The 144,179-nt window shown below is 40.1% G+C and overlaps 3 protein-coding genes and 4 long non-coding RNA genes across 11 annotated transcripts; 2 read left to right on the forward strand and 5 right to left on the reverse strand.

The window, feature by feature from the left end:
* Positions 1-4,978: 4,978 nt before the first annotated feature.
* LOC145448463 (uncharacterized) lies at positions 4,979-50,606 on the reverse strand. Of its 2 annotated transcripts, XR_013917924.1 has the most exons (4): positions 50,377-50,606; positions 6,208-6,799; positions 5,691-5,825; positions 4,979-5,182 (listed from the first exon to the last, which is right to left on the reverse strand). It is a non-coding gene; the product is annotated as an uncharacterized LOC145448463 (long non-coding RNA). The 2 variants fall into 2 exon arrangements; XR_013917923.1 differs by lacking the exon at positions 50,377-50,606 and having other exon boundaries at positions 6,208-7,274.
* A 12,255-nt stretch (positions 50,607-62,861) lies between these two features.
* LOC145448661 (uncharacterized) lies at positions 62,862-72,728 on the reverse strand. Of its 4 annotated transcripts, none has more exons than XR_013917990.1 (5): positions 68,497-68,824; positions 67,831-67,937; positions 66,396-66,512; positions 66,065-66,185; positions 62,865-63,365 (listed from the first exon to the last, which is right to left on the reverse strand). XR_013917990.1 is itself a non-coding variant. In XM_080327112.1 (4 exons), exons 2-4 carry the CDS (start codon positions 72,042-72,044, stop codon positions 67,742-67,744), a joined length of 333 nt encoding a protein of 110 aa, XP_080183238.1. In that variant the 5' UTR covers positions 72,045-72,152; positions 72,670-72,728; the 3' UTR covers positions 67,364-67,741. The 4 variants fall into 4 exon arrangements, 1 of the variants encoding a protein (XP_080183238.1); XR_013917989.1 differs by having other exon boundaries at positions 62,879-63,365; positions 66,079-66,185; positions 68,497-68,817; XR_013917991.1 differs by lacking the exon at positions 66,065-66,185 and having other exon boundaries at positions 62,862-63,365; positions 68,497-68,827.
* Positions 72,729-81,023: 8,295 nt separating this feature from the next.
* On the forward strand, positions 81,024-103,050 carry LOC145448705 (adhesion G protein-coupled receptor L3-like). Its single transcript, XM_080327171.1, has 16 exons — positions 81,024-81,238; positions 82,822-82,984; positions 83,686-83,988; positions 84,358-84,483; positions 85,287-85,396; positions 92,600-92,758; positions 93,070-93,261; positions 96,016-96,222; positions 96,566-96,679; positions 96,743-96,901; positions 96,981-97,090; positions 97,382-97,576; positions 98,424-98,581; positions 99,137-99,297; positions 102,803-102,976; positions 103,024-103,050. Exons 3-16 carry the CDS (start codon positions 83,811-83,813, stop codon positions 103,048-103,050), a joined length of 2,070 nt encoding a protein of 689 aa, XP_080183297.1. The 5' UTR covers positions 81,024-81,238; positions 82,822-82,984; positions 83,686-83,810.
* Positions 86,199-88,664, reverse strand: LOC145448458 (uncharacterized). The gene is made up of 2 exons (XM_080326843.1): positions 88,131-88,664; positions 86,199-87,318 (listed from the first exon to the last, which is right to left on the reverse strand). The coding sequence occupies exons 1-2, from the start codon at positions 88,257-88,259 to the stop codon at positions 86,242-86,244; spliced, it is 1,206 nt and encodes a 401-aa protein (XP_080182969.1). The 5' UTR covers positions 88,260-88,664; the 3' UTR covers positions 86,199-86,241.
* A 14,744-nt stretch (positions 103,051-117,794) lies between the features above and the next one.
* On the forward strand, positions 117,795-119,269 carry LOC145449211 (uncharacterized). The gene is made up of 2 exons (XR_013918177.1): positions 117,795-117,990; positions 118,054-119,269. It is a non-coding gene; the product is annotated as an uncharacterized LOC145449211 (long non-coding RNA).
* Positions 119,270-123,340: 4,071 nt separating this feature from the next.
* Positions 123,341-127,172, reverse strand: LOC145448799 (uncharacterized). Its single transcript, XR_013918029.1, has 4 exons — positions 126,632-127,172; positions 126,235-126,385; positions 124,406-124,599; positions 123,341-123,515 (listed from the first exon to the last, which is right to left on the reverse strand). It is a non-coding gene; the product is annotated as an uncharacterized LOC145448799 (long non-coding RNA).
* Positions 127,173-133,629: 6,457 nt separating this feature from the next.
* LOC145448467 (uncharacterized) lies at positions 133,630-134,956 on the reverse strand. Its single transcript, XR_013917928.1, has 2 exons — positions 134,319-134,956; positions 133,630-133,842 (listed from the first exon to the last, which is right to left on the reverse strand). It is a non-coding gene; the product is annotated as an uncharacterized LOC145448467 (long non-coding RNA).
* Positions 134,957-144,179: the final 9,223 nt, after the last annotated feature.

The raw sequence follows: 144,179 nt of genomic DNA on the forward strand, positions 1-144,179 counted from the left end.
CAAAACTGAATATGTCACTTACTAACATCTACTTACTATGCCGCAATTATTTACGCCTGTCGCCGAGTTTATTATTTCATGTAACTTGTATATATAATTTGAAAGTTTATAGAGTTTGAAATTTATTATAAGCCTATGTCCCAGAGCACGAAAACTTGATCCTTGATAACATATTTTGTCCGTGGTGCACAAGGCCGGAAACGACGACACGCCCCACTTAAAACTCCTCATTATTAATAATATTAATAATAACTTACTAACATCTAACTTGGTTAAAGACATCATTCAGAATATGGAAAATTACGGTTAGATTCATGATTCTGATTCGGGATGCAGATTTCCTTGGATTAAGATTCGCAAATAAAAAAAAAAAACCTACCAGGTTAGCTGATTGAGATGGCATAGTGCTCTTCACACGCTGACTATATAGGTTACTCCTCGCAATCTGTTCGAAGCGGTGTCTTACAAAAGCCTAGAAGTGTTCCGTGATACAAGTTGGCAGATATATGGAATCATAACATAGTATATCGTCCTGGTGGCAAAAACATCATTAAAATGTTATTTACTATCGTACCATTCACATTTGGCACGGAAAAAGATATTTTCAAATATTTGAATACAATTGTTTTTGTGTTGGGTATAATTCGTTGAAATAACGAGATGTATACACGATGCGGCGAAAAGGCAAATACACTATGATATCGTCAAAGCTCTTGCGTTACTATATTGCAGCTAGAAGAAATTTGACGTTCCACAATTATAGGTAGAATATTTAATATTTACCAAAGATTGATCAGATATCACAGCATTTCAGCAGTAATACTGGTTTCAGGCAGGACTTTGTAGCCGGAGCCGGAGCCCGGAACCGGAGCCCCGGAGCCGTGCATTTTCACCGGAGCTGGAGCCGGAGCCTGAGCTCTACATAAAATTCAGCCGGAGCCGGAGCCGGAGCTGGAGCTCGTTGTTTGAGGAGTAGCTCCGGCTCCGACCTATTTCATAAGATGCTATTATATATGCAACAACCACATCTGCTGAGTTATCATAATTGAACAGCAGGCCTGCAGCAGGCACAGCAATGGCATATAGTAAAGTGCGTTCTACTCTAACTATGATGTTGTCGACAATAGACAAGTATTCAGTATGAAGTCACAAGCCGGCACGGCGGCAACAATATGTCTTCGTTGCTGCATCGGATGTTACTGACGGCTGAGAGACTCTAGATTACTATAGATATCTAACCTATGGGTAGATTAGTAATCTATATAGACCAGGAATGGCCAACCTCTTCGGCTAAAGGGGCACATGCAATTGACGACCGAGTGCGCGGTCCACTATCGCGCCAAGCGGATAAGATTTTCCAAGTTTATAAATAAACTAGGTGAGTATTGCGGGTCTATTGTATACCCCCCGCTAGGCTCAGTTTGCAAGGACAAAACTATTCGGCGTCTGGACACATCGATATCGAAGGTCTCCGATAATATGCGACAATCATTTTGTGCCTATATTTCACCGTCGACGATTTTTATGCGAGCGCAAACGCGAAAAGACTTTATCCCGTAATTGCGAATACAGTTAGACTCAATCGGGTAAATTAGGCGTTTTTTTTCATTTTCAGTAGGGGGTAAGCTACCAACCAGAAAAATCGTGTGAAAATTAAACACGCGAAGCGTGAAGAAAAATTTCGCTACTATTTTAGTTTATTGTAATATACGACGATTTACTGTAAATCAGTGATTCCCAACCGCGGCCCCGAGGGCCGCATGCGGCCCCCAGCTAGCCTTTCTGCGGCCCCCACAAAAATATTGAGAAATCGATTTAGAAAAAAAAATATTTATAAAATACTCTTGCTTGGCTGGAGTTTTCAATTAGGATTGCAGGAAAGTTGTGAGTAGACTGCTAAGATTACGTCACTGCTGTTTCAATGCAATGTGCCCTAACTTTTCAGTTGAACGAGCAGTACCTATATATATAGGTATTGACAGGACCGTAACTGCCGCACCCCAAGTCCCCCAATTGGGGGGAACGAGCTCGAAGGGAGCTCAAAATTATGTAGTGAATTAGCATGAATTATAAAGTATTTTATAAAATTTCATGCAACTTTTTCAAGATTTTTTCGCGCTGGGCTCGATTTCAAGTTTCCAAGTACCTTCATTATTGCTTACTCTTCCACCAAGATAAAATACGCAAGATTTATAGAAGTGGCCATATCGGCGTTGACCATTACCGCGTCACGACGCACGAAGACATATAAAGTTTTAAGCCATATAACATGCGACTCCAAGAAGTGTGCCAGAACGATCGACAGCGAGAAAACCTTGGCCGGAAAGGACTGCCCTTACAAAATACATATAGGTATAATTGACCATAGGCGCCTAAATGACTGGCGCCGAATATTCCTGTCTTGGCAATCTGAACCTCACGAGACAAATAGGCTACCATCCCGCAGGGAAGAATTATATGCCAGTGAAGAACTACCAATTTGAAATCGTGTGCATCTTTTAGTTTGGTACGTTTGGGCGATTCTATATTTTTTGATATAGCAGACTGGAGGTCACGAAATAACATCATGTAGGGAAGTCGTACCAACGGGTCCGCCCGCCCGAATATGTTTAATTATTATTTACGGGCCCTACAGTTTCCAAGACACCTCACTCGGCTCTACCGGTAAATCTAATTACGTGAGCAGAGAGGACAGACAAGTAATTGATAGCAATAAATATGCAATTCCCGATCTTATTGACCTATTTTATTTTGAATTATCGAAAATTTTCGCGCTCCACGCTGGCTCACTAAACGGTGATCCTGGTTTCGTGGCAGAAGAGAACAACGGGACGGGATGGGGGGGGGTCGGTTTATCACCCTTTGGGAGCTCAAGACCTAAGTGTTTTGAGGGGCCTGACGAAGTGCTGTTTCGTTCCTGCCAACGGGTATATGCCCGAAGATGTTTAATTAATATTGAGTGGTCCTACCTCTTCAAACACAACTCACTCGACTCAACCGGTCAATCTGATTACGTGAGGATCGAGAGAGAGGATAAAAATTGATACTAATATATTTTCAATTCCCGATTATATTGACCGATTCAATCATGTATTATATAAATTTTTCGCGCTTGGCGCGATTAGTCGAGAGAAGCTGCCTAAAACGGTTATCCGATTTAGATGATAAATAGCGGTAAACAGCCATCTAGCATGAGGGGGCCAAGGGCAACGTTGGGGGGGGGGCTGACGAAGTGCTGTTACGGCCCAGGGTAGTGGGTATTGATGTCTAATTTACGGATAGTTGTGCAACAAGTGACTCACGATTGAATACGCCGAGATGCGTACTGCTCAGCCGACAAAAAACAGCATAATTGGTAGTCCTATAGCTCGCGACCCCAGCGTCCGAATAATTTGATATCACGGTGTTTATCGAAAGGAGATTCTGATTCCAAAAATACGAGTTGAAATCTCGCCAGGTCAATACAACGACTCCGAAATAGCCAGCAAAGGTTGATTGTTCTGAACAACGGGAACGCGGCAACACAATGGCCAATGGCGTCAAGTGAATGATCGGAACAATGCAATTTTTCATATTTTGATGACTATTCTGGGTTCCTTTCATTGCCCTGGTATTTGTGCGGCCCCGACCATACTCTGAAATTCTAAATTTGGCCCTGCCAATGAAAAAGGTTGGGAACCACTGCTGTAAATGTTACTGGACCAAGGATCTGCCAATGCGTCGGAACTGATATTTTAGTCATCAACATCCCAAGTGTCACAGCCAGAATTGTAATTTTTAGTTGGCATTGCAAGTTCACAATCTAAGCAATTCATTTTCGATAATATAATAGGAAATTACCTCGCGGGCCACATTTGGATCGCGGGTTGGCCACCCCTGATATAGACAGGACCTTTCGATAATTTCATAGCCGGAGCCGGAGCTGGAGCCGGAGCAGTGGTAATAATGCGGCTCCGGAGCTGGGGCCGGAGCTAATGTATGATAGATTAGAGCTCCGGAGCCGGAGCTGGAGCAGTTTAAATTTACGGCTGCTCCAAAGCCCTGGTTTCAGGTATATTCCTGATAACTATTGTTCATGCCGAAGTAAAATTAAATCATCGCTGAATTTTCCTTCGAATATTGGAACACCTTAACAATAACAACTTAAATATAATAAATATTGTGCCATAGCAATAGCAGTGTTTCATTACCTTTTTAGCGATCGCACTACACGTGCTTTCAGTATGATTTCTCGTAACCTCTGTTTATTTTTTAACGGCATTTCTGATGATACCTATATTACAAATCGATATGCTTATCAACATAAAATCGTGCGTACCGCGAATAATATTTTCCATTTGAATGAATTGGCCCAGAAAATATTTCACTTTTTTTTGATTTACAGCAAAATTTCAAGCTATGGATATCATGTTGGTATTCGTGTGATTTTACGGTAGTGTCTGCTGAGTCGAGGTAAAATTGACTTGCCAAGTGGAAGATGGACTAATTTCGCGCAGAATGCCGTAGATTATAACCGACCACCCCAACTCGAATAATATTATACTCTACGACAATATCCAGAGATGAAGCGGTTTGGAGTAGGACCAAGCACCTTGTCAAGCTATCTTGCCATTTTCCCACTACTACTACACACAAAAAAAAATTTACCGCGAAATGTCTGGAAGCAGGGTGGCCAGCCACTTGGCAGTAATATGATATTACCGTCACTCAATGTAAATTCAACTTACACCCGTCCGGTAATCTAGCTTTACACGCCAGACTGTAATGTTACAGTCACCTCTGGTATATTCAATCTACATTCTCTCCTGTACATTTACGAGCGAGAATGTAATTTTACCGCCTACCTAGTACCTACAACCCTACATGCTGTCCTTTGTAAATCAGATTACATGCCGGCTTCTAAATTCACGTACATCCATACCTATCCCAAAGCAACGCGATGCCAAAATACCGCAAAAGTTTCTTCACGCTCTAAAAATGACATTGGGACAACTGTAGATTCATTCATGATTCACGATGAAAAAGTATTGCTGCTGGAGGTCTAATTCTTCTTTAGGAGGAATGCAAATATAGCACAAGTGGTCCCAAGAAAAGGTGAATTAATTCCACCGCCGGATAAACTTCCAATTGTTTCTTTTTCTCGTCTTCATTCCTTCTGTGTGACTAGTATCTTGCTGTTCCACTAAAAAGAACTCATGCGTAAGTCTCTATATTAAGCAAAGTTCCTAACCTAGACATGACATTACAATAACTACCAAGACAAATAGGCTAACAAAAAAATAACAATTTTTGAAGTACCTGTATTGGTACATTGTGTGATGATGGCTCCGGCTTTTACAGGATACAGCAGAGATTCACGACTTACTTTATCTAATGCAGCGGTTCTCAACCTTTTTGGACATGCGCCACCCTCGGCGATGGCCAAAAAGTTTGCGCCCCCCTGCACTTATCGTCACGTCAAAAAGAGTACATCATCTAATACAGAGATAGGCAACCTTTTTGCTAATCACGGTCACATTTCAATTACTTAGGTAGCCTAAGGCCGCATTCCAGGGCATAGCCGCCGCATAGCAACCTATATTGCATCTAAGTCTGTCTTAAGCAGTGCAGTTCGCCAGCTGTTACCAACAGCTACCCAGCGCACTGAGCTTTAGGCTACTGCCAAATCTATGAAGTAATGAATGACTTACAAGTGGGAATTGATTGCTCCAAATCTTCAAAGAATATCAAAAATTTGCTCAAATGAAGTTGAGTGCGACTGCTGGAGTTTGAATTTGGCGAGCTGTCTTGAATACGAAATAAGTTTCTTCTTCAACAATCGTCTTCTGAAAATGGTTGTGAAACACATGTTTAGTCAGAATTCAGACAGACTTAGTCAATTTCTCACGCCCCCCAGGTTGAGAACCACTGATCTAATGTATTGAAGCAAAAGATTCCTCATTTGAGGTGGCATGTGTGCCAAACAAATCCAGCAGTGGATGGAAACATCTCTATGCTATGGCCCGGAAATTACATGAACAAGCCAACAGTTTCAACTCCACTGTGGCGGAGTATGTGGTGTCACATGTCACTATGTAAGTCGACTAATATCCCAAAATAGAACAGAGAATGCGGCGAATGAAATATTTCAATAATGAGATCAAAGTCATCCCGGTGGTGTGCACAGTCGTAGATATTCACGGTAACAAATACTATGTAGTACTGTACCTTTTACGATGCGTATCCCATTCAGCATTCCTAGAATTCTTCAACGATCCACTTTTTTCAAGCACAGCAAGCTTCGCTCCACCCGGGTTGGAATCCCGGTACATTTAGCGAGCACCGATTCCATATTGGCGCTTCACCCTTGCTCAAATCTCAATAATGGCCAGACGACGATACGACACTCGAACGATTTCAAAATGAGTGGTATTCATCCGCTGACATGCCACCAATATTATTTACTGGCCACGTTATAATGTTTGATTTAGGTCGTATTTTTTCATACAGAAACATTTATCATTACATATAGTCCCTTTCTTTTCCATCCAATCTCGTATAAATTGATATATATTCCACGCGATGTTCACTACTTACTGTACTTACTTAACCAGACGCTGCTTGTGATGTCACAGTTGTGCGTTGGTTGTTTACTACGAATCTCAGAAAAAGCAGTTAACGCGTAACCCTAACCTACTGTAACCTATGACAGATCGCCATGTCCGCCATTAATAAATGGTCAACTGAGCATGCGGTGCTGATATTTCTAGTTTCCCGAACAATATTATACATCCTAAACTGATATTTTAACTTATCAGTCCTATCCGTGGTAACCAACGAGTCAGGCCATATAGCCATAGCCTTATATTATAATATAGTGGCTATGGTGTACCACATTAGCTACGATTGTTATAGTTGTTTCTTTTACCCTGGTATGTACTTTACTGAAATTGGTACTAGGGCCAACAATTTCCGTATGATAGACCTCAGTCTCGCGAACGTGGTTGAATCAGGTTAAATCAAATGATATCAGTAACATTCAGTTCCACGTATAACATTGGCCGCAGCGATTTTCAAGCTAATCAATTTTGCCAATAGCCTGATAAACTGCAGGAACGAGTAACTGCCAGTAATTTTGCGAAGAAATTCTGGTAACTTGACTTTACAGCTAAATTGAGGTAATATTACATATCAAAATGTAAAATTACAAGCTACTCACAGTTATCGGCTGCGACTGGTAATTAGTTGCAAAATTTACAGTGATTTCCCAGTAAATCTACCAGATTTTTTTCAGTGTAGACGCATCGCCTACCACGAGTAACATATGCGTCACACGAAAACACCTCGCAACAGAGATGCCTGGTCGGCAACAGAGATGCCTGGTCATCCACAAAATTAATGATTCGAAAACGAATGATCGTACGAATTGCGCGGTTTGGCGATTCACCGGAGACAGTTCGGACTTAAAGCCAAATCGATCAATGTTTCCGGGCCTCATCTTACCTCACGAAGTTCTGCATCAGTTTAAAAAATAAACGTTTTATTATGTAACCATTGGGCAAGTCTTCAACAACTTGCATCAAGAAATTAGGGTATGAAATCCAAATATACCTCGCGGATCGGCAGAAAAGTCGTCGCAGACCGGCACCGGTTCGCGGACCAGCGGTTGAGAACCACTGCCATAAATCACCAATTAAAATATGAATATACAATTTCCACGCCGGAATATTGATCCACTCAGATCGCCTCGTAAACGATTTTTAGGGGCAACGAGATTTTTGAACCTGTTGCCACTTGCCAGTGTTTCAATATAGTTTTTAAACTCAACGGGCATTTCGTATTCTGTATTTTATTGATTCATGAACTGCCGACTATGAAAGAGGGACGAATTTTGTTCCATGCTATTTTACCTATATCCCATTTGCGGACTGGATGGCCTCTCTAACACCTAGTAAGGGGTTAGGAGCAGGGCCGTAACAGCACTTCGTCAGCCCCCCCTAAAACGTTGGTCCTGGGCCCCTCATAGGGTGATAAACCTAACTTCTGGGGGGCTACGCCCCCCAGACCCCCCTCAGGCTGTACGTTGTTTACCGCTGCTTATCATCTTTATTCGCTGTCCGTTGGGTGAAACAGTTTTTGTCGCCTAAACGCGCGAAGCGCGAAAAATTTCTATGATTCATGACTGAATCGGGCAATATGACCGGGAATTGCATATATATTGTTATCAATTTTTATCCTTTCTCTTCTTACGTAATCAGGTTTACCGGTAGAGCAGAGTGAGGTGTGTTTGAAAGGGTAGAACCCCTCAATAATAAATAAACATCTCCGGGTGTATTGTATACCCGTTGGCAGGAACGGAACAGCACTTCGTCGGGCCCCAAAAAACTGGAGTCTTGGGCTGCCATAGGGTGACAAACCGACCCGCCAGGCCGCCACCACGTTGTACACTTTTGCCACGAAATTATTGACGTACCGCTTAGTAAGCCAGCGCGAAGCGCGAAAATTTTCGATAATTCATGATAAAATCGGTCAACAAGATCGGGAATTGCATATATATTGCTATCAATTTCTTGTCCTCTATGCTCAGTTGCTCACGTAATCAGAGTTACCGGTAGAGCTGAGTCAGGTGTTGTCTTGGAAAATGTAGAGCCCGTAAATAAGAATTAGACATCTTGGGGAAGGTGGACCCGTTGGTATGACTTCGTTACATGATGTTATTTCGTGACCTCCTGTTTGCCATGTCAAAAATATACAATCGCCCAAACCTACTAAACTAAAAGATCACACGATTTCAAATTGGTATTTCTTCACTGGCATATAAGTTTCCCCTGCGGGCTGGTATTTGTCTTGTGAGGTTCAGATTGCCAAGACAGGAATATTTAGGTGTCAGTCAGTTGGCGCCTATGGACTATTAAACCCACATGTATTTTGTTTATATAACGAAGTTTTCGGTCAGCATATAAGGGCAGTCCTTTTCGGCCAAGGGTTTCTCGCTACCGATCGTTCTGCCACATTTCTTGCAGTCGCATGTTACATGGCCTAAAACTTTATATGTCTTGGTGTGTCGTGGCGAGGTAATAGCCAACGCTGATATGGCCATTTCTATAAATCTTGCGAATTTTTTCTTGTGGGAAGAGTACCCAATATGCAAGATACTTGGCAAGTTGAAATCGCGCGCAGCGCGAAAAATTTTTGATAAAGTTGCTTAAATTTTCAAAAAATACTCTATAATTTATGCTAATTCACGAAATAATTTTGGACCCCCTTCGAGCTCGGCCCCCCCAATTGGGGGGTTTGGGGTGCGGCAGTTACGGCCCTGGTTAGGAGTCAACTCCAGTGGTTTCGAACCACGAATCCATTAACCCTTTTGAAATCTGGGGCCTCTGGTGGCTTCGGCCAACTTCATCTGGTCATATCTTGGTTAGTATACGTCCTAGAGCAGTGCTCTTCAACCTTTTTCGACGTGGTACACCCTTTTAAGGTTTGCTCAAAACTCGTACACCCCTGTTCATAAGGGGTCTTCAAACATGACTATTTTTCTCAAATCGTACGGGCTACTTGATAAAATTGTTAGGTTACCTAACTTAAGCCTACACCCCAAATTTGGTTCAATTCCAACTAGTAGCCACCTTGCTACGGGAGAGGAAAGTTCTATTTACTATACAAAAATAAATACCGAAAAATTTGAATTTTTCTGTTCACCCCATGAAAGTACTAGGTTGTCTATAAAAACTATGTTCTTCAAATTTGCTTCAATTCCGACCAGTAAAAACGGAGGTATTGCCGTCAAAAAAATTGGATTTGAATAAAATAGTATTTGGTCACAGAGTCTATTCGCAGCCAGTTAGGCAGCCCTCCACGCAAATTTAGGCTTACCATATTTTGGAAATCTAAAAAGAGGACACTTTTTCAGAGATTTGAGACTTGCGAAACCGGAGACGAATTCTAAAAAACCGGTGAATTTTTCCCACTTGGTGATCAATTGACTATAAAAAAAGGTAATCTTTCCGCTCAGAGCTCAAAATATCGTTTTTCTCTCCGCACTGCCAGGTGGATGACTAAAAAAAGGTCAACTTTTCACTCAGAGCTAAAATCACAGTTTTTCACTCCGAAATACCAGCCGGAGCGTCACTTATGTGCTGATTTATGGCATATCAATTTGCTCTAAATCTGACATAAATTTTCAAAAAAGAGGACAAAATCTCGAAAAAAAAGAAGACAAAAGGGCGTCCTCCGAGGACACTTTAAAAAAAGTCAAAAAAGAGGACAAATCCTCTTAAAAGAGGACGTATGGTAACCCTACGCAAATTGGAATTTATTTCGTGTCAGAGCAAAAACAGCATGATATAACGAACGATATTCAACCTAAATGTAACAGTATTGGGTGGAGAGTAGTTAAAGCTACTGCTGCAGAAGCGGTAATTCAGATCAGCGATGATAGCAGGCGCACCAGCCTACTGCGCATCAGGCCTGCCACACACCGCACATAGTCGATAGTAGCACATGGGCTGCAAGAGATGTCAGTAACCTCAGATCGTATGCCGCTATACACAGTCTATTGTCGCTAATTTACATCACTTATAACAAAATACTAAATTGCAAATGTATGGCGAAAGATTGGACATACAATCGGCATTTTAAAACAAAAGGGTTTCGATTTCAATATGGAAGCTGTTTCGACCCTGGCTAGCTACGTCACTTCATTTATGTGCATTGCGGTATTTATTAGCCGTCGGGTAGGAAACACGGATTCCAAAAGTCTGAGCTATCGCGGCGATTTCCTCACAAATCAATAAAATACTAATGACTAGCTGAACACATGTTTGTTAACTGCATACTTTACAACACCAAACGGAACCATTGGTCTATTGCCGACGGCTAAATGAATAGAAGAAATATTTGCTTATGACATCACAATCAAGCGGTGTACAGTATTACACTTGAGATAACATTGTACCATATTGCTCCTTAACCTGTGCGTCAACCTGTCTGTACTGACCTATAAACTGGCATTTGTGATAACTAGCCATCGGCTCATTGTAATTTGGATCTGGTACACCCCTGTTCACCCCATCCGACTGGTACACCCTTTGCGAATTCTGGTACACCCTAGGGCAGGGGTGGGCAAACTACGGCCCGCGGGCCGCATGCGGCCCGCCACACCGTTTTGTGCGGCCCGCGAGAGTCTCAAGAAACTTATTAAAAATATTGATGAAATGCGTACTAAAAATCTACAGGAACTTAATTAAACTTTTTTTAAATATATTTTACCACGTATGTTAATTCTAAGGTAAATACTTCCTATAATATTTTTTATGTATAATTTCTGGCGCGACAGACCGACCTCAAGGCCCACGCATTTTGAAAGGTTTGAACTGGTAAATATCACAGATATCATAAACGGGATTAATATAATACGGATCACGAGTGTGATTTCAGATTGGCCACTCCAGCAACGTTTATTAATTATAGTGCTGTGCTTGAAGAAAGAGATTCGCGAGTGTATTAGGTAGATTCGTTCTCTGTATGCGTAAAACAGGGGTGGCCAACCTGTGGCCGTAGAATGAAATTTGTGCGGCCGTGGACACGCAATTCAATTAGTAGGCCTGGCCTATGTGTTGGCGGCCGTCGACATGCAATTTGAATTTACGAATCGACTCCCGATTTCTTGAAAGATTTTAATTAGTCTTGAAATTTTCTTCTCGCTGCATGCGATTCAATTTCACTTTCTTTTTCGATTTTAATATAGTAGCGCTCTTTGCCATCAGAGCCCCACAGTACAGATGCGAAAAGCAGAAGAAAATCATGCGCCTCATATAGAAATACCAACTCGGAATCGTGTGATCCTCACTATACCGACAATCTGGTGGGAGGTCAAGAAATAACAGCATGCAACAAAGTGACTAACAGCAATTAGCCCACCAGGAGATGGATCATCATTTATAACTTGCCCTAAATCTCGGAAACACCCCCTCTAATCCCTTTTCTAAGAATCGGGAAAACCGACTTTCATCCCTATAGTTTTGACAAATTGGTTTTCGAGGTCGACAACAGCCTATAAAGTCTCGCCACTGTTTCTGACGCGTGTACGATTTCGTCAAAGCAATGTGTGGTTATTTTTTAAATAGGCATATAGATTATCTCCATGTCCTCGCTATATAATCAAATACCAATATTGTGTTTTGGTTTACAATCCCAATTTTATACAGTGCGGCCCGCGAATGGATCCAGATGTTGAATGCGGCCCGCGAGCTCAAAAGTTTGCCCACCCCTGCCCTAGGGTGTACGACCACCCCGGTTGAAGAGCACTGTCCTAGAGGACTCATATTGGTCTGTACGAAAAGCTAACAATCTTCTGATTTATATGATACCTAATTCGAAGGTATAAGACATGTCAATTTTCGCGTACCGACGATCTTACATGAGGTGTTCGGCCGAAAATACGCACGCATAAAAAAGTGGTTATCACGCAAAATTTCCAGATATTTTCCGAGTGGGGAATATAGTCAGCAATTCTGCCAGAACATTGGAAGTGGACTTGTACAGTATTCTGTGTAATTTTTCACCGTTTCAAACATCAAACCTTGTTGTTGGATGTTTTCTGGTGGGGTTTGGTAATTGTGGTCACGCTTCGGTGATTTTCAAGAACAGATTCAAGTTCAAGTCCAAGTTTGTGACGGAATATGAGTCATAAACTGGTTTACTATGGATGCAAATGGTTGGGTATGACAACAGAAAGTATTCTGCGTTGTTTCAGGCAATAAACTGGACGTTAGGGGTCCGATTTGGTATTTATCTTGACCTTGACCATTATGACCACTCACTGACCACGCCCATATGTAAATTTTTCATGTATTTTGGATTTTCCGATATCTGGAGAGCCGCGCGGTTAACGGCCATGGTTGACGGCTTGTTCGAAACCTGGCAACGGCGGCTACGCACTGAAGCATCATTCTCTGACGCCATCCTGGGGGAATGCATTGGAAAATGAGATAGAGAGAGAGATTTTTTAGAGAAATATTTTGTTTATTTAGTCCTATAAAAAAAACTAGACATGTCATGGGGTGCCGATCGATGGCGGAAACGGTAAAGGGCTATACTCCGCCCACTTTTAAACTGGAACAGACCAGATTCGAGTCTCGGTGAGGTCACGGTATGAATTTGAAAAGTGATGGTCAGTTTCGCGAAAACTGACCCGATTTCAAAAGGGTTAAATGTCGCCGTAGGGGAATTTCAAATATACCCAAACAAGGTTAATGAATTATGTCCGACCTCTATTAAGATCATTCCGTGGTTTCGTGAAAACAACGCCTGCCACGAATCGTCGCACGACAGACCATCGCTCATCATGGAGATGTTCTTCATCGAAGCGAGAGAAATCGATGGGCTCCATTTCCGTTATAAAGATCGCTGCCAGATATTCTTGAAGGCTTTGATGACAGAAAAAGAATGTGAAATCTCCTTGCATCAAATGCCGGCTGAGTAGATTGCTCCCAGGAACTTTCGTCATTAAATCTTGGACTTCCTCTGTTGACAATCCAAATTGTTTCAAGTCGACCTCTTTGAACACCACCCTTCCATCTTTCATGCCTTGAAATGCTAATGCCTTCAGTTTATGGACGATCGATAAAATTTGTTCCCGATTTCGAATGTTGTCGACGCCTCGGAGAGCTGATACAATTCTATTGTATAGTTCTGCAATCGTGTTCGGGGGAGGTTTGTCCGGATCCCTTCCCATCACAACTGCTGTTAAAATCAAGAAGACTGGTACAGAGACTAAATTCATCAGTCTTGGTGACATAGACTCAATTTTCTGCCAGAGTTCCTCGCCTTTCTCTTTTAGTAAAAACGCAAATAGCCTATGCGCATCTTCCAAAGTGAGACCATTCAGTGTAATGATGGTTTCGGGTCGCGCCATCGCCGGTAACTCCGAAACCTTGAACTCGCGTGAAGCAATGTACACTTTCACGTCTCGGAGGATATTGCGGGATAGAATGTTGTACATGACTGTCCATAAGCTTGCTTTTTCGTGCTTTCTCATTTTTCGGACACTTTTCTCATCAACTTCCCATCTTGCTTGATCAAGCCCATCAAATATTAATATTGCCTCAGACTGGTTGTTATCTAGCCATTGGAATGCCTGATCTTCTTCCTCTTCGTTTTGATACAGCCCGCCGAAGAGAAATTTGGACGGTTTAAGCTGAGTCACCTCTTCGATATCCTTCAATTCAATGTAATGCACCATTTTTTGATCGCTTATATTGTCTCCTGCAGTCATGCCTAGAGCTTGTCTTGCTATTCTGCGTGTGAGTGTGGATTTTCCAGATCCAGCAGATGCCACTATAGCGGTTACTCCAACTGCTTTTTCTTTTTGCCATATAGACGCCACCAAGTCATCGATGCCGATAATTTCGGATCCAATTTCCTCTTGGCGGAAAAACCCAACTTCCTTTGTCAGTTGAGATCGTTGAATGCTGATGCGACCTTTGTAATAATCTTCCACGTCGATTTCTCGTATTTGGGGGTAAACTTCGAAGTCGGGTTGGTCAAGGCTCTCGAATCTGAAGTCGTCAATGATATCAATAGCCGTCAATTTCTTGGTATTATCGTTGCAAATTTGTAATAATTTTCTGGATATCATGCCTGGAACGAAAAATATAGAGTAATTTCATATGTACAAATAACAGCAGTTTACCTTTACTGATATGGTAATTCGAATGCGCATGGACTTATAAGGCGACCAGCCGTGAGGCTCTAACTCGTTTGAACACCACTGCATTACGTCAGAATTGTGATTGAAACTAATATCGCGTTCTTGCTTTCCTGTCTGAAGCCGCGTTGGCAGAGGATTTTGACTGGTAATTTGACAGTCGCGTCGCGCGGGGTCAGCCAACTCCAGTCTAAAACACTTATCAAGTTAATATCATTAATTGTATCACCATAAAAGTCGTTTAAAATTTTTTTAAAACTTGCAGCAACTTTCATGATTGTTTCATTGGATAACCAAAAAGGTTGACGAAAGTAAAACTATAAATCTGCTATTTATTCTTCAGTAACACCAAGTGTCCTATATGGTGTGGGCAGAAGCAAATCTCACCATTCAGTGGAATTCATCTACGTCACAGTTTACATCTCGCTAGAAGCAATTTGACAGTAATTTTCGCATGGCTTGCCGAGGGCAAAATTTGATGAAACTAATATCAATCGACAGCTACCGCGGTACTGATTGCGAAAATATAAATTATATTCTTCTCGGTGGTCATGGAATATCAACCTATGCGTAGTCAGCGTGGTCGAATGGTTCTTAACCTGTATGCCGCGGCACACTAGTGGGCCTTTTACGTTTCGCAAGTGTGCAGCAAGAGGTTTCTTCCAAAGTTTTGAAATTATGTGCTAAATAATTCTAGTCTGTAGCAAACGATCAATAATCAAAAACGGACTGGATGCGAAGTTTGTACAGTACATTTGACAAACAAAATTGCTGTCATGCCTGCAATCAATATCCACCACGAATTCGCTTTACTCGACATACATATAGCATGCCATGAAAGTTGCACAGAACATTGCGTTTAGCACACTGCGTTGATTTAACGCAGAGAAGAGCAGACATGACGGCGTCTGTATAACAATGCAGTTTTCAATACTCGTCGTCTTCCTAATCTCGACGGAGAAATGAATTCCTTTGGAAGTGATGTTCACGTTTACAAATTTGAATTTCAAACAATAGACATCCACATTGCGATTGTTTGACTGCGTGTCGGCACTATTGTTAAAATGTAGGCTCGGCTCAGAACGCAACGTTCTGTTACCGGCGACGAATTCGGAAGTAAACTTGATCGAATAACATCACTTCACGAATTGCCCGCCACTGCGGTTATTATCCCGGTTTGTTGGAACTATAATTGAACTGCGGTTGGCTGCCCCTACACTGTAAACGAAAATGGAGAGTTTTCACAATTCACACCCTAGCATAGGGTGTGTTTCGGGTCATGACACCTATTGGGTACTAAATTTGTCATTTACACCTGAGCTATTGGTGGAAATGAGCCGAATACACCCCTACACACACATACCATAAGATATACACCCCAAGCATTGGCATTTGGGGTCAATTGTTAAAGATTACACCTTTTGTCAGACAAATATGAAGTTTGGGATTCAATCCGCGCTAGCCGCTTCCACAAAACTTGACTGTTGAAGTTTTAAGTCTGTGTCGGTCAGAAGCCTGGTTAAGCAGGCAGGGGTGCGGCAAGTCTGCATTCTTGTTAAAAATTCAGTCGAATCACTGTACTGATCATTGTATGGGCACTCGAGAACTTCTCTGCTGTGTCTAACTGTAAGTCGTGTAGGACATATTCTCTTTGGGGTTGAATTATCCACCGAAAATGCGTGTTTTTGCCCACTTTATTGTTGTCCATGTCTTTCAGGCTTCTTGGGTAGGCTTAGGCAATGTTCCATTGTTCAGTTTTTATGGATTCAACCCGGCTCGATCAAGTAAATTCGCCTACGCATATAGTTTCAGCGTCAGTGACAAATAAGCATTCGTTGTAAAAGTTCGTGTGCTACATTGACATGAATGAATAATAGCTAAGTCCGCAATATCATATTGTAATTCACATTTATCGTGCACTGCGGTACTCGTACTTTGGCTGTAATTTCACCCTGTCTACTATAGTGTGAACGATGTATCTCAAGTGTGTGGCAAAATACCACACATTATGAAGTTGTCACGATACTGGTTTATAATTTCTTTCATGTCACGTCAAATGCACAATTGTACATTGTACGTAGGCTATATGTACAAAATATATCGGGCCTATTCCGCACAGCATTAGTGTATAACCACAATATAATGCAGGTTAAGGGTATTTAGAGCTGGTAATACTAGAAGGAGTTGAATTTCAGCCACAAACTTATATGAGCAGTACGCAATATGGGCGTAACATGAATTCAAATTAGAATGGAACACCAGGTTACGTCACGGAACAATCATTCAATTGGGCGAAAGAGGGACTAAATTGGGCAAAGTTTCCTGGGTGTTTTCATATCTATATTGATGTGTTATTCACTATTTGGTAGCTTTATGAATTGCACACTAAGCCTAGCCGACAATTCGCATACAGCTTTCGGATCGTATCAATGGTTCGATCTATGAAGATAAATCTAGTACTGCAAGACTTTTTGAAGCTTATTATGATGCAATCTGCAGCTTCACAGCTATCAAATCCATATTTCCCATAAATCAATTATAGTATACATACAAATATTCCGGAGATCCTTAACTTCAATATAGGTATTACATCAGTGAGTCAATTGTCACATCATAATGGAATATACAAACCGTCGTCACCCTGAACAGCTGCTGCTATGGTTCGCTACAGCTATGTAAAATGTTTCGTTATATGCCGCACTTCCGCGCTTAAGAGACCAGACTGGCTATCGACTGACGGTATTAGTTGTCGTGAATCTGTGAAGAAAGCCTCTTTCGAGATTGAAAATATCTGGATGGTGAGTTACATTTCGTATCGGTACTATTGTAGTAAAGAACATTTGTTCCGTTGCGTTTCCAGTACAGATCCGATTCCTGTTACTCAGTGTTGCAGTAGTACTGAACAGAACTATATGTAGCAAGTTGGAATTTTAAACGTACCGGTAGTGACGATACATTGAATTCACATAAATTGTTGGGTGAAAGTGCAGCGAGCACCGTAAGGTCCGTCCCGGAGCTTAAGCAAAATCTACCGTATCATAAACGGAAAATCATTAATGGGCACACTGCTTTTTACCGAGTAGAAATTACAACAACCTGTTTGCTTTTAAGGCAAAAATGGGAAATAAAGGTAATAATACTACTATAGTAGTTCCATAAAATTATGCCCCGTGAAGTTATGTAAATTCTTGCAAATACCGATATATAATATGTAAATATGTTTGAGGCGAACTATAATGTGACACAGTTAGGAAAAGGATTGATAAACGAGTCGGTATAGAAGCGGGAAAAACCGTGGCATTACAGTTATTACAACCAAACGATCATCAATTGGGGACCCGTAATTCTAGGGTTTGGGTACGCTGATGAATGCATAACAACTATGGCTACCTGGCGCTATTTAAAATACGGACTGTTGTGTATGTTTTGAGATATCACGGATTATTATCAAAATCTACGGACTGTTCAAAATGTTGAATAACGATGCAACAAGGTTTATATGAATCTTTTTTGTTTGTTAAAACCAATAGTGAAATTAGGATGAGGTTGATGACATCATAAACTAGAAAACACATCACCAAGTTAAATGGCCGAGTAATGCGATGAGGAAGTAAGCTGAATTTAAATACCGGAAGCTTGGACATATGGCCAGATGTTGATCGTCACACATTAAATATAGGATAATACGTTAGTCGCCGTCATTATTGTATTAGCGTGGATCTAAACAGGACGGTGATTCCAGACGTTTTTGGATTCGAGAAATAGGATAGTGTTAGCGGATATAAGAAGTATATAGTCGGATCTTAAAATGCAAATGTAATGAGAACAAATGAACCGTATTTTGCCAGTAGAAGCATCACGCGAGCAAGATTAGTTGTATTAATTGTAAAGATGTTGTTGACTAGTGTCAGAATGTAGTAAAAAGTGGAAGATTTGAAATTGAGCATAATTCAGAAATGAATAAAATATGTCTTTATAGTACTAGGAGCTCATAATGGATAAGGATCGAGTATCTAGATATGGGCTAATCGAAAATAATATTTACCAAAAGTGTATAGTTGTAGTAAGCAGTCTTGACGCATTGTATTAATGTTTGAATGTCATTTTGTTAGGAAAAATCCACGTTGAGCTGAGATATCGAAATAACATAATGCTTGTGAACCGAGTTATTAGACTCTGTTTTATGGTGTCTTTATATGACCCTTTTAAAGCAATATAGTGTCAATTTGTGTCAAGCAATAGTGGCCACTCGTCCTGTATCATTATTCGCAATTTGTAAACGCTTATGAATCGTATATTTGGCTATATGGTGAAATACTAATTTTAATGTAACTAAAGCCTGTAATGCATTGTATTTCGCATTTCTTTATTTACTTATTTTGCACTCCAAAGATTAGATTGGAGATGAGGCACAGTAATTGAAAAGTGTATGGCGCAATTCGATGTTTGAACTGTAAATGCTCGTATGCTTTACTGGATTAGTTGAACATTCGTAATATCGATATAGGAACAAGCATGTCTTTGAAAATGAGGATGACATCTAGCCGGCGATAGCCGTATAGATTATGGATTGTTGTTTATGTATTCCGTACAGCTTTCATTGAAGTTGAAACTAACTGCCACGGCGGCCCATAAGACGCTTTTCATGACACATATGTTGTTGCTAAACAACAGAGGTGTGATTACCCACCAATAATCATTATAAGGAAACATTATCTAATATTCTCTGGAAATAGTGTCAATATTGTAGCCCAGAAAATAATTACGACAGAGTGTATAGGCCAGGGGTGGGCAAACTACGGCCCGCGGGCCGCATGCGGCCCGCCACGCCGTTCTGTGCGGCCCGCGAGAGTCTAAAGAAACATTTCAAAAATTTTGATAAAATGCGTACTAAAAATCGAATTGATGCAGGGACTTGACTAACTTTTTCTTATTATATATTTCACCATGATAATTCTAAGACGCACCATAGTTTTCAAACCCCCCTTGGAGGCGTGAAAGCATCTGAAGAAGGGCGCGAAGCTGAGCTCAACTGGAAAAAATTTTCGCGCTCCGCGCGATTTATATCCTATTCATAGGTATTGATATGTATTTAGTATCAAGTAGGCTACATAGTAGAAGCGTGTTTGAAGCTAACATGGTTATATGATGCTGTCAGCATTGTGTGTCCTGGAACTGAGCCGAAGGTTGAATTACTAAATCTATGAACAGATCGCTGCTCACAGATTTATATTTAAATCCTGTTCTAGGAATCGGGCCAACCGACTTTCATCTCTATAGTTTTGAGAAATTGGTTATTGAGGTCCGCCAGCCTATGAAATCTCGCCACTATATGTTTCTGACGCGTGTACGATATCATCAAAGCAATAATTGGATTGTTTTAAATAAGCACATATATTGTCTCCATGTCCTCACTATATTGCGATTTGGTTTATAATCCAAATTCTATTTAGTGCGGCCCGCGAATGAATTCAGATGTTGAATGCGGCCCGCGAGCACAAAAGTTTGCCCACCCTTGGTATAGGCTATAGGGTCGTAGGCAGATAACTAATCTTGAAGAAGGTCATTAGCAAAATTAGGTGATCTTTTCGGTCAACTTGCTACCGATAGGTAGGTGTTTAGTGAAAACCACCCTACAACCCGAATATGACACGCTTGTTATGCGTAACATAGGTGTCTGAATCGAATGCGAAGGTTTAGCATATAGTGGCGATTTCCGGCTTTTCTTCATTTGTTATGCGCAATACATGTAAATATTAAGTTGCTTTATAATGATGGCTCGAACTTTCATAGTGAAAAGGCGTTACAGTGAATTGGCAATATATGTACTGTATGTATATTATATATTATGCGTCATATTATATCCACATATTGCGTCACCCTAGAAAAACGGTTAATAAAGTCAAGCCCAATCCTATAGAAGTAAAGTGATTGATTACATATATATGTGTAAGTATTTATTGCAATTTTGGGATCAACGTATATTGGAAATTGTGTGGTTTTGTGTGAGTTAATAAAGTATTCGTTGTAACTAGTTCACGCAACAGCAACTAGGACCCCTACACTTGAGTGAGGTTGGACGGTTACAAAACCAAGTCAAGTGGCTTGGGCGTACTGTCATAAAATTAGATAAGTAACACCCTAGTATACTCGAGATTATACAAATACACAAAAAACCTTGATCAGCCTTATACGATAATATGAAGATGTAACGAGCCCTTTACCATAATGCTTTGGCCCTGGGTCAATTGAATACATGAAATAGAGTATAGGATACGTGGAATTGCTGTTGAGATATGGTCTTAATCGCATATGTGTTGAATTGCACGATTTTAGAAAACTTTAGTAACAGTTGGATGCATTTTATGAATGTATTGTTGCTATGGTAACATCACTATTTAGGTGTGACGTCTGATTGGAGTATTTGGCTGTATTAAGGTACCAAGGTCAAGTACGTACAGATATGCTAGCTAAGACTGGACCCTAAGGTCATTGAAAGTTCAAGACACTTCGAAGGCTGCACCACCTGCAACAGTGATCTACCAAATTGAATTACAAGCAAAAGAACCAGGCAAAAACAATATCTTCCTACTAACACAGATTGGAGGCAAGATATTTCCAATAACACATATGGAGGCACCCGACGGAATTGTAATTCAAGGCGCCTGGTAATCATTGTTGCTTCTAGAATATTCGTCTTCAGAAGAGAGTGGACTTTCACATATTTCTGAAGAGTGGGGAGGTGAGCGGTAATCAATCATGAAGTTATTTTGGCTACGAAAACGTAAAGAGGACACTCGCATCCTTCGCAAAAACACCCAACTGATGACGACCACTCAACAACTACAGCTAACGACTCGGGCTAATAAAGGTCAGGTGACAGCACGTGTCCAGCATCAAGCAAAATTCGTGAAAAAGGTGACGTCTATTTTACATAAGACGGCAAAACTATTCAAAAAAGCCAGAAGAGACGTCAAACAAGCGAGAAATTATTTGACTACCGTCCGGAAAGTGAGTACCAAAAATACTGCCGATTCGCTTGAACCAGTCTTAAGGAGCCAAGCAAAATCTGGAGTGGCTAGGAGTGAAACTATAGACCTGGTTTCAAATCTGTTAGAAATGCCGACGCCGGCAAAAGTCGAACCAATGACACCTCTTCCGAAGTGTGGGTCCCTTCAATCGTCGCCCGGAGTCACAGAAGATATGAAGTAGGAATCTGGAAATCATCCAACACCATGGTCAATGACAGACAGAGTGTCGCTCAATGAGAACGCAAATCCTCACATTGTACAAGGAACTTTCTGTACGCCCCTCGATCGAGAGAAGGTGCCACAGGTATTATTACCTTCTCAGCGTCCAAAAATGATCGATAAAAAACAATTTACTACTGCGAAAGAAACAATATTGATATCACCCAGTAATAGGCTGATTATTTGGTGCATGATAGCTGTTTTCCGATACATGTTACATGTCGATACAGTTGCTGATAGTATTTTAGAAAATCTCGTAGGCCTACATTGTCCACTGCTGATGACCATGAAGTCGATATAAAGGCGCATCAACAATTATTATCTTCGATTCTATTTAGTTTGCCCGGATAACTTGATTAGATAGAGGAAATAAATTTTACGCTGGTCAAAGCAGTCAGCGTTGATACTCAAGTAGAAGTAGAGACAACGTTCTAATGTCTGCATGTATAAAAAAAACTATTTGAGTAGTACTCTGGAATAGTAGACTATTTCCCGATTGGACAGCTATGATTTGACTAAGCTACAAAATTGAAGTTTTGGCATATAATTAGCCGATCGTAGAGGAAATTAGCTTTATACGCGGGTAATTGGCTACATCGACAATATTAGGTATAGGTTGATCGTCACTGGTAGAGTCATTGATATGTATAGAAATTGATGGGGTTTCAATTCCTTTTGCGTGTGGTAATGTCCCGTTAAATATTATTGGATATCATTGGATAGACAAGGTTATACCGCCGCCTTCAATTGATACGGTGTTAAAGAGCCCGTCAATTGCCAGTCACGAGCCGGCTCAGTCCGAAATAGGTGTTCCGTGTTCATTGTTGACACATGCCGTAATAGAATATGATGGTGAAGGGCGGGAAATAAAAACTTTGGCCAAACAAGGAGATAACGTGAAAAACAGCAATCGCGAGGCTGTTTCGAATGTTAGGTCGTTAGAAATTGTTAAGTCGCACCCGTGCCAATATAATATCGACAGCGCCGTTAGGGTTTGCGCTGAAAATAGTGGTGAAGTGCAGGCACGGAATTTGGTCACATTGGGTGTAAAATGTGAGTGCGACGGGTCGAAAAGTTTCAGGACGCAAGATCTTTTCGATCTAATAGGCCCCGAAGTGGATGTTGACGTAGGCGTACCGAAACATCAAAAATCTCATAGTGGAGATTTATTTGCCTCGTTTTTAACGACAAATAAAAGGCCAAAATATTTCCGCGAAAGGTATTCGATGGTCCAATAACGGAATATGTATTGCAAAATGAATCGGATACGTTAAATTAGAATTGGACGGACTTCGTAAGCAATCCGTATTGCTGTCAAAAGCACCCGTCCAACCGCCCGACCTTAATGATAACGCTAATGCTATTATAGAAGAGAAAATATGGAGAGCGGTGTATGAGCCGTTTGCCACAGAATTGGAAGATCTTGTCGGGCATTTGCGGGGGAAACAAGCCATGAAGTATCCATGTAAAATAGAACTAAAAGATGAATCGATCCCTCGATTCGTGTGTTCTGTTCACCTTATAATTTGAGAGGGATAGAACAACTGAATGCAGCGATGAAGCCAATAACCAGAGTTTCACAGTTAATAAAATGCGTAGTGTATTAGTGAATTATATAAAACAACCTACCCTTTTAAAAAAGTGGGGGGAGAGTGATGGCCGTCTAGGTGGGTCATGCGATAGGACAAACGTCTGAATAGGATCGCTATAAACGTAATGCGATTTGCTATAAAATGACGTAACTCGCAAATGCTCTATACACCCAGATTAAAGGGTGAATTGATAGGAATGTATCGTCGATATATTTAATTCACTACTAAACGTGAAGACAAACTGGAAATCGACCGAGGGCCGTACTTTTGAAATCGCAATTAATTAATGCTCGAATTGGGATTATATAGTCAATTCCCGATCTATAAGTTATTTTGAGCCAGGAGTCAATCACTGTGTATCATTATAATTAATGGAATAAGGTGATTTATTGTACCTTTGTACGGATATATTAGAGGAAGCCTTGAGATTGTATGTAGCGAATAACGGAAGATAAGTCTCTGAAAGTCATATTATTGTATATAAGAATAAATATGCATTGAATCTAAGGTGTGTGGCATAATGCTGCAATCTGTTAGCAACATAATTTAGATTTGCAAAGTGAAAATTGACGTAATCCCGAAGTGGCTAATATTCGGGGGATTGCTTCTATAAATGACGGAAGCTCTTGGGAAAAAATATCCATATGCTCGGTGATTAACAGTCGGAAATATGAATCATATGAAGCCTTCGATCATGCGATCATTTGCATCACGCTGTCGTCATAGGCTATAGTGCGCCCCATGACACCAGATAAATCGGTGAAAATTTCACTTACACCTATGGACTAGGCCCTCTTTTTCCTTTAAAAAGTACGAGTTACGGTCTTCCATGCACAAGCGCCAATTGTTGTATCACCGGTACAGATACCAATCTCCAAGACACAGTAGCTCAATGGCTCTAATGGAGATGCTGTTGACAGGTCCAGCATTAGCTATGATTATAAACTACGGTAACTTGGGTTTGAGCGACATCGTTTGTAAGTGCATTGAAAAAAAAATCGACTCGGTTGTCGTTATATTGATCACCAAAGCACATCACGACCTGTTTAAGTGTAAAGGGTAGCCTACCACTGACTATGCAGAGTTATGTTTATAGGCCTATCACTATCACCCTGTCATTATTATCACTTGAGCTATATACTCATTATTTATTATGTTATGTTATGGTAGGAAGGTAAACATATTATCTATTCTACTTCAGACTTGCATGGGCAAAGATCGCAAATTTGGGGCTCTTGAAGAATGAAATTATCGATTTCTCCTCATGAGAAATCAAGTGTAACATACAAACAGCAAAGGGCTGAAGCATATGAAGCAATGGTATCTGAGGTGAGCAATGGACATTTGATGAAAGCTTTCGATCCCCGTAAATTGGGGCCAGTAAATGTTAATGATATTATGACATGGATGAAAATATGACGATGCTATATTGCTATCACTATCAATTTGAGAGACTTGACTAGGAATAGGCTTACCTCATTGAACATATTTTGCAGTGACCCCAGTGGCAGCAGCTCTGTTCATATATTTATTTTAATTTGAAGCAGCTTGAAATGGATTTGACATAGCCACTTCTATATGCTTGTCATTGAGTAGAAATTGGCATCTATTGCTTGAGTAGCAATGCGCGCTACTGCGGTCAACTCGGTGTGCAACAATGCACGGATTAGCTGGGTCTTCAATGTTTTGACCAATATGAAGAGGCAGACATAGCCTTGCCAAAGTTTATCAAACTGTCCTTGCGATCAATATAAACAAATCATAATATATGCACTTCTTGACTCATGATATGACATACATACGACTGTGCATATGCACAAATCTGCTTTTTGTTAGATTCAAAGACTGATTGCTGTTAGTAGCGGACTCTTACTCTGTGAATGTGAAATCAAATATGTTGTTGGTGAGTAATATACTATGCGTAGGAGAGTTACAAAATTGTACTTTAACTCGCTTATCAAGTCAAGGCTACAACATCAGTACACATTTCGGATGTCTTGGGCCTTTCGAATCCAATCCAAATTGTCAACTAAACGTTTAGCGTATGCCTCATGGTTATTTTTTCAATTTTAGGTTGCTGCTATACAAGCTTATATCAGGGAATTTCAACCAAACCGACGTCACATTTGACGGTAGAAGCGTATGCTGCGAAACAGTAAAGGATCGTTATCAAACAACTTATATTCCAAGGTAATCATTATCATTCAGCTAATTTGCAAATTTCCATGTAAAGGCTAAGGCAGTGGTTCCCAACGTAGGCGATATCGCTCCCCAGGAGGCGATTTGGCGGTCGGGGGGAGCAAAAATAACGAAGAGGGCGACAGGGGGCGAAAATGGACAAAAGGGCCGACGGGGGGCGAAAATAGCGAAGAGGGCGATAGGGGGGCGATGACGCGTCAAAACGGCTGGCCTTTTTTTTTAGTCAACCCACGGAAATTCAGTTACAAAAGTGTGTCAAATTAGACATCGAGCCGAAAATTTAACCTTTTTTATAGTCAACCCGCCGGTGATTACAGTTTGTATGCCCAATTTTCGGTACACAAAATTTTAGGGGCGATGATCGGTGTTGACCTTGAAAAGGGGGCAATGGGTCGAAAAAGGTTGGGAACCACTGGACTAAGGCAAGTCAAGGTTTCCTAATCAGACCTGTATCTGCGGTCACTTTGAATCCATTCTGAAAGTCAATATTGCCCAACTAGAAAACGCTTTGTGTTTTGGATTAATACCAAGTAGTCAAATTTAAATCAAGTCCATGCATCTCTTTTTCTGATTATTTTTCAAATTTTAGGATGCTGCTTGAAGACTGCTTGCTGCAAGAGCAAGATTATATCACAAGAACTAACCGAGTTTAGGAGTATGCTGCGACAACTGAAAGACTCGTTATCAAGCCAGCAGGTATTACAACTTTGTTAACGACACCTGATGTCAACTTTCGAGGTGGCATATATGAGGTAAACCAAAGCAGAGATGGTCAAAGTTACCAGCGTTGCTACTCAAGTGTAAGTAGAAATACCACGTCAATTTATACTCGATTACAAGTAGATGCAACAGTTCCCCAATACAAGTCAAAACTACGTCAAGTGGAAGTAGAATACGAAATGTTGGAAAAATAGTCAAGTATGGTAAGTAGTTTTTCGGAAGTTTGTACTTTGAAAATTGCAATATGAATCTTTGCGACTAATATAAAATTACTATTGGCATATGACACTACTAATTGGAACAATCTTCAAAAATATATTCAGTTATTCCTGGTACAGGTGGTGTTGCTAGACTTGGACAACTAGATATTCTAGTTGTCTAATTATACTAATTGAAGCTATTCTAATTTGTGAAATGTTTCTATGCTCTAATTCTAATTCTAATCGAATTTATGAAATCTTTCTATGGTCTACGGTCATTTTAATTCTAATCTAATGTCTGGGTTTCCTGAAAAGGCTACAGGAGAACTGTATAGTGCGAAACGAGCCAAGCTTGCGGTGCAGTAGGGGTGTTCAAAAATGACTTTTTATTCTCAAATTCTACTCGTTACTTGATAAAATTGTTAGGTTACCTAATTGAAGCTTCACACTAAATTTGGTTTGATTCCAACCAGCAGCCGTATTGCTACTGGAGAAGAAAGTATTTTTAACATTAAAAATTTTCTGTTCACCCATGAAATTGTTAGGTTGTCTATAAACGATGCCCACCAAATTTGCCACAATTCAAACCAGCCGGAGCGGAGTTACTGATGTCGAAAAATTTGGATTTGAATACAATAGTATTTATGGTGGGCACAACTGTAATAGATGATTAAAGAATGGGTCACCGTAAAAATACTATTATATTAAAATCCAATATTTTTAACGGCAATAACTCCGCTTCCACTAGTTGGAATTGAGCCAAATCGGCTGAGCATTGTTTCTATAGACAACCTAACAATTTAATGGGGTGAACAGAAAAATTCAAATCTTTTTTTATTCATTTTCATATAATAAATAAAAAAACTTTCTTCTCCTGTAGCAATGCGGCTACTGGTTGCAATCGAACCAAATTTGGTGTGCAGGCTTAAATTAGGTAACCTTACAATTTTATCAAGTAGCCAGTACGATTTGAGGAAAAAATCCATTTTTGGAGACCCATAGTGCACATATCAGATGAGTTTGGAATCCAATCCAAATTGTCAACTAAACGTTTATGCCTCATGGTTATTATTTCAATTTTAGGATGCTACTATACAAGATCGTGTCATGGCATTTCAACCAAGTCGACGTCGCATAGAACCATAAAACCGTATGCTGCGGAACAGTGATGGATCGTTGTCAAACAGCACATATTGCAAGGTAATCATTAGCATCCAGCTAATTTGCTGATTTCCATGTATAAGGCAAGTCAAGGTTTTCTAATCACAACTGTATCTGCGGTCGCTTTGAATCCATTCTGAAAGTCAATATTGCCCAAGTAGAAAACGTTTCGTGTTTTGCATTAATACCAAGTAGTCAAATTTAAATCAAGTCCATGCATCTCTTTCTCTGATTTTCTTGTAATTTCAGGATGCTGCTAAAAGACTGCATGCTGCAAGAGCATGATTATATCATAGGAACTAACCGAGTTTAGAGGTATGCTGCGAAAACTGAAAGACTCGTTATCAAGCCAGCAGGTATGACAACTTTGGTAATGACACCTGATGTCAACTTTCGTAGTCGCATCTATGAAGTAAACCAAAGTAGAGATGGTCAAAGTTACCAGCGTTGCTACTCAAGTCGATGTAGAAATACCAACTTCAATTTATACGCGATTACAAGTAGATGCAACAGTTCCCAATACAAGTCAAAACTACGCCAAGTGGAAGTAGAATACGAAATGTTGGAAAAATAGTCAAGTATGGCACGCAGATTTTCAGAGGATTCTACTTTGAAAGTTGCGATATGAATCTTCGCGACTAATATAAAATTACTAATGGCGTATGACACTACTAACAGAAAGAATCTTCAAAAATATATTCAGTTATTTCTGATATAGGCGGTGTTGCCAGACTTGGACAACTATGGATATTCTAGTTGTCTAATTATCCTAATTGAGGCTATTCTAATTTGTGAAATGTTTCTATGCTCTAATTCCAATTCTAATCGAATGTATGAAATCTGTCTATGGTCTAATTTTAATTTTAAGCTAATGTCTGGTTTTCCTGGAAATGCTACAGGAGAACTGTATAGTGCGAAACAAGCCAAGCTTGTTGTACAGTAGGGGTGTTAAAATGAATCTTTATTCTCTTCTGGCTACTTGGTAAAATTGTTCGGTTATGGAATTGAAGCCTAAACACCAAATTTGGTTCAATTCCAACCAGTAGCCGCATTGCTACAGGAGAAGAAAGTTATTTCATTTATTATTTGAAAATTAGTAAAAAAATTCAAAATTTACTGTTCACCCATGAAATTGTAAGGTTATCTATAGAAACGATGCCCACCAAATTTTGCTCAAATCAAGCCAGCCGAAGCGGAGTTATTTTTTCGAAAAATTTGGATTTGAATAAAATAGCATATACGGTGGGCACAACAGTCATAAATGATTAAGAATCGTTCACCGTAAATACTCTTTTATTCAAATCCAAAATTTTGCGACGGCAATAACTCCGCTTCCAGTGGTTGGAATTGAGCCAAATCGGTTGAGCATTGTTGCTATAGACAACCTAACAATTTAATGGGGTGAACAGAAAATTTCAAATCTTTTTTCATTCATTTTCATATAATAAATAAAAAAAATTCCTCTCCTGTAGCAATGCGGCTACTGGTTGGAATCAAACCAACTTTGGTGTGCAGGCTTCAATTAGGTAACCTAACAATTTTATTAAGTAGCCAGTAGATTTGAAAGAAAAAGTCATTTTTGAACACCCCTACTGTACAGTAGACATTTGCTCTTCTCATGCTCATAAGATGAACTATGATTTGATGATAACGGAATTTGATTGATTCAACTATTGACGATTTCAGTAATTCTAATTCTAATGTAATTTGAAAAAAAAAACTGTTAGCAAGAATTATAATTTTGATCTAATTTCCAACTGTGTAGCTCAAATATTAATTCTACTCTAATTCGAAAAAAAAACTTGTAGTTGTGATATAATTCCAATCCAATATCGAAAAAGGGAACGTTTTCTAGTTGTCCACATCTGCCTGTTACATGCGGTTTGCATGAAAACTATCCATAAATTTCCATCTTGTCGAAGCCCAATTGCCCACACATACAGTGATCGTGTGTGAACATGTTTCCTATAGCGGTAAGTTCACCGTATCGGACCACAGTCTGTGCTGCAATTCCTTAGCAAGTGTAACATCTGATTTTTTGTAAGTACTTTGTGAAAATGTATATACTTTGTAATGGCTTCTATTTTTGTGGTCTTTCATTAAGTAATGCATGTTAGCATATGTGCCTGTTATTTGGGTTGTGAATATGCATTTTGATTTCAGGATGATGCCACAATTTCTTTCTGAAGATAGTGACTCAGCCTTCGCCGTACAAGAGTGTTTTGCGGAAACCTGGAGGAGGCGACTTCCCAATACTACATGGGCAATGTTCTTGGAGCAGTATTTTCAGTTTATTTTTTGTTCTCAGTCGCTGGGATCTCTGTTTTTGTTATTTCATGAAATATGTTTCCATTTTATGTTATTATGGTTCAATTGATATCGAATATATGCAAGAAAGAAAGTTTATTTGCAATAGCGTGCCATTTGGAAGAAGATGCAGGATTTCAAGTGGGGTTTATATATTGAAATTCCGCCCCAATCAATTCTAATGGCTAGGGTGGAATATCCGATATACACCGCAAGGAATGGGGTGGATTCTGGTCATTCACACCGGCAGGGTTACGTAAGTTCTGTTTTCGTGTACCACCTTTTGTGGTGTGTATAACCACTCTTTTCGCTAAGAGTGTATCAGTAGAACTATTTGGGTATTGCTATCGTCACGCGTGCTTCACGATCTGCTTGGAAATGCGTTTCGCCTCCACGAATACGCCTCTAAGCATCCGTTTTCGTTCGTGGCGATCGTGCTTGGCCGATTCGATGCGATGGTTAATTACATCGACAATGCGGCAGTGGGCAGAGTTAATTGTCAAAGAAATCATATCAAATATGTTATATATGTGCAGATCAAAGTTTCAACGAGATCGCAACAGGCTAGTTATGTGGGCGCAGAGGTAATCGCTCACACGGAAGCGGAGAGAGTAATTTTTCAGCTTGCAGTAAAATTGTAAAATAATCTTCAGGACCAGAGTTGTGGAAGTTGGAAATAATTGCCGTGTCCAATGATACCAGTCGTAGTCGTATTTGTGACACAGAGAGAGAAATGGTATTCTTTTTTACCTGCACCATCGAGATGCTTTGACGACGGAGATGCGATACGGCCTTCAGAGTAAGGTCATCTAGTCTGCACCCCCGTTTTTTCTTCTCCATTCTATCCGTTATTGCTGAACGCCTAGCAGGACATAGCCGCGGATAACAGTTTTTGAGTCTTTGGTCTGACCCGGCCGGGGATCGAACCCACGACCTACCGACCGAGAAGCCCGACGCACAACCATTGCACTATCTCGCTCGGTGCAGGCGAATATGACTTGGACATGACCGCACTCGGACATGACTCGGACATTATCGCAGATAAAGAAGATGCCGAATTTTTTTCTCTGAAGCTGAGTAAATCCTACTTGAGTCATCCGTAAAGGTATAAGTTCTTGATCAGAGAACCCGTCTGTATGATTGTAAGCGCTTCTAAGTATGCTGGTATAGTTTTCATGTGCTGTAAGCAAAAATATGTTGGGAACCACTGTGCCAGTGTGCAACGAACTACTTTCCATTTTTAAAGGGTGTCTCGAGGTCAAAAAATTCGAGAACCACAGGCATAGTACCTCACTCGCTAGTTACATTGCGTTTGCTAGAAAAACATCTGTATTGGCACTCAATTCTTTAGCTCTACAAATGTAATCATGAATGATTGAAATCGAAACCTTCATAGCTGTCAAAGCTGAATCCTTTTCTGATTCTCGTCACTACGCATAAGGGTGAAATTCATATCCTTTTTTGCCATACCATATCCATATTCACCGTACAAAATTAGGATGGCCTGAATTTTTCTGCAATTGAAAATTGGCATACATAGTCGAAGAGCCGTATATGCACCTATGTATCTACTGATGTAGTGTGTAGCTTCCTGTTGACTGCCTTCCACATTGCTGCCTAAACCCATATACTTTCTCGATAATTCATCTTTCAAAGCAAACCGATCTGAACACATTGGAGTGTGCTCAAGTACGGGGCAACCGGTACCTGAATGAAAACTAGGTAGGCATACTTCCTTTCAAAGTTCACCCGCTGCGTATCATTGATGTATCAATGTGCAGATACCCCTGATCACTAATTAAATTATCATGATTAGCAGGCATTAGAATACTTCAAAACACATTTTGCCCATCATTGAAAAAGTGCCTTGAAATAGATCATTCTCCTCGCTCGGGATACCGCATTAAATGATAAAAAACATTTCACTCACCTTGACTCGAGTCACTTGCTTCTCCTTCAGTACTGGTAGGGTTGTTGACGATGATCTTCTTTATATTGGTCTGATTTCCGACCACGACGTTGACAGAGGAATTTTTGATCTTTTGCTTGACATTTTTACCTTCAGCCAAAGTTGCCGATCCTAAGACACACGTGATTATTGTACTGCGTGCCAGGTTCCATGCAAAGTCATATCATATAATAATATGGATTCTGAAACTTTTTATGGAACGAGCGAAATGTGCTGTATTTTAAAACATCTACTACTATTTCGGCTGGATGATTCTGAATTTCTACTAATCTGTGCTCCAATAGAACAGGTATTACTTACTGCTTGCTGCCGGTGATAATGATGTAGGCATGGCATCAGCGACACCGGTATTGTCATCTCGACCCCCTTCGGCCATGGTAATGATCACGCGAAACTAATTAGCTAGCGAGAATACTGAAAATACATGTATCAATTACATTCTATGAAGCATCATTACTGAAGAACTTAACTATGGTAAATTGGATAGATATATTCGAGTAATATGACATGACAGCAGTCATATGTATACAGATATGTAGCCTAATACCCCATATTATTAGGAAACGATGTGGAGGCGCGGGCGGGGGGGGGGGGGGCAGCTACGCCCCCCAGAAGTTTGGTTTTATCACCCTATAGGGCGTCCAAGACCTATGCTTTGGGGGCCGATTTAGTGGTGTTTTGGTCCTGCACATTAACTATTCGGCTGCATGGTCAAAAGTTTGCATCGGGAAATATTCGCACTATGCAACAACAAAGGTAGCCTAAACCTCCGAATGCGATCTGAAAATATCCCAAACTATGATATTGTTAGACCAAGCATTAATCGGTTGTGAGAACGGTGTGGTCACCTTTGCGTCTTTGATAATAAGGGAGCATGCATTATTGAAATCAAACCATCACTCATATCTGTGACATGTTTCTTTACAGTAGTATTGGATGTTTCGCAGAGATGAAATGTTCATTCTATTCACCCACATTTTTCATCTCATCAGAACATTTTAGCCCATTTCAGATAATGACATTCATGCATTATCACCACTTCTCGATTGGAGAGAGAGAGAGAGAGTCTTTATTTTCATCGAACCAAAATACATAACAAACGGCAGTGATGGTGGTACAGAAAATATGCGTGCACAGTATTCGGTATTAGATAGGAATGATCGATAAGACCGTGAAGGTCATCTAGTCTGATCACACCAGCATCAAACAGGTACACTTGACTCAGAACAGTCTGGCTGTAAAAAAATGTTTAGTTACGAAAGGAAAATAGAAAAAAAATTAAACAATGGTAGCAAATGATCAATGAAGCAATGTCTGGGCGAGGTAGGGCAACAGTGTTAGTGTAACGACAAGAGGTGATCAAGTAGGGCTTTTTTGAATCTATTATAAGGCAATTCACGGATATGTGATGGTAATGCATTCCAGATGATAGGTCCCGAGTAGTCGATAGATCTCTTAGTTAGGTTGCTATTGGGTTGGGGTAAGTAGACGTTTCCTTTAGACGAAGATCTCGTGTAATGGGAATGGACATGTTTAGCAGGTATGAAAAAGTCATCAAACACAGGAGGGAGACTATTGGAAAAATATTTGTGAACAACTTTTGATACTTCGAAGCGATATAGTTCATCAACTCGCAAAATTCGATGCTTACGGTAGTAAGGCGATAAATTGGTACGTAAAGGTACAGATGAGATCAGCCGTATCGCACGGTTTTGCAGGGTTCGAATTCTGCACAAAAATGTTGTACATGCATTTCCCCATACTACGATTCCATATTGCAGATGCGAGTGGAAAAGAGAGAAGTAGATGGTTCGTAGTACTGATTTGGAAACCAAAGATTGGAGACGGGTCATTATTCCCACACACCGAGCTAGTTTTGATATTGTGCATTCAATATGCTGCTTCCAAGACAATTTGGAATCAATGGTGACGCCGAGATATTTTGCTGAGTCACATATTGAGATTTGTTTATGATTGATGTTCACAGTGAAATTATGACTGGCATTATTTAAAACGAGCATCTCGGTCTTATCTGCATTCAAACTTAGTTTGTTTGCTTGCAGCCATCTCGACACTTTTGGGAGTTCCCTATTCACAGATGCATGCAAATCATCGACAGTGTTGGAGGTTATGAAGAGGTGAGTATCATCAGCAAATAGCGTTGTGCGGAATAAAGATGCATTAACAATGTCGTTAATATAAATGAGGAAAAAAGTCGGTCCAAGGACTGAGCCTTGTGGCACTCCACAAGTTATATCTCTGGTAGTCGTTCTTAATGTCCCCAGTTTAACAAATTGTTTGCGGTTTGTCAGGTAGCTTTCAAGTAGAGTTGCTGCAATACCCCTGATTCCATAGTGTTCTAGCTTGTTGGAGCTTATTGCTATTTACAATGTCTTACTGTGAGTACGATAGAATCATTTCAAAACAGTTGCATTATTAAGCTAGTGCATAACTGCCTTGCAGGCCACCAAACATTCCAGATCCTTTCACACTTTACTGGTGAATGTAAATACTGAATCGACTCATGAGGTACGAAGAGGGATATGGCTTTTATGAATCCCGTATCACTCTTGAATACGCATTAATGGATCTGCAGATCGTTCAGCAACCGCTGAAGCCTCTACGGCGTATAGAGCTGACAATAATATGATTCTGCTCGCCGACTTCCTCATGCCCAGAGGCGGTTAAAGTATTCGAAAAAGCTACTCAAGTAGAATTAAAAGTATTGACGAAAAAATCTACTCAAGTACGAGTAGAAGTATTTTTTTCATAAGCAACCTAAATCGACTTGAAGTAGAAGTAGAATTGATCGACTTTAAATATAAACAAGTAAGTAAGTAGTTTTGAAAACGATCGTAATTCATTCGCATGGACTGCATGTCAAAATCTGCAAATTGAGGTATGCGGAAGGTGAAGAGATTGATGCATCCCATGAGGTGTCAATATTTGACAGAATAAGCAGTCATCCATATCATGGGATGTGAATAATAGTATTGATATGGAATGCCATACAAATTCTTTGTTACTCGAACACCCCGTTTTAGAGAATATTTTGGCATGTCACCCTCTTCCACAATATAAGGCCCTAGTTCAGTCGAAGAGGAATACGGAGTTGTGTCGGATACGGCTTGAACACTTTGCACGTTTAGTATACGTTAATTAAAAATATATAGTGTATAGCTTTATTTTCGGAATATATAAGGCATTAATACACTTGCTTTTATACTACATCATGCATATGTTTTGCAGAAAAAAAGAACTGTAACTATGATTTGAACTCAACGTATAATAGCCTACTCGTTATTGAAAGAAAAATACAAAAACTACTTCGGAAAAGAGGAAAATATATTTCATGTCTTTTGTCCAGAAAGTTTCAACGGCGGTCTGCTAAAACAGGTCAAACTTTAAATAAAAAGACAAAGTCCACTTTTCCTGATTAGGACACGTCATGTGCTTATGGTTGTTCCCAGATTCCGAAACGACAGTTTCAAACGTTATGGGGAACCATACTTGCTGTGATGAAATATTGGGTATAGGCCACAATGCTGTGTGAACGTAACCACTCAACCCGGTATCTAAATTATATATTCAGCGATACTTTCGTTGAAACCTATCTCTCACACCCGAAGCGCAATGAAAATTCTTAGTATTACATGATTTTTATGGAAATTAAATGTTTGCACCACGTGAAAACAGCCCCGATATTCCTTAGGCTATCTTTATAATTGGGGGATTAAACTAATTCTAAAATAGCAAAAAGTATGTAAGTATTTCACAAAATATTACGGAGTAGAAGTAGCGGAAAGAATATCTACTAGAGTTAGTAGCAGAAGTAGTCGGAAACTACTTGAGTACTTTGAGAAAGTAGAAGAACTTTGTTACTGACCATCTCCGCTCATGCCTGAACAGAACAAGACATTGTACGATGTACAGCATTGTGATTAGGTATCACACTGTACTTAACAGTCCACGGATGCACTTTGGCGTTTTTTGCACATATCAAAACCATTTCGTGTTCAAGTAACTCAATTTGATACCATCTAATTTATTACCTATATTTTTTACCTTTTTTACCAATTTTGTTAACCACTAATCTAAGGTGTACGATACACCCGGACGAAGAGCTCTCATACACTCCACAATCTCGAAGACAAGTGAAACAGAAATTTTACTATAAAACTAATGAAATCGGGCATTTAGAATTGTTGTTTAGGAGACCAAGATTAGAAAATTTAAATAAAGGATCGTTAAATTGCGAACTGATTCTCTATAAACATCAGTCGTCACAACATCAAATAAACGCATACAAATGACATGCGCAATCGTCAACATGTAGAGAGATGAGCCCCGAAAAAAATTGATGAGATTTTCATGAAGCATGACCGGAGCAAGCTCTTGTTGCAGTCAAATCCACGGCAAGTAGCAATTATTTTTCACAAAAGTTGCATTTATGGACATGTTCCTTAAAATTATGAGGGTATGAGATGTTCGAATCGATCCATACGCCTGAATGTATGTCGAATCATTAAGGTCCTCAAATTTTAACGACCTTGAAATAATCAAGCAATCTATTTACGTATAGTGCCAAATATTTTCGTTATAAAGTTAGTTGCATGAAAATTCATAAAAATTGCAAAAAGTTCAATGAAAAATCGAAAAATAAAGGTTCATAAAGATGAATGAAAAAAATGGGAGAAGTTGCAAAACGATGCGATATGGGATTCCTTCATTCAGCTTGAAACAACACAGGCCTACTGCATAACTTCTTAGTATTTAGGAAGCGCCAGGTAGCTGTAGAAAAAAGTTTCGAAGGTTTCAAAAACTTGCCCCCGGTATGACTGTTCATTAAAAGAGCATGATCAAATTGATCTTGCATAATGCCTTCATCATAATTAAATCCCTAAAATACAGCGATAATCGTGTGATACCAAAACCTCATGCATTATAAAAGTATCACTCGGTAAACGTCGCGATAGTGACGTTTATGGGCATGTCAACTAATATCTGCTCAAAGAGCAGAATGCGACCTCATTATCAAAACCATGAACAAAATGATTTGAAACCGGGGTTCTTAAGGTATCGGTCGCGGGTATCTGGTATCGTGGATATCGGGTATAAATATTGTTCAAGACCGCACCAATGCCTTTGCTGAACATCCGTTTCTCTGGAAAGTTTGAACTAGCAGGGAATGTCTGGAGCGCTGGAACTGTAACAGCCACAGCCTGACTCTCCGCTGGATGGGGCGCAAGATCGAAGCGGGAAGAAATTCATTTCGTAAATATAATATACCCAAAGCAGAATATTTTGTGGCAAATTTGTTCAACTTCGAATTGTGCTCCGTTCGCACCATATTCTGTCATTGGAATTAGTAATTTTATTTGCGCTTCCTTCCAACTCCCCCAAAAAACTAATTTTCAGAGATGTATCTCTAGTTGCATACGCAATAATGAAAAAAGATGTTTTCCTTGGTATCAATTTACGCGGTCGTATGCCGCTGAATTGATGTGACCTAGGAGTGTGCAACCTGTGATTAAGTAAAAGTATTTTGGCACCGATATTTGCCACACCTGGACACAGAAAGGCAATTTGACGGTAATTTTTGAGCTGCTTGCCGGGCGCAAAATTTAATAAAACTGGCAACAATTGACACCTAGTGCCGTACTGATTGCGAAAATATACATTTTATTTTTCTTATGGTACTGGAACCTTCCGAAATCTGCCTCGAATGGTTCCAGAAAGTCAATGAAATAAGATTGAACCAACTGAATAGAAGAAACCTTTGGAAAAGGTACTGCTTCGGAACTAGGAGAGAGTTTAAGTGTCCGACTTGCTAATGTTAAACCGTTTATATTACGACAAAACGTTACTATTTCTTCCTCAGTGGATACTGCAGCTATGGTGGGAAGAATACGTAGAATAAAGGATATTTCTGATCAATGTCACATCAACAAAGCGTAAGCCGAAGGCTTCAATTGGTTTTCGCCCATAGGTTTTCGCTCATCATTCTTGTTGGACGTAGTGTCGCTAGCTCCCTCAACAGATACATTCTTTTATCGAAAATATGTGCCATGAACAAATCATTCATACGCAAGTTAGTGTTGTGAGGATTTCTGTAAAACTAGGCTTCAAATCCTCATATTAATCGGATAATAACTCGCATAAGTCCGCTGTGATTATCACATTCATTTACCATTACAATAGTTTTTCGATCCGGTCGCTATCCAGATTGCAAGGTGTAGTCTACATGTAGCCTACTACGATGCTGTAACTTTGGGACTATATCACGGAACGGGCTCACTCAATTTAACTGATTTCGCGTAAGTCACCGGAACGTATGTCTTCGTTTGTTTCGTATATATCCCAAGAAAACGAAGGAGCGTTCAGTTTGACATTCACTGACTTCACAACTACAAACTTTGCATTGCTGCGGTTTATTTATTAAATGAACGGATTGATATATTATTAGTGCAAATTTTACCACTAGCTTTTAAGTTTTCGCTCATTATCTTTGAGTTTGCGAAAATCCAGCATACACTGAAATATGCAGTGAATTTTGCGATACAATCATTCAAGACCACTTTTTCCTCGAAAATATTGGAACAGCGACACGATTTTAGATGACAACTTGCTTATACATCTGTCAGAAATAGATATCTACTAGAAGAAGAGTTCATAGGGTTTGAGTAGCGAGCGACGGAAACATTGGTGGCGAAGGGTCTAGATTGAGGATGTGATCCTACCAGTGCTATCGTTTGATTTATGCCGCGTTTTATGCATTTATTGCAACAAAAATTTCTTCACGCAACTCGTGATCTCCTGTGGATAATTTACAAGTCTAAGTGGACTGTGTTGAGTAATTGCCAATAAGCGACACGATCAGAAAAAGGCTTCTACAGGATGTATAATTAACGTGCTAGAAATTGTGAAAACACCCCTTTTCTAAGCCCTTTATATTTATTTGCTCCCAATAGTTCGGGTATCGTCAGAGCCTCCGGTCCGAGACTGCATTAACCTACATTGGTATTTGTAAAGCTTCGCCTATGCAAACAAACTTACATTCTCGTCTCCTAACGTTGAGATATTTTATAACATAATAATTTAAATTTTTGACGATAAAAGCTTTAAAGTGCAGTTCCCGCAGTATTGGCATCGCGACAAATATCCAATATGAGTCCAAAACCCACTTTTTTTGTCATCATTTTTCTTATAAATGAATATAATATGAAGTCAATAAATTCCTTTTTTTAATAATCGGTTCTGACATGAAAGGAATCTTAAACGCGCCGTATCTGAGATATAGGGCCGCTTATTTCGGGGCGTATGTGCAGCCGATGACCAGCAGAAAAGAGGTTCGCTAGTTGCGACGAAGTACCTGTTTGGAATGGTGCGAAGATTTCGCGAAGTTTCTAATACATAATAATTAGGGCAATTCTTTTACCTGAAACGGGTAAATGTTGACATTTTTCGACATTGGAAAATTATTTAAAATAGGTGTTTGTCCACATAATGTTAGAATTGGACTATACTTATCCTCATTTCTGTTTGAAGTTGCCTGTCCTTAAGAATTGCCTGGAAAAACTTATTTGACTTAAAAACTGGCATATTTTTAAATGAAAAAACTTTATTCTGGCACGATCTGATACGAAGAATTTCAGTAGTTATATTGCACATCGTGGTAGATATAATTACAATTTGCTTTATTACAACCAGGGCTGTGGAGTCGGGGTCAGAATCGGTGAAGTCGGAGTCGGAGTTTGGGTGATTTTCGCTTGATGGAGTCGGAGTCTTGAAAACTATAGGGGCTGGAGTCGGATTCGGAGTTTGTTGACATTAACATGACTTCGACTCGGACTCCAACTTCGTTATCATGGAAACAATTGCTTTCAAAGGTATCTTTAAATTACCAATATTAACTATATTAGGATTTTTATGTACCATCAATTCAATCACTATTATTAGTAACGATAAAGATCAGGAGCGGCCAAACAGTGACCCACAGACCAAATGTGGCCCGCGAGAAGGTTTTGTAGGGCTTGCGATGAAATTTTCGAAATTAGTTATAACATCAGGTGAATTTGCAAGGCTAACCAAAGTTTGATTAGCCTAACCGCGACATTTGATGATGACTAAATCATCAGTTTCGACGCATTCGCGTAACCAGGGGCCAGCCACATTCATGGAAGATCTTGGTATATATGACCCTGACCATAAACTAGAGTATCCCTCCGAAGATTTATTTGACTTGAAATAATTTTTAGCTCTTTGCATTATTGATTGTCTCATTTCTTGCATTTAGTTTTAGAGCCTCTCCTGGAAATTATAAATACGCGTAATTTACAGAATTTAGTCTAACTATACTCGCAATTGAGAAATAACTTGTCGTCCAACATGTGACTTCGCTTGTGCGCTCGAAGCGAGATCGTCGGCGACTAGACATTTGCACAAAATGTCAGACGCATGTTCACCGAAACCGTCGATATTGCTATATCTAAACGACAAACAATTCCTGTCGCTGCCAGATGAGTCCATTGCTATACAAAAGCAGCCGCTGATATATGCAAGTAAAATATTTATTGATCGAACTCATTCATAACCTTTGAAAAAAATTCGTGCTTCGCTCGACCAGTTGCACATGAAATTTACATGACATAATTGTTATCAATTTTAAAGCGTATAGTCATATAAGTCTTGCTTTCAATGTGTCTAATTCGGTTTATTCCTATCGGACGACGAAAAAAAGTTATCAGCATTCAAATTGCCCGCGCAATGGTTCCTAAATCTCAATAGGCACTTTGGCGCAAAAGGTTGGCAACCCCTGATATAAATATAATTGTACATTATTTGCAAATTACAATTCAGTTGGATAGAAGAAGAAAGAAGCAATATGCATTGTCGCGATGCAGTCACAAATTGATGAATTTTTTTTACCATGATACTGTGACAGAGTAAATATATCGTCTGGTTGTAAAATTGATGTAAATATACCCAAACTGTCCTTCTTACTTGACAAAATTACTAATATTTGTAGTGTAGCTTAGCTGCCTCGGTCAAAAAAAGTCCAAGTCCTCGAATAGGCCTATTTGACTAAGTGCATGTAGACTAGACATATGCTATTTGACGACTTCCTAAATTTCGTCTAACACCATTGTCTATTAATAGTCACTACTCATAGTGTGTGTGTGCTTGTAATCAGGTAAGTGTGTAATGAGAAAGTTAGTAAGTTGAATCTCTGTATCAGTTGCTGACTCATACACAAGAGCAACACTTCGATTGTTTTAACTACATTTCAATTATACAGGATGCGATATAAGTCGTGTTTGGATGATTCATACATATTAGGTTATTAGTGAGTCCACAGTATAAAAACTTATAAAATATGAAAAAAGGAAGGATATATGAAAATGCATTCTTTCGAGGTATTTGCATAGTGAATAATTCGAGGTGTGCCGCAATGAAACAATTTTGTTTGCCATCGCTAATCAAATGTTTGCAATATGTTCAAGGGTTTTATCTGATAATCATTTAACCGTCATTGTGGCATATAATTTTGAAGTAAATTGGTAATATTGATGGAGTCGGAGTCGGAGTTGGAGTCGGAGTCGGTAGGTTTAAGGACTCATGAGTCGGAGTTGGAGTTGGAGTCAGTGATATAATTTACCGACTCTACAGACCTGATTACAACGAAAGATGCTTCCCTACATTGTTGGGTAGAAAAAAGTGGCTGTCCGTATTGAGTAGCTTGCTAAGAATCGAGAAAGACCGCACAACAGCAGCAGTTGTTGGCTAGCAGCACTGAAATTGTGCGTACACTGCTGGTGACCCACGGTGTTGCTTCATTCTGACCATGTTGTTTATATCACAATTTTTCATCATGTGCATCTTGATATATTAACCAATGCCAACGTAGTCTTGCATCCGTCAGGATATTACGGTACAATGAGCAAAACACCATGCAAACCAGGGTTTTTAAAACAATTTGTTTAACACAAGTTTTGAACAGTGTTTTGAACAAATGCCAATTGGCAAAATTTTATTTTCATTTTTTTAAACGTTGTCTAATTGTACCCTAATTGTGTATATTCGTCCGTAAAACCATATAGTATGATTCTACCGGCAATTGGCACCCAAAGTATTTGACGTCTACGCCGTTGGGTGGATCAAGGCAGCGAAATCGCCGTATGTTCAAAAGCTTTTGGGCGTAGATATATATCATCAGTATTGAATGGATGCTCTGATGATAATGCACGCCGACCGTAAAGATGATGCATAAAAATGTAGTCTTATTGACATTTTGGAACCGGTTCGGGAATTGTACGGCACGGAATGTGTTCGCGATTCGTTCACGTTCGCTGGTGAAATACGAAACCCAGGATTTGCGGAATCCAGACGTGTTTCTGAGCTCATTCGATATCTCTAGTCTTTTTACGAACGTTCCGCTGCATGAGACTATTGATATTTGTGCCAACGCGCTGTACGGTGGTAAGTTACCACCACCATCAATCCCGCGTAACGTCTATGTTGAACTTTTTCAAGCGGCAACTTGCTCCGCGGAATTTAGCTTTAACGAGGTCATGTTTCGCCAAATAGACGGCTGAGCCATGGGTAGTCCCCTGGGACCTATTTTGGCCAACATTTTCGTAGGGTATTACGAGGGCGAGCTTCTCTCCCAGCGTGAGTCCGCCAAACCACTATTGTACCGCCGATACGTAGATGATACATTTGTCATATTCAGGAATGAATCGGAGTGTGACCAATTTCTCATTCGCTTAAACTCGCTTCACCCGGCCTTGCAATTCACAATAGAAAAAGAACGCAATAATTCATTACCATTTCTGGACGTATTAGTTGAAAAGCCCAATACCAACAAATTTGAAACGTCCGTCTTCAGAAAACCGACATTCACAGGCCAATACCTTCGCTGGAATTCATTTAGTCCTCGACGCAGAAAAAAAAAATTAACCTCATAGGCACACTCGTGCATAGAGCGTTGATGATATGTTCGGGTAACAAACTGAGTTTAGAACTTGACTACATCCGAAAAATCTTACTGGATAACGGTTACCCTGAACACATCATCAGCCGCGGCATGGAGAGGAAATTAACGCAATTCAACGCAGAAAAACGAACAGAGCCCACCGCACGAACAATAAAAGATGTTTATATCCATCTACCTTGAATCGGCTACATTTCCACCCGCTTTGAAAAACATTTGATTTCTGCTGTAAGTAAATGTTACGAACCAGTCAAAACCAATGTGATTTTTACAACAACACAACTGATCCCTTCAACACGTAAAGACGTGCTTCCTGCACTTCAACAAAGTAATGTAGTGCACGAATATAGGTACCACTGTGATTGTGGCTACGTGGGAAGAACGTCAAGACGTCTGCAGGACCGCATAAACAAACATGTCCCCAGATTTATCAGAACATGTGCGTCACGCGATGTGAAAAGCTCACCCTTAACTCATCTACTTGAGATTGATGCTGATCGATCAAAGGCCATTAATTCTGCCATCGGCAAACATCTGTTGGATATTCCGATTTGTGCGAATAATTATCGAGACAACCGATTTCGAGTCGTGGGTCGAGGCCGTTCACAATTCCATTTGTGTGCCTTGAAATCAACTTTTATCAAAATACACCAACCAAAACTCTGTCAACAAAAGGAGTTCGTGTACCACCTAAAAATAGTACATTGAACGCTCTCTCATTTGAAATTTCATGCTGGTGACGTCATATTTTGTGATACGATTGTTGATATACGATGTTCTTTCAAATTCTCAACTAGTTGCTGACGATTACCCCTGACGAGTGTCAGCCGAAAATATTCGGGTTCATTTCAATATGAATATACTATTTAATTGTATATTGAAGTTCTGTACCTCCAAGAAGCTCTTTAAAAATGCAGTCATGGTTAAAAATATTTTGGTCTGTTTATGACAGTGCTCGGAAATCCTTTCCGCCGAAGGAGTCATATTTACTCTATATTTCCAATTGTCAATGCCAATCATCCGTGACGTCATGGTCAAAAACACAAAATAAAAAAACCTTGAAAAAACATGTTTAAACTAGGACCTTGCTTAAAACATGTTTGTTTTATATTGATGCAATCCTAATGTCAACCTATTTGTTTTATTTGGTCGCTTATGATTCACAATGAGCAGATAATGGGCCGACTACAACGGTGGACCTATAAACAAGGTTGCCATCGACATGAACCCAAAAAATAGGGACAATCGAAAAATTAGCATAGCATCAAGAAGCTTATTGTATCCTACTTCGTATTTATACGAGCCTGGGCACATCGCATTCCATACTTCTAGCCAAAAACTATCTGCTTCAGCAGCTGCTTGTTATTAGAATGTGCTTCATGGGTCTCACAACAGTTCAGGTCAAGAAATACTTTTACTCAGGCTCAGGTGAACCAAGTTCAGAAAAAAATAATTTTTAAAGCGTATGGAGCAAGAACTCCAGTAACAATGTATGTAGACTTGATCCTGGTCGAAGCAAACTTCTTCGCGATGTTGGAATCGGAGAATATTGCTTTGAACAATTGCGATGTGCAATCGTTGGTGAAGAATGATTGCTGGTGCTTGACAGTAGGAATGCCCAGGTACCCTCAGCAGTAGCTGCCTTGTAGTTTGTGGTCATCGGTGGTGATTGACTTATCAAAAAATTATTCGTCGACTGGATCAATACGACACACTTCTTGTGTGCGGTATTTTCCATGGCCCCCAGGTTGATGTCACAATTGCAGATATTACAATGCGCGAACACTCGCCCTGCAAGCTTCGTTTGATACCTTGCATTCTCTCTAATATTCGTCACGAAAAACGTTTTCACGCTTGCTCATTTCAACTAATCAGATTTGGCCTAACTAGTAGCTAAAACTATAGGTGCAATATAATTTAGATAACTGTATCAATAATTTATAGCTTTACTATTTTTAACCCAAGTGTCGACTGCACTGCGCCCCTTTTCACTATGCAAAAAATGCTGCCTTTCCCACAGCTGTGGACTAAGCAGCCAAATCCTGGTACGGCTTTTTACTGCTAAAATTACGTCCGTTGCGATAGCGTCGTATAACCTGCTATACCACTCACTGCCCTAGATATCTCACCACTTAGAAGTCAATTCCTGTGGTGTGTACCAGCGATGAGCATGGATTAGAATTAGGATTTAGCAAAAGCGGATTTGTGAAATTTTGATAGATTTGTATTGGATAGGGATTTGAGTTTTTTCAATGGATTAGTATTAGGATTAGATTTACTGATTTTCGGGGATATTTAAGAATATTATGCATCACAAATACCAGAGGAAAACGATCGAAGTTCTGCAGTTGTTGAAAATAAGACATAAAAAGGACCCAAGTCTAAAACAAGGACATTTCTTATAAATACGGACAGTTGAGTTTTCTAGGACCTGTCAAATCTCTGAATTAATGACGCTATGTCATCCCTGCGTATAAAGTAGGCTAAAATCTGTAAAATTTCAATTGATAAGTTCATCGAGAATGCAAACATTCACGATAGAAACGAAATGCAGGTGGGGGATTTTGCCTCAAACAATTTTGACAATTGTTTGACCTAACGCTACAATTTTGACAAACGTTTGATTTATTTAGACATGTCACAAAAAATCGACCTATTTATATATAAGCCTGATGCATTTGCTTTATGCTTCATAGCGTTAGGGTATGGGACATAAACAGCAGGATCACAAAAATATGCACACCAATACTTCGTTTGCATATCAATATCTCGAAAATGAAATAAATTGTTTATGGTGAATTCGTTTCGTGAATTGAACAATTTCCCCATAGGCATCAAGAATTGTTGTGTAAAGTCCGACATACAATTTTGTCGAGATGTGCCGCCATTATCGCTACTAATTCTTATTATGACATTATTATACCTGTAATTAACCTAGAAATTATTCCTGAGACTCGCTTTTATCGGCGATTTCGACACGGAGCCGATTTTTAAAAAAAGTTTCACACTCTTGGTTGATGAACTCCGCCAAAATCAAAATATAGTGTACAGATCCTGCGCAGTCATAACATACGAGCAAATATATTTGTCAGATACCGTAATAAGTATTCCAACGTCAATATACAATGTACCTTTTCTTCGCGAAATAATGAGCCGAAACACTCTCTTTCAGGTTGGCAACCACACGGTATTTAGTCAAAGGAAATTAGATAACCTGCCAACCGTCACATATCTTCTGGTTGATCTCCACTAGCTGCCGTGTTGGCTGATACATATTGTCAGCCTACTGAAGCGCAACTTGCGATGTTAGGTTACATGGTCATATGCAATATCGCAATGTGATTGTCAGGTCTTTCATCGCTGGCGTTTTACATCGTCAGTTGACCGTTATTTATTTACTATCTAGCAAACATTCCGTACCTTATTTTATTTCACGATATTTGCTTGTAGAAATAACATATATCAATTGCCCAACTAGAGCTGAGATTCTCTCGCCCATCGATCCAGCGACATCTATACAGCCCATGTTTACATTGTGTATAACAGGATGGCTGCGACGGCATATTCCAATGTTGACTAAACAATTGTAAAACAACCATTGCTAGGTTACCCGATTCAAATAGGGATGAGAGAAACTGAACATAGAATTATGTCATGAAGAATGAGACCTTTATTAGTTTAGCACGTTTATGACTATTGTATGCAATCCACCTTATATGGACATTGCGAGCTGTCGTTACTCAGAACAGCTTAGCTATGATTTATATCACTAGCATATGATTTTAGAGATTTGATGTGCAAATCGTAACGTTTTATTTGATGCATTCGGTGTACCCACTCTTCAGTCTTTGTCCAGTGTACAACTGCACTGTGTACAATGCACAGTATACGTACACACCAGAGTTGGGTGAATTACAATATTCTAATTCAATTACAAATACAATTACAATTACTTCCTTGGGTGTTTCAATTACATTACAATGACAATTACGCAATGCTTAAATATCAAATTATAATCACAATTACAATTACTGTTAAACATGTATTTAATTACAATTATAATGACAATTACAATTACTTTTTTAAACAGGTAATTGATTCAATAAATAGGTGTTCCTTGACAACCGTAGCGACGTAATTAGCAACAATCTCAAACTTTTCATGTTTCATTCCTGATATGCAGGATAACCTTTAATAAAAAAACAACTCGAACTCGTCCTAATCATGAATAGTACTGAAAACTTCGAGCACAGAATATTTTTTCAAGCGACTGTTAAGAACTAAAGGTTTGAACGACTAACAGCGAATAGGCTACAGGACAGTCAATGAAATGTAATCAAACGATTAGGCTACTCAGGATAATGAAATGTAATTAGTAAGGTGGCAGCGATAAGGATGATACCGATGAGCTGCGTAAAATTTATATAAATGCAAAAGGAAGGAACCTCATTATAAGAAAGAATTACATTATTTTGGTTCGCATTTACATTTTTGCTTGCTCAGAAACTGTTAGATTGCATTTGATAAACATTAGGATGCGAAAAGTTTCTGGCCCAATTTGGTCAAGATTGGAGGTAAGATTGGAGATAAAATCTCTGCAAATGCGTGATCAAGTTCGATGAAGCCTTGGTTTGAAATATTATTATTTAGTTTAGCCCACTGGTTCTCTAACTTTTTAGACACGCCCCCCTTTATGACAGTGAATAATTTGTGCCCCCCCCCCTTATCGTCATAGCACACAATGAAACCAGAAAGTTAGCAACCCCTACATGTAGTTTGATGGTATGGAAGGTTATGACTGTTGATGAGAGAATTCCCTAATACGAAATTCAGACTATACACCGAGCAACAACCATAAAACGGAGGTGAACCGGGCAAAGCGCGGAAAAGATTTCAGTTCACTGGAGCGTCGCGTCCCGTTCAGATGCTTTGACGGCGCCCAAGGGGGCACGCCCTCAGTTTGAGAACCACTGGTTTAGCCTACATTGTAATTCACAAAGTTTTCTGTTGCTACTGAAGTATGGGTAACAGTTTAGCGTGACTGAATTATCTTGTTATAACGCCGCACGCATAGAGCACCGGTGATAAGCTAATTATTACATGTGGTGACTGTTTACTAAGGCCTCAAGTACCATCATCGTCATCCTGGGTCGTACTGGATTTTCACTGGTGGGACGAATAATGATTGATTAAATGATGATTTTATGTTGTGATTGTCAGGTTTCCATGAAAATGTTATTGAGATTGTAATTGAGCAAAACTTTGATCAAATTGCAATTACAATTACACAAAATAGAAATGCTTCAATTACAATTACAATTACAAGTACATGAAACAATGTAATTAATTACATTCAGCTCAATTGCAAATTATAATTGATCCAACTCTGGTACACACGACTAACCTCGAAGTAGCAACGGTCAAATTGCTTTCAACTAAGCGCAAGCAACACCAATTCTAAAGAAACCAAAAGTGGTGATTTCAATTCAATTTACTTCATGGCTAATAATTTCGTTATTTCAATACACCACAAGACTGCGAAAGAATGAAAGATAGGAAAGTGCAGTAACGACTTGGAGAAGTCTTCGACATCACACATCCATCTGGGCCTAAGCGATATAAAAAGGAGGATGCACACTGAATGAAAAGTAATGGAAGTAGTCATAGGCGCCGGCTTACGTGGTTACGAGGTGGCGCAGCCACCTCGTGACCATATTTACGAGGTGGCGGCCACCTCGTACAAAATGCTCAACCGCACAAGTGATTTGTGACCAGTAATTAGTAATCAGCAGAGATGAGCGGATTGAAAATTTCTATGTCCTAATCCAATCCAAATCCGAAACTTCAAATCCATATCCAATCCTGATCCAGAACTTTTTGTATATTCCTATCCATGTCCAATCCTAATCCGATTAAAAATTAGAATTCCAATTAGAAACCTATAACCTATATATCTTATGCCTATAATTCTGTAAAAAGAAATGAAACTCTCAATGTGTGTCAAGTACCACATGAACAGTGTCAAGTACCACATGAACAGTGTCAAATAACGAAATAACAGTGTACAGAAACAAACAGAAATTTCAGCAAGATAGACACAGCAGCACAACACTGACTGATTACTTTGAAAAGCAATAGTAGCCTACAGTTGCGAAAATTATTCAACTCTTGACATCATCCACCGTCTTTTTAGATCCGATTAATTCTGAGTGCAAAACTAGAGTTGCATCGACAGTGGATGATGTCAACTGTGAGCGAGTCTTACATATTGTATTGCCAGCTGCACTGAAAGCTCGCTCACTTGCAGCACTGGATGCAGGTACACTCAATACACCAAGTGCCAGTTTACTCAGTCGAGGGAACATGCCAATGGTATTTTCGCATAACCAAAATTTTAGTATGTTGAAACCTCCAGTTCCCCGAAAGTTATTAGTCACTGTGTATTCAAATATAGCTTCAGCGTACATTTTAATTTCATTTCGTCTACCTGTTGCATGAGAATCCGCAGTTTCACTATACAAATGCAAAAATTCGTCTTCCCCATTATCGGCTTTGAATATTTTGGGTGCCATTGGTCCATAACTGTGATCAACAGTTGATAATGAGGAAGAAGACTTTTCCGGAATAAGCCTCAACAATTTTTCACCGTATTGGTGCACAGCATTTCTTTCCTCAGCTGTAAGTCCAATCAATGATTTAAACATTGGATTCAGAAAAAATGTCAATTTATGTAAGGGACATATTGGAAACTTTTCCTTCAGAACCAGCAATGCTCTTGATTTGAGATAACTCAGCATAGGGATACACCTTTCATGTTCAGTGGCCCCGAGTGTAAAAACTTTCAGGTGACTTTCCAGCTTCATATACCATATGTACACACGTTGAATCGTTGGTGTCATGTCATCTTCCAGAGCTTTAGTTGCACTTTGAAAAGGCTCCAGGAATTTGATCAAGTCAACCAGAATACTGGAATCAATGCTTTCCACTCGAAAGAGTTCATGGCGATCTTCCATCAACTGCTTGACTTTCTGCTCGTTGCGCATGTAAGACAGAAGCATTGCGAGCACAGAATTCCATCTTGTATCATTGGATTGTTTGAGAGAGGTGTCCAAGTTATTGTTCAGACCAGTTCTTTTGAAATATCCAACAGGTGATTTTACTGCGATTATAGTCTTCCTTATCAAGTCAACTAATGACCTCTGCGAAGCATCATCAGTCATTGGAGCAACGGAGCTGTAAGAATCTAACTGGAGAATATGCTTCACAACTGTCGCAATAACGCAATGATATATATACAATGATTGGAAACTGCCACGCCCCCTAACGCTGTAAGGTTTACTCCCGCCGAAATCAGCGTGTGCGCGGATAAGGTTGACTGCATACACTTCATTGAGTAATGTTGACTGTGGTGGGGTGCTGCTATCACCTTTGCTGGCAGATATTTCACTGTTTTCTCGTTTGCTGGTTGATTGTAAACAAGTTTTGCGAGCAGAGTGAGACAGTACTACATACTAAGGTCTAATCAAACTTCCGCCAATGCGCAATGTTCAGGCACTGACTAGCTGTTTATGTTTTTGCCAGAGGTGGTCAGTAATGAAGTACTTCTACTTTTTCGAAGTACTCAATTAGTTTTCCTCTACTTCTGGTACTTACTCAAGTAGATCTGAATTTCACTACTTCTACTTCTACTTCATAATAGTTTGTGATCTACTTACTTACTTTCCGCTATTTTCAGTTTGTCAAGTAGAAGTAGTTTAATCCTCCAATCAGGAAGTTAGCCTGAGAAATTTCGGGGCTGGTTTCACGGGTATCGACATTTAATTTTCATAACAGTCGAGTTAAGCTTAGAATATTGGTCGCGCTTCGCGCGCAGTGAATGCGGAGTATCCAGTATGATTTCGCGACAGTATCGGTGAATATAATTTATGTCGCGGGTGGGCGAGGCTCCGTCCACACCGCATTGTCACCTTTCACCATATCAAATATTTCATCACAGTATATATGGCTTATCATAATGTTTGAGACTGATGTTTCGCAATCTAGCATTTACTTATCATATCGTAATCTAGCTGTCCATGGCATGTCCTAATCAGGAAAACTGGACTCTGACTTTTCTTTGGTTTTAGAGCTGTTTTAGCATACCAACCTTCGAAACTTTCTGGACTAAAGACATTAAATACATGTTCCGTTTTTAGATTTATATTTCACTTTCAATTCCCAGTACCATATATTTTGATTTCTAATTAATATCAGTCCTTTTGTCTGGATAACGTACATGTTGAAGTATAAAAGCAAGTGCAGTAATGCCTTCAATTTCCAGAAATAAAGCTACACAATATAGCATTTTTACGATCCACCATATTTTTTTATTAACGTTTACTAATCGCACAATGTGTTTACACCGTATCCAACACACCATCTCCGCATTGCTCTTCGACTAAACTACAGGCCTTATAATATGGAGAAGTGCGCAAGACCATGATATTTTCTAAAACGTGCTGTTTGAGTAAACAGAGGATTAGTATCGCATTTCCATATCTATACTATCATTTTCATCTCATGATGTGGACGAATGCTTATCCTTGTGCTATCGAATATTGGATACCTGCTGGTATGCCTCAATATGAATCAAGCTGGTCACCTTTCGCATAGCTCAATTTGTATCTTTTTACAATCCATGTGAACGAATTAGGATCGTTGTCACAACTACTTACTTACTTGAGTACTTTTAAAGTCAGTCAATTCTACTTCTACTTCAAGTAGTTTAAGGCTGCTCATGGCAGAAGTACTTCTACTCGTACTTGAGTAGATTTTTTCGTCGCTACTTCTACTTCTACTTGAGTAGCTTTCTTGACTACTTTGACCACCTCTGGTTTTTGCATTTGTATATGAGCGGGAAACGCTTGAAAATTATGACTGATTCAGATACTTATATGAGTGATCTTATTGCTGGTGGGTCGCCAACCTTAGAAGTCGATGAGACTCATTCTAATAGAAAGCAACCAGGCTACTTTATTATAACTTTTTCCAGGGTCAGGGGAATGGAACCTTTTCGCTTCTCTTAAATCATCATTGAAAAGGAAAATTGGCATTTCGAAGAACAAAGTGCATGAGTAAAATTATGCAGCAATAATACTGGTGTCCGGTAGTCAGCATGATGTTCCGTTTGATGTAAGTTATTTTTCAAGCAATATAACACCCCTCTGTAAAAATCTTACACTGGAATATATTTGCACAGATTTTACATGTACATTGTACACTAGGGTTGTTCAAAATTCGGAAAATGTTTGGAATACTGCGTATCCATGACTTCTTGTGTGTAGATTATTGTTAAAAAACTATATTGGGCCTGAAAGAAGCTCACAGGAAAGCCGGCAAGATTTGTCTAAATGTGTACATTGTACACACACGTGGTAGTTGAGAAGCTACTTGTTACCATATTGACTATTTATTTTGATCCAATGGTATGGTTGACTGGCAAAACTGACAAAACGAGTTTGGTATTTAATGTCTTATAATGTATTTGTTGACAGGGCGTATATTGAACAATTCCAACCTTGAATTTACCAGAAAAGAGTGCTCGTATGAAACATGCAGACACCACCTCCAACTGGGAGCAAGTAAGAACGGGCTGCATACTACAAGAAGTTGAAGGATATTGAAAAAATGTGCAATTCGTTCCCAGTCTGGAATTGCCATCGGATCGATTGATGCGGGAAAACCACTATTGCTGGAATAATCTGTGTTTGCCAGGGAATCACATCTGTGACAATTATAGTTCGAAATATGCTGGTATTATCACGCACTAAAGCAGGGCCGGCCAACCCGTGGTCCGCGAGGTAATTTCCGAAATTATTAATATTACCAAAAATGGATTGCACAGATTGTTAACTTGCAAGGCCAAACAAAAATTTGATTAGTCTTGCCGCAACACTTGAGATGTGATGACTAAAATATCAGTTCCGATGCATTGGCAGATCCATTAGCCAGCCACATTTTGGTAGATCTTCGTACACTACGATAAAGTAGAATAATTTACGATAAATTTATCAAAAGTAAAAATTTTCTACACGCTTCGCGCAACATGTTGTCACTCGATTTCTTGCTTTTAATATTGTTACCACTTTGTGAAATGAAAGAACCACTAATGTAAGAGACTGAGTCTAACTATATTCGCGATTACGAGACAAAGTGTCGTTCAAGATATGCGACCTTGCGTTTGCGCTCGCAGAAAGACCGTCGACTATATGAAACCTAGGCCAAAATGATTGACGCATGTTGGTCGAAGCTTTCGATATCAATATGTCCACTTTGTCCAGGCGCCGAATAGTCCATTCCTTGCAAACTGAGCCCAACGATATACAGCAGGCCCGCAATATAGTCAAGTTACAATATTATTGACCAATAGACTTCGAAAAATTTTCGCGCTTCGCGCGGATAGTGGCCCGCGCAATAGTTCGTCAATCAAATGTGGCCCTTTGGCTGAAAAGGTTGGCCACCCCTGCACTAAAGGAATGTCATATGTAGGCTCAGGGGAAATGCTTACAGTTCCTCCCCCAACGTGTGTGGACATACTTACATTTATTGAAGGTTTTAGTATTCAATTCATCGTTATCTCCTCCTGGCTCTTTTAACCTTGATATCATATACAGTTACAGAAAATGTTTCCCTTCCTACCAATGATTCGGGCAAGAGCAAGTTAACATCTAAACAAGGCAGGATATTTCATCACGAGTAGATAAGGCATCATTCACGTCGTAATTGGCCACTTTTGAGCTAACGAAAGCGAGTGTACTATTGCATTTTTGAAGGAAATTTTCCCAAGTTGAAGATGGATGACAAAAATTTATATCTAGCACTGTTATTGCTTAAAAGATCACACATTAACTGTTTTTGCTGTCCACATTGTTACTTTTGAATCGATCTATTTCTGTACCGTTGCATGTTAATGTTTGTTTTTCAAATGCATGCATCATTTCGTTTATATACGCATGAATTAGGGATTTGAAAATTCAATACTGCATTCGTAAATGTTACATAGTCTGTGAAGTATATGTATCTTGTTTTATCATTCCTTATTACTTTGCATAACATGATGGGATCCTAAAAAGTCGACCTGGATTTTGTGGAATGATCATGGATAGGCGGCGTTTTGTCAGAGAAGATTGATGTATACAGCGTTGCTACTGAAGTATTGCTGCAATGATTTACTCAGGTTCAAATAGAAGTAGCGAAAATAGAAATCTGTGACGTACGCAGTTAGTTGGAAATAGTCACTTTTGACATTGGAGGGTGAAGCTTTTATGACTACCACAGAATGACCATCGACCATCCGATGAATATGTGGGTGCTATTTTCAAATACATTCAAAACCCAGGGATATCTAGAAAACCCTGGCAAAAACCAAGTTGTGATGCTGTTGTTTGGTGAGTGGTATGGAAGCACAGCAATTACCCGAGGAAGTAGGCAAACCTACCCGAGTACTAAGAAAAACTAGAATTGCTTCTTTAAAAATTACCTCCACTTGATATTTATTTATATATGATGTTATTGATGTACCAATATGATGGAAAAGTGACACCTCAATTTGGAATGAAGGTTGTGTCACTTGCAACAGTGGTTGAACGACCGCGCCTGTGTGAATGTACGCCGCGTTGGCCGTCACAAGGCTACTGCGTTGTGATTGCGTGAGTCGTCAATGTGTGAATTGGATTTGCAATACGTGCATGACGCGCGAAATTCAACCTAACTTGACCGCGTTTATATGGCAGTAGTCCGCTAACTTAATCAGAAAAAAATCCCAGCCGCGAGTAAGAAATGCGTTTCTAAAACTATTCAACACGTTAACGTTGTATTTCACTGATAAATATACCCAATGTATCATATATCATTGCTAGTTCCATAAAGAAGTATTGCTGAGGAAGCTTTTGTTTACAGCACAACTGTGTATGCGATGAAGCGTGACCTGGTACACGCTGAAACGCAGAGCTCACGGTAGTTTCCAATCATTGTATATATATCATTGCAATAACGTGACAAACACATGGGATCCTATGAAAATTAGCAAGTGCAGACTTAACGTTGCTGCCCTGGTCAGTGACAAAGTATGTCTTTTGCATAAGATCATCTTTCGTTATTCTCAGTTTTTCACAAAAATTTATGATGCTATTCTTGATGTTATCCCCAGACTTTTTATCGCTTTCAAATTCATACACTGACAAGATATTTCCCTGCATCTCTTTTTCAAAAACATAGTGGACAGTCAACGCCATGTAGTGTCTCATTTTGGGGTCAGTCCACATATCCATTGTGAACGCTACCAGACCATGGTTAAACATGACTTTCAGCACTGTACTGAACAAATTTTCTTTCACTGATTTAGACCTTTCAATGAGGCTACGTTTGATCGTAAAACGTGACGGTAAGATTTCTTTCACAGGTACGTTGCCATATTTTGCACCAATTTCCACAGCCTTTTGAATCAGATTCCCCATCCCTTTGCTTTCTGTAGATTTCATTGAAACCAAATCGTGTGCAATGAAATCCACAAATGCCCCAGTCATTGATGCCACTGCTTGTTTAGGCAATTTCGTGGTTTTCATATATGCAATCATCTTACTCTGCACTTGAGATGTGGAGTTCGAAGAAGTCTGCGTGTCGTTCTGACATGAAGCTGAGTGCTGATGCAGTCTCGACGTGCCGCTTGTAGCACGGTCATGTTTATAAATGGTTTTGCACTTTCTACACTGGACATAACCTTGATAGCTCTTGGTTGCGCTATCACATATCCAGAAAAAGTTTTTCCAAGCTGGACTTTGGTAATTCTTACCAGAGCTGTGTGCATCTACGTGTTCAAGGCTTCCGTCTCCCAATCCCTTGGTTATCTTACTCGTATCTCCCTTTGGCATGCTGCTAGTAAGAGCAGTGATCACACCCTGATTATTTATATTGACAGACTGACTACTGAACTAAAGACAAGACCCAGTCGTGCGTGACGGGACCTTAAAACGATTGTGATACCATAGTCATAAACGAGGATGGTGATACCTACATTCCTTATCAATGTTGTTACAGTCACAATTACTTTGAATAATACTAACCACCTTGATGATTATTTGACCTGAAAAAAGTCAGCTGCCTTTCTCCACAGGACATCAATCTCACCGAAAATTGGTCAATCCAATCCTAATCCTAATCCAGGGGTTTTCAAAGGGTGGGCCATGGCCCACTGGTGGGCCACAGAGCATTTTGAGGTGGGCCACAAAGCTATTTAGAAAATTTTAGAATTAATGTAAGTAGAGTTATATTTGTTATGGTAAACGCTGGAAATATATTCATAAACTTTTCATCCGACTTTGATGAGACGTAGTGGCACGCATGGAGTCAGCATGTACAAGTCGAAAACAGGAGGGCAAACGGCGGCTTTTCCCACTGGCTATGGCAACCTACGGCTAACAGCAACTTAAGTAATTTCGAGTATATGATAACTCGAAGGTAATGAATACGTAAACAAGTATTCCGGCAGGGTCATATGTCGTATACCGTTGAAAGGGGTGCAATAAACTCGAATTGAAGTGCAATTGATGTAGAGATTTTTCTGTACATCGGCAGGTCGTATTATTGTAAGACAAAAATATCCATAATTGAAATATATTAGAAACTTCTGGTGAAAGCATACTGCACCACCGCAACGAATCGTAACGGATTGAGGATTTAGCGGAGCGCATTAATCTTTAGAGTCGGTTTAAAATGTCCGGCCTGGAAATCACTGAACATAATGTAAGAGTCATCATGACTTGATTGTATCATTGGATTGAATATTCTGGCATCGCAACTTCAGTTGGTTTGGTACACGACATACAATGTACATTGTACAGCATGCATATTAAAAATCTCTTTCTCCACTTCTCTGTAGCACTAGCATCCCATTCATTAATGAATTGTTTGAAGCTGACCCAGGGTGATTATATTATTCCCGATAATAGATGAACTAAAACCCTATAATAACACAGCGGGGATTTGATCATTGTGTTTCGCGACGCGAATTTAGCAGCGGACGATCATGATATACACAGGAGTTTTAGCCTATCATCTACCATGGCCGTAACTGCCGCACCCAAACCCCCTAATTCGGGGAGCTCGAAAGGGCCCAAGATTATTTGGTTGGTCATTTATTGGAGGATATTTATTCAACTCGAAAATTTTCGTCGCGCTTCGCGCGATTTCTTCGCCCTAGAGGTCAATGTATCAGTAAATTAGGATATAAATGCGCATATTTTAGATAAATAGGCATATCGGCACCGTCGACTACCGCGTATTGAACAGGAATATGACTCTAAAATAAGAGGTGGGCCACAGCACATTTTCAAACCGGAAAATGGGCCACGGCCAAGAAAGGGCTGAGAACCCCTGTCCTAATCCATTGAAAAAAATCACAAATCCAAATCCAATCCAAATCCGCCAAAATTTCCCAAATCCTGTTTTTCCAAAACCTAATCCTAATCCATGCTCATCTCTGGTATTCAGGCGAATCGATGCGACCTGGTTATAGAGACGTCTTCGATTTCGCTACGCGCGTGTGCCAGGCTCGTCGCCACGGGGGTTTCTGGGGTCGAACTGTCCTATTTGAAACGCGAAACCCCGTCATTTTGTAATGATCATTCCAACTCTAATACCCAGTTGCAATTGCAATTGTGTTATCAGTGTTCCGCGCGGCTGATTTGCGAGAAACGTGTTGTCAATTTGGGAGAAAAGTCTGTGATGATCTCCCGCTGCGATTGTCGCGGAATTAGGTCATTCAATTCCGTGCGCGTGGTAATCGTTGCTAGCCTGATTTATCACGTACCGAGCTAGCCTGGCTCCGCAGGCTTGAACAATCGCATCTGCAATAGGCCCAGTTCACACTATATGATCGCTTGCCTGCGCAATCGCATCTGCATTGGCGGCTTCGGTCTGGTGTGCACGATATCATCGCTGGCCTTCACAATATAGCATGTAATATAGCCCAACTATCGCGTCTCGGCCATAACATGCTTTGGCTCCTATCTCTCGCTGGTTTTGAGATAATGCGGTCGAGTTTACGCTAATTAGTGATTGTTTTATGTCGTATTGATTAAAAAGCGACATCGCGAAACTGAGTAACATCGAATCGCTGCAAACAGACTTTAACGTGCGTAATTGATTTCCGCTAATACTTGAACGTAACGATCAGAAGATGTGTATCATGGCTCGAGTTCTGAAAGACGAGAAAGGTTTGAAATCGGTGCCATCAAGTTCAGATTTCCGAAAACTGTCGCCGAGACTGTGTAATACGCGCGCGTATTTAATTGTTCACCAGATATCAGGGACTCGCTAATTTGACAGCACTCCCGGACTCTTTGGCAAGCTTATCATACCCCTAAAATCGTCAATACGAACAGATTATATGATCTCCATTTACACATGCACTTAACCCGAATTGAGTTGATGTTATATTGGTATACTTGAAAAAATCCAAGTCCCCCTAATTTTTCGACTGGCTACGCGCCTAGCGTGTACTAAGAAGCACCATCGTAGATCTCCTCTCCCGACCAGGCGCCCAAATAGACGTTCTCCTTTTCTGAAATTATGTGATGCACCCACCTATATTCGATTACAAAACCATTCACGAGCAAGCTAGCTTCGTAATGGTGTTGGTAATCGCAGCGCGAAATTGGAGGGTGTGTTGGTGTGTGTCTGCAAATCGGAATTCATTTCTGCACAGATTCGTTTCTCTAACAAGGCTTTGCCAGTGCCATTAATCGGGAAATGCAGCAATACAGCCTAAACACAGATATAATGAGCAAACAATTGTCGCGACGAAAGCTACTCAATACGGTGTCAGACTCAAAACCCACGCTACAAGCTTTCTCATTTGCCATCATCCATATTACTTGTTATCTACTCGCTACATTCGTACTCCGAAATTGTCGCACAAAATCATTTTTAGTGTTCCTATCATTATTAACGAGCATTAGGCCATTTCATGCCATTGGCAAATATTGATGTATCACAAGATTCTGGGTGGTAAAAATTCTGATTTTATTCCATCCGTTTGAACAACGATCAACTTGATTGCTGGATGTACTCTTATCGAGAACAACAATATTGAATATTAAACTATTAGGCATTATGTGGACAGCGGATTTCTAATGATAAGATCGCGGCACGCGCCCGGAAGTGGAATTAATTCTAGCCCAAGGGTGGCCAACCTGCGGCCGTAGAAGCAAATTTGTGCGGCTATCAGCACGTAATTTAATTAGTATGTGTTGGCGGCCGTCGACATGCAAAATGAATTTTCGAATTGACCAATGTACTCCCGAAATGATTCGCGAACGTAAATCGGAAATGCACCAATGCCGCCCAAATCGCTGTTTTAATCAGCAAACAATTGCCGCGATGCAAGTTGGTCAACGCGAAGCAAGTAACCGCAATAGACAATTACTGACTGGCAGCGCGATTTCGCGCTTGTAATCATCACTATTGAGTGCTTGAAATATTCGAGAGTTGTCGTGTGTTACTTGCAAGGCCAATTGCGCGTGAATAACATTGATGCAACTGCAGATTCTCAGTGACGTGAATTCTGATTTTTGTTCGATGCATTTCGTCGGTAGCGCAGGCCGCAGTTACACTTTCGAATGATCGTACCGTTTCAAGATTCCAATAATCGACTGCATGGTTTGATATTGATGAGTGCATGGCCGATATTAAAACGACGCGCGAATGGTTTAACTCTGCACGACGTGCACGTACGCCAGCGGCATGTAGTAAAGTGGGTGTTCGTGCGACGATGACATCATCGATATGTAAAAATTATGACGCCACAAGACTTCGCCACCTCGTAAAAGAATAAAAGTCGGCGCCTATGGAAGTAGTGTGCCGTTAACTCTTGAAAAGAGGCACCCGAAAAGTCTTCGAGTTTAATAAATATACTGCTACAATGGATGTTGTATTGAAACCTATGGAAGTAGTTATGAAAGGGACTGTGCTGTGGTGGTGCCAGATGTATATTGATAACCTTGCATATGGGATGATGGTGACTATTTAATCAAACTTCTAATACGTGTGGATATAATTCGTTACGCAATGACGACCAAGGCTAATATTCTGGATACAATATTAGGAATGGAAGTACGGCATGATCCAATTGATAAGCAGTGTTTCCCAACCTGTGGTACGTGAAGGTCTTCAAGGTGGTATGCGAGTAGATTCTGTTTTTTTTTCGACCAAAAGGAGTTATTAGTTTAGGTCGGGTTGATTTTGAGTTTTTTGAAGCCGTCGTCTCGTGCTAATCCTCAACTGCTAATTGTCCCTTCTATGTGGGAATGCGGGCAAGGATTTTATCCCTGATGACTATCAAGTCGAAGGAACGAAGCCGACTTGTTGCGCACATACATGAGTTTCGATGCGCTGTGAGCAAACGTATGCCACGCTTCGACCAGCTAGTGGAAAATAAACAAATGCAGCCATCGCAATAAATAAATTGACTTTTGGTGTGAGCTGTTAATTATTTCATGATGTTGTTGTTGTTCTTCTTGCGACTGCTGGTGAAAAAACACTCCCATGCATCCCATCAACCTTGGCTGATAATGCCTAGATCAGGGGTGTCAAACTCAAATTGGATCGCGGGTCGGATCAGTCAACGGAATCCAAAATGTTGCTTCTCGCTGGACTACTTTCTTATCAAGCATAGGCCTATATAGATAATACACGGATCGTAAGGGTTTCATTCCAGCGAGTCGGAACACCATTATTTGCGAACAATCAAACAGATGTAAATACGATGATTGTCTGGTTGAATGCAATTAAGAAATGGCATTTCCGGTGATACATGTAGACATATTTCCGTGTTCCCTTTGCTTCAGTTATAATATGGCGTGTTAGCCCAGCGTATGCGTTACTGTCAATGCGGACGTAGTAATTAGATTTATTTAGTTTAATGGAGTTTGTTATTACACCTCGCATAGGTCAAAGACGTGATTATGACGTCATAAATGGTGGACACGCGCGTAACTTATGTAGGTGGTACGCGAGCACTGCATAAAACCTCGATATGGTACGTGGGTGAGAAAAGGTAGGGAACCACTGCCCTAAAGCTACGTGTTCTAAAAGTAGCCTTCCCTGAATTTGAACTAACTGTTTTGATAGGCTTGCCATATTTTGGGAATCTAAAAAGAGGACACTTTTTCATAAATTTGAGACTTGAACACCGGATAAGAATCGCTAAAAATCGGGGAATTTTTCCCAATTCGTGATCGGTTGACTAAAAAAATTCAACTCTCCGCTTAGAGCTCAAAAATACCGTTTTCCTCTTCACATTGCTAAGTGGTTGACTAAATAAAAAGTGATCTTCTCGCTCAGAGCTCAAATCACCGAAATACCCGCCGGAGCGTCACTTCTGTGCTAATTTACGGCATATCGCTCGCATTTGTGACCTAAAGTTTCAAAAAAGAGGACAAAATATCAAAAAAGAGGAAAAAAGGGCGTACTACGGGGACACTTTAAAAAAATGTCAAAAAAGAGGACGTATGCTAACCCTATGTTTTGATTTCATTTTCAGGTCGATCACCACTAGACTATCACGAAGACTTGGCTGTTTTAAGAATTTTAATACTGATTCTTTCATTCCAAACGTGGACATTCAATTACGTTATAGTTTATTGAGTTTTACTCAGTCGCGCAGTCCATGAAAGCATAGTATTATTCAGAACAGTAGTTGCTTTTGGGTGGGCGCGGTGGGGGATAGCCCAGGACCCCCTGGCTAATTTACGCGCTTTCGAGAGCCCCCTCCTCGGTTTTCGTGCTTTTTTCAACTATATTTCTTCGGTTTACGTGTTTTTTTTTCAGCTATCACCAGTTTCTGAATAACCGTGGAAATCCTAACATCCATCAAGAATATAGTACGGTGCTGCGAAAAGTGGTTAACCATCAATTCTCATCTTTTAGTTATAATTTTTCGTTTCACCGTGAAAATCTATGCACTCGTGTATAATGGTACCGTAAACAGTGATCGGTCATTCAGTTTCTGCACCGGTTACATGAGCTGACTTTGATTTTATGGTTTCTATCCATCTTGCGATTACTCTAGGGGCCCACTCCTGCATTTACGCCAAGTTTCGTTATCATTTGGCGAATAACCTTGAAAATATATGTGTCCATTAGCGCTGTTCAAAAATATCTTTCTTCCGGATTCCAGCCATTCACAGAATAAATTGTCAGGTTACCCCAAAACGCTGACAATTTATTCAATGAATGTGTGGAATCCGAGAGAAAAGATTATTTTTGAACAGCCGTAGTGCCCATGTAGAATATAGTACCGTAAACAATTCTCCATCATTAAATTTCTGCACGCGTTAAAGGAGCTTACTACGATTTTATGAGTGGGACCCCTCATACATTTACACGGTTTTTGGTTATCATTTTACGAATAATCGTGAGACCTAAAATTTCTGCACCGGTTACCAGGGCTCAATTTGATTGCGCAATTGATTTTATTTTAATCCATCCTGAGATTAATCTAGGGCCCCTCCTACATTTAGGCGAAGTTCAGTTATCAATTTTTTGAATAACCGTGAAAAATGTATGTACCTATGTAAAATATGATACCTTAAATAGTTGTCGATCATGAAATTTCTGCACGCGATAAAAGAGTTTACTTTGATTTCATGAGGGGAGCCCCTCCTACATTTGCGCGATATTTGATTATCATTTTGGGAATACCTGTGAGAGGACATGCAGTTCGGATAATAAGCCGAAGTAGCGTGATGGTATTATTTTGACGGGGAACGGGGAATAGACGTGCCCCTACACTCTTAGCGAAAAGAGTGGTTATACACACCCCAAAAGGTGGTACACGAAAACAGAACTTACGTAACCCTGCCAGTGTGAATGACCAGAATCCACCCCATTCCTTGCGGTGTATATCGGATATCTCACCCTAGCCATTAGAATTGATTGGGGCGGAATTTCAATATATACACCCCACTTGAAATCCTGCATCTTCTTCCAAATGGCACGCTATTGCAAATAAACTTTCTTGATTGCATATATTCGATATCAATTGAACCATATTAACATAAAATGGAAACATATTTCGTGAAATAACAAAAACAGGGATCCCAGCGACGGAGAAAAAAATTCACTGAAAATACTGCTCGAAGAACATTGCCCATGTAGTATTGGGAAGTCGCCTCCTCCAGGTTTCCGAAAAACACTCTTGTACGGCGAAGGCTGAGTCACTATCTTCAGCAAGAACTTGTGGCATCATCCTGAAATCAAAATGCATATTCACAACCCAAATAACAGGCACATATGCTAACATGCATAACTTAATGAAAGACCACAAAAATAGAAGCCATTAGAAAGTATATATATTTTCACAAAGTACTTACAAAAATCAGATGTTACACTTGCTAAGGAATTGCAGCACAGACTGTGGTCCGATAGGGTGAACTTACCGCTATAGGAAACATGTTCACGCACGATCACTGTATGTGTGGGCAATTAGGCATCGACAAGATGGAAATTGATGGATAGTTTTCATGCAAACCGCATGTAACAGGCAGACTTGGACAACTAGAAAACGTTCCCTTTTTCCAAATTGGATTGGAATTATATTACAACTAAAAGTTTTCTTTTCGAATTAGAGTAGAATTAAAATTTGAGCTACACAGTTGGAAATTAGATTAAAATTATAATTCTAGCTAACAGTTTTTTTCAAATTAGATTAGAATTAGAATTACTGAAATCGCCTAAAGTTGAATCTAACTCCGTTATCATCAAATCATAGTTCATTTTATGAGCATGAGAATAGCAAATTTCTACTGTACAGTAGGGGTGTTCAAAAATGACTTTTTTTCTTTCAAATCTACTGGCTAATTGATAAAATTGTTAGGTTACCTAATTGAAGCCTGCATACCAAATTTGGTTTGATTCCAACCTGTAGCCGCATTGCTACAGGAGAAGAAAGTTTTTTATTTATTATATGAAAATGATCGAAAAAAGATTTAAAATTTTTTGTTCATCCCATTAAATTGTTAGGTTGTCTATAACAATATTCAACCGATTTAGCTCAATTCCAACCAGTGGAAGCGGAGTTATTGCCGTCACAAAATTTTGGATTTGAATAAAATAGTATTTACGGTGAACGATTCTTTAATCATTTATGACTGTTGTGCCCACCGTAAATGCTATTTTATTCAAATCCAAATTTTTCGAAATCAATAACTCCGCTTCGGCTGGTTTGATTTGAGGCAAATTTGGTGGGATTCGTTTCTATTGACAACCTTACAATTTCATGGGTGAACAGAAAATTTTGAATTTTTTTACTAATTTTTAAATAATAAATAAAATAACTTTCTTCTCCTGTAGCAATGGGGCTACTGGTTGGAATTGAACCAAATTTGGTGTTTAGGCTTCAATTCCGTAATCTAACAATTTTACCAAGTAGCCAGAAGAATTTGAGAATAAAGATTCATTTTTAACACCCCTACTGTACAGCAAGCTTGGCTTGTTTCGCACTATACAGTTCTCCTGTAGCATTTCCAGGAAAACCAGGCATTAGATTAGACTCAAAAATTAGACCATAGAAAGATTTCATACATTCGATTAGAATTGGAATTAGAGCATAGAAACATTTCACAAATTAGAATAGCTTCAATGAGGATAATTAGATAACTAGAATATCTAGTTGTCCAAGTCTGGCAACACCGCCTGTATCAGAAATAACTGAATATATTTTTGAAGATTCTTTCTGTTAGTAGTGTCATATGCCATTAGTAATTTTATATTAGTCGCGAAGATTCATATCGCAAGTTTCAAAGTAGAATCCTGTGAAAAACTGCGTACCATACTTGACTCTTTTTCAGACATTTCGTATTCTATTTCCACTTGACGTAGTTTTGACTTGTATTGGGTACTGTTGCATCTACTTGTAATCGAGTATAAATTGAAGTTGGTATTTCTACATCGACTTGAGTAGCAACGCTGGTAACTTTGACCATCTCTGCTTTGGTTTACCTCATAGATGCGACCACGAAAGTTGACATCAGGTGTCATTACTAGGGCAATTCATTTTGACATGTCAAAAAAAGTCAAAATTAGGTCAAAATTGTAGCGTTAGGTCAAAATTTGTCAAAATTGTTTCCAAACTTTGTCAAAATTGTTTACAAAGTCAAACATTTTTTTACCTCTTCATTTCGTTTGTATCGTAGATTTTGCGCTGTCGGTGAACTTATCATTTGATATTTTACAGCTTGTAGCCTACTTTATAGGCCTACCGTTGTAAACGGACCACCGTCTGCTCATTGTGAATCATAAAGGGTCAAATGAAACAGATATGGACATGGTTTTATGGTCAACGTACCACAATATCCTAGCTGAAGCAAGAATGCTTGGACATTGCATGGTTCTTATATCAAGAAGCGCAAGCTTAAAAATTGTGATATAGACAACATTGTCAGAATGAAGCAACACGGTTTGTCACCAGCAGTGTGCACACAACTTGAGTGTTGTCAGCCAACAAATGCTGCTGTTGAATGTTCTTTCTCCGTTCTTGGCAAGCTACGTAGTAAGGACAGACACTTTCTACCCGAGAATGTAGGAAAGGATCTTTCGTTGTACTACAACAAATTTTAATTATTTCTACCAGAATACGTAATGTAACTATTGGAATTCTTCATAGGGCCAGATTTCGTTAAAATACTAGTTTTTCATGTAAAAATCTGTCAGTTTTTGAGCCAAAAACGTTTTTTCAGGCCAATCTACTTTGTAAGGACAGACAGTTCCAACCAGAAATGAAGATAAGTAGTACAACTTTAACATTATATGAGAAAACACCTAATTTGCATACGTGAGGTCAAAATTTGGTCAAATTTCAGTTTTTTCAAGTCAAAAAAGGTCAAAATTTAGATTTTTTAGGTCAAAATCTTCCATGTTTTAGGTCAACAAAAATTGCCCTAGTCATTACCAAAGTTGTCATACCTGCTGGCTTGATAACGAGTCTTTCAGTTTTCGCAGCAAACTTCTAAACTCGGTTAGTTCCTATGATATAATCTTGCTCTTGCAGCATGCAGTCTTTAAGCAGCATCCTAAAATTAGAAGAAAATCAGAGAAAGAGATGCATGGACTTGATTTAAATTTGACTACTTGGTATTAATGCAAAACACGAAACGTTTTCTAGTTGGGCAATATTGACTTTCAGAATGGATTCAAAGCGACCGCAGATACAGGTCTGATTAGAAAACCTTGACTTGCTTTATACATGGAAATTAGCAAATTAACTGGATGCTAATGATTACCTTGCAATATGTGCTGTTTGATAACGATCCATCACTGTTTCGCAGCATACGGTTTTATGGTTCGATGCGACGTCGACTTGGTTGAAATGCCCTGACATGATCTTGTATAGTAGCATCCTAAAATTGAAATAATAACCATGAGGTATAAACGTTTAGTTGACAATTTGGATTGGATTCTAAACTCATCTGATATGTGCGCTGGGGGTCTTCAAAAATGGATTTTTTTCTCAAATCGTACTGGCTACTTGATAAAATTGTAAGGTTACCTAATTTAAGCCTGCACACCAAATTTGGTTCGATTCCAACCAGTAGCCGCATTGCTACAGGAGAAGAAAGTTTTTTATTTATTATATGAAAATGAATAAAAGAAGATTTGAAATTTTCTGTTCACCCCATTAAATTGTTATGTTTTCTATAGAAACATTGCTCAACCGATTTGGCTCAATTCCAACTAGTGGAAGCGGAGTTATTGCCGTTGAAAAATATTGGATTTTAATATAATAGTATTTTTACGGTGACCGATTCTTTAATCAGTTATTACAGTTGTGCCCACCGTAAATACTATTTTATTCAAATCCAAATTTTTCGACATCAGTAACTCCGCTCCGGCTGGTTTGAATTGTGGCAAATTTGGTGGGCATCGTTTATAGACAACAATTTCATGGGTGAACAGAAAATTTTGACTCATTTTAATATAATAAATTAAAAAAACTTTCTTCTCCAGTAGCAATGCGGCTGCTGGTTGGAATCAAACCAAATTTAGTGTGCAAGCTTCAATAAGGTAACCTAACAATTTTATCGAGTAGCGAGTAGAATTTGAGAATAAAAAGTCATTTTTGAACACCCCTACTGCACCGCAAGCTTGGCTCGTTTCGCATTCTACAGTTCTCCTGTAGCCTTTTCAGGAAACCCAGACATTCGATTAGAATTAAAATAACCGTAGATCATAGAAAAATTTCATGAATTCGATTAGAATTAGAATTAGAGCATAGAAACATTTCACAAATTAGAATAGCTTCAATTAGTATAATTAGACAACTAGAATATCTAGTTGTCCAAGTCTAGCAACACCACCTGTACCAGGAATAACTGAATATATTTTTGAAGATTGTTCCTGTTAGTAGTGTCATATGCCATTAGTAATTTTATATTAGTCGCGAAGATTCATATTGCAATTTTCAAAGTACAAACTTCCGAAAAACTACTTACCATACTTGACTATTTTTCCGACATTTCGTATTCTACTTCCACTTGACGTAGTTTTGACTTGTATTGGGAACTGTTGCATCTACTTGTAATCGAGTATAAATTGACGGGGTATTTCTACATAGACTTGAGTAGCAACGCTAGTAACTTTGACCATCTCTGCTTTGGTTTACTTCATATATGCGACTACGAAAGTTGACATCAGGTGTCGTTAACAAAGTTATCATACCTGCTGGCTTGATAACGAGTCTTTCAGTTGTCGCAGCATACTCCTGAACTCGGTTAGTTCCAGTGATATAATCTTGCTCTTGGAGCATGCAGTCTTTAAGCAGCATCCTAAAATTTAAAAAATAATCAGAGAAAGAGATGCATGGACTTGATTTAAATTTGACTACTTGGTATTAATCCAAAACACGGAACGTTTTCTAGTTGGGCAATATTGACTTTCAGAATGGATTCAAAGCGACCGCAGATACAGGTCTGATTAGGAAACCTTGACTTGCCTTAGCCCAGTGGCTCCCAACCTTTTTCGACCCATCGCCCCCTTTTCAAGGTCAACACCGATCATCGCCCCCAAAATTTTGTGTACCAAAAATTGGGCATACAAACTGTAATCACCGGCGGGTTGACTAAAAAAAAAGGTCAAATTTTCGGCTCGATGTCTAATTTGACACACTTTTGTAACTAAATTTCCGTGGGTTGACTAAAAAAAAAAGGTCAGCCGTTTTGACGCGTCATCGCCCCCCTATCGCCCCTTCCTATTTTCGCCCCCTTCGTCATTTTCGCCCTCGTAGACCGCCAAATTGCCCCCTGGGGGGCGATATCGCCCACGTTGGGAACCACTGCCTTAGCCTATACATGGAAATTTGCAAATTAGCTGAAAGATAATGATTACCTTGGAATATAAGCTGTTTGATAACGATCCATTACTGTTTCGCAGCATACGCTTCTACCGTTAAATGTGACGTCGATTTGGTTGAAATTCCATGATATTAGCTTGTATAGCAGCATCCTAAAATTGAAAAAATAACCATGAGGCATACGGTAAACGTTTAGTTGACAATTTGGATTGGATTCGAAAGGCCCACGACATCCGAAATGTGTACTGATGTTGTAGCCTTGACTTGCTTTATGCTTGTAAATAAGCGAGTTAAAGTACAATTTTGTAACTATCCTACGCATAGTATATTACTCACCCACAACATATTTGATTCCACATTCACAGAGTAAGAGTCGGCTACTAATAGCAATCAGTCCTTGAATCTAACAAAAAGCAGATTTGTGCATATGCACGGTAGGGTGGAGTGAAAAATGAAAATTTTTGAATTTCAAAAAAGTGTCTTGATATGTGGTGCCAAAAAGTAAGCAAATAAATTCTATCATAATTTTGGGTTCATACACCCTCTAGTGGTCGTGCAATTTCACCGAACGAGCCAAAAACAGCTAATTTCGCCATATCTTGATCATCACTTACACTAGAAAGTCAGTGTTGAGCTTAAAAGATGCAGAAGCAACATGTTTCTATCTCACTTCCATGGAACTTACTCTTAAAAATGAACAGAAAAAGTTACAAGCAAATTTCTGATTTTAAAGGTAAAATTAAGCACTGAAGCAGTCGGTAGGATGTCAAAAGCGTGTAGTGATTGATCTTATGACTGAGCAACATACCCTATCAATTAGAACCACTTTTCAAAACTTGCTCAAACAAATGAAACCCTCGCCAAGCATAAATAGGGCTCGGGCATCGAATAGAGACTGCTAAAACTGTATTTAAAACAGCGTCCATTGGTAGTGCAGCGTCACGATATCGGTAAGTTTATAACAACGGCCCTCATATTTCTTACCAAAATGCTGTCGTAGGGTTTGTATCATATTTGTCACAAAGCTCCTGAATGAAAGCACAAAAGTTGAAAATACACATTCAAAACACAAACATCAATTCTATACTGGAAACAGAAAATGTTTGTAGCAGTATCACATGAGTATCAGTGTGCACAAACATTAAAATCACGTTTAGTATGAAAAGATTTCATCTGCTTTCAAGACTTGAGTTTTTGCCTGATGAGGCTATCTCTACGTTTCGATCCTGAAACATGGGTAGATGCTTCAGTAACCACGTTTTAATGTCTTTCTACTGCCTGGTTGTGACAAGGATGACTGAGCCTTAATGGTGATGATTTTAGGTTTTCCACCTCGACTTCTGACAAGGTCTTGATTGCAGGCGGCTGTTCAATATCTTTTTGGTTTAAGTTGACAATTTGGCGGAAAGATTAAGCCTTGATGTTGATAACTGGGATTTGGAAGAAATTGATGCTCAATGTCAATGTTTTTGGGTTTGATGTCATTTATATATCTTCCTTCGAATTCATAATTGGAATTTGGTATGGTGTGGTTGTTTTGCGCATAGCTGTAATTTTGTTAACTGTAAATCTTCGGACGTTTGCCTCCTCGTCACCAAAGCATTCCCAGCAAAATATTTTCTGGATGTTCAAAATGAGCATTTTTTCGTAGAAAAGATAGTGCAAGGGAGTGAATCCGGGTATCTGTCAGCTTTGTGACGCGGGAAACTATATTGTAGAAATTTTTAGCACCATCTACAATGGAATTGTGCATTTTCATTTCAAACCATGACGGAAAATAGACCTCCATGCAGAATTAAGCAACACAGTTCAGATTTCTCGATGGACCACTCTGTCCCGCATAGTACTTTGAAATCTGAGATGCGAGAGTCAACCATATTGAATGAACGACGGGCCCAGCCTCTAAATATTGCAGATCTGATTCCAATTGACGACTTTGAAGGAGGATATATAAATGTAACCAAACCCTAAAGCAGCAACATTGACACCAGCATCAGATTCTTCCAAATTCCAGTTATCAACATCAAAGCTTACCGTAATCTTTCCACCAAATTGTCAACTTAAACCTCAAAAATATTGAACAACCGCCAGCATCGCAATCAAGACCTTGTCTGATCACGAGCTGGAAAACCTATGATCATCACCATTAAGGCTCAGTTATCCTTGCCACAACCAGGCAGTGGAAAGACATGTGACAGTGGTGACATAAGCATCTGCTCAATGTTTCAGGATTTAAACGTAGAGATGGCCTCATCAGACAAAAACTGAAGTCTTGAAAGCAGATAAAATCTTTCAATACTAAACATGAATTTATTGTTTGTGCACATTGATACTCATGTTATACTGCTACAAAACGTTTATGTTTCCAGTATAGAATTGATGTGTGTGTTTTGAATGTGTATTTTCAATTTTTGCGCTTTCATTCAGGAGCTTTGTGACAAATATAATACAAACCCTACGACAGCATTTCGGTAAGAAATATGAGGGCCGTTGTTATAAACTTACCGATATCGTGACGCTGCACTACCAATGGACGCTGTTTTAAATACAGTTTTAGCAGTCTCTATTCGATTCCCGAGCCCTATTTATGCTTGGCGGGGGTTTCATTTGTTTGAGCAAGTTTTGAAGAGTGGTTCTAATTGATAGGGTATGTTGCTCAGTCATAAGATCAATCACTACACGCTTTTGACATCCTACCGACTGCTTCAGTGCTTAATTTTACCTATAAAATATGAAATTTGCTTGTAGCTTTTTTTCTGTTCATTTTTAAGAGTAAGTTATATGGAAGTGAGATAGAAACATGTTGCTTCTGTATCTTTTAAGCCCAAAACCGACTTTCTAGTGTAAGTGATGATCCAGATATGGCGAAATTAGCTGTTTTTGGCTCGTTCGGTGAAATTGCACGACCACTAGAGGGTGTACGAACCCAAAATTATGATGGAATTTATTTGTTTACTATTTGGCACCACATATCAAGACCCTTTTTTGAAATTCAAAAATTTTCATTTTTCACTCCACCCTAATGCACAGATCGTGTGTATGTCATATCATGAGTCAAGAAGTGCATATATTATGATTTGTTTATATTGATCGAAAGGATAGTTTGATAAACTTTGGCAAGGCTATGTTTGCCTCTTCATATTGGTCAAAACAGTGAAGACCCAGCTAATCCGTGCATTGTTGCACACGGAGTTGACCGCAGTAGTGCGCATTGCTACTCAAGCAATAGATGTCAATTTCTATTCAATGACAAGCATATAGAAGTGGCTATGTCAAATCCATGTCAAGCTGCTTCAAATTAAAATAAATATATGAACAGAACTCAGAGAAGTAGTTTCAAAAGAAGTAGTCTGGTTGATGGGTCACATACTTTTAACAGATAGTCTGAGTTGGCCACTACAAAATATGTTCAATGAGGTAAGCCTGTTCCTAGTCAAGTCTCTCATATTCATAGTGATAGCAATATAGCATCGTCATATTTTCACCCACGTCATAATATCATTAACATTTACTGGCCCCAATTTACGGGGATCGAAAGCTTTCATCAAATGTCCATTGCTCACCTCAGATACCATTGCTTCATATGCTTCAGCCCTTGGCTGTTTGTATGTTACACTTGTTTTCTCATGAGGAGAAATCGATGATTTCATTCTTCAAGAGCCCCAAATTTGCGATCTTTGCCCATGCAAGTCTGAAGTAGAATAGATAATATGTTTACCTTCCTACCATAACATAACATAATATATAATGTGTATATAGCTCAGTGATAATGACAGGGTGATAGGCCTATAAACATAGCTCTGCATAGTCAGTGGTAGGCTACCCTTTACACTTAAACTGGTCGTGATGTGCTTTGGTAATCAATATAACGACAATCGAGTCGATTTTTTTTCAATGCACTTACGAACGATGTCGCTCAAACCCAAATTACCGTAGTTTATAATCATAGCTAATGCTGAACCTGTCAACAGTATCTCCATTAGAGACATTGAGCTACTGTGTCTTGGAGATTGGTATCGGTTGGTGATACAACAATTTATGTGAATTCAATGTATCGTCACTACCGGTACGTTTAAAATTCCAACTTGCTACATATAATTCTGTTCAGTACAGCTGCGACACTGAGTAACAGGAATCGGATCTGTACTGGAAACGCAACGTAACAAATGTTCTTTACTACAATAGTACAGATACGAAATGTAACTCACCATCCAGATATTTTCAATCTCGAAAGAGGCTTTCTTCACAGATTCACGACGACTAATACATAACGAAACATTTTACATAGCTGTAGCCAAACATAGCAGCAGCTGTTCTGGTGACGACGGTTTGTATATTCCATTATGATGTAACAATTGACTCACTGATGTAATAACTATATTGAAGTTAAGGATCTCCGGAATATTTGTATGTATACTATAATTGATTTATCGGAAATATGGATTTGATAGCTGTGAAGCTGCGGATTGCATCATAATAAGCTTCAAAAAGTCTTGCAGTACTAGATTTATCTTCATAGATCGAACCATTGATACGATCCGAAAGCTGTATGCGAATTGTCGGTTAGGCTTAGTGTGCAATTCATAAAGCTACCAAATAGTGAATAACACATCAATATAGATATGAAAATAACCAGGAAACTTTGCCCAATTTAGTCCCTCTTTCGCCCAATTCAATGATTGTTCCGTGACGTAACCTGGTGTTCCATTCTAATTTGAATTCTTGCTACGCCCATATTGCGTACTGCTCATATAAGTTTGTGGCTGAAATTTAACTCCTTTTAGTATTCCCAGCTCTAAATACCCTTAACCTGCATTCTATTGTGGTTATACACTAATGCTGTGCGGAATAGGCCCGATATATTTTGTACATATAGGCTACGTACAATGTACAATTGTGCATTTGACCTGACATGAAAGAAATTATAAACCAGTATCGTGACAACTTCATAATGTGTCGTATTTATGCCACACACTTGAGATACATCGGTCACACTATAGTAGACAGGGTGAAATTTCAGCCAAAGTACGAGTACCGCAGTGCACGATAAATGTGAATTACAATATGATATTGCGGACTTAGCTATTATTCATTCATGTCAATGTAGCACACGAACTTAAACAACGAATGCTCATTTGTCACTGAAGCTGAAACTATATGCGTAAGCGAATTTACTTGATCGAACCGGGTTAAATCCATAAAAACTGAACAATGAAACATTGCCGAAGCCTACCCAAGAAGCCTTAAAGACATGGACAACAATAAAGTAGGCGAAAACACGCATTTTCGGTGGATAATTCAACCCCAAAGAGAATATGTCCTACACGACCTACAGTTAGACACAGCAGAGAAGTTCTCAAGTGCCCATACAATGATCAGTACCGTGATTCGACTGAATTTTTAACGAGAATACAGACTTGCCGCACGGCGCACCCCTGCCTGCTTAACCAGGCTTCTGACCGAAACAGACTTAAAACTTCAACAGTCAAGTTTTGTGGAAGCGGCTAGCGCGGATTGAATCCCAAACTTCATATTTGTCTGACAAAAGGTGTAATCTTTAACAACTCACCCCAAATGCCAATGCTTGGGGTGTATATCTTATGGTATATGTGTGTAGGGGTGTGTTCGGCTCATTTCCACCAATAGCTTAGGTGTAAATGACAAATTTAGTACCCAATAGGTGTGATGACCCAAAACACACCCTACGCTAGGGTGTGAATTGCGAAAACACACCATTTTCGTTTACAGTGTACTGCATATTCTACTGTGACGCCATTTTTCTTCACCGTCCCATACCGCCTTCTGAGGTGGCGAAATAGCTCAGTGGTACAATCCGCGGCTGCAACATCAATGGGTTGCGGGTTCGAGGCCAACCGAGGTCAACTTTCAAATTCCTCAACAACAAGAGTTCGTGTATCATCTAAAAATGATTTGCCCTTGTTCGATCCAAACAGCTAAGTTACACCATAAATATTCCTAATTTTGTCAAGTTTGAAAGAGCGTTTGGTGATATTTTCATCAATTTTACAACAAAGCAGGCGATATATTTGCTCTGTCACGATTTCATCGTCTAATTCAAAAAATTGCTTCAATTTGCGACTGCATCGCGAAAATGCATATTGCTTCTTTCTTCCTCTATGCAACTGAATTGTATTTTGCAAATAATGTTCAATTCTATCTACGTCCGGGCTGACCAACCTTTTCGGTCAAAGGGTCGCATGAGATTCCCGAAACATTGCGCGGGCAACTTGAATGTTGATATCCTTTTTTTTTTGATCGCCCGATTGGAACGAACATTGAAAACAAGACTATATATGACTGCGTTTTAAAATTGATAACAATTATGTCATGAAAACTCAGTGTGCAACTATACAGTGTGCACTGTGCCGTCATGCCCTGGTCACCTGGGCAACTTGAATGTTGATATCCTTTTTTTTTGATCGCCCGATTGGAACGAACATTGAAAACAAGACTATAAATGACTGCGTTTTAAAATTGATAACAATTATGTCATGAAAACTCAGTGTGCAACTATACAGTGTGCACTGTGCCGTCATGCCCTGGTCACTCGAAGCACGAAAGTTTTTCAAAGTCAATGAATAAATTCGACCAATAAATATATTACTTGCACGTATTGGGGGTCGCCTCTGTATAGCAATGGGCTCATTTGGCTAGGACAGGATAATTTGGCGTTATAGACATAACAATATCGACGAATTCGGTGAACATGGCTCAGTCATTTCGCGCATCTCCATCGCTTCATCGCCGACAAACTCGCTTCGAGCGCACAAGCGAAGTCCCGCGTTGGACGACACTTTATCTCCTAATTGCGAGTATAGTTGACTAAATTCTGTAAATTACGCTTATTTATAATCTGTAGGAGGGTTTCCAATACTAAATGTAGGCCTAAGGCATGTTACAATAAATCATGCGAAGTGCTAAGAAAAACTTCAAGTCAAATAAATCCGCTACGGAATATTCTACTTTATGGTCATATACGAAGATCTGCGCTGGATGTGGCAGGCCTCCTAGTTATGCCGATACGTCGAAACTGACGCTTTAGTCATCATCAAATTTCGCGTTCAGGTTGATCAAATATTGGTTGGCCTTGCAATTTACCTGATGTTATATCTAATTTCGATTATTACCTCGCAGGCCACACAAAACCTTCTCGCGGGCCACATTTGACCTGCGGGGCACGGTCTGGCCGCCCCTGATCCGGATTGTTACGAACAACAGTGATTGATAGTACATAAAATCCCATTATAGTTATTATTGGTAATTTAAAGATACCTTTGAAAAGAAATTGTTTGCATGTCATTTTCACTAACTACGACTCCGACTCTAGGCAGCATTTTTTCCACGAATCCGACTCCGACTCCAGCCACCACAGTTTTTACCACTCCGACTCCGACTACACTGCCCTGGTCAATAAACAACAATCCTGCCAGGAGTAGTTTGTTTCATGAGCACATAAAATATTGTAGACGAAAGAACCAGCCAAATCACAATATATAGGTGAGCAAGTACTACTGCGCTGGAAATTAACGATGAACTTGAATCAACGTCAATTGGCAACACTGCGAACAATTCTTCTCTCCCTCCGCCCGCACTGAGCTATGTAAACAATGAGCTATATAAAAATAGGACCACACTTCTGGTTGCGAAATCAGCGTGCCCGAGTCCGTATTTTGGCATGCTAAAATTCCAAGTTCAATCTTGTTTTTCAAATCACAATCCGGTCCGATGCTGATGCAACGGAAATAACCCATAATCCCTATCCTGTCCAATCCAAGTCCAAACCAATGGTCATCTCTGTCGTGTTCACGCAGAACCTTTCAAAAAGGTTTTGCGCTGACACAGACCTGAACATTTTAGAGGTTCACACCATCCCTAGAATTAACCATCTCATCGAAGAGTCCAAGCACGATCACTGAAGACTAATGCGAAGGCTTAGAGGCGTAAAGGATACCAAGTAGCCTACATTTCCACTCAGATCGTTTTACACGCGTGAGGAATGAGGATATAGCAGTACCTCAATAGTTCTACTGGTAGGGGCAGCCACCTGCAGATAAATTACATTTTCAACAAACCGGTCTAATAACCTCAGTGGCCGGGAAATTTGGCAACTAATATCATTAGATCAACTTTACTTTTCAATTCTCAAAATTGTCGCCGGTAAAATTGGGTTGCGCTTCGAGCCTACATTTTACCGGCAGCGGCGACACGCTGCCTAACAATCGCAAGGATGATGGAAATTGTTTGTTATTGAAATTTGTAAGCATGAACATTAATTCTGAAGGAGTTTATTTATCGGTAGTGATTTGGAAAACGATGAGGATTTGAAAATATCTTCTTCTGTATACAATTAAATAGTATATTCATATTGAAATGAACCCGAATATTTTCGGCTGATACTCGTCAGGGGTAATCGTCAGCAATTAGTAGAGAATTGGAAAGAACATTGTATATCAACAATCGTATCACAAAATATGACGTCACCAGCATGAAAGAGAGAGCGTTCAATGTACTATTTTTAGGTGGTACACGAACTCCTTTTGTTGACAGAGTTTTGGTTGGTGTATTTTGATAAAAGTTGATTCCAAGGCACACAAATGGAATTGTGAATTGTGTGAATAATTATCGAGACGACCGATTTCGAATCGTAGGGCGAGGCCGTTCACAATTCCATTTGTGTGCCTTGGAATCAACTTTTATCAAAATACACCAACCAAAACTCTGTCAACAAAAGGAGTTCGTGTACCTCCTAAAAATAGTACATTGGACGCTCTCTCTTTCATGCTGGTGACGTCATATTTTGTGATACGATTGTTGATATACAATATTTGAAGACCTTCTTGGAGGTACGATTGTTGATACGATTGTTGAAATACAATGTTCTTTCCAATTCTCTACTAGTTGCTGACGATTACCCCTGACGAGTGTCAGCCGAAAATATTCGGGTTCATTTCAATATGAATATACTATTTAATTGTATATTTGAAGTTCTGTACCTCCAAGAAGCTTCTCTGAATTATATTGTATTTGCATTGGTCCCATGAGCGTCGTATTCCCGTGCTCAAAATAATTCGTATGTGACTTTCGTGTTAGTCTTTTCAATTGGCGTTCGAAATTGGACGGCGTGTTATTGTGCAGCCTGTGCTTGCGAATTTCAATTCATTGCTGCGCAATGCGCATGATAGTTACTCAACGGGGCTTTGCAAAAGTTGATCGTGAAATGCTGCGACTATGAAGTGTATAGGGCGTTGAATTACATCAGCTTCTCAGCAGCAAAATTCTGAGTTTATTCGATTCGTTTGGACGGAAATCTTCTATTTTCCATTTAATTTGGCCGCCGCTGGGCAGACTGGTAATACCAATATCAAATTTTAACTAATTGGGTATTTGGCAGAAATCGGATTTCAATTGATAAGGTCATATACGCTCATATAGTTTTTGCTTCAGTCACACTTGAATAATAGTATTTTAATTATGACTGTATGTCTGGATGGTAAATGAGTGCATTGCCGGTAGTAGGACGCCATATTCGTAATTTAGCGAATTAGGCATACACCAGGTGTGACCAACCTGTGGCCGTAGAATGAAATTTGAACGGCTGTCAACACGTAATTCAATTAGTATGTTTTCGCGGCCATCGCCATACAAGTTGAATTTACGAATTGACTCCCGATTTTAATAAATCTTTGAAATTTTCGTCGTGTTGGGCACGATTCAATGCGACTTAATTTTTCAATTTTAATATAGCAGTGCCCTTTGCAATCTGAGCCCAACAGTGCAGATGCGAACGGTGGCGAGATAGCGTAGGTAGTGAGTGGTACGTTGCACATCTACATGGCTTGCGGATGATGACGCCATAACAGTATGAAAGACACTGAAAGTTCAAAGTTCAAGTCGTGCGAAAAAGTTGACTCGAGTCCGAGGCGAGTCGTCCCAACACTGGCAAGTTATACATCACATTAAAAGATAATTTGGTAATTCGTCGACCACGCCAATTTCAAAAGTTTCTTGGAGGTACAAAACTTCAATATACAATTGAATAGTATTTTCATATTGAAATGAACCCGATAATTTTCGGCTGTTACTCGTTAGAGGTAATCGTCAGCAACTAGTAGAGAATTGGAAAGAACGTTGTATATCAACAATCGTATCTCGCCTAGTTCCTTGCACTTTGTGACAATGCTCTGGGCAGGCCACGACTTCCGAAATATATGGAATTTCCACTTACGTAGACCTACGTATGCTGGGATGCGACGAATCGGGGTTTCAAAGATTCCCAGGGGCAAGTACTATCGAAATTATAAATATTGTTGACAATATAACTCCCAGTGACGAGGAGGGTATAATTTTAGCATTACGTAATCATTTCTCACTACTCTACAAGAGTCATTAGAATGGACTCACAGCCTGTCGTTATGGTGTGTATCTGATGCAGCTTACAAATATTCGGCATTCGATAGAAGTTGTAGATTACTACGATCAGAAGATGTGTAGCACATATTTTCGAACGTGAAGTGACCATATCTATTGGGCGGCTAGTAATAACGTCATAGAAATGTGCAGTCCTTAACGGGTACTAATCCGCACCGGGCGTGTCAATGACATGACTCAAACTTCATTGACGATAGGCTCGGGAGTTCGTGATAGTGGCTTCGAATATTATTACTATATGCCTATATGAAAGTACAAGCTACCACACGCTGACAAATCGGAAGTGGCAACGTAATCAGTGTCACGATGGAGTCATATAACGATATTCTTCCTACACGCGCAATCTATCTACACCCGTCCTTCGGGATACAAAATTACTTACTGGACAGAGCAGATAACATCAGCGTACTCGCGGTACTTATTGCGCAGAATATATAGCATGCGTGATAGTGTTTCTGTCTTCTTCTGTCTTGTAATACTGGGAAATTGTTCGCATTGCGATTAGTTTGGTCCGGCGATATACTATGGATTAATTTAGTATATAACATACAGAAATGCGTACTATTGATTGTTAGAATGACCTGTACTTTCTCGCTGATGGTGAATTTTTGCCAAAAGCAACTAACCTGCATATCAAGGACCTTATAGGTAAGGCTGGGCACAACGATTCGAGTACTCGAATCTGAATCGAGTATTAATTTTAGTGATTCGAGTCGAGTAGTAAAATAAGACATTTTCGAGTACTAAAATTATACGCTCCATGCTATACTAACAGTTAATGTATCAAAAAAAAATTAGTTTCGATAGTTCTTTCCAATATGTTAGCTCGCAAAACCTAATTGGTGGTATCATAGCATAGTAAACATCTATTACACAGCTACAAATGACCTTTGAGGTGTACAACGGGGAATATATTATTTGATTTAGCGTAATATTGTTATGACTTCATAATGAGATATACTCGAATACTCGATTCGACTCGAAGCAAAATGCTCGATTAAGAATCGAATCACTCAGGTACTCGATTTTGCCCCGACCTACTCATAGGCCATATGTTTACTCAGGACTTGGAGAACATAAACATTTTGTGGTGGTAATACCGCCTCGCGAATCATTTCATATAGTGCATTTGTTTTAGATTTAAGTTCTATAGGAAACTCCGATTCGAAAATAACGACAACAACTCTGTTTCAGTCGATCTAGGATGGAGATATTTAAATAGGTTTAATATTATCGACTAATATTTTAGTCGGCATTTCAGTGTTTCTAAAAGCGGCGTGTAATATTAGGATGGGTCAATATTGTCCAGTCTTTGATTAATTATAATGAAAAGGGTACTTGAAATTTGTTTTTATGATTATTTTGTAATATCGCTGCGGTAAATATTATTGCACCAATATTGAGAGATTGTGTAGTCAACAGCGAAACAGATTGTTGAGAAATAGTAGACCAATCAAATTAATCACGTATTTCCAATACCGGTCTTTATGTGTTGGTAATCACAAGTAGAGCTGTGCGAAATAGTATATATCTTGGAGATTCGAATCCGTGTCGAGTAATATGCATCGGGTTCAGTTGAGCATTCGAGTCCCACTTACGATGACGTCATAACAGCAATGTTGATATTGGAAAAGTTGAAAGATATGTCTTGTTGAGGCTTGCCGGCGCTAACGATAGAAATTAATTATTGCAATTATACAATTCGTTAGCCGAAAACGATCGACACTCTTTATTACAGTTGATGCTCGATTCGGATCCCAGTAGCCTACTCTTACCATTGTGCCCGACCCTACAGTATAGGGTGCAGGCAGTAAAAGTCATCAACTCCGCAAATATTGCTGTAGATCTCTGTGGGATCCCCTTACTAAGTTCGCACTTTCTAGACGAGTATGTAACATGTTGTTGACATTTTGGACTCAAAGAAATGGCAGAGCAATAGAAATAATCAGTTATAGCGGTGAAATACTGGTGGCATGGACTTGCTGTTTGGAGCCTTTGCTGTCATATGCCTGATTTCAAATGCCACTTGCGCAGTTCTCAACTGTGGCGCAGGTTGCCGTGCATTGGCATCTTTACCCAGTGGGACTGTTGAAGACGGCGTCAAAGGCACAACTCACACTACCACACAAGCACCGATAACGAATTCGGAACTGTTTATGGAAGACTTATATCCCACATCCGCAGACATGATTTACGATGAAGATGATACAACGATACCCGAATTGAGATCGACCACAGTTACAACTAGTTGGCTTACCACACCCAAGCCAACCACCAAGACCAGAACCTCATCCACAGATTTGACCAAGACCACGACCAATAGTCGAAGTACGTATAAAACATACCCTCTACCAGTGTTGGGATCAACTCACTACCTTCGAGTCACGAGTCATTTCGAGTCATTCCACATTTTGACTCGAGTCAAGTCAAGTCAATCGATTTTAGAAGGTGACTCGAGTCAAGTCAAGTCACTCGATTTTTGGAGGTGACTCGAGTCAAGTCGAGTCAAGTCAAGTCAAGTCACGAGTCAAGTCACAATTCAAGTCAAACTGCCTTTTCGAAGTATGAGGTATGATTACGTCATTGCATTTTGCTAGCTGTCTGAAATACCGATTGCGTCGTCATCGATTTTGAACAGATGAACGAATATAGGGTTGAATATACACGCAAGAAGGCATTGTATCGCTCATATATACGTAAAACTGCTAATTGCATAGCCTCAGTTTATAGTTACCAGCCGAAATAGAAAATATATAGAAACGAATAGATAAGATGCAATACAATGCCCATTTACAAATTGATATGATACAATTCAAGCCTGCTCCAATGACTGAGGACCAGAGGTGGTCAAAGTAGTCACCGTCGTTACTCAAGTAGAAGTAGAAGTAACGGCGGAATTTCTACTCAAGTAGAAGTAGGAGTGGTGGTTCACAAGTAAGTAAGTAAGTAGGTATTCTACGCTTATTTTTGCCTACAAAACTGAAAACTGTCAAGTAGAAGTAGAAGTAGTCTGAAATCATAACTAGTTAAAAAGTAGTGTGAGTAGGAAAAATCTACTTCAAGTACTTCAAAAAGTAGAAGTACTTCGTTACTGACCACCTCTGCTGAGGACTATATAACCTATATTCGAATTCAATGAATAAAACAAGAGGCTTGGTTAAGGTAAGAACAGAGAACAAAAATAGACATTTTGCTATTAAATTACTTTACTATACTAGTTTACGACAACGTAAGCTGAAAGCTTCGATAACTTCGTTCTTGGTCAAATTATTTGTGAGATAACAATGGAGGCTCAGTAAAACGCACGATCATTGAATGATTGGTCGCTCTCACGGGTTTCACCAGCGTTTCGCGAACAATCCGAAGATATGCAAGATACAGTGATTTTTATCAACACCGATTACTTGATGACTTGAAATTGACTTGTGAATTTTGCTCCGAGTCACGAGTCAATCCACATTTCTGGATCGACAAGTCAAGTCAAGTCAAGTCATTTTAGCAAAGTGACTCGAGTCAAGTCAAGTCATACGAAAATGGTGACTCGAGTCTGACTCGAGTCAAGTCATGACTCGAGTCATCCCAACACTGCCCTCTACTAGAAAATATTCCCTACCGGATTTTGCAGGGGCGCGAAAATTAAAGAGGCAACTTGGCAGTTTCTCGTCATTCAGATGTAAAATTTGTGTTCTGTTGCAGCCGTGCCCACATGAGTGCAGTTTTATAGGCTTTTACAAACTGAAATCCCAGCATACATTTGCAATAGCAATTAAAGAATTCATTCAGCAATAGTAGCATTTAAATAGAAGAGTAATTGGAAACTAATGACCAGGAAAACAATGATAAACTGATACATACTATGACCTGATTAAGTGATAGCCCTGGCCTATCATCTTGCATCTCATTTCTTCAAGGCAGTCCAGTCTCGGTCGGCACAACCAGAAACGTGATGGAGACCTGTGTTCCACCTTGTCCACAGGCCTTTTCTGTATGCTTGAAATCTGCCAAGGGATATTATTGCGGCTGCCAAGCAGGATACCTTCGAAATTGCGACATCGATTGGATTTCAATGTGGAAGTAAGTAACTAATTGTTGGAGGGGTCGGGTTTATAAAATAGTTATCTGGTTAGGCCAGATACAGGCAACATTTTTATCTTAGGCTAGGCCACTCATCAATTTACAAGGACAAACATCCATCGATTTCGTCTCATTGCTACTGATGCGACTTATGTATATGGCAGACGTGGACAAAGGAACTTTTAAGATTAAAATTAGAATTACTGCTATACAGATTTTTTTTCAAATTAGATTGTAATAAGAATTAGCTAGACAGATTTTTCCAATTTAGACTAGGATTGCAAATCCTGAATTCGCGTTACCTTGGCAATTGAAGCAAGTTCAGTTCACATCGAATTAGAATTCACTCCCCTAATCGCGAGAATCGCAAATGCCTGTGCACTATGCAGCACTAAACAATTCTCCTGTAGCATTTTCAAGGAAACTAGACATTAGATTATAAATCAGAGCAAACGAACATTATTAAATTAAATTAGAATTAGATTGCCGGCATTTCTCTCTAATTAGTGTAATTTCATCAACTAGAATTACCTAATTTTCCAAGTCTGATGTATAATGTTTCTGTTCGTGAGCTACACATTTATGATATCACAGTCTTTAGATATAATCCTTAACTATCTGAGCACTATCTTATCCATACTGCTAGATATGAAGAGTACAATCTATTCATAAAGCTACCATTTACAATACCATACTTTTAGAGCCTTTGCTGTTAAAGCAAAAGTTTAGATTACCCTACTATGAAGAGTACGCAAACACCAGCTCTCCAGAGTTCCGAGGGCTCTCCGAGAACATAACTAAGATCCTCAGAAGCGCTTTCGGAGAAATGTCTACCACGGTCAATGTCAAAAAGATCACCAAGGGTTCGGTTGTGGTCTGGTACGAAACTGCTACTGCGAACGGCAGAGAACTTTCTAAGAAAGATATTCTAAGCTATCACGCAGCGGCTCTCACAGACCACAATTATGGGCTTGGAAATATATCCATCGAAGCACCAGAAATTGGTAAGGACGTCTGCGGCACTGAAATACAATCATCCAATTGGGACTGGGGTAACTCTATGTCTGTAAAGCAAGAGATTTCTATATTATTCTGCTATTCATTATCCAAACTATATGCTGTTGCCACAATTCCGAATAGTCAGTTCGCCTCTGATGCTAAATCTAAATGGTGCCATGCGCATTCCGTCGATCAAGTAATCATGGACGATTTAGTTGGAAACCAGCGGCTGGATGAGTCTGGGTTTGAAACAAGTGCCGATATGGAATGATAACATATTGATGGAACCAGCGCGGCTAATGAAATCAGAATTATGTTTTTGCATTATTTTACATTCATGCACCGCTTTATTTGAGTATATGTTAAATATTCAGTGACAGCTCCTGACACCTGCTTGCCTGATAAGATAAGGTCCCATGCAACTGACGTATCAAGTTGGACTTTCGGTGAAAGCGAACCGGGGGATTGGGCTCGTTCAAAAGAAAACTGCGAGGACGAGGGTAATTATACATATAGCATCTCACGACCCACACTTCAAGCTTACAGAATCTCCTCAAGTCAGCAACATGTACTACCCGTCATTCCCGCCTGTTATAGTATTAGACACCACTTCATTTAAAAGTCAGCCAGTACCATCACTTACACTGAGCAATGGTTTACTAGTTTCGAATTCTTTACTAGTTGCTGACGATTACCTCTGATGAGTTTCAACCGAAAATATTCGGGCTCATTTCAATTTGAATATACTATGCAATTTAGTTCTTTGACGATCAGCTAAATATTACTATTTTTCTGGGTAGTTCTAGTTCTAGCTGTAGCTGTGGATTTTGAAAAGTAGATATAGCTATAGTTCTAGTTGTGTTTAAATAAAATTGTTACCGAACAACTACAAAACTAATCTCAGAAAGCTCAGAGTCACGACTACTAAGAGCCAGGAGCTGGGTTTTATGGGGGTCGAAACCACTCCCATTTCAAACTCGAAACGCGGTCCTTTTAAAATACAGATTCCATCTCCAACATTTCTTATCACATTTGCAGTTCAGTAAGTATTGCCACAGTGCTGCCAAGTGCCAATTAGCGACAATCGACAAATGCTTCGGGATTGAATCCAGTTCGTTGTGGATATTGAAAGCTCGTTAGTTTTAGTTCCAGCTGTCAGTTCTTAAAATTGAGTAGTTCGAGTTCGAGTTCTAGTTGCACATTTTGAAAATCCAGTGGTTTGTACTAGTCTGACATGTGAGTCGATTGTTGCTGAAGAGTTTTGTTCTTCGAGATCAGTGAAACCATCCCATTTCAATAACAGATCACACTGCAACCATTCGATGCATTAACGGAAGTAATGGCGCTCGTTATGATCGGAGTTCTCTTCAAGAAAATAATTGTTTGGTTACATGGGAATCGGTATCGAAATACGTGAGTCGTATAACACAGAGTGTCATTTTCAGCAATAAGCATACTGTTAAAATTCAGCCGAAGGGGACATGCTTTCTCTCTAGTATACAAATTTTTGTAGCGTATTGAGCTGATAAAATTGCTAATAAACCGAACCGAGCTACAATTGTAGTTATCCCTCAAGCTTACCGGACCATGACACATCGATCTCGCCTTCCGACATATGCTGCCTTTTTGTCACTTGCCTTTAATATTAACTTCTTTACTTTTTATTCAGTGTGCATGTCTCCTCCTTTTTGACATTGCCTAGGCCAGGTGGGTGTCTGATTTCGAAGACTACTCGAAATCGTTTTGAAACCTACCAATATTTCATTGTATCGCAGGTCGCAGTCTTGTGGTGTATTGAAATGATGAAATTTTTAGTCAATTCAATTCAACTTATTGCTAACAATTTCATCATTTCGATACACCACAAGACTGCGATACAATGAAAGATGGTGGTGGTTGAATCGCACTCACCTTATAGAAATAGAACACGCCAGGGTTGTAACGAAGTCACAAGTCGATCTCACTTTTATAGTTATGACTCGAGTCAAGTCGAGTCATTTTTAAATCACCACCGAGTCAGTCCGAGTCCAAGTCATCGAGCAGAGGGTCGACTCCGAGTCATGGTCCAAGTCATGGTGTTGGCAACTCAGTTTAATCCACTTTTTATAACTCTATTTGGTTATTATTATTATTATTATTATGTATAAAAACATTTAGTGGTGCTTTTCGCATCGAAGGCTTTTTGCACCACGGCGATTTAGACATTTTGATCCAAATGATAACATGAAATGTCATGAAAATACAAGATGAGTACGTAGCTAAATGCGACGCTTTGACTCTCGTATGAAGTCCAGTAGATCGGCAATAATGTTGCTGTCCGTTAAAAGGTTATATAGCTGGAAAGGTACGTTCTTTGTCTGCGCGATACGTTGTAGCTTTCTTCTTATCTCAGTCAGATGTGAGCAGGTCATAATATAATGTTCGACTGTTTCTAATTCGTCGCAATGCTCGCACAATGGTGATTCCGAGCAGCCAATGTGGTGGAGCTGTGCATTGAGTCCGCAGTGACCGGTGCGTAGTCGAAACAACGTAGCTTCGCTGCGTCTTGGTGGGACTGATGGTAATTTCACCTCCAGATTTGGTCGGAAGATTTTGTAATGGCTTCCTGTTTCTGAATCGAGATATTCCCGGTTCCAAATAGCTTTGCATTTATGTAGAGCGATTTTCTTTGCATCGTCTATAGGGATGTCATGAATTGTGATGGCACGGTGTGACGATGTCGCCTCCTTGGCCAGACGATCGGCTACTTCATTGCCAGGAATTCCAGCGTGGCCCGGAATCCATATGAGCGTGATTGATTTTCCTTCACTCGTCAGCCTGTTGAGAACATTAACGATTTGAGTAACGATAAAAGGCCCATCTGTTCGATAATTAGCTATACACTCCAGCGCACTAAGGCAATCGCTGAGAACAACAGCTCGGCTAACGTTATTCGTTTCGATCCAATGAAGAGCGGATAATATGGCATATGATTCTACTGAGAATGACGACAGAGCTCCTTGGCATTTGTGGGATATTGTTATATTCCGATCTTTTACGAATATCGCATAACCAGTGGCATCTGGGGTCTTCGATCCGTCTGTGAAAACATGTAAATGGTTTGGGTATGAGCCCATTAATTCAGTATAGGCTACGTCCACACTGTATCGGAATGAGTGACGATTGATAATTCGTGATAATGACAAATCAACCTGTAAATCACCGATTGTCCAAGGCGCTGCTCGAACGAGTTCCTTGCCGCGAATACACTGGTCGTCGAGTGGGTTCGATCTTGTTAAGAAGTTGAACGTACAATATCTGTTTCTCAATAGGCAGTATGTGTCTTCCCACGATGTCTGGAGTAACTCAGAGTTTGCGTGGTTCGACTTAGTTAAAGTTTCATATCGGTATTTCAAACAAAGAAACATGTGTCTTATGTGTATTGGCATCTCGTTGCACGACGCTTCTATCGAACATATCGGAGTGCTTTTCATCGCACCACAGCACACCCGTAATGCCTTATTAGTGATTACCGTGATTTTCTTCAGGTACGTCACAGGCGCGAAGAAATACGCCTCCATTCCATAATCGATCACGGATTTTACTAGAGTTCTGTATAAAGTTAGAAGTACATGTTTCGAAGCCCCCCATTTCGTTCCAGACATCAGTTTCAGAAAATTTATCCGTTTTTCGCACTTTTGAGCTATGTAATCAATATGATACTTATAGTTTAGTCTTTTGTCAAATATTATTCCAAGGTATTTGTAAGTATCCGCAAAAGTGACCACGTGATCTCCCATACGTAGATTGGGGAGAATTACTTTCCGTTTCCGGGTGAAAAGCATTGCGACAGTTTTTTGACTTGCGATTTCAAATCCCCATTTCCTACACCATTGGTGTACTGATTCTAGAGATATCTGTATCTCAGAAGCGATAGCTTCAATGTTCAGGTCACTTTGCCATAATGCAATGTCGTCGGCGTATAATCGGCAGTGTGAAGTCACAGTGGCGGGGAGGTCGTTAATCATTACCGCGAAGAGTAAAGGACTGAGGACGCTTCCCTGGGCGATTCCGTTTTCCGTAATAAACGTTTCTGATAGTGTAGTACCGAGCCGTACTTGAAACGACCTGTCAGTGAGAAACTGGTTCAACCAATTCAAGATCTTACCTCGGACTCCCAATAGAAATAGTTTGTGAATAACTGCTTGTCGCCAAACCGTGTCGTAGGCTTTCTTAATGTCGATGAACACTGCGATCGTGGAACGTCCGTTGTGAATTGCTTTGTAGACTTCATCATGCAGAGCGATTACATGATCGAGACACCTCCGACCACGTCGAAATCCACATTGAGAGGTATGAAGTAAATCGTTGGTTTCCAAAAACCAAGATAGACGATGAGCGATCATAGATTCCATGACTTTACTGAAATGACTCGTTAGGGCGATTGGGCGGTATGAATTTGTAAGGGATGGGTCTTTATTTCCCTTCAATATAGGAACAACTGTGGATTGTTTCCAAGTCCGAGGGACTTGTCCAGAGTTCCAAGACTGGTTTATAATGTCTAACATGCTTGTCAAGCCAGAAGTTGGCAAGTGCTTAAACATAGTATAGTTTATCATATCATTGCCAGGAGAAGAGCTTTTTTTGGATTTGATGGCTTTAGTTAACTCATTTATCGTGAAGGGACAGTCAAATTGGTGGTTGCTATATCGTCATTGATTAAATGTCTAATGGTTAGCTGTTGTCTCCTTAGTCTGAGTTCCTCTGAAAGTTGAGAGTTACTACTAACGCTTTCGAAAGCTTGGGCTATTGCATCTGCTTTTTCCTTCTCTGACTTTACAGTACTTGTACCCACTTGTATATTAGGGATTTCGCCAGTTGTTCGTTTTCCAGATATGGATCGTGCAATATTCCAGACCTGCCGGAGGTTCGCCTTATTGCCCAGTGATTCGCAGAACGTTATCCATGATGACTTTTTTGCTTCCAGTATTGTTCTCCGACAGAGTGAGCGAAGACGTTTGAACTCAATAATATGTTTGACGCCGAAAGTACGTTTCATCTTGAGGAAAGCAGCTTTCTTCCTTCTGACGGCCCGATCGCATTCTTCATTCCACCAGGGAACTGGGTTCTTTTTATGATTACGTTTCATTGGGATAGATATACTAGCCGCCTGGAATATTTTCTGTGTGAAGTTATCACAAGCCTCATTAATGTTCGCGGAATTATACTGTATCGGGTAGGACATTTCAGCATTTCGCGTGAATGTCTCCCAATCTGCTTTGTTCATATTCCATCTAGGTCAGTGGTTCCCAACGTGGGCGATATCGCCCCCCGGGGGGCGGGCGAAAATGACGAAGGGGGCGACAGGGGGGCGAAAATGGACAAAGGGGGCGACGGGGGGCGAAAATAGCGAAGGGGGCGATAGGGGGGCGATGACGCGTAAAAACGGCTGACCTTTTTTTTTTTTTGTTTTTTTTTTAGTCATCCACCTAGCAATGCGAAGCGAAAAAACGTTATTTTCAGCTCTGAGCGGAGAAAGATGACCTTTTTTTTTATTTTTTTTTTTTTTTTAGTCAACCCGCCGGTGATTACAGTCTGTATGCCCAATTATCGGTGCACAAAATTTGGGGGGCGATGATCGGTGTTGACCTTGAAAAGGGGGCGATGGGTCGTAAAAGGTTGGGAGCCACTGATCTAGGTGGACGTTGTCCAGAATTAACGATCCGCATTGAGTAGGATATGTGAATAACGGCGTGGTCACTGTCGATCAGGTCGTTCGTAACGCTGACAGTGCACCTGTTCGCGATGTCAGTCGAAGCAATCGAGAGATCAATCAGTGACCATCTTCGTATTGCGTTTGTTGCGATGTTAATATGGGTGGGGTTTGTTACGTTCAAGGCAATTAAAGGGTTATTGTCCATAATTTCATGAAGTATGCGCCCTCGTCTGTTGGTGGAGTCAGATCCCCAGGACCAATGGTGGGCATTAAAATCTCCGAATATAAGGGATTTATTGGTGAGCTTCGGCAAAAATTCAAATGAGCTATGACTTACTGTGTAATCCGGATGGCAGTACACATTGCAAATAGTGATGCCGTTTATTTCTACACACAGTGTTTCAACTCCTCGTGGGCTGGCAATTCTAACTTGGCGGAAGTTTAAGTTGTTGCATATGATAGTTGCTAGGCCTCCACTGCGAACAGTGTTGTCGCACCGTACTATATTATATCCATGGAACCTTGGTTCGTAGTCAGCTATCAAATGTGTTTCCTGTAACAGTATTACGTGTGGTCGCTCTGGTAACTGGGATAGGTATCTTTTGAACTCGTGTAGCTTCCTATAAATGCCCCGGCAGTTCGACTGTATAATTTTGAGTCCGTTTTCATTGAATGCGCTGATTTTCGTACGATGAGATGAGTCCTTTCAGCGCCTCGCTATCCAGGGGAAGGCTATGCCATTTTTGTGTTGCAAGTGAGACAAGGTTCGATACGTCTACCTCTTCGTTGGCGCGGCATGCTGCTATGGTCAGTGCAATTATTTCGGTCAGATACGCAAAGAATATTAGTGGATGGGTGGATGAGATCAAGGACAAGATGGAGGATGCTCCATTGTCTTCGGGCTGTGTGTCGTAGGGCGGGACGGAACGTGTGTCTTGTAGTTGGATGTTGCAGTCGTTAGGAACTGGGTATGTTGGTGGCTTGGGGCGGTGGGTGCATGTGGACATGGATGGTGACTTCTCCCTGTTTGCAGGTGACTCAGCACTTTCGGGGTATATCCTAGTTTGATTAGTTGCCTGGATGTTTTCAGAGAGGGACAACACTTGGCTGTACGTTGGTCGTCTGGGAGTAGGTACGTTCGGCGCAGAAGCTGTTACCTTCGCTTTTGCGGTAGGGTAGTCTAGATTCTGTTGCTCCCGAATTCTTTGGATCTCAAACTCTCTTTTAAATATGGGACATCCTGTATATGCAGAGCTATGGTTCCCACTACAAGTGATACATTTCTTATCGCAGTTACAGTCTTTATAATCGTGGTCACGACTTCCGCATCTCGAACAGGTTGTTTTGCCTCCACAGTACTTTTTTGTATGACCAAATCGATTACAGTTATGGCATCGCAACGGTGGTGGGTTGAAGAGTTTCGTTCTAAAGCGCAGGTAGCCAATGGTTACGAAACTAGGCGGGTCTGGTAGACTAAAGCAAATTAGCACGCTCATGGTATCTTCGAGTCCATATCAGTTCTTCTCTTCAAACGTTTCGCGAATGTTACTCCATAGCTGCTCAAAAACTCTACTATTTCATATTCGGAAAGGTCAGAGGGTACTCCGTTAATAACTGCCCTGGATGCGTGCTTCCTATTCTTATAACGTGACGTTGTTACTGGTATCGGGGATTTGGGATGAGTTAACACGTCTATATCAAGCAATGTTTTCACCTGTTGTTCATTGAAGCAGTTGATCAGCAAATCCCCCGACGGAAGAGGCCGAATCCCTTCGTAGTTTCCAATTGCTGAGTATATAGCTTCATGCACTATATAGTTGGGTGCCAGTGAGACATCTTCCTTTTCGAACAATTCAGGATAACTTTCAAGTCGCGTTGTTCGTCTGCGGGTGTTTGAGAATTAGCTGTAGACTGTAGACTGGATCCACAATCTTCTTCAATAAGTCTCGTCTTCGCCGGTGGTGACTTAGTTCCTGATTCATCGTCTTTAGTCGGTGCTTTACGTTTCGCTGTGTTAGCAATCGCTTCCATGCGTTCGACATCCTCACTTTCCTCCATTACGCGTGATGCTGTCGTTGATTACAACTAATGATCGCGGAAGATTGCTAGATACGTCCGCACTCCACGGCGGTCAGAGCGAACTGAGAACTCTATTTGGTGATGTCGAATGGTTCGCATTTATAATATACTAATTTTCTAACTAACTTTTAGCAGTTTCTACTATCATTTTCAAGTACCAGTACCAATGACGAAATGACGAAATACCAATAGGTTGGTTACTGTACTATTCTTCGACATTTCAGTGAAATGTCGGTCTTGGCCCTCTAAGTCGCGAGTCATATCACTTGGTTTCAGTCATGCGCAATGACTCGAGTCCACGTCGAGTCAATACACAGATTGACTAGATTCGAGTCTTGTCATTTCCGTATTTTGGGAAAATGACTCGAGTCAATTCGAGTCATCAGGAAATCGTGACTTGAGTCGGACTCGAGTCATTACAACCCTGAAACACGCCACTATTTCAAGCTCTATCCCACATCCTACTACAGCTTGAAAACCATTTGCAGCGCAATCCACGTCTCACGTGTGGCTGGAAGAATATAGGTCCATGCGTATTGTCAATCAGAGTGGCCGAAATGCTGCAAAATGCGATTCCTTGGTTTTTACTGTCGCAATAATTGGCACGTGCAAAATAGCCTACAACGAAATGATAGTAAACATTAGGTCACAAAGTTACTAAATGATAGGCCGTCTTTAGCGACATCCCCTAACATTCAACATAAGTTAGGTTGTTAGCGTGAGATGTAAGTTATAATTTGGTACGGTACCCAATGAGATGTGCAGCTTAAGGCAGAGAGAAAGGTCCAAAAGTTATACTTAATGAAGAAACCACCATCCATACATATTATCTGTCATGATAGGAAAAGGGAGGCCAGCTTACAGAAGATTTGCTAACTGACTTCATGACTACTATGACAACCCTATCTTCCAAATATAAGGAATCGACTGCTGACGACCTGGATAAATTTATCGATCTTTATCATGACATTTCGCAAAACGTCGAGCAAAATGATATCAAGGTAAGCAAAGTCTATATTTGAAGAATTAATCACAAATAAATTGGAGACGCCCCCCAAATAAGAAAGTATAGACCAGAATTACAATCCATCACTATTTACTGCAGTGTATGCTTTATTATGGTAAAAAAGTTTGTTATAATTATTCTGCTAACATTGTGAAGCATTAGTATTCAAGATTTGAGCCTGTATTTGGTCATATAACCTGAGACCATCCGATACCATACACCCGCTTGTAATGGTTGCAGATTACCGTCTGCTTCTCATTGGTTATTTGGGAGATAATAGTTGTTATCAAGGAAGTTTCCTTTCAGGTTTCGGAATTAGCAATGTACAATATCATATGGGCAACGGATAATCTACGCAAGGCTCTGGACAGTACTGTGGGAGATCAACTTCAGAATGCTGAAAGCACAAAACTAATAAGATCCTTGAGAATCTTTGCGGACAACATCGAGCTTACACAGAACGTTTTAGATATCACGTCATGGTCCGTGAAATTTCTGGTGAGTAACCATACTGTGACCTAAAAGTAGAGGCGACACGGAACGGACACAACTCACTGCCCTTCTATCACTGTATGTCGCTCCTACGAGACAACAACAATGGTTGCGCTAAATCAGTGGTTCCCAACCTTTTTCCAACCACATACCATTTCGAGGTTTTAAGCAGTACTCGCGTACCACCTACATAAGTTACCGCGCCGAAGGCGGTCAAAAATGCTTCCAGCGTGTTGAGCTGCCGAAAGTAGCAAAACAGAAAATAAACTGCTCATTTTAAGGTGCAATATATGATTTCTGTACAGTGAATTCATTTGAAATTATTGTGGACAAGTAGGCTATATTAAAATGGAATTTGGTTAGGTAAGAATCCCAATGCTTTACGACTAGATCTCTTCGCCGTAGGCCGCCATTGGTGGTATTGGCCTTACCCACGACGACGACGGCTACAAAGAACTCAAAATCAACCCCACCTGAACTAACAACTCCCTTCGGTCGAAAAAAAAACAGAATCTACTCGCGTACCACCTGTTCGCGTGCCACAGGTTGGGAACCACTGTGCTATATGAACACAAGATTTGAGAAAACTAGGGTTACCATATTTTGAAACCCGAAAAAGGAGACACTTTTCGAATATTGTGGGAGCTCCAGCACCGGAAGAGAAAACCGGTGATTTTGAAACTTTTTCGACCAGTAGCACTATATTGACGAAAGAAAGATCATCACTAGAACGTTATTTTCCAAAAACAACCGCCGGATTTTGACCTAAAAAAAACTAATTTTGAAAAATTTTTTCACCTGACGTGAACAAAATAGGTGTTTTTGCACATAATTTTAAAATTGTACTACTTATCCTAATTTCCGGTTGGAACTGTCGGTCCTAACGAAGTAGTTTGACATGAAAAAAAAACTTTTTTCAATAAAAAACTGACAAATTTTGCATGAAAAAACTAGTATTTTAACGAAATGGTGGTATGAAGAATGGCCGAAGGAAGAATTCCAGTAGTTACATCACGTATTAAGGTAGAAATAATTAAAATTAGTTGTAGTACAACGTGAGATACTTCCCTACAGTCTCGGGTAGAAAGTGTCTGTCCTTACTAAGTAGCTTGACAAGAATGAAGAAGGAACGTTCAACAGCAGAAGTTGTTGGCTGAGCACACTGAAGTTGTGCGTTCACTGCTGGTGACACACCGTGTTGCTTCATTATGACAATGTTAGCTACATCACAATTTTTCATCATGCGCTTCTTGCGCTTCTTGATATAAGAACCATACAATGCCCAAGCAGTCTTGCTTCAGTTAAGACAGTGGTTCCCAACCTTTTTCATCTCGTGCCTCCCTTGGCCGAAATTTAAGCCAAAATTCCCCCCTTAGGATAAATCTGACCGATTATTAAAAAAGTTCATTTTTACCGCGCAAACACCTGTTGACGGAGATAATAAGACGGGCGGTATCGAGTGTTTGTTCCATAGCAGTGTTGTAATAACACTTTGTAGACCTTAAAAAACATTGGTCCTGGTCCCAATCAAACAACTTCTGGAAGGCTTGATTCAACAGAACCCCCCACACTTCCATTGGTGTTTTTGGCTTACCATGCACCAATCGCTTATATAACTGTAGTGAAAAATCAGTATGCATAAATTTACTGGTCTCGCGATTTTTTTTCTCAAGTTTGCGTATGCATTTGGCCAATAATATTGGTACTTTCATATATAGGAGGGCTGACCAGACTCGAGTCTGACTCGAGTCACCATTTTCTTATGACTCTACTTGACTCGAGTCATTTTCTCAAAATACGGAAACGACTCGACTCGAGACAATCTGGGTATTCACTCGAATTGGACTTGAGTCATTGTGCATGACTCGAACCAAGCCATATGACTATAGAGACTATAGAGACTAAAAGACGGCCAAGACCGACATTTCATTGTAATTTCGGAGAACAGTAAAGTTACCACCCTATTGGAATTTCGTCTATTGATCCTAATACTTGACAATGCAACAAGAAACTGCTCAAAGTGAGGAAAATTAGTTTATCATAAATCCAAATCATTCAATATCACCGAACAGTGTTGACAGGAGTGTGACTTGGACTCGGGCTCGAGTCACAATACTATGACTCGGACTCGACCCTCTGCTCGGTGACTTAGACTCGCACTTGACTCAATGGTGAATTGAAAATGACTCGACTTGACTTGAGTCAAAACTATGAAAGTGAGATTGACTTGTGACTCGGAGCTCCGTGATTTGGTTACAGTCCTGATATATAGCATAAACGTGATCAGATTCCCTGCTGGAGCTCATTGAAATTTAGGACACCCATTACGTTTCGGCAACATTGCACCAAGTTTAACATGTCTTTTTTCGATCGGGTAGATGTTCACTAAAAATAAAGCAAGGCTAGCGATCTCCTTGACTTGAATCGATGATGTTGGAATATTTTGTCACTGTCTGAAAATTTGGACTTGAAAATATATGATAAATACTTTTACTAGAGGCCTTGTTGTGATAGATTCGGCACGACATTTGCTCGCTTAGGATATAATTGATTGAGAACCGTCACTTCAAGACTAGTATCCCTTTGAGATCAACCCTTGATACGAAATTTCCACGGAGCCAGATTGCTGTAAATCCCCCTTCATTCCAATGTCCGTATACAGGTTTTTATAATTCCAGCAATACAGTAATTCCAACTTACAAGTCAGCCTTGCACTAAGATTGGTTAATGAAAACATTCTGCATCGCCATCGAACCGCAGGCTCGAAAAGTCGACGGACGATCATCGGTTGATTTTACCGACGGGCCAACCAGCGTTACCAGAGGAAATGGGCGTAACATTACTGCTCGTGTGCCTCAGTCCGCGCTCGGGACACCGACTAACGCGTCGCAAAATGCCGTGTTCTTCCTGCATAAAGACACGACACTCTTTCCGAATAGTGATGAAGAGAATGCAGAGTTGAGTGAGGTAATTTAAATCGACGACGCTCATTCGTTCTTTTATTCATTTATTTCAAAAGAGCATCGCAAGTCATCGGTACAATATATATGATAAAGCAAAATTGGAACATCAGCACTCCGTACTCAGGCACGACCCTGTTGCAACATACTGCTATCTTTTACTATAAATAGTGTTTCATATTTCGATTGTTTCATTACAAATGTTGATAGAGAAAGTTCTTTTGAATTCTCACCTTGTTGCTGACGATTATAAACTAACCCCAACGGTTAGCAGCCGGAAGTATGCAGATTTAATTCAATATGAATATATTATTCTATTGCTAATACCTAATAGCTTCATATCTGTTCAGGTGCTCAGTATCCAGATTACAAACGCAACACTGCAAAACCTCCCAGACCCCATCAGGATGTCCTTTCCGTTTTCCAAGCAGATCTCCGTCACAAAAGAAGTGGTAGTATCTTTGGTAACATGAGACCTAATGATGACAACCTCGAGCTTCGTAGTTTTACCTACTGATTGACAACAGGCGAGTGTAAGTGGATGCAGTTTTACGTCCCAGCGGTGTACATTTCTCGACCTTGAAACTGAAAACTGGGATTATAGCGGCTGTGAAACTCAATACGGAGATACATCGGAATATGTCACGTGTAGTTGTAATCACGCTACCAATTTTGCTGTGTTAGTGGTAAGAAACTTTCATTATGACGATAACTTGGGCACGCTATACAACTAATCCTGCGAATATACCGGAAATTTGTATTCAGAAAACAAACAACGTCAAAAACAGTTACATCTTGGATATTGTGGGGCAGATTGGATGCACTTTGTCAATCGTTGGGTTGTTGTTGACGATTGTCACATACTTATATTTTAGGTAAGTCATTTTTATGTTATTGACGTTTGGTCAATCTCTTTCACATTTCTGTTGCTGGATGAGGCGAATTTACCTAATTAAATTGTTGTAGTCGAGCTAAAAATGTTCTGAGTCATAATATTATATCTGAAAAAGTGAATCATAAAGTAGTTTAGATCTAGTTTTGTCTAATATTCTTAAAACTGTGTGACGTGGACGTATAATTATTTCTTCACTGACCACCTCTGCTATTGATGTTACACGCATCGCTTCTCCCATTTGTCTGATTTTTTAGAATATATATATTTTCAGGTTCCTCCGAAAAAATAAGTTGAACCAAATACATTTACACCTGTGCGCCTCGTTGCTGGTGGGTTACATCACGTTTCTGACAGGAGTAGAGAGACCGCGCGCTTATGTTCCATGCCTCGTGGTTACTGCCGTCCTGCAATTATCATTCCTTTCTGCATGGGGATGGATGATCACGGAGTTTTACGTCATGTACAGGTTGGTATTATGTTATGTATGCGTGTGTGTGACGTACTATATCCAGGGTTGCAACTAAATCAACGGGTGCGAGTCACAAGCCAATTTCACTCGAATGGTGTTGATTTGAGTCAAGTCGGGTCAGTGGCTAGATATAGCGTAGTGGTAAAATACACGGCTGCAACACAAATGGGTTGAGGGTTCTAGTCCGGCCGAGCTCGATTTCCAGAATTCCTACCTAAGTATTGGTGAATATAGGCTACTACAGACATCAATTCACCACCGAGTCAAGTCCGAGTTCAAGTCGGGAAGCTGACGGTCGAGCCCGAGTCATATGTTGAGACTCGAGTCCGAGTCCAAGTCATTGTGATCATTGTTCAGTTTCGAGTTCAAGTCAGGTTCAACTCACTCTCAGGCTTTTTATTTTACATTTTTAGTAATATCCAAGGTCTCTCATTCCTAATGTACTAATTTTCTCTCTCTTAACATGTTTATTCAAACGGACAAAGACAGTTTATGTCCCTATTGTTCAAGTATCAGCCCTGATACACGAGGCTTGAATAGGTAATATAGAATGTCTTGATTCATAGGGCTTGCGGTCACGTCATGAGCAATGACTCGAGCACAAGTCGAGTCAAAAGGCTACACACACGGATTCAAGTCAGGTCGAGTAACTTTATATTTTGAAGAAAATGACTCTCGCGTCAAGTCAAGTCATCGAAAATTGCAACTCAAGTCAAGACAACCCTGGCTTGGTAGATGTACCATCAAATTCAATCCATGAGCGTTCGAAACTGTAATATATTACCGTGCGAGGGTATATATGTAATGCTCTGGATGATTTTGTTTCTTTCTATTCCATTTTAAGGAAATTCATCCGGGTGTTCGAAGACATCCACGGACGGTTTGTGTTTAAGGCGAGTATTTTGGTGTATGCCGTTTCACTGACGACCACTGCCATTACATTCGTGGTTGCTTTCACTGTCGGCGATACTGTCGATGGTTGGATCCTGTCCAAGGACAACGGTTCGTATATTCTATGCTTTATTTTTGGAACTTAATATTAGCAATAGTTCCAAATATAGCTGTGACTGTACGTATTACAAGTGTACGAGGACTCTACCTTGGTGGATCTTTGAACTGCCTAGTTTGGAGAGGAGCTTAAGTGTATATTAACATCCAATGCTTGACAAAATAATATACACCATACTATTATGAAAAGTCGTCAATCAATTAAATATGATGTGATCCACGAATTGCTCGAATGAAATACAGGGGTTGTCGGTAAAGAAGTCTCTTTACTTTTTCGAAGTACTCAAGTAGGTTTTTCTTTACTTACACAAGTACTTATGTCTGTAGACTACTTCCACTTCTCCGGAGCATAGTATTCAGGGTTTTTTTTCAGCAAAACTGTACAGTAGGTTACTAAAATACTTACTCGGTACTCAACTAAAAGTAGATGAAACGTCTTAAATCTATGTACTCAGTCGCAATTAGAAGTAGCGAACCCGGCGTAAGTAGAAAAACAAGTATTTTAGGCCTGTTTTCGGTAAGGCTGACAGAAGATGATGTCTTTTCCAGATCCCCTGTGCTGGAAATCATCGTACGCGGGCGACAGGCTCTGTTGGCTGCACTCCTATTCGTTGTATTTCGGGTTCCTGGTGCCTGTTGGTATTATGTTCGCCATCAATTTCGTTGGATTCATAGTGATCATGCACAAGATCAACCGCAAGAGGCCGAGCGTAAGATTCTATTCTATCGTACATACGTGGTCACGTGGATATTACACAGGTCAAATGAGATTCTCAAATCATGCGTCTCATTTATAGGCTGTATAACTTCTCATGTGAAATCTCCTGTGATAAGTAATTGTTATGGCATTTTCCATTTTCCATTTCCAAATTTGGAAATATAAAAATATTTTTTTGTTACGATATTAGCGTTCTGTACCTCTATAAGCCTATTTTCCTGCCATTGAGTATTCAATAATTGATCATGTGAGTTTATATCGCATTAAACCAAAACCCTATAGACTTAACACGAGCCGACAGTCTCAATCATCGAATGGTAACATGTGCACAAGCCCTGTCCAACATAGCAGCATACAGTATCAATTACTCAAGTGTTGAGCGCCATGGTAGTTGTTTAGTATTGATAGTGTTCCGACATCTATGGTCAGTTTACGCTAAACAGATTTTCTTATTATGATCCCTGAGATGTCAACCCGTAGCACAGCCCACTTTCGTTGAAGGCAGTGGTTCCCAACGTGGGCGATATCACCCCTGGGTGCGATTTTGCGGTCTAGGGGGGCAAAAATAGCGAAGGGCCGATGGCGCGTTAAAACGGCTATTTTGGAGTCAAATCGGTAAAATGACTTGTTTTTTAGTCAACTCACGAAAATTTAGCTGTAAAAGTGTAATTTCGAGATCGAGCAGAAGAATTGAGCTTTTTTAGTCAACCCGACGGTGATTACAGTTTGTATGCCCATTTTCGGTTCCCAATATTAGGGGGTCGATGATCGGCGTGGAGCTTGAAAAGGGGGCGATGAGTCGAAAACGGTTGGGAACCACTGGTTTAAGGCTTTTTATGTGGAACTGAATATCGATTAGGAACCTATATGAAACTGTAGCAATTATGAAGGGATTTGCGCTCTTAATATAACCATTGGTTTCACAGCAGTTTAACGTACCACCACTCTACTAATGTCACCTTCCAACGTCAGGGCCGTAAAGTGAAACAAACTTGTTACCTTGCTTATCTTCCCTCTTTGTGATTAATGATCTAAATCTAAATGCTCTTAAAATGCGACGCCAAAACGAGTTCCTTCGTATAGGAAACACGGAAACTCAATTAACCCGATAGTTCTGAGCATATATCACGCCAGACCATATTATCAGCGCGTTTATTGAGGTCATTGATCAATTTAACATTGATATGCCCAAATTGCGGGAAAACGCCGATGATGAATAAAGTTACCACGCAGTAAACATCCAATGTAAAATTGGCTGTGTTTGGCGTGCGGACGCTCTTTGCATTCTGTTATAAATATAATATAAATCATACGTTATCGTTTTAATTTGCAATTTCATTGTCTTGAAGGGTCACGCGTTGGGCAAAATCGACTTATTCGATTTCGTATTAAGCTTCGATTCGAGCATTTGGGTAACGCTCATTACGCCGTCATAACAGATTTGGAAAGTTTAAATATGTATATTCAAGCGGCCGGGAATAATACCATCCCAGTTACGCGTCACATTACAAGATAATTCGATATTGTTTTAACCCTACTTATTTCACTGCCCTTTGTGGTAATGTAGCGTATTTTTCACTGCCTCACAGAAATCTCGGTTCCACGAACTTGCGTTGTTTGCGCTACATGCGTTTATTACTGTGGTACAAGGTTATATATTTCCCGTTGATGATATAACTGTAACTGGAAAGTTTCGTGTATAATTTCAGTACCTCAAAAGAATAGCATCTCACTAGACTCAAATCATTACGATAAATAGGGGAGATGTGGTACCGATGGATCAAAAATTGGATAATGTTCGCTGGCCCCAAAATGTTCAGCCGAAAACAGCAGATCTTTTGCTGGCTCAGCACTTTGATACAAGCTCTACCTATCGCGCACATATACATGAATATCCGTCTTTTCAAAAAATATTTATGGACGTTTAAAATTTGTTGCTCGAACGTGTCATCGGTCCCCACCCGGTGGGTCCAATGGCACACGACCCGGGGACCTATGACACATATACCATAAAAAACTCAGATGTGACAACTTTTCTTGCTCAGTATTATAATCTAAGCTACAGCAAGCCAAAGAAGAATTTTCGGTCGCAACCGTCAAAAAATGGATTAAATATTGACTCAAATGTTATCATAAAATCACGTTCCGATTTAGGCTCGGACTTATAAATTTGAGGGTACATACATATTGCCCGAAAATCGACAGTGTGACTTCCAAAGACCTCGTTATAGCGATAAAACATCATATTCAATTATTACATAAATATTTTCTGTACGTAGTCATGTTTCATTTGTTTCATGATTAGAATGCTTGATTATTTTGCTTGATTTGGCTATTTTATCAACGGTCCCCACCCTACTAATTTCGTACATGAATCGAAAAAAATTCCACTCAAGGAAAGAACTGAAAAAAATAATAGGTTCCATTATATAGTCTGATACAAGCCCTATAGACTTCACAATAAAAATGATTGCTGGTTTGTTCGTGTTGAAGGTTACAAAGAAAAATGTATATGTCGATCTAAGTTTAGTTTACACCCCCCAAAACAAAAAAAAACATCTGTGAGAGACCCCATAGTTCGCGCACGTCGAATTTTTTTGTATGTGAGGAAAGATGTTGCCAGCGTGCAATTGTAGAAGAGTTCACGGAGTGTAATCATGGAATTATCATAGAGAATTTCCAAAGTATTTTCGGTCCCAGTGATCCATCGGTACCACATCTCCCCTACTGGATCCGCATTCGCAACCCAATATAGTCATACGAAATGTTCCCTCGAATTTTTGACCAGTGTGCGCTCACTCACCAAATCAACGCGCGAACCCTTGGACAACAGTGCATAACGAATAAAAAAAAAGGTCATCACTTCGGATTTTTTGTGCGCAGAGACCTTGTCAGCACTGCGCATTTGCGCACGTGCGCAGCTTAGAGGAAACATTGGTCATACGATATAATATTCTATCTATATTTTGGTTGGATGAAAATAAAGACTCTCTCTCTAATAGTCCTGTTTGCAATTATATGAACGGCGGGACAGTAAACAAGTTCGTAATAAGCTACACTTATCCTATTCACGCACTGCACAGTGTGGAAATGCTTATTTCTCTGTATCAGACTTGGACAAATAGATAATTCCAATTTTTTAACTAGTCTAATTGAAGCGAAATGTTGGCAATGTGATTTTAATCTAAGTTCTCAGATGTTCCCATGCTCCAATTTTAATTCCAATTAATATTCTCGTTTACTGAAAATGTTACAGGAAAACTGTATAGCGTGATTTGATCCGAGCTTGCTGTAAAGCCATTCTCAATTCTTATAAACCGTGGCTTGATATGAACATAACTTGTATTTCTTTCTGTTTCGAAACTGAATTCAATTTCAAGTTTTTGCGAATTCATTCATTCTAATTTAATTTGAAAGAGCTCAAACTTCCTTCGTTACCCAACTTTACCCATAGGACGGTCAATTTTTCGTAATAACACCCTCCAATATAATTCCAGCTTAGTCGCCAAGCCGGTAAAGACCCAGAGTTGAAGGATCAGCTAATCCGAGTGTTTCTGATATCGAGTTTACTCGGCGTGACTTGGATGTTCGCCGTGCCTCTCACGCTTTCAGAAGACGAAATCGTAAACGAAACGTTCAGCTGGCTATTTTCCATCGGAAACGCGTTCCAGGTAAACATAGAGTAGAGACTAGAGATATATGGATCATATGTTTTTAGGAATTCGTATCCAATCATGTGGGATAAAATTCCATTTTATATGCTAAAATTCGGATCAAAAACAATCCTGCCACGATTTGATCGCATCCATTGGTCCCTTAGTTCAGGGGCGGGCAACATACGGCCCGCGGGCCTAGTCCGGCCCGCGAACAGTTTCCGTCTTACATAATAATGTGACCCGTGGCCCAGTCTGCCGAGATTCCCCACTACTTGCTTACTAAGACAAATTTTAGTGACTGTATTTGATTAAATACGAGTAGTAATATAGATGTGCGGAATCCCCCCATTCGCGATTTATAAAGAACAAACAAACATTATCAATATAATAAACAGTGTAAGAATGAGCTCATTCTCATTTTTGCAGCAATACTTTTATGACCCTGTGTGCGGCAATAAAAAAGGGGGAATAATCAACGATAGAGAGAAAACGAACAAAGAATCTGGATTGACCTTTGTACTCAGACATGAGACTGGAGTACTTCTACTTGTACTTTTCCACTCGCCTCCTGATTATAATACATTGTAATTTTACTGTATTTTTCCACGATTCACAGCTGACTTCGGTCGTACACGACGGTGATCATAGTTGCCTGCCCTGACCTGTTGTTCCGTGGTCCAATTTCGTGGCTTGGGAACAATAACCCGTAAAACTGGTTGACTTGTTGTTCCGCGGTTGATTCATTTTCGTGTACGGTGGGTCATAGGAATAATTGCCGGTCGTGACGTCAGTATAGTTTTCTTCTGATCCATGAGATCCTGGTGCGTGTTTTAGGTGTCTATACGTTCGGCTGTGCATAGTGACGCATGTAGTCTGTTCCATACTGTCGTACTTGCTCTTGCTTTGTTGTCGACTTAAATAGTAAGGAGAAATGTTCTGGTTATAAATATGTGTGTCATTTTGAGTCATATCGAGAACCAGAATGTCGTGTATTAGAAATAGGTATTAGGCGCCCCCCGACATAGATTAACTTAAATAAAGTAACATTTAGAATATAATAAGTAATTAAATAGCTCATTCTCAATTTGACTCGCATCAACGTGTTAATTTCCGGTATTGTAGTAATTGGTGCAAGCAACAACTACTGTTCCACACCTTTACCGCTTTCTAGCGTCTTAGGACAGACAGTCCCAACCAAACAATGTGATGGGTTCTTTTACTGCTTCACGTCTGGTCAAGCGTAATCATGCCGGTGTCTGTAAATGATATATAATTTACCGCGGCATATTATTTTTGTATGCTGTACATGATATACAACTTGAATCGATCAGTTGTCGAACTCATGCTTTACCGGTATGTACGATCGATCGCGAGCTCACCACGCACTTGTCGTTCGAGAGCGACTCATTTCGCTATAGGCAATCAGTTGTGTTCGCGTGTATCGTAACATATCCTCAACACTTGTTATGCGAACACCGCCGAGCATATTTGCAGCATCATACTACGGATATATTGACTCGACAGAGCGTTACTATAGAAATTAAACATGGAATGGCAACGATCAATTTTGCAGCTTCGCCGGGACTGGAATGAAAAATTGTTTTGCGTAAGCGACCGTAGGATTTCTGGCAATCCAAAAGCTATCTTCCCGAGCGCAGAAATTATTGAATCTGGTCTCGATCGAAAGCTACTGTTGCACCGATTCCGAAAATATAAATTAAAATATTGATCGTGTGCTGATCCACCTAGAATATGTCCCCCAAGTCTGAAATATCGGCATTGTTTAGAACAATCGGGTAACCGCAACACAATAGCCATAACAATGACCCGTTGGGATCAGTGGGTTGACCTTATTTGGCTGAAACGCGCTCGGTGGTGCAATAATGGCAATGAATTGTGTCAGATCATACGTTATGCGATCTATAGCCTGAGGTGAGGTGTAAAGTAGAGTGGGAGATTTCAAAATCGGAATCCACTGCGACTATAGGGCTGCAAAATCAAAGTCCAAAAAATCCGACTGGCACGTAAAGTACTGGTTTCTCCATATATTAGGCTGGGTAAAATGTAACATAAATCCAACTCTCAAAGACACTGCTGTAAGGGGAGTGTCGTTGTACATTAATTTGCGTACAGCGAAACTTTGTATGCGGTGGTGCAATAATGAGGATGAATTGTGCCAGATCACATGATGCAATCTAGCCTTCTTTCGGTGAGGTGTAAAGATGAGCGGGGAGATTTCGAAATCTGACTCCACCCCGACTCGGGTTGCTAAATCAAAGTCCAAAAAATCCAGCTGGCTCGTAAAGTCCTGTTATTTCCACATGTTGTGAGGGTAAAATATAGCATAAATCCGACTCTCAAGTCCATTTGGCTGCATCCAGTCCGGCGATAGCTCGCTTCACCGTCGATCAGCTGACTGGCCTTATTTTTCTCGGTTTCGGTGCCAGGGCTGGATACGGTCAAGTGACCACCCAGGCACGATAGTTCTACTATCTTTACACGATATGGAGATGACGCTGCATATTCATTTGCGTACAGCGAAACCTTGTATCGAACCATTGTCGGAATTATGTTCAACTATACAGGTGTTATTAGTGCAATCAGGTTTAGCACCACAAGAAGTATATTAGTAAAGTCCTATCCACCACAAAACGATAATACCTATACCCTACCAACAAAACAGACAAACAGACTTGTCGCTTGAATACTTGTAATTTCATTGTGGTCAGATGTACGCAAATCAGCTGTGATCAATCGAGCGTGACACAATCGATGTCAGTCATCAACCCGCCTGTTTGACAAAACTCGCGTTTTCGGGTTGACAGCAACACAATGCGATCCATTTGATGTCCCCGTCGACCCTCCTATTTAATAGAGTTACCATACGGCCTCATTCAAGGGAGCATATGTCCTCCTTTTCCCAGATATGTCACCCCTTCGCCCAAATGTACTCTCTTTCAGTCAGTTTGTCCTCCTTGTTAGCTTAACATACCCAAAAAACACCACGAGTAACGTAAAATGAGGGCCTAGATTACAAAAGTCGGGTACGTGGCCAAATAGGGAAAATGACGCTATGATGGTATTGTGCAGGCTATTACGTGGATACGGGGGCCTGTGTAAACACGTGAATAGTAAATGCGCCCCAAACTACCGTGAAAAAGATCGAGCGCACTCGACATGTCGGGCCCACCTCAGTACAGCCAAATGATCCAATGTCGTAGCTAGAATAGCCTGGGTGGTGGTACATCATTCTCACAAGATGCACTTTGGAATGCGTGTGAAATCGACATCGCCCGTTACTCGACTGAAGCAAGTCGCCACTGCAATCCCTCTCTGTGTATACACAACGTAGGCCTACTAGGTACTGCAGATCCAGACGAAACTACGCATTCTAGCGAGGTTATCGAGATAGCTGGAGTGATTTACAACACATGCTACATTTACTTCAAATGGAAGGCCAAAATGTATAGCTTTTGAAGTACTCAAGTAGAAGTAGTTTTAAAGAAATGTCAGTATCGTGAAATCGCTTTCTATCCTAATGATAAAGAGTAGGCCCCCATAAAACTGTCGAGCCAAAATACAGTTTCGAAGCGACCCGGTAATTTGTAAATCTTATTTATGGGTTGCACGGTGTGTTCATTGATTAGAGAGAAGCAGACACGGCGGTGCCTGTATAACGAGGCTGTTCTCAAATCCACATTGTCTTCGTTATTATCGGGGGGATATGGCTTTACAGTGACATTGAGGTAGTTAAAATATATTGGTTAAACACGATTTATTCCTCATATATGGGGATCAATGGGTGAATAATGTATCGATTCTGCAATTCGGCCCGCCAAGTACTTAATTTTCTCCGGCCCGCCGACCGAAGGAGTTGCCCGCTCCCTTGTATAACACATATGTAAATGGTACAATAGCGACAGCTAACGGTTGTTAATCATCCATAAATATACAGCTAACCGGTAATACAGCCCTCAAGGATAAACTAGGAATATCTGTGTGAGTCGCCTCGATTGACCCATGAGGCAAGTTTAGACACGAAAGTACTTTGAGGTGTGATATAATCCCAGTAATTGTACTGTATTTTTCCACGCACACGTACCACAATCGAAAACGAGGTTCGTCCGTCTGATTCCCAGCGTTTGCCTCGAAGTAAAGTATCGGGTATAAGTGACCATGGATCTACGCCAAGTCTGTCCACCACTTTTGAGTAGATATTTGGAAAGACCGGCTCATGATCACCTCCATACAAGGCCTAATAGTTCTGCGTACAGCGAAACTTTGTAGCGACCTATGTGCGGGCTGTGCATGTGTTGTTAGTGCAATCGTGTTTATCCCCACAGGAACGTAATCATTTGAGGATGAATAAAATCTTACCCACAACGATACCAACTTTAAACCCCTCAACGACTCCAACGGTATGTATTTATGTAGATTTCATATTTTTATGAAAAAGCTAATCGACCACAAGATACTGTTACGTACCATCTCTTTCGGTAGGGTTTGTTAGTATTGTAAAATGATGATCGGGAGCTACGGTCTTTTACACTAGGTCTAAAAGGGTAGGGGTATTCGTTAGTGATACACCCGTCTGACGGTGGGGTATTCGACAAAATCACTCTGTTTTTACTACGGAAACCATGATCATACCTACGGGCTCTCATCACCTGTCGTACGAATGCTTGTAATATCGGTGTGATGTACTCAAAACAGCTGTGATCACTCGAGTGTGACGCGATCGAAGTCAGTCCTATCAGCTGTCCGAGGAAACTCGTATACTCAGTAAGAGAGAGAGAGAGAGAGTCTTTATTTTCATCCAACCAAAATACATAACACACGGCAGTGATGGTGGTACAGAAAATATGCTTGCACAGTATTCGGTATTAGATAGGATTGATCGATAAGACCGTGAAGGTCATCTAGTCTGATCACACCAGCATCAAACAGGTACACTTGACTCTAAACAGTCTGGCTGTAAAGGGTGACGGCAATGCGATATATTTGATGTCCCTATCGATTCTCATACTAATGGGGTTGGCATACGTCCTCCTTCTCCAGGAAAATATCCTCACATAAATTGACTCCTTTTTGTGAATTTATCTCCTGTTTTAGCTTAAAATACCCAAAAAGACCGTGAATAACGCGAAATAGGGACCTACGAGAAGCGGGTAGGGTCTATCTTGTTGTTTTCGCATAATCCTGTTATTCAAATGTAGGATTTTGGTGTAGGTCTGATTTATAACTTTTGTAAAAGTGAGGTAAACTCATTGCAAAACTACTTTCTGCTTTTAAAGTCAAACGTGCAAAGAGTAAGTAATTTCACCTGAAACGGTTGAGGAGTAAGTTACAACGACTTGGGTATATAGCACAAGTACCGAGTACTCGAATCAGTAGCGTCTTTTAACACCATTACTCAATCCAAGTCCACAACATACCTAAAAACGGGGTATTGTTTTGTGTATTTCAGTGAAGCAAATTCAATTTAAATCTCAAACCACTTTATCCTGTGCCCGACCTCATTAAAAGTCGGTCAAAACATGATCACCACCTGCGTAATCAATCCGCTGTGTGTAAAATGGTATACCATGTTGGTGTCGATCGTATATTAATTTTGCGTGCGATTTGCGTCGATCTGCTGTCGAACAGATATACTTTTGCCTATACCCTTGAAGTATACAGTATTACCGAGTTGTCTATATTACGGCTCTGTGGTTAGACAATACAGATTAGAGACGCCCCGGACTGATCAATATAGTCGGATACTCCCAATCTGCTCAGTCGTGGTTCTTGACCCTCCAAGACCTCTGTTAGCATCAGTCTATCTCATTGTTTGTAGTGCCAATTTCAAACGTCGTAATAGCGATCACTCGGTCATGTGTAGAATATAGAAATTGACGCCTGTCCTATTTGCACGACCTCGTGGCTTTGGTAAACTTACTAAAGCGGAAAGTCACTGCCAAGTTAAACATTGACTGATCGTTCTCTTGTTAGCGTCGATATTCGTTCGTACGTTCTGTCATGCCTTAGAATTTTTGTTATCATCGAGAGTGGTCATAAATAGACAGGGGGACAAATTTGATGCGTTCAACGCAATACGCGTTTGTCACATCTCAGTCCGGACCGTAACCGATCGTTTACCGCACCTACGATAAGCGTCGCTTTTTACTCATAGGTAAGCCGATGATCTGTGAAAACACAGGCGCTAACGTGCGATTTCGTTATTCCTTCAACGTCACATGACCGCCTATGAGGGCTTTTTGGGTGCCCACCAATACAGTGTTGAAACGTGATCCATAGGGCCCCCACTGCGTGCTATACGCCTCAATAAATGTGTTTACTCGAGTTTACACCTGGTGTGGAGCAGTGAAGTGGGTGCAGAAAGTAAATTAGACGAAACAAGCCAGTTGACTACATCGATTAATATACGGGGGTTGATAAATTTCGTCAAGTGACTTTTGAATGGATGTTATTTGTTTGTTGTTTGATGGATAAGATTGTATTCAATCATAAACTACTAATATACTTCTTGTGGTGCTAAACCTGATTATACAAATGAATCAAACAGTATTCCGCCAATTGGGACTAGTTGCCCGTCGTCGTGATTGATCTCCTAGTTCGCGGTGGTAACGAAGAATGTATAACAGAAAGTGTAAATCGTACAATAGCGACAACTGTGTTGTCAGTCGTCCACAACAATACAGCTAACCAGTAATCTATAGAGCTTTCAAGAATAAACTAGGGGTATAAGCGGCTAGCCCTAACTTATCGTTCCACAACTGATTAATCCGATTTCGTCACGACGGGGCTCGGCAGTTGTAGCCTGTATGATATAGTAAATCAATCTCAAAATCTAATGCAAACCTAATTCAGCAAAAAATACTTTTTTTTTCCAAATCCTAATCAATGCTCATCTCTGGCGTATACGTACAAGTTTTGTAAAAGCAACAGATTGATGGAGCGTGGCTGACGTTGATTGCGACACTCGATAATAGCTTCTTCCGGTGGAGTTTTTCGAACGGTAAATCCAAGGCTAGGTCGAGGGGGTCAAACAGAATTTCTCTCACGGAAGCACTCCGCCGAGTCAATACGTCCATAGAATGATATTTGTCGCAAGTATGTTTTGTTGGGGGGTGTTTTGCGGTACACGTTTTTCACAGGTATCAAGTTACGATTGGGGAAGACGTTTTTTTATATTTATACCGCTAATTTCATTAGATTGACTAGTAAACAATGTCATTTCTTCTGACTTGACTACCGAAATACCCGTCAATTACTTGTGTTGTGCGAGTTAGCTAAATGAAAGGTCACTCACCGAAATCGACCAGACCTACATTTCGCGTTATTCGTGGTGTTTTTTGTTATTTTAAGCTGAAAATAAGGAAAAATTTACAAAAAAGGAAGACATTTGGGCGAAGGCTGTACATATTTGGGAAAAGGAGGAGGACTTTGGTAGCTCTATAAATATAAGGATCGATGTGAACATCAAATATATCGCATTGCTGTCAACCCGCTCGAATATGCGAGTTTAGTCAAACAGGAGATTGACGACTGACACCATTTGTGTCACATTCGATTGATCACAGCTGGTTTGTGTACATCACACCGCATCGAAATTACAAGCATTCGAGTGATGCCCGTTGGGTTTGCTGACAGTTAAGTTGTTATCGTTGTGTGATGGATAAGATTTTGCCAATATACTTCGTGTTCAAAAGTGCGTTTAACCCAACGGAAAAACCACTAATTACGTTACTATTTCAAACTACAAACAGAGTGGGGGTTTATATGGCAAAAATAACACCCATTCAAAAGTCACCTGACAAAATTGATGAGCCCTCGTATATTAATCGATGTAGTCAACTGGTTTGTGTTGTCTAATTTACTTTCTGCACCCGCTTCACTGCTCCACACCAGGTGTAAACTCGAGTAAACACATTTATTGAGGCGTATAGCACGCAGTGGGGGCCCTATGGATCACGTTTCAACACTGTATTGGTGGGCACCCAAAAAGCCCTCATAGGCGGTCATGTGACGTTGAAGGAATAACGAAATCGCACGTTAGCGCCTGTGTTTTCACAGATCATCGGCTTACCTATGAGTAAAAAGCGACGCTTATCGTAGGTGCGGTAAACGATCGGTTACGGTCCGGACTGAGATGTGACAAACGCGTATTGCGTTGAACGCATCAAATTTGTCCCCCTGTCTATTTATGACCACTCTCGATGATAACAAAAATTCTAAGGCATGACAGAACGTACGAACGAATATCGACGCTAACAAGAGAACGATCAGTCAATGTTCAACTTGGCAGTGACTTTCCGCTTTAGTAAGTTTACCAAAGCCACGAGGTCGTGCAAATAGGACAGGCGTCAATTTCTATATTCTACACATGACCGAGTGATCGCTATTACGACGTTTGAAATTGGCACTACAAACAATGAGATAGACTGATGCTAACAGAGGTCTTGGAGGGTCAAGAACCACGACTGAGCAGATTGGGAGTATCCGACTATATTGATCAGTCCGGGGCGTCTCTAATCTGTATTGTCTAACCACAGAGCCGTAATATAGACAACTCGGTAATACTGTATACTTCAAGGGTATAGGCAAAAGTATATCTGTTCGACAGCAGATCGACGCAAATCGCACGCAAAATTAATATACGATCGACACCAACATGGTATACCATTTTACACACAGCGGATTGATTACGCAGGTGGTGATCATGTTTTGACCGACTTTTAATGAGGTCGGGCACAGGATAAAGTGGTTTGAGATTTAAATTGAATTTGCTTCACTGAAATACACAAAACAATACCCCGTTTTTAGGTATGTTGTGGACTTGGATTGAGTAATGGTGTTAAAAGACGCTACTGATTCGAGTACTCGGTACTTGTGCTATATACCCAAGTCGTTGTAACTTACTCCTCAACCGTTTCAGGTGAAATTACTTACTCTTTGCACGTTTGACTTTAAAAGCAGAAAGTAGTTTTGCAATGAGTTTACCTCACTTTTACAAAAGTTATAAATCAGACCTACACCAAAATCCTACATTTGAATAACAGGATTATGCGAAAACAACAAGATAGACCCTACCCGCTTCTCGTAGGTCCCTATTTCGCGTTATTCACGGTCTTTTTGGGTATTTTAAGCTAAAACAGAAGATAAATTCACAAAAAGGAGTCAATTTATGTGAGGATATTTTCCTGGAGAAGGAGGACGTATGCCAACCCCATTAGTATGAGAATCGATGGGGACATCAAATATATCGCATTGCCGTCACCCTTTACAGCCAGACTGTTTAGAGTCAAGTGTACCTGTTTGATGCTGGTGTGATCAGACTAGATGACCTTCACGGTCTTATCGATCAATCCTATCTAATACCGAATACTGTGCAAGCATATTTTCTGTACCACCATCACTGCCGTGTGTTATGTATTTTGGTTGGATGAAAATAAAGACTCTCTCTCTCTCTCTCTTACTGAGTATACGAGTTTCCTCGGACAGCTGATAGGACTGACTTCGATCGCGTCACACTCGAGTGATCACAGCTGTTTTGAGTACATCACACCGATATTACAAGCATTCGTACGACAGGTGATGAGAGCCCGTAGGTATGATCATGGTTTCCGTAGTAAAAACAGAGTGATTTTGTCGAATACCCCACCGTCAGACGGGTGTATCACTAACGAATACCCCTACCCTTTTAGACCTAGTGTAAAAGACCGTAGCTCCCGATCATCATTTTACAATACTAACAAACCCTACCGAAAGAGATGGTACGTAACAGTATCTTGTGGTCGATTAGCTTTTTCATAAAAATATGAAATCTACATAAATACATACCGTTGGAGTCGTTGAGGGGTTTAAAGTTGGTATCGTTGTGGGTAAGATTTTATTCATCCTCAAATGATTACGTTCCTGTGGGGATAAACACGATTGCACTAACAACACATGCACAGCCCGCACATAGGTCGCTACAAAGTTTCGCTGTACGCAGAACTATTAGGCCTTGTATGGAGGTGATCATGAGCCGGTCTTTCCAAATATCTACTCAAAAGTGGTGGACAGACTTGGCGTAGATCCATGGTCACTTATACCCGATACTTTACTTCGAGGCAAACGCTGGGAATCAGACGGACGAACCTCGTTTTCGATTGTGGTACGTGTGCGTGGAAAAATACAGTACAATTACTGGGATTATATCACACCTCAAAGTACTTTCGTGTCTAAACTTGCCTCATGGGTCAATCGAGGCGACTCACACAGATATTCCTAGTTTATCCTTGAGGGCTGTATTACCGGTTAGCTGTATATTTATGGATGATTAACAACCGTTAGCTGTCGCTATTGTACCATTTACATATGTGTTATACAAGGGAGCGGGCAACTCCTTCGGTCGGCGGGCCGGAGAAAATTAAGTACTTGGCGGGCCGAATTGCAGAATCGATACATTATTCACCCATTGATCCCCATATATGAGGAATAAATCGTGTTTAACCAATATATTTTAACTACCTCAATGTCACTGTAAAGCCATATCCCCCCGATAATAACGAAGACAATGTGGATTTGAGAACAGCCTCGTTATACAGGCACCGCCGTGTCTGCTTCTCTCTAATCAATGAACACACCGTGCAACCCATAAATAAGATTTACAAATTACCGGGTCGCTTCGAAACTGTATTTTGGCTCGACAGTTTTATGGGGGCCTACTCTTTATCATTAGGATAGAAAGCGATTTCACGATACTGACATTTCTTTAAAACTACTTCTACTTGAGTACTTCAAAAGCTATACATTTTGGCCTTCCATTTGAAGTAAATGTAGCATGTGTTGTAAATCACTCCAGCTATCTCGATAACCTCGCTAGAATGCGTAGTTTCGTCTGGATCTGCAGTACCTAGTAGGCCTACGTTGTGTATACACAGAGAGGGATTCCAGTGGCGACTTGCTTCAGTCGAGTAACGGGCGATGTCGATTTCACACGCATTCCAAAGTGCATCTTGTGAGAATGATGTACCACCACCCAGGCTATTCTAGCTACGACATTGGATCATTTGGCTGTACTGAGGTGGGCCCGACATGTCGAGTGCGCTCGATCTTTTTCACGGTAGTTTGGGGCGCATTTACTATTCACGTGTTTACACAGGCCCCCGTATCCACGTAATAGCCTGCACAATACCATCATAGCGTCATTTTCCCTATTTGGCCACGTACCCGACTTTTGTAATCTAGGCCCTCATTTTACGTTACTCGTGGTGTTTTTTGGGTATGTTAAGCTAACAAGGAGGACAAACTGACTGAAAGAGAGTACATTTGGGCGAAGGGGTGACATATCTGGGAAAAGGAGGACATATGCTCCCTTGAATGAGGCCGTATGGTAACTCTATTAAATAGGAGGGTCGACGGGGACATCAAATGGATCGCATTGTGTTGCTGTCAACCCGAAAACGCGAGTTTTGTCAAACAGGCGGGTTGATGACTGACATCGATTGTGTCACGCTCGATTGATCACAGCTGATTTGCGTACATCTGACCACAATGAAATTACAAGTATTCAAGCGACAAGTCTGTTTGTCTGTTTTGTTGGTAGGGTATAGGTATTATCGTTTTGTGGTGGATAGGACTTTACTAATATACTTCTTGTGGTGCTAAACCTGATTGCACTAATAACACCTGTATAGTTGAACATAATTCCGACAATGGTTCGATACAAGGTTTCGCTGTACGCAAATGAATATGCAGCGTCATCTCCATATCGTGTAAAGATAGTAGAACTATCGTGCCTGGGTGGTCACTTGACCGTATCCAGCCCTGGCACCGAAACCGAGAAAAATAAGGCCAGTCAGCTGATCGACGGTGAAGCGAGCTATCGCCGGACTGGATGCAGCCAAATGGACTTGAGAGTCGGATTTATGCTATATTTTACCCTCACAACATGTGGAAATAACAGGACTTTACGAGCCAGCTGGATTTTTTGGACTTTGATTTAGCAACCCGAGTCGGGGTGGAGTCAGATTTCGAAATCTCCCCGCTCATCTTTACACCTCACCGAAAGAAGGCTAGATTGCATCATGTGATCTGGCACAATTCATCCTCATTATTGCACCACCGCATACAAAGTTTCGCTGTACGCAAATTAATGTACAACGACACTCCCCTTACAGCAGTGTCTTTGAGAGTTGGATTTATGTTACATTTTACCCAGCCTAATATATGGAGAAACCAGTACTTTACGTGCCAGTCGGATTTTTTGGACTTTGATTTTGCAGCCCTATAGTCGCAGTGGATTCCGATTTTGAAATCTCCCACTCTACTTTACACCTCACCTCAGGCTATAGATCGCATAACGTATGATCTGACACAATTCATTGCCATTATTGCACCACCGAGCGCGTTTCAGCCAAATAAGGTCAACCCACTGATCCCAACGGGTCATTGTTATGGCTATTGTGTTGCGGTTACCCGATTGTTCTAAACAATGCCGATATTTCAGACTTGGGGGACATATTCTAGGTGGATCAGCACACGATCAATATTTTAATTTATATTTTCGGAATCGGTGCAACAGTAGCTTTCGATCGAGACCAGATTCAATAATTTCTGCGCTCGGGAAGATAGCTTTTGGATTGCCAGAAATCCTACGGTCGCTTACGCAAAACAATTTTTCATTCCAGTCCCGGCGAAGCTGCAAAATTGATCGTTGCCATTCCATGTTTAATTTCTATAGTAACGCTCTGTCGAGTCAATATATCCGTAGTATGATGCTGCAAATATGCTCGGCGGTGTTCGCATAACAAGTGTTGAGGATATGTTACGATACACGCGAACACAACTGATTGCCTATAGCGAAATGAGTCGCTCTCGAACGACAAGTGCGTGGTGAGCTCGCGATCGATCGTACATACCGATAAAGCATGAGTTCGACAACTGATCGATTCAAGTTGTATATCATGTACAGCATACAAAAATAATATGCCGCGGTAAATTATATATCATTTACAGACACCGGCATGATTACGCTTGACCAGACGTGAAGCAGTAAAAGAACCCATCACATTGTTTGGTTGGGACTGTCTGTCCTAAGACGCTAGAAAGCGGTAAAGGTGTGGAACAGTAGTTGTTGCTTGCACCAATTACTACAATACCGGAAATTAACACGTTGATGCGAGTCAAATTGAGAATGAGCTATTTAATTACTTATTATATTCTAAATGTTACTTTATTTAAGTTAATCTATGTCGGGGGGCGCCTAATACCTATTTCTAATACACGACATTCTGGTTCTCGATATGACTCAAAATGACACACATATTTATAACCAGAACATTTCTCCTTACTATTTAAGTCGACAACAAAGCAAGAGCAAGTACGACAGTATGGAACAGACTACATGCGTCACTATGCACAGCCGAACGTATAGACACCTAAAACACGCACCAGGATCTCATGGATCAGAAGAAAACTATACTGACGTCACGACCGGCAATTATTCCTATGACCCACCGTACACGAAAATGAATCAACCGCGGAACAACAAGTCAACCAGTTTTACGGGTTATTGTTCCCAAGCCACGAAATTGGACCACGGAACAACAGGTCAGGGCAGGCAACTATGATCACCGTCGTGTACGACCGAAGTCAGCTGTGAATCGTGGAAAAATACAGTAAAATTACAATGTATTATAATCAGGAGGCGAGTGGAAAAGTACAAGTAGAAGTACTCCAGTCTCATGTCTGAGTACAAAGGTCAATCCAGATTCTTTGTTCGTTTTCTCTCTATCGTTGATTATTCCCCCTTTTTTATTGCCGCACACAGGGTCATAAAAGTATTGCTGCAAAAATGAGAATGAGCTCATTCTTACACTGTTTATTATATTGATAATGTTTGTTTGTTCTTTATAAATCGCGAATGGGGGGATTCCGCACATCTATATTACTACTAATACGTGTGCGTGCAGCAGCGTGCGAGATTGGAGCTTACGCGTAAGTTCGTCGAAGCGAGAAGACTTGCGTTTATCGCCATTTACAATGTACTCAACCCTAATGTCGTTTGGGGGTAATCATGGTGTTTGTGAGACTACAATGGTCATTCACGCCACGCTGGTATTTCTTATTTTTGATTCCGTAACCGCCAACTTTGCCACTTTGCCACTTTGCAAATTTCGTAGAGGACGCGGGTCGCATGAATCCAATATCGAGATTAACTAGGCCACACAGTTGAAGTTATTTCGTCACCTACTCAACCCTAAGGAATTGATATCTTGATAAATTTGGGGTACCGGGCTTATCGAACGTCTTGAAATTTTAATTAAGGCTTGCACCCTGTGTTGATTGATCAGATAGAAGCAGACATGGTGGCGCCTGTATGACAATGTTATTCTCAAATCCACATTATCTCCGTCACTATCGGCGAGAAATGGCTTTGAAGTGACATTATTGTCGTTAAAATACATTCATTAAATACGATATATTCCTTATATATGTGGATAGATGGGCGAATATTGTATCGATTCAACTATCCGGCCCGCCAAGTACTTAATTTTCCCTTTCAACCCGTAGGTGTGCTGTTGTAAGGGTAAAATATGGATTTGTTTAAAAAATAAAACTTTTTTTCAAATTTTATTGGCCACTGCATAAAAACGATGCAGAAGAAATTTGGCTCAATACAACCCGTGGAATTGAAGTTATTGGATTTGAAAAAATATAGTAGCCTATTTACGGTAGCAAATACTAGGATTTAGATGTGGTACTCCTATAACTTCTCCAAATGCGTCAAATATATTCACGCAACCCAACAATTTTATCAGATATAGCCAGTGATATCTGAAACAAAAAGTAATTTTTGAGCAAACCTAACATACTTAATAACCAGCGTATTTCGGATCATTGATCAGTAGAACTATTATATATTTTTCACATCCCCCTTGAATACCGATATCCTTGTCCAGCAACTTCGTCGACATACGACACGGGCGGAACCCTTCCATCAACAGCACCTTCCCAAAGTACGATCAGAGTGAAAAAAGGTGACTGTCCTTGATTACAGTATTATGATACAGGTAGAGCTAACGCGATTTTGTCACGTTTAGATGAAATCGACATGGCAAGTTTACAATCCGGATGAGGATTGTCGTTAATCAAGCAAGATGGGAGATTTATAGCAAAATAACACACTGCTGTATACGTTTCAAAATACGCTCTGTTGCACTGAGCTGTTACCGTCAGCGGTGCAAAGTTACATTCTTCTTTTAGAGTTATAGTTATACGATTCCTTGCAGAGTAGGCTAGTATTCTACACATGATTTCAACATCGTTTTAGGATTTCTAGTATTAAACTTGAGATGGCAGTTCAAACCATCGCAAACCACTGGTACACTGGTCATCCATATTCGAAAGCTATTGTTTCATGAATTCTTCCCTTTGAAGAGCCATAGCCCCTTGAGAGCTTTTTAACCTTTATAGTGCGACGCCATATTTTTGTCCGCCTGTAGATGGAATCGTGACATCCCAACATTGCTGAAACACTTCCCCTCCAGGTGGCGAGATAGCGCAGTTGCTGGTTCGAGTCCGACCGAATTCGACTGCTGAATCGCTTTCGAGTGATGGGGGTTTATGTATGTTCCTCCTCGTCATATGATCCGCATAAGAGATGCATTAAAAGGCGTAGAGAGCCTTGCTACAAACCCGCAGCTGCGGAATCCTAATAAATATCATCAACCTGGTGTAAATGGTCATTGCAGTCGAAAACCACCATAATATTACAAACAACCACAACAACTTCCCCCCTTCAATGTTTTATTTATTCCTATTACCGACAGATAACTATTAGGGTAATAGTACTGAAGCATAACCTTTGCATAGTACGATGCGTTCAAATATTGCTAAATCGATGATAGCCATTATCAACTTTTAAAATACATGGTCTGTGTCCACGAAAAACGTGGAGTGGTCCATCGTGTTGCCGGCGTACGGGCGTGCTTTCTGAAACTACCCTCCTTGGTTTTGATACAGATATGCAGTTATCGCCGTCTACGAAGATATTGCGCCCATAAAATGCATTGTAGTTTGAACTAAATTAAAATAAAACAAGAAGGCTTTGTGTATGTTGTATACGCAAGCGTACTTGAATATAAGTCCGGCATTCATCGAGTCATTGGATGTTACTGTTATAACGACGTCATCATTTTGTTAAACACAAAATACAACGATTCGTACTTTCATACCTTTCATTGCTATTTGTTCTTCGTGAGTTTTATATTACTTTGATTCTACACTTGTTATGAAATATAAACTCAATTACTCATACCCTGTCTCTCGCTCCAAGTCCGATTGTAGCTAATTAGTCATTAGCTGGTGAGTGTTATTGTTTCAGTTTGACGATACTAATGTGTTTAGGGTCTAGATCAGGTGCAATACCTGCGTAAACATAGGATTTGCGTTATCCATTAATATTACGTAGGGTTAAGATATGTGAAATCGTTAATGTCCTCCAAAAACGCATAAAAGTCCTCGTTGGCAATTCGTCCTCCTTTATAGCTTTTGGTAGCTAAGACAGGGCGGCGAACTGAAAATCGGCATATATGATTTTTTTTAGTCAACGTCACAGAATAATCGTTAAGATGGTAATTTAGGAGTCGACTCAAACTAACGACATTTTTAAGCTGTTTCCAATTGCGGTAAACCAACTTTTATAATATTAGAAAGGTGTCCTCCTATTCCGATTCCAAACTATAGCCTACCCCTATTACCCTATTTTGACGAAGTTGATGTTTTCAACGTAGCATGACTGATATCACACCATTTCGAGTATATCAGTTGTATATTCTTTATATATATATATATATATATCAGGAGATGCATTTCTGATCAGAAATAACATCACTCAGGTATCGGCAACCATCTTAGCAGACGCGCTAGACAGTGGTTATCAAACCAGCGCGACGCGCGGCAACCGTCTGCCGCAATTCCCACTCCTACTTGCTTAATTACGACACATTATTATTCGAGCATGAACTGAACATTACACAGACAGAGCTGCGTTCCAATCTAACTGATGTTCACTTGCAGTCTTTACTAAGGGTTTCTACCGCCGAAATGCAGCTAGAGTTCAAAGAACTTGCTGACAACTTTGATCGGCCACAGACGTCTCATTATCTTTAGCGGCTATTGAAGTATTACATTTTAACGTTAAGAAATCCATCAATTACGTTTTGTCTTGCATGCTTTAAACTTATATAAAGAGCTTCTTGGAGGTACAGAACTTCAATATACAATTGAATAGTATATTTATATTGAAATGAAACCCGAATATTTTCGGCTGACACTCGTCAGGTGTAATCGTCATCAACTAGTAGAGAATGAGAAAGAACATTGTATATCAACAATCGTACCACAAAATATGACGTCACCAGCATGAAATGTCGAATGAGAGAGCGGTCAGAAGAGACTCATGTACGCCGTAACCATAGTGTCCTGTATCGTGTCGACACAAGTAAATCTCACGGTTCAATGAAATTGTATCACGTCACAATATCCATTTGGCTATAGGCAATTTAACGGTCATTTTTGACCGGCTTGCCGAGCATTAAATTTGATGAGTCGGGTATCAATCGAAAGCTGACTCTGCACTGATTACGAAAATATAAATTTTATTCCACTCGTGGCCCTGGAACCCCCACAATCAGCCCCAAATTATTCATTGTTAAGTAGATTGGCAGTGTGACGCAACAATGCTGTCTGGCGAAACGAGAGACTAGCTCAAGAGCAAGGATGCGGCCGAGCGGCGAGAGTGGGATCAGCTGACGTCGCGGCAATAGCAATGAGCAATCGCGTCGCAGAGAAACGCTGCGCTGTTGATACTTTTTCTATGCGCTTCGGTACAAGCGAGCACGCCTTATCAGCCTTTCCTTGACTTTTAAGGGTAGAACTGGGTCCACAGAATGTATTAGGGCCCTACCAATTTTCGCGCATTATCCTTTAACTGACAGAGATATTTAGGCTACGTCTAAATAGTCTACATTGGATATGTCACATTATTACGATATCGATTGCCTTAGCCCGCTAGTTGCGTAGGGCTCCAGAGACGCGTGGCGCTGTCGATACTTTCTATAGGCGCTTCGCTAAAAGGGAGCACACACCAGCCTTTCCTTGACTTGTAAGGGTAGAACTGGGTCCATAGAATCTTTTTGATCCCTACCAATTTTCGTGCGATATCCTTCAGCTGATAGATATATGTAGGCTACGTTTAAGAAGTCTACATTGAATATGTCAGATTATTATGATATCGATTACCTTAGCCGCTTGCTGCGTAGGGCTCCAGAGATGCATGGCGCTGGTGATGGCGGGTGTCGATACCTTCTATGGTCACTTTTATGGTTTAGTGTGAGTAATGAGAATTGAGCATGGGCATACATTACAAGCTTTTATTTGATCCGTAAGGGTAGAACTTCCCAGTAAACACAGTACAGATCAAAGATGTAGAAAAGTCGAGCCGATATAGTAGATATTAGATCTCGGCAGGTCGTAGAAAGGGGGATTTTGTGTCGACTCAATTCAATGTCTTTTCTATGTCCTTCAATAATGAAAATATTATGCAGATGCTACAGCCTTTAAACATGGTGAGTAGAATGTAAATCCTACATTAGAAGAAGATCCTGATATAATAACCTGTTTTCTACCACTGGGCATAACCTGATCACGGCTGCGTACACTAGGGTTGTCCAAAATTTGGAAAATCTCAAAAAGTCTCCGTGATTGTGTCTCATTTTATAGATTATTGATAAAAAACAACAATTAGCCTGAAAGAAGCTTACAGGAAAGCCGTTAAGATTTCAACCAAAGCGTTTGAAAGTAGCTGCTCAAGAATGGGCGTGCCACTGACCATAGAACGTCGAGAAGACTAGCAATCGAATAACCACGGCTCTTGATTGGCTAATCGGCTATGCTTCAATGACCACGGCAGCAGCAACTTGCTGATCAGGTGTTCAAGAAGTCTGCTACCGGCGGGGATTCTGAGTGCGCATTGTTAGTAGTTTGGCAGGTGATGATTTAAGATTAATTCAGGACATGTTGAGGTACGAAATACATGATGAACAAACAACACCTGCTTTACAGAAGCTTTTACAGCATGACTGCTTCATTGTGAAGGAAACGGCTGAAGCCTACATGTTGTGTTTTCATTGAGAGAAAGCAAAGGCGCTTATGCAAGTGTTGAGCGAATTCACCGTTTCAGTACGGATCCACCATCAGTGAATACAAATATATAAAGCTTCACAATGACACTTACTTTGTGTGATCTTATTGGATCCAAGTTGTAGTATATAGTGAAGTATTGAAGGTTCTAGGGATCGACCGGTTATGCTTGGCAGTTATACTTACAGCAAATTGAATTCACTCATAAGAGTTGTCAAATTCCTTAAATGATGCTGCAGAAAATAGGTTTAAGGTAAGCACAGGCTATGCTGGATATGATATCCCAACTATGCTGGATACTATATGCAGCATATAGTCTGTGCTTTTCTTTACACCTCTTTTCTGCGGGATCAATAAGAACTTTGACATACCATATCCAGCACAGCCTATGCGAGTGTGCGTACATTACCACCTCTTTTCTGCGTTATCATTAAGGACTTTAACAACGCCTACAACTGCATTCAATTTGTTGTAAGCATCTGATAAGGGCCAAGCCTAACCGGCTGATTCCTCCGAGCCCTAGAGCATTAAAAACGTCACCTATATACTACAGCTTCAGCCCAATAAGATCACACAACGTATAGTGTCATTGTTAAGCTTTATATATTTGTATTCACTGACGGTGGATCCGTACCGAAACGGTGAATTCGCTCAACACTTGCATAAGCGCCTTTGCTTTCTCTCAATGAAAACACGACATGTAGGCTTCAGCCGTTTCCTTCACAATGAAGCAGTCATGCTGTAAAAGCTTCTGTAAAGCAGGTGTTGTTTGTTCATCATGTATTTCGTACCTCAACATGTCCTGAATTAATCTTAAATCATCACCTGCCAAACTACTAACAATGCGCACTCAGAATCCCCGCCGGTAGCAGACTTCTTGAACACCTGATCAGCAAGTTGCTGCTGCCGTGGTCATTGATGCATAGCCGATTAGCCAATCAAGAGCCGTGGTTATTTGATTGCTAGTCTTCTCGACGTTCTATGGTCAGTGGCACGCCCATTCTTGAGCAGCTACTTTCAAACGCTTTGGTTGAAATCTTAACGGCTTTCCTGTAAGCTTCTTTCAGGCTAATTGTTGTTTTTTATCAATAATCTATAAAATGAGACACAATCACGGAGACTTTTTGAGATTTTCCAAATTTTGGACAACCCTAGCGTACACACACCACATTATCTACAACATAATAATCACATTTGTGGTAATTTAATTGTAAACGAATTGGCAATAATGCCGTTGTAAAAAATGAAACGAACAAACGAACGAATGCCCGAAGAAAGAAACTGAAAACAGTCCGTATCATCAGGTTTCATCTTCTGATGAGCTGGATAAATAACCCAGCGGCCTTTTCTTTTCAACACCCTGCAGAAATAAAATGAAAATGACGATTAATAGCTAAGACATTCGTACTGCGAAAATGGCAGAGGTAGCGAGTAACGAATGACTCCTACATTTTTTTCGCCCATACCTAATAAAATGGATTTGATTATTCAAGATTACTCAAGTTCTCAATTTTTTTTTATTATATTTTTTATTATTATATGACTAGAGAACTGACTTCAATCGCCACTTCTACTTGATTATCAAGATCAACGCTGACTACTTCAGCAATCTTTGAAAACAGCCACTAACACAAAATGAATTCTTGACTAAAATTTCGTCACATTCTGTCAAAAATGATCAATTCAACAATCCAAACGAATCAGTTATTTGGCAGCTAGTTGGAGAGATATATACTCAAGTCTAGAAAGTGGAATGATACTCTGCCTGGAAAGCTGAAGACCTAACAATATTGCGTACAGAGAACAAAACATTTGAGTGGCGGCACTGGTATAGACATTAACAAATTATTATAATTGACAGCAAGGTAACCAGCAAGACATTAAAATGAGAATTAGTGCAGTTTCTTAGGCTGTAGTGATACTCAGCCAGTAATTGACCTAGCAGAGAGCAAAATGTTGTAAATAAAGCGAGCGAAACCTCCGACAAATGATACGATAAAACATTAGAATCGACAGTCTTACTAGAGCAGAATAACAATCATGAGGGGTTAGAGAACAGAAGCCCGGGAAGTGACCATCAGAAATTACTGCATACTGGCCGAACAAATCCATGACCACTAACAAATGGTCTTTTAATAGTCAATATTGATACCAAATGACACCACCCCTATTTCACCGCAACATTTAGCAAATACAGCGCTGGAGTCAACCTTATATAAGCGCTAACCAAACGCCCATTAGTTTTCCCACCTACTACTTCGCGCTTCGCGGATGGAAATACGCATTAAAGCGAACGGACGCGACTTGTCACACTCTTGCTATTTCTGCTCCTTTTTTCTCTTCGTTTCTCTCCTGTGTCGCTTCTGCTTGAGGAGAGAAACAGTTTAATGTTTCAGATCGTGAATTCCCGGCTTAATGGTGATTCTTCCTCCAATGGTCAGCACCTTGAAAATTGAGAACAATGTTGTTGCAGAATGCATGACAATTTGAAAGTTACATCATTCTAATTATTCCAGTTATGGCCGTGAATCGTTACAAGTGCGGTAACCATAAGAATTGTTACTATACTTCAACTACAAATACAATATATTGTATAAAATAATTGCCAATTCTTTTACGTTGATCGAGTCCCAAATAGATGAAATATGTCAAAGAATTTGCTAAAAATTTTTGTATAATTTGACAGATTCCAAAATTTCTCAAAGTGCACCTTTCAAAAATTTGATATCAAGACTCCCAACATTTTACAATTCGAAGTTGGATGGCTTTACCAGTACAAGCGAACAGTTTGTATTGCAATTGACAATTATGTAGAGAACGCTGCGAGACATGTGAGTAGGCCTACCCTAAAACGTTTCTCTGACATGGACATTAGGGCTCTTAAAAATGACTTTTTTTCTCAAATCGTTCTGGCTACTTGATAAAATTGTTAGGTTACCTAATTCAAGCCTACACACCAAATTTGGTTCAATTCCAAACAGTAGCCGCATTGCTACAGGAAATGAAAGTTTGTATTTATTATTTTAAAAATAAATAGAAAAATTGAAAAATTTTCTGTTCACCCCATGAAAGTGTTAGGTTATGTATAGAAACGATGATCATCAAATTTGGTTCGATTCAAACAAGTGGAAGCGGAGTTATTGCCATCGAAAAATTTGGATTTGAATAAAATAGTATTTACGGTGGGCACCACTATAATATATAATTAAAGAATTGTGTCACGCTGTCATACTGTTTTACGCAACTGTTATTATACACTGCATTGTTGCTGTGCTCTGGCTCCATTGATGTTATTTCTAAATTCGACATTAATGCGTCATAATTCTCCATCTGGTTTTGAATTAAACTCTGTTTTGCTTCCTTTATCGTGCCGGTAGCTCTTTAATTGGCACGCGAAAAGTTCTTCGGGTTTCAATAACGTTTATCATGAAGGTACTTTTGAAAGCAGTACCCGGTATTAAAATTTTGTACCACCAACCAGTTATTTAATTACTATTTATCTTCAAAGTAAATGCTCATTGCATGAAGCAGGGTTGTAAGACTCGAGTCACGATTTTCTGTTGACTCGGGTCATCTTCTCAAAGTACGGAAATGACTCGACTCATTGCGCATGACTTGAGACTCAGGCGGCCAAGACCGACATTTCATGGTTATTTCAAAGAATAGTACAGCAAATCGCTATTGGGATTTCGTCTATCGATACTGGTAAAACTGCTAAAAGTAAGGAAAATTCGTATATTATAAATGCGACCCACTCGATATCACAAAAAAAAATATAAAAAGTTGGTTTAACAAGACTTAAATTGGAAACTGAGCAGATAACACAATGACTTAGACTCTGGCCCGAGTCATAATACCATAACTCGGACTTGGACCTCTGCTCGCTGACTTGGACTCGGACTTGACCCGGTGGTGAATTGAAAATGACTCGAGTCAAAACTATAAAAGTGAGATTGACTTGCGACTCGGAGCCTTGTGACTTGGTTACAACCCTGGCATGAAGCCTCAATAATTACATGAGTGGGGTGACTAGACAAAGAACACAGTCACATTTGCAGCATATCATGAATGTCTCTTACTATATGTGATCTTGTTCAAATGGAGGTTGATGAAAGCGTATTTCCCATTCTTTCCGACTCTGCTATAACTACACCAGACTGGGAACCTTTTTCAGGATGCTTCTTGCTGAATGACCAATATTGTCGCCGTCAACGGTACGAGTGCAAATGTCTGATAAATCAATATAGGAACAGAGTTAGTTGACTGTTCATGACCGTCCACGTTCAGAGTTGCATCTCAAAGATGCTAAAATAAGCCTAGATATAATCCAAGCAATACGATCGTCCACTCTGACTGACTGAACTTCTAAAAATAATAAACAAAACACCTTGATAGCTTCCACATCTTACGTTTATATATACCGTCTGCTATCGGCACAACAAAGTATTTAAAAATAACAAAACAGATTCGACATACCACATATCTTGCAAAGGCTTTTGCTTTCATTCAATATGTCATCAAACTTCTTTAAATCCTCCTTTGTGGTGAGTGGCTTTGGAATTATTCTAGGATCAATTCCGATATCGTTTTATCATATACAATCTATGGCGGAATAAAAGTTTCGGATAAGTTCTGAAACAAACTCAATTTTCCACACAAAAGTCAATTGCCACACGAAATGCCAAATGCTACGGTCCCATTTTACAAGGTATGGCGAGGTAACGTAGTGGTACGTTCCATTATAGCTAAACACCAATGAATTGCGGGTTCGAGCCTGACACGTCGACTCCATAATTCCTACCGAAGTGTTGGCCGTTTATCTAGGCTCCTCCTCGCCATCTGATCCGCATAGCCATGTCTTAAAAAGCCTAGGAGTGGGCCGTGCTATAAGTGGGCAGATGGTTGCCGATGAACTCCGCACTTGGTGAATTCGGCCCTCGGGAAATTTTGTAATGAAGTGTATTAACAGCTATTAATATGAATTATTAAACTAATAATAGTATTATCAAGTGATTCCTCAATCTTGTAAGGAGGTCAGGGCATCTGTAGATCATGCAGTCACGGCGTGATTAGATCACGGATTGCATAGCCGCGGGAAATAACGCAGCGCTCATATACCAACCACGCGCGGTCTGCTTGGAATCGATGGCGTGAGTGACGGGCCTGTGTCGTGTAAGTTTTGAGAAGATGGATCTTGGCGTTGTATGTGAGATCGAAACCGTGGAAGATCAAGCGGCGATTCTTCGTTAATCGATCACGACAAGCCAGTGTTCCTCATCAACAAATGTTTCGCATGATCACGTCAAAATAAATTATTTTTTGCCTTTGGAGAGACGATTCCACTCTGGAGTTAGGGTGTCTCGATAACAGGGTTGACGGATCCCAAGATTACGAGATCTACCGCGAGCCACGACACGTTTAAATTTCCTTTTTGATACTGTTCATTCATATTAAATGCATTTCTAATGCGAAGGTGTTCTAGTGCCAATTCCTCCAAGGGCCGAGTTCACCAAGTGGAGAGCGTCGCGTTATTTCCCGTGATTACGCAATCTGTGATCTAATCACGCATTGACTGTGTGATGTACGCATGCCCTGACCCCCGTACAACATTGACAACCACTCAAAGTGCCAAGTTCACCGGCAAACATTCCAGTAACCAATCATGGTGACCGGTACCGCTATTCCGGCCGAATTCACCAAGTGCCGAGTTTGTGCGGCCGAATTCACTAAGTGCCGAGTTCACTGGTAATCGGGCAGATACGGAATGATAATAATAAGAACCGGCCTGGTGTAAAATGACCAGTGTAGTCAAACCACCACCATGAACACCACAAACAAACAAACAAACATCTAACATGGGAAAGAAATTACCTTTACAGCCTTTGACAAACACAGTTACCATTGAAACCAGCAATTTAGGTTTTATTCGAAAGCAGAATAGTAACTGTTTTAGCGGACATATCAAACCAAATGTTGGAAAGTTCATGTAAATTAGCCCAAAATATTATCTTACTGTGACCATATTCTATCAATATGGTCTGGCTAGCCAAATTCTCTGGGCCAACATAAATACAAGCTGCATTTGGTTTCAACGATTAATAATCTTGTCACTGGATTTGAGGTATAATTGCACTCAAATATCAAATTTTGCTCCATTAATCAACATCAAGTTGAAAATGTCCATTCTTGCACCAACTTTTATAAAATCACGAATCAGTGTTCTACAGGTATGTATCTATATTGACTTATATTCCTAGAAAATTCAAGCATAAATATTACCGTATGATATGCCGTAGGTATAGGTACCCGTAATTCAGATGTTTGAAATGACTTGGACAACTAGATAATTATAGTGGTCTAATTTCACTAAATTAGAGCGAAATGCCAGCAATATAATTGTAATCTAATTCGGAAAAAACGGTTTAGCTCTAATTCTAACCTGGAAAAGCTGAAACTTTTCTATAGTTGTCTACACCTGTTTTGCAGAAAGTCAAACAGCTCTAGGCGTCATATACTACAGGCAATTCGAAATACCCCATAAGCTATATGCTACTGCGTATATACCTTTAAGGCTTTAACCCGCTACCTCAGTCAGTCACAATTCCTATATATTTACGGCATTTGCCATACAGAAAGAGCGAACTATGCCTGGGTGCGTCCTGTTGCGCGTCAAATCTTTGTCCGGCGCGATGACGAAAAATTTGAATCGCCGAAATATTCTAGAAGTCACGCATCGATAATCATATTCCTGAACGTACAACATCTCACTTATTTAGTTATTCTCTGAATAAAACTATTAGCCATACTCGTTGAACATGCGAGATTACCGAAAGAGCGAATATATATATAATGAAGATCATATATATCAGAAGAAAACAAAACTGTTCGACCTTAGAGCAACAACACGAATATACAACACCGGTGACATCCTCACGCAATAAAACGAAGGGAGAACATTGTTTTCTAATGGATAGAACGAAGCTACCGCATGAGATCGAACAAAACCGGATAGGAATTCATCGTGATTGAATGTACCGACAAAGTCATCCTTTCTACGTATTTTAGTCATACCCGCGAGAGATAGAAAATTTGCATTATTAGGTTAACTACCGGATATAACGAAGCCTAATGCATGAGATGGGACAACACTGAGTATGAATTTATTCTGATTGAATATAACCACAAGACCATCCTACTACGTATTTTAGACATTCCCTCGACACTTAGAAAATCAGAACCTATTCGAGATGATCCCGGATGATCCTTTTACGGTTTTGTGTTTGCTGGGAAAACCCTAGCATCAGCATGATATTTATGGTCTAGCATTCATTTAATTTCATACTTCAAACAAACTCTGTCACAACGTCACAAGACGTGACTAATAATACTCTCTTATCGTACCGTCTCTGTTTCGTTTGAACATACTCATTCTTCGTTTTGTTCTGGTTTGTTGATATATGCTCGGGTTTAGATTATGATTGTTTTGAATCGGTATTCGTCTCGACTCGGGTTCAAGAGAATCCCGCCGTGTAGTACACCTATGAAGAATGTTTCACTCACCAAGAATGGTTTGAACAGAAACAAGAACAAGGAACGGGAAATTAAACGGCGAAAACTGGGTGGAACAGTGAATTTGCTCTCTAAGGTACAAGTGGAAACCCGAAGTGTCATATTTGTCTAAGAACAGTTGTCGTAACGTAGCGTAGAAGCTTAAAATTATACCACGAGAGTTTCGCCTGCAGTTATATATATCGCCTGCTCCGGAACTTAGCAGGAAGGACAACATCACCTGACAAATTTTGAAGCTACAATTGTCTGATTCAACCGTGACCAGAAGAGTATCAGCAATGACAGTCAATTTTAGTCGCATGTTCTGAATCACATTGCGGCGTAGACTACTTTAACCTAGCATTGGACGAAGCCACCGACTCCACATACATTGCATATAGCTAATTATCCGGGTTTATTTTGTCAGAGTGGACATATTCGCAGAGGAAAATCTGGCAGGGCAAACGTGTGAAGGGGACCAGCAAAAACATCAACTTGACAAAGCTGGCTTTTTTACTATCGGTGCAGGGCTCCAGCCATGAAAGGAAAGAAGAAGGGTTCATTGGTTTGCTCAGACATGACCCCGAACTCCAGACTTCTTCTCATATCACTGAAAGCTCAAAGCGATGGGTTCTGTAAGGAAAAAGTTACTGTAATTTTTCTCGCTCGAACATTGAAACACAGGTTTTGGTTCGCTGGTTGAAGGGTTTGAAGGCTTGCACACTGCACGTACCGACTTTGCAACGAATGCATGCACGCTTCATAGATGGAGTTGCTTGCGCCGCTGGAACTTGGCATATTCTCACAAGAAGCAGCAACTGCAAACTCACGAACGTTGTCCATTACGGCATTAGAATGCATAAAAATCCACTAAATGCCCGTATATGACTGTTGAATAGGCTACAGTAGCCTAAATTTAATAGTAGACCACACATACACGGCAATAATGGTCTGCAGCACGCAGGGTTTTCTGCTGTTAACGTGCGGCCCGTGATACGAGGAAAGTTTAGAACCCCTGCTGTACATCAATGTAAATAAATTGGTATGATATAGTTATCTTTTGTTTCGTCAGAGCTGTTTTCTGGATATCAATGTTCGTTTATGCAGGAAATGATCAGGGATGTGGAGTAGGGTTATGACTAAAAAATTCAAAATTTTGTGTGTCTTGTAGTCGCAAATGATGAACTTTTGTGTCCTGATTTCAAAAATGAAAAATGTTTGAACTGTTTAATCAGAAACCTCCCGTACAAAAATTTTCCATTTTTCCATGTGTGAAGGATAGGCTTTCTTTTGTGGATACAGATTACATAATATATAATATACATAATGTATATAGCGACTAATTTGATTTTAACTGACACAATTCCAATTGCGAAGATTTAAAATAGTATTTTGGTGAATTGTGATTGCCCATAATGAATTAATCTTACCGTGTTCTTGTATACAGTCAAAATTAAATAATTAATAAATAATTGATTAATAATTTCGATTTTAGATGTATACTGTATATATCGTATAATTTCATTTTGTCTGTCACAAATCAAACTGGGTGTTCGAAAAGGCGAAGGTAGAACAGCTCAAGATATTTCCAGTGGTCTAGAAAACCGATTAGAGGAATATGATGCATAGGAAAATTTGAAAATGTCACATCATAAGTGACACAGCATCTGTTGATATTGAAAGGCGGAATTGCGTTGTTGTGAAACTGCAAAATGGAATGATGAGCAAGGGTTTTCATAAACCACACCATATATTGGTTGCCAACATCATATTATCGATTCTTAAAGCATATATCAGAGTTTTCCAATCCGATGTCTTCAACAAATCCAACTCTCAGCTACAAATTTGGAGATGATGTGGTAAAACACAACGAAAACTTGGTACACTCCACCAAGCCAGAATTTCAGGTGAAAATATTAGAAAACCGAGGATGGAGGGTTGATTTCAAGTTTATCTCTGACCTTTACGGAGCATGCCGCTCTTTAAAATAAAATAGTAGATGGCCACTAATCAAATGGCATAAACTTCCATCCGTACGCAATGCGAGATTGAGCTCAAGGGCCATGATTGCGCATACTTCCAAATCACCAGATGGAGAGTAACTCTTGAGATATTATGCTTATTCGTCGCAAATGCGTGTCAGGAAGCCTGATATTCTAACCAGATGTCTACAGATGCAACATATTGAGGCCCAACCGATTATCGGCGATACGATAATATCGAGACGATATGACACTCAGAAAGAATTATCGGTATCGGCCATTGGAGCTGAAAAATTATCGGCAATTTTCGTGACGTCACAACAAAAACTATAATCTCTGACAGCTAGACTGAGAATATTGATATATTTCATATATCTTACACTTTAGAAGTGTCCATATGCAGCCATTCTAGTTTATTTTATGTTCAAGTATAATGATGGCTGTAGAGATGTTCAAATAAACGCACTGAAGCTTTGAAAATGTGCTTATCTATATCCAACTTCTTTTGAATATCGCCTGAATGTATTGGGGTTATCGGTCAAGGTGTGAGATATCGGTTTCATCGGTATCGACGCAAAATACAATATCAGTGGGGCTCTAGAATATACGAAAGATTATTTGCTGCTACCTTCGCGCTCGAATGTCTTGCAGTGATAAAGTGCTTTAAAACCCCATTGGCAGTCAGACATGTCCGTTTTAGTTGTCCCTGGCACTAACATAATAACAGAAAGGGAACCCAAATTGATGGATGAACTTTACCAGAAGCAGTGTTGGGATGACTCGAGTCATGACTTGACTCGAGTCAGATTCGAGTCACCTTTTTCGTTGTATGCGATTGCGCATGCTCTTTCTATCCTTTATTTTGACAACAGTTTTCGAGGAATCAGATCGTCTCAGTTCGTCTTTTAACTGTCCTCATTTGTATTTATTTGTACGATTTTAGTGATTTGATTGTTTGATTGCTGTTGTAAATTTTCCTTTTTCGCTTGTATAAATTGCCTCGTCAATGTTGTTTCGTCCCATACTCTATCGAGGAATGGACGAGCGAGCGCTATTGCGAATCTCGATTACGCATCTTCGTATTTCAACCAACCAAAGCCATGTTCAATTAGGAGTGCTTGGGGGTGTTGTATTGAATGTAAGACTGATACGCAAGATTTGCCGAGTCCAAAAGCAGATTCTGCTGAGCAGACAGGGTTCGATGGCTGGTTCATCGACACTCATTAGAATTGGAGTGTCGCGTCGAAATATTCGTATGACTTGACTTGACTCGAGTCACTTGGCTAAAATGACTTGACTTGACTCAGCGTATTAGAGATGTGGATTGACTCTTGACTCGAAGCCAAATTCACGAGTCAATTTCAAGTCATCAGGTAATCGGTGTCGATAAAAATCACTGTATCCTGCATATGGTCGGATTGTCCGCGATATGCTGGTGTAATCTGTGAGAGGGACCAAGCATTCAATGATCGTGCGTTTTACCGAGCCTCCATTGTTCTCTCTCAAATAAATTGACCACAAACGAAGTGATCCAAACTTACAGCTTACGTCGTCGTAAACTAGTATAATAAAATTATTATTAAAATAGTAAATCACACTGTAAAAAATAAAAACCTCGATTTACCGCGAAATGTTTGGAAGCACGGTAGCCAGACATTACGTGGTAATCTAACATTACCGTTAGTCAATGTAAATTCAACTTACACTCGTCCGGTAATCTCGCTTTACACGCCAGACTGTAATGTTACAGTCACCTCCGGTATATCTAATCTACATGTTCTCCTGTACATTTGCGATCGAGACTGTCATTTTACCGCCTACCTACCTACATGCTGTCCCTGTAAATCAGGATTACATACCAGCTTGTAAATTCACGTACATCCATACCTATAGCAAAGCAACCCGATGCAAAAATATCGCAACATTTTCTTCACATCCCAAAGCGACATTGGAACAAACTGTATATTCATTCATGATATCACGATGAAGTGGTTATCGATGGAAAAATATTGCTGCTGGAGGTCTAATTCTTCTTTAGGAGACATGCAGTAACACGAGTGGTCTCAAGAAAACGTGAATTAATTCCACCACCGGCCAAACTTCCAATTGTTTCTTTTTCTCGTTCTCATTCCTTTTAAGTAGTATCTTGCAGTTCCACTAAAAAGAATTCATGCGTAAGTCGCTATATAAAGCAAAGTTCCTAACCCGGATAGTGGACATGACATTATAAAGACTAAGACAAATAGGCTAACAAAAATATAACATGTTTTGAAGTACCGGTACTGGCACATTGTGTGATAACGGCTCCGCCTTTTACATGACATAGCAGAGATTCACGACTTTGTCTCTGTATTGAAGCAAAAGGTTCCTAATTTAAGGTGGCATGTGTGGCAAACAAATCCAGCAATGGATGAAAACATATCTATGCTATGGCCCGAAAATGACATTACCAAGCCAACAGTTTCACCTACTCCGCAGCGGAGTATGTGGTCACTATATAAGTCGACAAATATCCCAAAATAGAACAGAGAATGCGGCGAATGAAATATATCAATCATGAAATCTAAGTCATCGAGCGCTGGTGTGCAGAGTCAGATATTCACGGTAACAAATACTATGTAGTACTGTATTACCTTTTAAGATGCGCATTCCATTCAGCATTCCTAGGAATTTTCAACGATCGTGTCCACTTTCTTCAAGCACAACAAGCTTCGCTCCACCCTTTGCTCAAATCTCACTAATGGCCACTGGCCAGACGACACTCGAACGATTTCGAAATAAATGGTATTCATCCGCTGACACATGACACCAATAATATTTACTGGCCACGTTATAATGTTTGATCTGGGTCGTTTTTTCCATACAGAAACATTTATCATTGCATATAGTCCCTTTTTTCATCTAATTTCGTGTAAATTGATATATATTCCATGTGTTGTTCACTACTTACTGTACTTACCTAACTAGACGCTACTTGTGATGTCACAGTTGTGCGTTGGTTGTTTACTACGAATCTCAGAAAAAGCAGTCACCTAATGTAACCTAGGTCGCCATGTCCGCCATTACCAAATGGTCAGCTGAGCATGCGGTGCTGATATTTCTAGTTTCCCCGAGCAATATTATACATCCTGAACTAATTTTCTAACTTATCAGCCTTATCCGTGACAACGAATGTAACCAGCGAGACTGGCCGTACAGCCATTGCCTTATAATATAATATGGCTACGGTGTAACATATATATTAGCTACGATGGTCAGTTATTTCTTGTACCCTACTAAGCTTAAATTGATACTAGGGCCATTAATTTCGGCATGACAGACCCCAGTCTCGCCAACGAGGTTCAATCAGGTCAAATCACCTCTAGAATGATATATCAGTAACATTCAGTTCTACGTATACATTTGGCTGCAGCGATTTTGAAGCTAATCAATTTTGCCAATAGCCCGGTAAACTGCAGTAACGAGTAACTGTCAGTAATTTTGCGAAGAAATTCGGGTAACCTACTTTACAGCTATATTAAGGTAATATTACATATCAAAATGTAAAATGGCAAGCTACGCACAGTAATTGGTTGCGACCGGTAATTCGTGGTAAAATTTACAGAGATTTCCCAGTAAATCTACCAGATTTTTTACAGTGCAGCAGTGCTACGTCTATGTGAGCGATACAGCGCCTTCTTGCATGTATATTTAACTATGTATTCACAATCAATCAGAATCAATGACCACTAAATCTGTATGTTATACAGCTAGCAAAATGCAATGACGTAATCATGCCTCACTTCAAAAAGGCAACTTCACTTGAATAATGACTTGACTCGTGACTTGACTTGACTCGACTTGACTCGAGTCACCTCCAAAAATCGAGTGACTTGACTTGACTCGAGTCGAAATGTGCATTGACACGAAATGAGTCGTGACTCGAAGGTAGTGACTTGATCCCAACACTGACCAGAAGTGCAAAAGGACATATATTTGAAGATTGAATTTGTAGCATAGAATACCATTGAATTGTAATTTTTGGACCAATGTCGAAAATTGAAGTTAGTTTATGCGGAACACTTTTTTCGATATGAAGAACCTTAGTAGGTTCTGCACTGTGAACTTTTATCATGTATAATTCTCACTTCATTATAACATCTTTGTTTCAAATTTTTCGCATTTCAACTGCGGGCCACCCTGTGCATAGCGCTGGCAGCACAGAAAAGCAACACTAAACGAACATGCACCTTGACAATCTCAAAAATTTTACTTTCTTTGTTACAAAAGTTTGCTCGAAATATCCAGCTTTCAGTTTGTGAATATTTAGTAAATATCTGCCGTGGCCTTAACCCCCAAATCACACAACATCACGAGCGAAATACACTACAGGTAGTCATCGAATGATGCTTATTCAACCGATCCAGGAGATTGATATCGTTTTATGATGTAAAAAATCTAGCAGGTGTCAATCTTGACTTGTCATGTTTACTGTATCATTAGAACCAAATCCGTGCGATTGAGGTGTTGGTTACTACTGTATAACTTGGTAATGGGGTGATATAGCAAGTATAGGATCCCGTTTTACACTATGCTCAGTATCGATGCTCCAATCAGTCTTGGGATCAAGTCACTACCTTCGAGTCACGAGTCATTGCACATTTTGACTCGAGTCAAGTCAAGTCAATCGATTTTCAAAGTTGACTCGAGTCAAGTCAAGTCACTCGATTTTTGGAGGTGACTCGAGTCAAGTCGAGTCAAGTCAAGTCAAGTCACGAGTCAAGTCACAATTCAAGTCAAGTCGACGTTTCGAAGTATGAAGCATGATAACGTCATTCCATTTTGCTAGCTGTTTGAAATACAGATTGAGTGGTCATTGACTTTGAACCGATGAACGAATATAGAGTTAAATGTACACGCAAGAAGGCGCTGTATCGCTCACATTGACGTATAACTGCTAAACTTCAGTTTAGCCAGCCAAGATAGAGAATAGATACGAATTGATAAGATGCAATACATTACGCATTTACAAATCGATATGATACAATTCGAGCCTGCCCCAATGGCTGAGGACTATTCAAACTATATTCGATCAGTTTCAATAAAACAAGAGGTTCGGTTAAGGTAAAAACAGATAACAGAAATTACTTTACTATACGAGCTTACGACTACGTAAGCTGTAAGCTTCGATCACATCGCTTGCGGTCAATTTATTTGTGAGAGAACAATGGAGGCTCAGTAAAACGCACGGTCATTAAATTATCGGTCGCTCTCACGGGTTACACAAGCGTTTCACGAACAATCCGACCATATGCAAGATACGGTGATTTTAGTCGACACCGATTACTTGAAATTGACTCGGGAATTTTGCTCCGAGTCACGAGTCAATCCACATTTCTGATAGGCCGAGTCAATTCAAGTCGAGTCATTTCAGCAATGTAACTCGAGTCAAGTCAAGTCATACAAAAAAGGTGACTCGAGTCAAGTCGTGACTCGAGTCATCCCAACACTGGTACCAATGCTCAGGCGCCGAATACATTGTCAGGTCTGACCTATATACCTTTAAGGCGTAAGCTTATATTTTCCCGCAAGTCCTCGTCGAAATTCTTGGTAAAGTGATGGAAGATATTGATTTTATCGGAATATTATATCATTTGATTGTCGCACTTGATACATTTGGTGACGGTTAAAAAGTCAGTATGTAGCCTACTCCTGCATTGTTGCATAATGTGGTCCGAGTGGTCGCTAATTATTGTTCTCATTAATATATCAACTCACTGAAATCTAGGGTTGGAATTAGCATTATGACGTCATGAGGTTCACACCATCCCTAGAAAACACCATCTAAATACTGTCGAAACGAGAATAATAGTTCGATGCTTTTTCGCCAGACCTCAATTGTTCGTAACATTGCACGTTGGCGCAAATGACATTTCTGTGAAATCATGAAAACCCAACAGCTTTGTGACAAAGTGCAATCAACTAGGTAAACCATTTTTATATCCTGCAATATTTTCTTTATATTCGCATAAAAAGTACATAGATTTGGCTCCGCTTAATTAGGACACCCGATATTCGGAACAGCCGCTTTATTCGGTAAATGGCTCACTGCTCAGGACTACAACAAAACTAAAAATTGCACTTACTAACTTCAAGTAATCTTCGAAATATTATCTGCTTAATTTAGACACAGACTTTCATTTCCTATCGTTAGGTTATGCCATAATACCCCGTTGGTTTCAACACAAGATGAGTGTTCATGTTTTTAGTGAAAAACATGACTATCCAGGCAGTGACAAACGACAATGAACTCATTAAAGACCGTGTCAGCTTTATATACACTTTTAATTGTGTGCATTTGCGTGCATCTTGTGGAACAGAATGGTGCAGAAAATTTAGCGGAAGTTAAATTGCTTACTAAAGTAAAGGAAGAAAAAAGTTAACACGCTTGCTTGACAGTTTGACAGTTACTTGCGTCGCTGGAGAGATCAAAAAGTACTATATGCGCCCTATATGCGTGTCTTACACAGCAATACAGTATACAGTATTTTCTGAATGCTCTGTATTGAAAATACTGTGCAACACAACTAATTTGAAGGTAAACCTAGTGTGCGTTTTATGCGATCTATATGCGATATTATTACTGCAGTATAGAGCAGTGCTCTTCAACCTTTTTCGACGTGGTGCACCCTTTTAACATTTGCTCAAAACTCGTACACCCCTGTTCATTAGGGGTCTTCAAAAATGACTTTTTTTCTCAAATCGTACTGGCTACTTGATAAAATTGTTAGGTTACCTAACTTAAGCCTACACACCAAATTTGCTTCAATTCCAACCAGTACCCGCATTGCTACGGGAGAAGAAAGTTTCTATTTATAATATAAAAATAAATAACGAAAAATTTGAAATTTTTCTGTTCACCCCATGAAAGTATTAGGTTGTCCATAAAAACGATGTTCTTCAAATTTGGTTCAATTCCAACCAGTAGAACGGAGTTATTGCCGTCAAAAAATTTGGATTTGAATAAAATAGTATTTGGTCACAGAGTCTATTCGCAGACAGTTAGGCCGCCCGCCACGCAAATTGGAATTTATTTCGTGTCAGCTCAAAAACAGCATGACATTACGAACGATAATCAACCTAAATGTAACAGTATTGGGAGAGAGTAGGTAAAGCTACTTGTGCAGAAGCGGTAATTCAGATCAGCGATGATAGCAGGGGAACCAGCCTACTGCGTATCAGGCCTGCCCCATACCACACACAGTCGATAGTAGCACGTGGGCTGCAAGGTGGCGGGATAGCGCAGTGGTATAATCCGCGGCTGCAACACCGATGGGTGCGGGTTCGAGTCCGACCAAGGTCGACTTCCGAATTCCGATACCTAAGTGTTGGAGGTTTACCTACTTCATCCGCGTCAGTTGTGTCTTACAAAAGCCTGGTGGTGGGCCGTGCTATAAGTCGGCACTTACGGAAAAAAAGAAGAATGTCGGCCTGGTGTAAATGTCCATAGTAGATTAGTCGACAATCACCATGTTAGGCTTGCCATATTTTGGAAATCTAAAAAGAGGACACTTTTTCAGAAATTTCAGACTTGCAAATCCGAAGAAGAATTCTCAAAAACTGGTGAATTTTTCCCACTTTGTGATCGGTTGACTAAAAAAAATAGTCATCTTTTCCGCTCAGAGCTCAAAATACCGTTTCTCTCTCCAATGTGGATGACTAAAAAAAAGGTCATCTTTTCGCTCAGACCGTTTTTAACTCCGAAATACCCGCCGGAGCTTCACTTCTGTGCTAATTTGCGCCATATCACTCGCCATTTGCTCTGAATCTGACCTAAATTTTCAAAAAAGAGGACAAAATCTCAAAAAAGAGGACAAAAGGGCGTCCTCCGAGGACACTTTCAAAAAAGTCAAAAAAGAGGACAAATCCTCTTAAAAGAGGACGTATGGTAAGCCTACCATGAATACCCCAAAACAAACAACAAACAACAAACATGGGTTGCAAGAAATGTCAGTAACCTCAGATCGTATCCCGCTATGCACAGTCTATAGTCGCTAATTTGCATTACTAATAACAAAATCCTGAATTACAAATGTATGGCGAAAGATTGGACGTAAAATCGGCATTTTTAAACAAAAGGGTTTGATTTCAACATGGAAGCTGTTTCGACCCTTGCTGGCTACGTCACTTCATTTATGTGCATTGCGGTATTTATTAACGTCGGGTAGGAAGTACCGATTCAAGAAGTCTGAGCTATCACGGCGGTTTCCTCAAAAATCACTAAAAGACAAATGACTAGCTCAGGGGTCGCCAACTCAAAACGGGTCGCGGGCCACTTTTCAAATTTCGTAGAGCCGGCGGGCCGCATGAATTCGATATCGATGAAAAATAGGCAACAACATTCTAAAACTCTACGTCAGTACGACGGTGAGCTACCTAACATAGGCGATGGGCATTGACCACAAACGAAATAATATTTTATTGAAGGATTACAAGTACAACAAAAGATCACTGTCATCAATTTTATTTTATTTTGAACTGTGAGTAGGGCTGGGCAAAATCGAGTACTTGAGTGATTCGATTCTGAATCAGGCAATATGCTTCGAGTCGAGTCGAGTAATCGAGTATCACGAATTATGACGTCATAACAGAATGTAATACGTCAAAGTTCAAATATGTACCGTTTATGCCACCAAAAAGAATATGATGGCTGTTATCCATCTCATAAACGATAATTTGGTATTTTTTCAACCACACCGATTTCATTCGACTTGGTGCCAATGTTGTGGGATAATCATGACTTCGGAAATGTGCTACGTCCGGTAACCTTCGTAGCTTTGTACTATATGTTTCGTATGTTCAGTACTCGAAAAAATCGTCTTTTACTACTCGACTCGAATCATTAAAATTATTACTCGATTCAGATTCGAGTACTCGAATCATTGTGCCCAGCCCTAACTGTGAGCTGTGCACGATACCTGGAAACGATTTTCAGCGACTAAGGAATCGATATTTGGACTGTCGAGCTACGTGACTAGCCGAAAGACCATCTTCACGTAAAGCTTGATCTTGTGGCGAAACCCGAAGCCATAGGGGTTCTCAAACTTTTTAGACATGCCACCATTTATGATACTCAAAAATCGTCATATCACAAAATGCAACCAGAATGCTAGCAATCCCGCCGTCTAGTTTGATGGCATGGAAGAAGTGACTGTTGATAAAAGAATTCTCTAAGATGAATTCCGGACTATACACAGAGCAATGTCATTCCATCGAGGGACAATCAGCTGATATGAATGGGCATACTGTCTTGACTTGCAATGGCCCAAACACTGCCAAGACCAAGACGCTTAGAAAACGGCTTAGCAAAGTGGTTTCTAAAACTGGGGAGCTCGTGCCCCCCGTGGGGGGCGCGAAAATTTTTTCAGTTGAGCACATCTCCCTCGATGGAGCGTTGTTGCCATCACCACAATGGTTTTTGCTAGTGGCGAATAGTGATATTGGGCAATAGAGAATAGCTTATTTTGAAACAATAACAGCAACATGTTGAAACTGTAGTCAGTTTCAGCATTTCAAATTGGTTTTCTTAGCTTTCTTCCGAAATCTCAAATCAGGTCGCGGGCCGCAGAATATGACTTGGCGGGCCGCGTGTTGGTGACCCCTGGACTAGCTGAACACATGTTTGCTGCATATACTTTCAAACACCAAACGGAACCATTGGTCTGTTGCCGACGGCTAAATAACGCGAAACAATAACTTCATATTGTTAATTTATTCGCTAAAAGCTTTTCGACTAACTTTCATCAGTAGCGAACGTTAGTGATGGGGTGGATCAAATTCGAAATGTAAGAAATATTTTGTCTGTATGACGTAATAATAACAAAAACAAACAACTGGTAGACGGGCTAGATACGGTAGTAACGGTAGAAAACAAACGTTAACGAGTACATATTCGGTTATAAATAACCGAAAACACATAACATTAATGAAATATTCCAAGAGTGTAGAGGCGTTCCTTCTGGCGACAGAGAATCGGCTTTCGTAGCTTTATGATCGTAGATTCCAGGACCTTTAAATGAAAAAGAGAACGGCCACGAGCAAGTATAGAAAATTGACTGTCATTGTAATGATCAGCACATTCTGGATGGGATAAGAGATGCTGTCCAATAGCCGAATTACAAGCAGTGACTTGATCATAATCACGCAGTGTGTCAACAGACTGCGATGACAGACGGCTAAATGAATATGAGAAATATTTGCTTATGACATCACAATCAAGCGGTGTACAGCAGTGATTCCCGACCGCGGCCCTGAGGGCCGCATGCGGCCCCCAGCTAGCCTTCTTGCGGCCCCCACAAAAATATTGAGAAATCGATTTATGAATAAAATATATATTTATAAAATACTCTTGCTTGGCTTGGAGTCTGGAGTTTTCAATTAGGATTGTAGGAAAGTTGTGAGTAGACTTCTAAGATTACGTCACTGCTGTTTCAATGCAAAGTGCCCTAAATTTCCAGTTGAACGGGCAGTACCTATAGATATAGGTATAGATATATGTATTGACAGGACCGTAACTGCCGCACCCCAAGCCGCCCAATTGGGGGAACGAGCTCGAAGGGGGCCCAATATTATTTAGTGAATTAGAATAAATTATACATTATTTTATGAAATTTTATGCAACTTTTTCAAAGATTTTTCGCGCTGCGCGCGATTTCGAGTTTTCAAGTACCTTAGTTATTGGGTACTCTTCGACCAAGATAAAATACGCAAGATTTATAGAAGTGGGTATATCGGCGTTGGCCCTTACCGCTCCACAACGCACGAAGACATATAAAGTTTTAGGCCATGTAACATGCGACTCCAAGAAGTATGCCAAAACGATCGGCAGCGAGAAAACCATGGCCGAAAAGGACTGCCCTTGCGCTGACCGAAAACTTCGTTATGCATATTCAAAATACATATATGTATAATTGATCATAGGCGCCTAAATGACTGGCGCCGAATGTTCCTGTCTTGGCAATCTGAACGTCACGAGACAAATAGGCTACCATTCCGCAGGGAAGAATTATATGCCAGTGAAGAACTACCAATTTGAAATCGTGTGTATCTTTTAGTTTAGTATGTTTGGCGATTCTATATTTCTTGATATAGCAGACTGGAGGTCACGAAATAATAAATAACATCATGTACCGAAGTCGTACCAACGAGTCCGCACATCCGAATATGTTTAATTATTATTAACGGGCCCTACAGTTTCCAAGACACCTCACTCAGTTCTACCGGTAAATCTGATTACGTGAGCAGAGAGGACAAGTAATTGATAGCAATATATATGCAATTCCCGATCTTATTGACATATTTTATTTTGAATTATCGAAAATTTTCGCGCTCCACGCTGGCTCACTAAACGGGGATCCTGATTTCATAGCAGAAGCGAACAACGGCACGGGGGTCGGTTTATCACGCAATGGGAGCTCAAGACCTAAGTGTTTTTTTTTTGGGGGGGGGGGGCTGACGAAGTGCTGTTTCGTTCCTGCCAACGGGTATACGCCAGAAGATGTTTAATTATTATTTAGTGGCCCTACCTTTTCAAACACAACTCACAAAGCTCAACCGGTCAATCTGATTACGTGAGCAGAGAGAGGATAAAAATTGATACCAATATATATGCAATTCCCGATTATATTGACCAATTAAATCATGAAGTATAGAGATTTTTCGCGCTTCGCGCGATTAGTCGGGAGAAGCTGCCTAAAACGGACACGAGATTTAGATGATAAATAGCGGTAAACAGCCATTTAGCCTGGTCTGGGGGCTTCAAAGTTCTGAGAGAAACGTTTTTTTTTTGGGGGGGGCGGGCTGACGAAGTGCTGTTACGGCCCTGGGTATTGATAACTAATTTACGGATAGATGTGCAGCAAGTGACTCACGATTGAATACGCCGAGATGCGTACTGCTTAGCCGGCAAAAAGCAGCATAATTGGTATTCCTATAGCTCGCGACCCAAGCGTCCGAATAATTTGATATGTCGGTGTTTATCGAAAGCAAGTGTCGCACTGATTCCAAAAATACGAATTGAAATCTCGCCAGTGCAATAAAACTACTCCCAAATAGCCAGCAAATGTTGATTGTTCTGAACAACGGGAGCGCGGCAACACAATGGCCTATGGCGTCAAGCGAATGATCGGAACAATCTTAATTATAACATTTCGTGACTATTTTGGGTTCCTTTCACTTCCTTGGTATTCTTGCGGCCCCGGCCGTACTCAGAAATTCTAAATTTGGCCCTGCCACCGAAAAAGGTTGGGAACCACTGGTGTACAGTATTAAGCCTGGAATAGACGATCCGTAAACGCGTCCGTATCTTTCTCTACTTATTTCTCTTCTCAAACGGATGCGTGCGAGAGAGAAGAGGGACGAGGAAAAAATGAGGAGCAGAAAGAGCAAAAGTGTGAGAACCCGCACGCGTTCGCTTCCATGCGTATTTTCCGTCCGTTCAGCTAGTGCTAGTAGAT

This window comes from Botryllus schlosseri, chromosome 10, assembly GCF_051294905.1.
Source record: "Botryllus schlosseri isolate E-star chromosome 10, Bs_hap1, whole genome shotgun sequence".
Taxonomy (NCBI): Eukaryota; Metazoa; Chordata; class Ascidiacea; order Stolidobranchia; family Styelidae; genus Botryllus; species Botryllus schlosseri.

What these genes read in the sequence shown, in the direction of transcription:
- LOC145448661 (XM_080327112.1), bottom strand. Translation starts at nt 72,044, where the DNA reads ATGAAGCAATGGTATCTGAG. An exon ending in ATGAAGCAATGGTATCTGAG is followed by an intron (nt 68,614 to 72,024) that starts GTGAGCAATGGA and finishes TTTCAATTTTAG; the next exon opens with GATGCTGCTATACAAGCTAA. An exon ending in CAAACAGCTTATATTCCAAG is followed by an intron (nt 67,938 to 68,496) that starts GTAATCATTATC and finishes TTTAAATTTTAG; the next exon opens with GATGCTGCTTAAAGACTGCA.
- LOC145448705 (XM_080327171.1), top strand. Translation starts at nt 83,811, where the DNA reads ATGTCTACCACGGTCAATGTCAAAAAGATCACCAAGGGTTCGGTTGTG. An exon ending in AGAAAACTGCGAGGACGAGG is followed by an intron (nt 84,484 to 85,286) that starts GTAATTATACAT and finishes TTTCAATAACAG; the next exon opens with ATCACACTGCAACCATTCGA. An exon ending in CCATCGGAAACGCGTTCCAG is followed by an intron (nt 102,977 to 103,023) that starts GTAAACATAGAG and finishes ATATGTTTTTAG; the next exon opens with GAATTCGTATCCAATCATGT.
- LOC145448458 (XM_080326843.1), bottom strand. Translation starts at nt 88,259, where the DNA reads ATGATGAAGTCTACAAAGCAATTCACAACGGACGTTCCACGATCGCAG. An exon ending in ATTTCTATTGGGAGTCCGAG is followed by an intron (nt 87,319 to 88,130) that starts GTAAGATCTTGA and finishes GAGTTACTCCAG; the next exon opens with ACATCGTGGGAAGACACATA.